Below are 128362 nucleotides of genomic sequence, written 5' to 3'. Positions count from 1 at the left end.
TTTGGGCAAAGCAAGCTCCTGATTCTCCCTGTTGCTGGACTGTGGCAATACTGGTGTGACAGTAATCTTCTTCTCCCCATCATGTTCAAAGCCACAAGGTGGCATGTACCTCAAGCTGTTCAGACCTAACCCTGCTGCTTTATGATTAAAACTAACATGCAAAGGACTATGACACAGAATATTGCAAAGGCTGTAAAATTCGCATCCATATTAATCCCTAACTTTCATCATTTGAAACAGCTAGTTTAAACTTAATTTTACGGCCCTAAATAAGGTGGGTAGAGCTCAATCTTGCTCTAGATTAAGTACGAGAGATTTTATGTATTACTGTTACTTATCAAATGGAAAGAACCTATCTTGAGAGGTTTTTCTACCACCACTCGGGGTCTCTGGGCCAGCAGCTAGTAACAAAAGGGTTTTGAGGAGAACAAACAAAATCTCAAATCCCCTACTAACAATTTCAGTCAACAGTTAAGGTTGCCAGTTTCAGCAATGCAAAATCCATTGATGAGTTCAGGCAAAGTTCACAGATAAAAAATAAATTCTAAGTAATGTTCAGGTAGGAGGTGGTGACACTGGCAGCCCAACACCTTCTCTCTGTTGTCTCTGTCCACTATGTATGACATGGGCAGGATGCTCTGGGACAAGACCAAGACACAGGGAATACAGGGCATTAGAGCTGCTCCATGGAGAGCAGGGAAAGTTGATGCCCTGCACTGGTTATCTGAAAGAACTTCAATGATTAATATGCAGGACTTGGAAAGAGCTGGAAAATAGGAACATTAGTTCACATTATAAGGTGAGAAAAACTTAGTAATTATTGAAAAAATTCTTGGTTGCATCTAACATTTTTTTTTCTTTTTATTTTTGTTTAGCAGTTTTCATACAGCCGCTTGAATCCTTATGTGGACAGCATTGCAGTTCCTGGCAAAAATGTATTTTTGCTCCCTACACCAAATGTCTTTAAAGTCAAATTCCCTTTTAACCAAGATTGCCCCCCCACACCCCTTTCTTCCCACTGTAGAGCAGCTATTGATCCAGAGTTCTATTTTTGCTTTGACTGATGCAAGGTATTTGGGAAGTTTAATGGTCTTTAGAATACCTAGTACCAGAAGAAAATCTAAACTTCTTTCTGAAATTCGTTTGTGATCCCTAGGGTATAGATGCTTTAAGGCAGAAGATACCAATGTAAATGCAAAAGATTTCGAGATTTCACCTGTTTGACATTTCCAAAGTGGCAACTGAGTTTAAGGACTTTTGTAGATTTTTAGTCATAGATCATAATTTATGGGTGAAAGTACGTACATTTTAAGTCAAATGTAAAAACCAGATCCATTCAAAACTGTTGTGATTAACAAGCTGAAAGCAGTCAGTTCCTTCATACCTCCAGACAGCCAACGCTTGCACCTGATCCTCCGAGGGGGAAGGGGTAAAAATACACCACAGCAGCCACAATGGCATCTAAACATCACTTGTCCTCAACTCTGATCTGTTTTTGCTAACCAAGCAGCCCATCCATCTTACCACATGCTGCACACTCTGTGCCATAGAGAGGAATTCCTTTGACTCTTTCTGCCTATATTCTGGAAGAAACTCTATGTTGGCAACACGAAACAGTCCAACAAAATACAATGCATCTTTGTCTTCTGCCTGAACTGCAAGAAACAAAGAAGCTAGTTAGCCATTTTTTAATAACAATTAAGGTTTTTTATTAAATTCTAAACCAAATTAATCTATTTGGCCTAATCAACTTTGTCATTTGAAACAACTACCCAAAGAACACTACACTTTTATAGCGAAACTGTTCTAGATTTGTACCAAATTATGGTTAATTGATCTCCTGTTACCTACACACAAGATAAGATACCACCAAACAAACAAGCCAGCATAACTGAAGGCAAAATCAACATCCAGATTCTAGAGCATCCCTAAGGTATCTTAGGCAGTATTAGCATCAGGGGCCTCAAGAGGAAAACATAGCTTTTAATGCTTAATTACACACATATTTATTTTACTCCCTTTTTACTTCCTTAAATCTATTCCGAAAAATAATGTACTTACCTGAACTTCAGAAGGCCAGGAAACACAGTGAAAGGCAACATTTCTGAGGAATCAAGCTCGTAAAAACCTGTCATGTCTGTGCAAATCAGCTTGCACATTAAAATGTTTTTCATACCTCTGAAATAAAGTCATGCTCCCTAAAGCCAGCTTTTCTAATTACTTGTTAGGTCTTAGCAAAGACAAAAGCTTTACAGACCCCATTTTAAAATTTCCATGTCTACTTTAGAAACAGCCTTCATGACAACTGAGATCCTAAAGTCATCTGAAAGTTCTATTGGCAATAATGATATATGGAGTTGCATGAACTTTCAGCAACTCACCAATGAAGAGCCACAGTAATGTCCAGGTTACAACTCCTAAAATGAATAGAATGAGGGTAAAAAGAATTAATTTGTTTTGAAAATTCCATAGCAACTTATCTTTTTTCTTCAATTTGTCATGCTTTTTCCTTGCCAGAATCCTCTTTGCCAATTTGTCTTCTGCAGATACCATTTGGACTGAAATGTTGGCTGCCTAAAATAAGGTGAAAGACAACAGAAATTGTGGAATGTTTCTAGCGGGAATTGGCTGATCAACAAGTCTCAACAAACTTGTTCCTCAGAGAAAAGTCTCCACTTCCTTCAGGCTGTGGAGCAGTGGCTATGGATAGGCTCTTCCTGAATATCTGGCTCCCTCAGAAGTTACCTCCAGTGAACAGGAGAGCACAGCAGAGGTCTTGCTGAGATGGGACCTGCACAAAATCATCACCTAGATATCCAAATGCTTGACAGTTTATTTTGAACTACAGTCTCAAATTTTCTAAGCTGGATCCAAAATATGTCCTGACCATCTCATCTAGGTACAAAAGACTACATGACCATTTCTATATTTGCAGGAGTAGTTTCCACTTCCTATAAAGTATCTACAGCTTGTCTATTCTGGAAAGCCCATTTGTACCAGACACCACCACCACGCCTCAGGCATTTTCCTCTGCAGAAGATAATCAACACATTTAAGCAGACAAAAAATGTTTATCAGTTGCTGCAGGCACAGGCAAGAACTGCCTGAGGAAGTCTCTTGCCCTTCATAAAAGTCTGTCGTGAGGGTATCTCCTGTCACAGTCAAAAGGTTTGTTGTGAGATTAGCTAGAGGTTCAATCACATTTCTCAAGTCAATTCATTGTCTTATCTCTTCAGAGTTTAGCTGGCAAGTTCCTGGACCACTCAGAGTATTACTGACCACATGTACTAGATATGAATACTGTTTTAGCTGTTATACCCAGCTGCACCAGAATAAAATTACAAGAAAAAATAAAAACCAAAACCCCCACAACAAAATCCCAACAAACCAAAACCCACCACTCATTTCCTCCTTACATAAAAATTATAGCATAAGTTAGATAATATTGCTATATAAACAAGGAGCATTCAGGAAAAATACTCTAAAAACATGCTGATGCCAGTGAGAGGGAAGCTCTCAAGGAGTGGCTTTAGGAAGCTGTGGGCTGTCCATGACTGGAGGTGTTGACAAATACCAGTCAGCAATCAGCAGAAAGGGTTTTAGTGCACAGTCTTTTGTGAAGCACAAAACAGTCTTAGACAAAATGACATGGCTCAGGAGCTCATATATATGAGGATTAAACTGAACTTCATCAAGATGAAGACTAAAACAAATAGGTTTTTTCCCTTGGTTTTGAAACAGCTAGAGTCATTTCAACAGCATCTTCAAAGAAGGTCTCCCTTGCCTGACAGCTGAATTTATGCCACTCAGAGGCCTCTCTAAGTGGTACATCATTTCTAAGCAGTGTAAATCAAAAAGCTCTGACAATGACCAGGGATAACTGGTCTATGATTTTCTCAAGATGCTGACAGCCTCACTCTGAGGGACAAACCGCTGTCCTATCACCTATCCCCTTCTGTGCCCACAAAAATACACTAAGGAATTCACACTCACAATAGAAGGGACACATTAAACAAACAGAACCCCTGACTTGGGGAGATCTAGCTGTTCCCTGTGCTCGATAGGTTTTGCAGAGCTACACCAGGTAGATGATGAGGAGAAAGTGTGCAACAAGATGCTCACCTATTTACCAGCATTGCATTGTTTGAAGCCTCTCAGAAGGTACCCTGCAAAGAGTGTGAGATCTGTTGTAGACTAAAATGTGTGGACACAACAGTAATTTTTCATCCACACTAATTATATTACACTTGATGAGAAAGAAGACCATGAATGTCAGGAAGCAACCAGCTGAGAATTTCACTCTTGAGTTTTCAGTGTGGGATGCCAAGTTTAATCCAGTGGCTACAAAAGCTCTGTGCTGATGCAGCTTGACACACAGGAAAATACAAGCACAACTGCCAGCCATTTGTTAAAGGGGTGTTGTGAAATCACCTGCAATAAGTGCTTCTTTCCTTTTGCTCAACAGCAGGAGACGCCCACCTGTGTTTTGGGCCAATCAGGATAAGAGAGATGTTGATTATCCTGAGTGATTCCAGGGGAAGATCACAGAGGTAGGGTGCTGGAGGATATGATGCACAGCAAAAAGCTGAGAGCCCTAGGGTTGTTCAGCAGGAGACAAGAAGGCAAAGACAGTGTGAGTAAATCTAATTCTAGGTTTCCATATCTAAAGTGGGCTATGGAGAAGACAGAGCCACACATTCCTCACAGGTGCACAGTGAAGAGAGAGCCACAACAGCCACACACAGTAGCAGGGGACATTCCAGCTGCACTGTGGGAGGGAGTAGAATGTATTTCACCACAAAGGCCACGCACCTGGGCCATGCCCAGAGAGGTCAGGGAACCTGCATACCTGGAGTTATTCAAACCTCAAGGACCAATGTTCCAAGAAATCTGTTCTTATTTTGATGTTAGCCCTGTTCTTAAAAAAAAATTAAAAACCTGTAGAAGTCTTCACCAACACTGATATGTTTCTCTGATATTATGCACTAGTAATACTATCAAAGAGAGACCTCTGTGTATCCTCAGAGGAAGCATAAGAAACATCCCCACAAATATCCTGCTGGTCCCATAGTCAAATGCAACAGATAGCAATCTTTGTTCTCAGAGTGGAGGATGTTCTAAAAGGAGAAGAAAACATGGTAATAATTAATAACAAGTAGAGTTAAAAGACTAAGTGTGACCCTCTACAATTTCCTCAAACAAAATCTTTAAACACAATTGGAACATTTCAGATTCATGTCTTCTATCTAGGTAATGAACTGCACTTGTTTTGTGTGCTCTCCACTTGATTTACCCATCTTCTGTATTTTTTACAAACTTTATTGAGGATGAAAATGGATGAAAATGAACGTTTGTTTGTTTAAAGCTCTGGATTGTCACAAAGTTCCTTTATACTCTTAGGTGTTCAGTAGGCCAGCTTGAGGCAGTTCAATGAATGCTGAGTTCTGACATCTGAAATTTTGGTCACTTTCATCAAGATTCCCACAATAATATTTTATATTAATGTTTTCCCATGTAAATCCTTTTTGTGGCTCCAGACCTAAACAGACAGATTTATTATTAAAAGATAAATCCTGTCAAGTATTGTTAAAAATTACTCAAAATTGACATCACTGGATATATAAGTGGGCACTTGCAACAACTGATGTCTTCATTGTATCTACTGTAATCCTCATCTTATTTTTTTTAAGCAATTAATGTATCAAGCTTTCCATGACAAAGTTCTCTGTTACATGGGATTCATAGGAACATTGAATGCTGTGTGCTACATTATCAATATTTCCATAGGTTTTATTAATTTGCCATAAACATTTTATAGTAAGGAAAGTGACAGCAAAGTTAAGCTGCTCCCTTCCCTCAGTAAGGACCATAATTCTCAATCCAACTTTCCTTACTGCAGCTTAGCTCCTGTATTCTAGAACTGTTTCCAGCTAACACTGCAATTTGACTATCACCGTACACTAAATTATTTAATTACATCTTTGTCATGAGTTAGCACTCGTACAACAATCCCCTTCTCTATCTTCTCTGGGAAGAGCAAAACACTTTGCCTCCTTTAATGTTGCCTTTCTTGCCTAGAAGTCAACGTTTTTGGAAAAACAAGGTGCATGACACCAATAAAAGCTTCTATGTTGTCACACTGACATGTCCATTATTTCAATTGTCTGAAAATATATAATATTAGCAATCCAGGGATAAACACATGTTGACATTTTCAGACTGAGCTATAAACCAGAAAATTATACCAAATCTAACCATCATATTAAGTTTAATACTTGAGAATTAGATCACAAGACATCTAATAATGTCAAGAAGTACAGAAAATCAAGAATGTTTAAGTCACCTACTTACATTTACTCCATCTTCAGGTTTAGCTGTTGGGGGATCATTTTTTTCATCCATTTGAACAGAACTAATTTTATGACTTGTCCAAGCTGAGAAAGAGCCTTGTACCTTTTCTGAGGCACCCCTTCTGCTTGTGAAGCTGAAGACAGCTAATTGCAATGTCCAGGACTAAAAGAGGCATCAATTTACTTCAATGAATATCCAATTGTAATCTCATCTTCCCTACTGCACCTTTGCAAATGTTAGAAGACTGCTATCGTATAACTTCAGACTTCAAATTCAGACTGGATAAAATAGGCTTTTCATGGTCTTTATAAAGCTGAAATATTAAAATACAAAACTACAATGCTAAAACCTATACATCACTGATCCTCACGGGTCCTTCCCAACTCAGCATATTCTAAGATTCTGTGAAAATGTCACAACATTACTTACATGAACAAGAAAAGTGGCAAGCAAAATGTAAAAGTGAGAGCAAAACATGCTAAAATAAGGAAAAGAAATGTAAGCACCCTAAGTAAGAGTGTTGAAAATCGCAGATAACAACAGCAAATCAAGATGAGCATTTGCACTATCTTCTAAAATTATGTAATGTATACTGTTGAACACTCAAATTTGGTTCTTTTACTATAATTGAAAAATAAACTGCTCCGGGCAACTTACTTCATATTATTAAAACAGATCAGGCTTCAAACTGAGAATCCTTTTTGTAATCAGATGCAGGAAGTCACTTGTATTATAACAGTTCCACTCTATTTTCTTTGTTAATTAAATATTTATAGAGGATGTAAACCAGTACTTTCCTCAATGGATGCTAAGTATAGAGCTGTCTTTCCTTTTAAGTGATTAACAATCTCAATGCCTTCCTTGAGTCAACTGCAGAAATGGTACTGGAGATATACAAATATTATTCAAAAAGTAACCCTTCTATTAATTTATCTTTGAAGATATAAAACCTAGACTAGCAATTAAAAAAAAAAAAAAAGAAAAAAGCGCTACAATAGAGGTACAGAACAAAAAACATGTAGTAATTAAGCTCTGGGCTGTATTAAAGCTGAGCAGCATAGGAAAGTCTATCCATGTACTCCATAATAGTATGTTTAATTGCTTCAAAGTCCCTATTTTTCTATGTTGTTGTTGTTGTTGTTTTTGTTGAATTATGCTTAACTTTTAGGGATTACTCTGGTCTCTTAAAGTGTTCATGTAACTCCCCAAAGTCTCCCATTGCCCCATGCACAGGGAGTTACTATGCTGTAAGTGCTATTTCAGAAGCTAGTCCATAGATTGAAAGAGCATTAACAGGTAAGTCCCCATGCCCCTGCATTACATGGGGTTTGGGATGTGAAAGGGTGTGGGTAAACAGAAGAGCAGCAAGCAAAGAAGTGGGCCTGGGAAAGGAGGGAGGAACAATGTTGTTTCAATGTTTGCCTTCAAGTTTCCCACTACCCACATTAATACTTCAATTTCTATTTGAATTTGCAATAAATTAATTAAATTTTCCCCAAACTGAGTTTATTGTGCCTGTGATAGTATTTGACAAATAATCTCCCTGTCTTCATCAGAAAACATTTTCCCTCCTTCCTGTTCCTCCCATTTTCTCCCCTGGAGAGAAGGTAGGGGCTGAGCAACTGGGTGGGAGTTTGGCTGATAGCCATGGCTAAACCATGACATTGTTGCATTACCTAGTACATACTTTCATCTCCTCTCCTTTTAAAAAGCACGAGTTTGAGTTTTGTTAATGATATCTTTACTTTGAAACAGAATGCACTCAATATAAAGAGAATGACAAACTGAAATGAAACATGAAACACATTAGAAATAAAACCATCTTACAAAAGTGAGCACGGTTGTTTGCTTCTGCTTAATTAATTGCATATTCCTTATTTAAAAAAAAAAAAAGTCTGAAGATTTAAAATATTCAAACTTCTCAGATCATTCACACACTGACCAAAACACTTGGTTTTACTCACATCATTCTCACTCAGGGGAGCAACTTCCTCATGCACATCAGTTTGGCAACCTGACTTTCTTTTTCCTGTTTCATCAAGACCCTCACACAACCAGGGCAGCTTGCCAGTCTAATCTGTGACCTCCCATAATGGGAAAAAAAAAAGAAAAAAAAAAAAGAAAAAAAAAAAAAGATAGTGAAGAAAAGATAATTGGCTCTTTGGTGCATCCTCCCCTACACACGCAGACACTTCTCTCCCTTTCCACTCTGATGGGCAAGGTGGTTTGTCCTAGGATGAAAACACCAGACGGTATTTGCAGGAGGAAATCTGGATGCTCATGTAGTGAATGCATTCCCGAGATGGGGGAGCTGTGATGTTTGGACGCATTGGTGCACGCTGGCTTGCAAAAGGGTATATAAAATGCCACTGGAGACCAGGCAATTTGGGCAAACTGATGTCACACATAGACACAGAATCACTAGATTGGAAGAGACCTTCAAGATCGTTGAGTCCAACACATGCCCAAACACCTCAACCAAACCATGGCACTGGGTGCCACATCCACTCTTTTTTAAACACATCCAGGGATGGTGACTCCACCATCTCCCTGAGCAGACCATTCCAGTACTTTATCACTCTTTCCATAAAAAAATTTTCCTAATATCCAACCTGTATTTCCCTTGGCACAGCTTAGGATTGTGTCCTTTCATTCTGTCAGCTGTTGCCTGGAGAGAGAGACCAACCCCCAGCTGGCTACAGCCACCTTTCAGGGAGTTGTAGAGAGTGATAAGGTCACCTCTGAGTCTCCTTTTCTCCAGGCTAAACAACCCCAGCTCCCTCAGTCATTCCTCACAGGGATTGTGTTCCAAGCCCCTCACCAGCCTTGTTCCCTCCTCTGGATGTGCTCAAGTGTCTCAACATGCTTCCCAAACTGAGGGGCCAGAACTGGACACAGCACTCAAGGTGTGGCCTCACCAGAGCCGAGTACAGGGGAAGAATGACCTCCCTGCTCCTGCTGGCCACACTGTTCCTGACACAGGCCAGGATGCCTTTGGCCTTCTTGGCCACCAGGGCACTCTGCTGGCTCCTGTTCATGTTCACCAGTGCCCCCGGGTCCCTTTCTGCCTGGGCACTGTCCAGCCACTGTGTCCCCAGCCTATACCATTGGAGGGGATTATTGTGGCCAAAATGCAGGACTCAGCACTTGGACTTACTAAACTTCATCTTATTGGACTCTGCCCATCTATCCAACCATTCCAGGTCTCTCTGCAGAGCCCTCCTACCTTCCAACGGATTGACACAGGCTCCCAGCTTAGTGTCATCTGCAAATCTACTAATGAAAGGCTCAACACCCTCATCCATGTCGTCAATAAATACATTGAACAGAATGGTTATAGAACAGGCTGACTGGTCTATAATTACCAGGAACCTCCTTCCCACCCTTTTTGTGAATGGACATCAGACTGGCCAGCTTCCAGTCATCTGGAACCTCACAAGTGAGCCAGGACTGTTGGTAAATGATGTAGAGTGGTGATGGTTTGCAAGCTCATCTGCCAGCTCCCTTATCACCCTGGGATGGATCCCATCTGGTCCCATAGATTTATGAACATCCAAGCAACTCAGCAGCTCTCTGACTGCCTCCTCATGGATAACAGGGGGACCATTCTGCTCCCTGATACCATCTACCAACCCAAAAGGATGGTTATCCTGAGGGCAAGCTGTCCTGAAGCTGCCAGCACTTCAGGGTGGATTCCATTAACAGGGAAGACAGGGAACACTCACTTTTGGACGACTGACAAAAGGTGCTTATATCCTGAAAAATACAGAGATGCAATCTTGAATTAGCTACATAGGTGCTTTCTTGCTTTATAATTGAGAATTCTGCAAGGCCAAAGACTGTAAACTTACACATTTCTAGACAAACCTCCTTATTTATAACCCTTTAGATACTATAATCCATTGTAATAGATCATAAAACTTTTATTTATATGCTTCATTGGCAATATTTATATACTGTACTAGCAATTAATCTAATCACGATCATGCACACATTGATTGTGTCCCGCTTCTCACACCTGGCTGAGAACAGTCCCTCAACTTCTCTGCTACACCCCCCAGCCCACTGAGTCCCCAATCAAGGGAAAGGTTACAGAGGATCCACACAACAGCCTCAAGCCACAGCAGAGATGTTGTCTGTATTACACAGATGTATCCTGGAGGAAGCTGGGATACCAGCAATTCGGCCTTCTAGGACAAAAAGCTTGTCTTATGCTGCACATTGTGCTGGGGAGAGGTAGGGTTCATCTCACCTTCTTAGACTGTCTACAAGTTAGGCATGTAAATCCAAGTTTGTTTTCTAGACTGAATCTATACATGATGGTAACAAAGATGAGTCACACTTTCACTACTGAGTACAGACAGAAAAGAGGCAATTATCTTACCAAACCTATCTCCTACAAAATGATCTCTGTGTAATAGAAATGTTTCCCATCTGACCAAAGCTGCCTTCATGCTCAGCTCAGAGGCCTTCTTGCTCCTTTGACTGATGGGAGCCCAGATCCAGCCTGGCAGCATCAGTCCACTAACACAGCAGGGAGCTCCACAGAGCTTCTAACCTCAGCATGACATTTTTTCCAAACTATACATCTGAAGTGACAGAGTTTGCTTGAATTGCAGGATCTTCCATTGCTTACCAGAAATGTCTAACAAGCTGCATGAAATCATGGAGGAAAGTCACTGCACAAAGCAAAGTTTATTCTACTACAACCTGGCTTTATTACCTATAAGAATTCTCTTGCATACTGCTTGTATCTGTTTTTCTTTAATCAAAACTCAGGTAAAGCACAGATTTTAATATGTCTGTGAAAACTAAATGAGTTTAAGAGGCAATTTATAGCAACCTTTCAGGAGGCATTCATGAACATCCTTAAATTAATCAATTTTCATTGGTACACAATCACACTGTCTGATTCCATACTTTGTCACTCCAATAATGTCTTCAAATTACAGCCCAGATTACTTCCAACAGAGGAGGGAAAGGTTTTGGCTGTCCTTCCTAATAAGCCAGCTGCATTTGTTATTCAGCTTCATTTTAAACACAGAGAAAGTAAAATACCTACACCTTCAATAAGCATGTACTAATAACTACAGTGGTATTAGTAGTCTGCGAAGATCTGCATACATACAGGCAAGTCATTAACATTTTGAATACATCCCTTCCACCCCTGAAGACAGAACCAGCACACAATAGATGCTACTTCAATTTTTTGAAAGCCGAAACTATTAGCAAGATCAACTGATGCTTTTATCAAAGTATGAAAGTGGGTGACAATTGATTACTAAATGCTAAATTATTAATAACTGTCTAGTAATACATATTTCAGTATCAACTTTGAACCTCTATTCCCCTCCACTGAATGAGTACCATGTTGCTCACTCTCCAGGTCTTTGTCATCTAGAAATGCAACTTGGAACCGCAGTGCTTGCATTTATTTTTCTTCTCCTTGACCTCTTACTCAGTTTCTGATTGCTGACAATGCTTGACTATGCACTAGAGGTCTCTGATGCAACAAAGCATTTTCCAACAGACAAAATCACCTTGGAAATTGCAGGCAATTGAGCTGTCTTCAAGGATCCAGAAACAATCCATAACTGTCACTGGCAGAGCACATCACCTGAAATGAAGCAGCTGACCATCTTGCATAGCAGCGCTAATAGAGCTATTTCATCTCAACAACGGACTGAGAATAGCTTAGTGATTTGCATCACATCAATTTATATTAAATTTAAAACGCTAAGTGAACACATCTTTTGGACACAACATCCATTCATCAGTCTGTGCCATTTTAAGGACAGCAAGCCCTGCTATTTGATCAGTTAATGGTCTTGCACTATTCAATGCTCATTGGTGCCACTAGCTAATCTCCATTTCTGTCTTGCTTATATGAAATTGCTATGTGTAGCAGGGCAAGTAACAAGTCAAGGAATACTAACACAGCACACATGGAGTAATACTGCTAGATTAAATGTGACTTATTAGGACAATCACAATGGTATGAAAGCTGCTGCGTTTCAAATAAAAGAAATACTATAAAAAATAAAGTTTCTGCAATAATGAGGTTGACCCAGCTGAAGTAGCACTAAAACCAGTGGTAACAGCCTCTACAGAGGCCAAGTTAGGGCAGCTCTTCAGCCAAGCAAAAGCCACATTTGTAGCTTTTCGGGTGATTTCTTGATGTGCAAACTCCCATCTTTCAGAATGCTCAGTGACATGTGCTTGGATAGGTCAGGCCTGAGCAGGGTCTGACGAGCCAAGTTAAAGCACTTTTACTGGTGAGAGTCTCTGTGCCGGTGCCTGCAAATCCCACTTCAGTTGGTGACCTGGCCCTTAATTGGTTAAAAGTGAACAAAGATAAGATTTACAAGGTCATGGCTTCAGCTTGTAGGCAGTGCTGTACAACAGCACTGGTCCCTGAGGCTAAGACCTCCAGAAATTTTTATGGTTAATGGATACCCTGTTCTCTATCACCAAACCTTCTGTGTCACATGGAAAGCAAAGAGGAAAACATCCCTTCTCTCACCTTCTTAGCAGTCATATCTGTTGACACAAGAGATGCCAGCTGATGTGAGTCTAATATGTAGTGCAAGCAAACCACAAACATCTTACTCATGCTTATCTCCCCAGGAAACCCAAAGCCCCATACCAGCCTAGCCTCAGTGTTTGCCACAAACAATGCCCCTACAATATGCTAATGTAATCTACTTGTTCTGCCTTTCCACAGTTGCATTTTCCTTGCAATTAGGCAGAGAAGATCTGGGATACCCTGATTGAAGATCAGCACTGGAAGTTTAACTCCTTGTCTTCCCTCCTCTTTCTTTTAAAAATCTACCAATGCCATTTCCTTTCACGTTTTGATTATTTCTATTACTCTGATCACTTTCCAAGTAGGAGGATAGACCAAAAAAGCCTGGGGGTAAAAACCCCAACAAATCAAACCAAAACCCAACCCCTAGGGTTTTTTCTGCTTTATTACTTTTACCTAAAGTCTTTAGCAGGGTACTGATGCCACCTGTGATACTTTCATTTCTACGCAATCAGTCCTTCCATTTTATGAAGCAGGCAGGGAGAATATGGCAAGCACATACAACTTCAAACTGTTAAGGAGCAATACAGATTTTTTCTTTCTTTTCAAAGCAAGTAACTCAAATTAATCTACTAATAAACAGATTATTTGCACTTTCAACTATTAAACAAACTATTTCACTGAGTTTGGTGAGTTTGGGGTTTCAGTTTCTTTGTTCAGGAGTTATGGGGCAGCTCGACATTTCATCCCTAGAAGTGACTGACACTGCTGTTGTCATCCCTCACCCACTAAAGATTTTCATAAGCAGAGTGCGCAGAAGCCCTAAAGAGATTAATTCAAGAACTGAAAAACCTCCTTGACAGGGAGGGGCACCAGGAAGTTAATCCACGTAATTTGACAAAGAAAATTTTACACAAAATTATTTTTAGTATTTGAATAACATAGCTCTGCTATTACCAGATAACTTACAAGAGAAAATCTGGTTTTCAGAATAAAAACCACGTGGAAGCATAGACAAGCCTGTCAAGATGAACTGCTCGTGAGGGCTGTTAACCATGAATATAATTGACCAAGATTTGCACTGGGTCCAATTGACCAAACTGCCCTGTTGAAATTTTATTATTTTTTCCAGAGATGCTCTTGATGTTCTGCCTAGGTCACTTCCCTGATCTTGACATCTTTGTGTACTAGCAGGCAATTTCTTTATCTTAGCTGCAGGGATGCTAATCTTCATTAGGGGTTGATCACCAGCTGAATACCTGCTCCTGCCCTTGGGCTGAGTGCTGGGAAATAACAGACAGAAGTTAAGAGGATCCAGACTGAGGGAAACAAATGAAAAAAAATAAATATAAAACTTGTTACTGTGATCTACACAAGCTGCTTTTTTTCCCCTTGCCTGCTTCTACATTCTGCATTGCAGAGGTTGCTGTTGATATGTTGGTTAGAGAAGCAGGACTTCAAGGGTTGGATATGGGCATGTTTTGCATACGGCAATGTCCTTACGCATTCACTGCCCTGTGAAGAAATTGTCAGAACTAAGGAATTATAAGCAGGAGGGAGCTACAGCCCTGTCTGCTTCATGTACAGTATAATCCCTTGAAAAAAATGTTGAATATTGGTGTAGTTTGAACTAGAGCTGAAAGGATTTGGTTTTGTTTTTATGTTTTTTGTCTGCCATATGGAAGGTCAGCAGAGGGAAATACCATTTCCAGCTGCTGTGTCTCCATACAGCCTCAACACAAAGAGCTTGTGAGCCTTTCTTCAGCACCATCATGTTATCCAGCTCCACCAGTCAAACTCTCACAGTAACCCCCTTGAGCCAGCTTTTTGGACAAAAGCTTTCCCTGGATTTAAATACTGTATTCTCTCATAAGCAGGTCCTATCCCATATTCTTTCAAGAAGCTTCAACTCTCCCAGTGTTAGAGCCAATCACCTTGTGAAAGGTAAAATGAAGCTAATCAAGATCATTGGGGAAATCAGTCTCATCAACAATTTGCCAAATCAGGCAAGCAACCTGAGATTTGTTTAAGGCTCAGGTGGATATCACAGCTGGTCACACATGTACAAGCACAGTGCCTAGTAAGGGCAGCTGCTCACATAAACTGCACCAGCCTACTGTAGTGAAATTTCAGTAGCCTTTGTTATCTGGAAAGCATGGGATAAGATCCCCACACTAAATCCTTTGTGTACAGTAATGTCAGAACCTGCAAAGACTGCACTTCCTGCATGTAACACAGTAATGCCGAATGTCTGTGTCTCTTGACCTTCAGACACAGGAAGCTCCCTATATTCACTTCCATGTTGGCTACCTACCTACGTTTTGCCTGTCCAGACTTCTAGTGGATTTATTTTAATAGGCCAGATAGATTCCTTGTGGTGTTTTGCTGAGTCAAAAGCAGCAGAGAGCTAACTTAGGATCATCTGAAATGCTGGCAGAGCCACTTTTTATACTGCCATGGCCACAAAACAATATAAATGAGACAAAAAATGCCTACATTTCTATAAGGACAGCCAGGACCCCTCCTCACACAGCTCAGAATTTTGTGCATCCTCATGTTGTCTCCACTCTTAGTTTTGCAAGTGACATGCAGGGCTGTCAATATTTCTCCTCCAGAGTATTCATTACACCCTGAACCATTACATGGTTGGGATCCTGTTCAAGATGTCAAATCTTGGAGCTTGCCTCAGCCTCATCATTTCTCAATCTTCTTTCTCATAATAATTTAAAGAATATATTTAATTCCAATTTCCCTTTGGGGGTGGATGTGGGGAGGTGAGGACATGACACATAATTGTATGTACATGATTTCAAATTGGTTATTAGATATGGTATTTTTCAATGGGTCTTCATAATACCCTGCATTTTCAGTGCAGCCCACTTCATGATGATTATAAAGAACTCCCAGACATAAGTCTGAGAAGTGCTTTGCAGTTGTACTGAATCCTAAGGGAGGAAACATGATTCATTCTGTAAAACACTGAGCACATGGCAATAGCCATATCCTCAATCCCAAAGGACAAAGTGTAGTTAGACATCACTCATAAGTGATGTTTTTACAGAATTATTTTTAGAGTTCATTTTCCTCACTCCAAGGAGCAAAACAGTGTTCTTAAAAATAAAATTTTAAATAAATGTTATTTTAGAGGTCCTGGTCACCTTTTGATGGATAGATGCTCATCTATATTGGAATAAAAACACTTTAGTCAGAGCACTGTCTTTTATTTCTTTGTTTTTTGAGTAGCTCCTGCTGGACACAGGAACATTTTTTCCCAGCGCAGCAGCTCTGCCCCGCACAGAGGGGAGGATCTGGAGACAGCATGTGCATTTTGCTGTGCATTCAGTCTTATTTTAAGACAGCCAAGTAAACAAGCAAATACCTGTTCTTTTTAAGCAATGTACATTACAGGTCTCTGCCATCAACAACTTCCCAGTAATGTGAATAAAGATCTGCCTTCCCTTGTTCCCAGCCAAGGTGACAGGACTTGCACTTTCACTTGCTATATATAGATTTAAATTAGAAGTATTAACTGAGCCTATACAAACATTGACCAAAGGAAAAACTAAAATTTGAGGCCCCTGGTGACCTTTGATGACAGAAGGGGTGGTATTGATGACATTAAATAAGAGTGTTTTATGTTTCCATTTGTAGAGGTCATTCATCTCCCTCTTTTCCCAAATGAGGGAGATACTCCTTTTTTCTAAAGGAATAGCTGGTTACCCTCCACTGTAGTCTTTTGTTCCCAAGAATTTTATTCTGTCTATATTTTCCTGTGATTTATGAGTTATATTTTCCTGTATTTCATTGGTTATTTCAAGTCTGCTCACAGGAAAGACAGCTTTAAAAACATTTATTCTTCCAATTATTTCTTTCTAATTTGCATTTTTTTTTCCCTAAAGACCTACCACATATATAAAACAGGCAAGTTAGCAGCAGGTAGAAAGTGTTTGCATTTAGTTTTTATTTGCTATCAGACTGTATCTGCTCCCCTTTTCAGAGTTAAGCAAGGTGCCCAGAAGTTGGAAGAAAACCAATAGCAACAAAAAACCCCTCTCGTTTGCTCTGCCCGTTACAGGGTGTTATATTCCCAGCCCCAGCTAGGGCAGCCATGACCACTGCAGTTCAGTTCCCTGCAGGCTTTGCTGTCCCACGTCTTCTTATACCCTAAAAATATCACTGAAAGGTTTTGAAGTTTAAAGCATGCTAACTGTTCTCTGCTGGCCTTGCTCAAATGTGTTATACCTACAATACAAATAAACTATCATTTTACAGTTGTTCTCCTAAACACAAAGCTAGAATGCCTCTTTCATTTCAACATCATTATAAAGAATGTAACAGTTTCTGAAATTCGTTGTGTTCAGAACTAAAGATTCATTCTAGATATAAATTAAGGTTTATGATTCATCCCATTATAGCTAGTACAGAGCCTCTTAAAGGAAGAAGACAATGTTCAGAACTAAAACCTCCTTCCTTTATCCATCCTGCTTTTGTAAGAGCCAGCATTTACACTTAGCTAAAGGGCAAGACCATCACTGCTCCTGCAGTTAAGTGCTCCCTGGGCCCATTTATCTCCACCTAATAATCCAATTTGCCTGGATGTACTTGACTCCAGTAGAAGTGCAATTCACAGAGCAACTACAGAAGGTAGTTCTCAAGGGACTCATCATATTACTCAGAGACAGGCATTTTAAATAAAGAACATATTCTGCTAGAGTGAGGTACACTCATGCAGCCTGCTTCAGTGACATGGCAGTACTATGGCTTGCTTTATTTCACAACTCCCACTTAAAAAACAAGCAGCACAAAAACTGTTTAATAATTCATGGATTCATTTTACAGAATGCAGAAGCTGTAAACAGTAATTTTGGTTTTGATTCTCATCCTACACCAAGTATAAAGAAAGTGAAAAAGACAGAGGTAATAAAAAAATAAGAAAAATAGCCACTTACTGAAAAGCATCACTCTCTTTTTTCTGCTTACTTTGATTCAATGGGCTACAGGTGTCTCACATCCAAAAAACACAGAAATATACCACAACAATCATTTTCACATAATACTTCTCTTCATATTCTTTCCTGAAAGGTCATGGAAAAACATGACTTATTAATGCATAACCCTCCCCACCACCACCACAAAAACAAACAAACAAAAAAAATCTCTGTTCTAGTCATTGTATTTGGCACCTCATGGTCCAGCTCACATTATGGCAATGCTTCTGGGGCAAGGATTTACATAATTAAACATGTCACAACACAAAAAGATTTATGCTTTTAAGCAAGACCTCAAGAGCCAAGTAAACTTCTTATAAAATACAGTATGATTTTAGTGGATTTATGTGACCCCAGCAGAAATGTTTTTCAATTGCAGTAAGAAGCCCTAAAGAGAAGATCTCCAAGAAAAAAGGTAGAGAATGAAACTAAATGCAGAGGAGCCTCAAGAAAAAAGAAATTCCCAGCACTCAGGAGCCGCAGGTCCGTTCCCTAAAGCTCACGGCGCGGACCTTCGCGGCAGCAGGCCAGCGCTGTGAGCAGGCCGGGCTGGAGCCAGGGAGCCGGCTGGGCCCTCACGACTGATCCCCGGCAGAGCCACCTGCAGGCCTCACCTTCGGCTGTGCCACTGCCCCGGTTAACAACAGCCCCATCAACATCCAGCACAAAAACACGCTTGGTAACAAAGAGCCAGGGAGGATTAGCAGCTGCTTTCTACGGTCCCAGCAGCGCCTGCCCCTGCTGAGCCCTTCCAGAGTTGCCTAGAGCAAAATCCCCCACAAAGTTCACTCCAGCTTACACACAAGGCTGGTGTTGTTTACCTCACCTTCTCTCCGCTCAGGAAGGGCTGAACCTTCCACTGCAGGTCCTTCATGCACTCCTACTACCAAATTCACCAGGCTACAGCTCAAGCTCTTGCTTTTCAGTAGCAAAACCTTCTTCAGCTGCTATTTGCGTGGGGACCCAGATGTAGCTTGTCTTCACAGAATCATACAATCATTTAGGTTGGAAAATACCCTTATACTGAGAATTGAGTCTGACTGTTATCTGTGTTCCAAAATACACTTCTGAGGTAGAAGAATCTAAGAAATACTGCTTTGACTTAACACCACTGTCAGAGCTGTTGTGGCAGATCTGGGGAAAAGGTCTTTTTAAGAATGCCAGGACATGATGAACATTCCTGGCACATGCACAGAGTCCCTCGATCTCCCACTTGACCTTCCAAACCTGAATTACTGATTTTCCCTCCTTGTATCAAAAGGTTTTCCTATTCTCCTGGAAAACTAATGTTGCCAGACCTGAATTTATGTGACTTTTCCTAAAGATGAGGAAAGGGATTTGCCCCCTTTAACCAAGGACGACGCCAACAAAGAACACGTCCAGTACTCAGCAGCCCTGGGAGTGCTGGGGCATACCCACAGGTGCAAGCACTCCTCCAGCACGTTTGAGAACCTGGTCAAAGCACTGCTTGGGTTGAGTGCTGGAAGGAGCTGGAAGCAGCAGAGTTACCCTCACATTTACATTATGTGTGGGAGGTAATACAAAGAAACTTAGAATGAAGTGTTGACTCATAATTACACTAATGCAAAACCTGCTCCTAAAAACAAACCCTGTTCATTTTTGCTGGCCTTTCTGTGTCTCGACAAGAAATAAGAGAAACAGAGCATTTAGTCGATTCTTGTGCAAATAAAAAAGCTTTCATCCACCTCACATCTTTGCTGACAGGATAACAATGCATGCCCTTTCTTAAAATTCAGTTTGAAAGTACCCAGCAGTGATGCCTGAAGATTTTTGCTTTTCATAGATTTTTCACATACTTGTAGTTTTGTAGACCATTAATACAAAGTTATATAGCTTCTAGTACTTTTCCTGCACTTTCTCTCACATTTTAGAAAAATAAGCTAACCCTGTCTAACACATTCCTACAATTCTGTTTAGTCTTATTTTCCATAAGACGAATTCTAACAAGGACACTGTTTTGCACTAGAACTTAGAAGACATAACAAGAAAAAGGGCAAAGATGTTCCTGGAACAACATCCCAAGGGTGGCTTACTGGGGCAACTGGTCTCTTATTATATGTATCTGCTAGATATACTAATTAATTAACCTAATAAAATTTGTAGTAAATCAATTGTGCTTGTGCGCAGAGCCATATTTGTGCACCTGACAGCTTTCATTAAAGATCTGCTTTTAATATAAGCACTCTTAATGTTGTTTGGAAAGTTTTTGTCGTTGATTCTAGGCAGCAGCAGTCACCAGCCCGTCTCAGACACGTGCTGCTGCCAGCCCCCGAAAGCCTGGGGATGCCTGTTCCTTCCCTCAGGCACTGCCGGGCTCCTCGCCAGCAAGCTGGGCCCTGCAGATCTCAGAAAAGTCAAACTCTCTCCTGAGTTTCTGGACATCACTTCTTCTGAACCTAGACATAAACATTGAAGCTGTCACATGGTCTGCAGAGCACTGGCTCACTGGAGCATAAGATTTACTGCTGCCCAATAACAGAGTAACATTTTGATCTGTGAGCCCTTTAACAGAAATTTCATTAGGGAGAAAGGTCACCTTTCTAATATCCCCTATAAATCCAACAGTACCACAGACAAATCTATTTACATCTGAGGAATGGCATTATGACTTCACTTGAATGTCACAGTAACACACACTGTGTGGTAATGCAAACAATGCAGGTGAAAGCAGAAGAATTTCATTCAATGCAAGGCAGTGATTTTCCCTCTGTGGTAACAGTTAATATTTTGTTTGTCCCCCTCTGCCATTTTATCTCATTGTTTTGTACTGCTCAGCCTTAGTTGTACAACTGTGGTGGTTTTATTTTGGAGATTGATGTGGGCAGAGCAACCCCAGCAAAGTTAAAATAGATACATCAATTTTTTAGGGTGTGGAGTAGTGGTTGCTTCTGAATGTTTTCCTGCTAGTGGCTTGTGCTATCTTCTTGCCTGCCCTTTCTGCAGGATGGCAAGCCCCATAGAAGAGGAAAATAGTTTGTTTCCTGTCAAGAGCATACTGTGCACAAAACTCATGTTGATAAAATTTTCTGTTACTCTGTTTGTTTGGTAAGAGCCTTAATTTATGGTGTTACAGATTGTTTCCTTTGGTAGCTCATGCATGCATTAAAATGATCAGCTTTTATGTTTCTCTTAAAGTTTATAGAAGACAAATAGCTATAGGAAGGTCTTTGTACACAGGCTTTTCTGCAGCCTTGGTAACTCCTTGCTGCATTGCTCAGGACCCACCATGGCAATCACAGAAAAGTATTAGACTAAATGACTGAATTTCTTTCCTCTAAAGGTGCTCACTTCTCTTCTCAACATATTTAAAGTTTATTTCTAGTTAGGAGACATTACCATATCAGGAATGCTATTAATATCTGAGCTGCTCAAACCACCATTATTGTTAGTATTTCCCATTAGAGGAATGGAGGTAGCCAATCCCAACAATGCAGCCAGAGCCAAATGCAATCAATTAGACATAGAAATTAAACTTTTATGTCCTGAGTCCTTATCCTTGCTCCTTAAGGGCTCTGTTTGGACCTAAGAAGTCAGTGAAACAAGAAACCTTGGTCCGAATGTATTGTGGCCTATGAACAGCCCACACAGACAGCTCCCAGGTGAAAGGGACAGGGCTGCTACTGCCTATTGCTGCAAAGAGCACCTTCCTTCTCCTCTCATCCCTGCTGAGTGTGGGAGATGCTGTTTAGCACAGGCATCTTAGAAAATGATGCTGCAGGCTGATTTACTGGAGAGCGAAGCCTCTTCATGCTGTTCACCCTCATCAGTTTTTATTTTAAACAGATCTTGTTATGTTAGCCTCGCAGCTCTCAAACTCCAGCTTAATTGAACTGGCTGAAATAATACTTACTTTCTGTTCACTGTATTTTCTTTCTTCTCTTCTCCTACGTGGAGATAAAGTTGGATCCCATACTCACGTATGCAGTTCTTCCTCCCTCACACAGCTGTTGCGCATCCTTTCAGAAGGCTATTAGATGCCAACTTAATGTTAAAAAGAAGTTATTTAGCAATTGTCTATAATGACGTCACGGTCTCAAAACATCTATAAAGGTAGATAAATGTAATTTACTTGTCTACAAGTATGGCAAACTGAAGCTCAAGAGTAACAATATTTAATGTGTTTCTGGTCCAGCCTGCTCTGATGGGGTTTTCTCTAGCTGTTGAAGGGGATGATATTACAATGGTTTTTATTTGTAATCACAAAAATATTCTATTCTATTCTATTCTATTCTATTCTATTCCATTCCTGGGGTAGTTACATCAAGTTACAACCAGACTTCAAACAGGATTATAGGCAGTGTGTGGGGAATCTTATTTTAGCTTGTCCTTGCTGTCAAACTGAGTTGTCACCATGATATTTTATGAAAAATCCTTTGCTAGGATTTTTCTCTCCTGGGAAGCTGAGGAGCCTCAGGAGAGAAATGTAATCAGTAACTGTCTGCTGCTGTGGAATGCAACAGGTGCATCTGAGATTGGGGCATGTTGGTTGTTTCTAATTAATGGCCAATCACAGTCAGCTGGCTCGGACTGTTGGGGAGTCAGGAGCCTTTGTTATGCATTCCATTCTTGTTCTTTCTAGCCTTCTGATGAATCCTTTTCTCTCTATTCTTTTAGTATAGTTTTTAATGTATCATTTTAATATAATATATATCATAATATAATAAACCAGCCTTCTGAAACATGGAGTCGAGATTCTCGTCTCTCCACTCATCCCGGGAGCACCCCACAAAGCATTCACCACGCTGAATTCAAAGCCTTCAGTGAGATACTGTTCATCCTCTGCAGGGGAAACTCTCCCCTGAGCATTAGAGAGCTAGGAGAGGAAACACCCTAAACCCCTCCTCCCAAACACACACTCTATCCCCTAGTGTTCAAAGCTTCTGTATGTCTTTATTCTAATGTATATCAAGGCTTTTAACTAGTAACAATACACAAGGTTGTCACATAAATTAATTAGCCTTCTGGGAGACCTGCATAGGTGCTTTTGATGCAGTAGAAGCAAATTTACAATAGCTTATTGCTAATATAAGAAAAGTGATGATGTTTTCTGTTAACTTGGTGGCAACTAACATGTACTGTATTAATTTACTTCTTAGCTTAGGATGTTTGTAAACTTAGTAGTAAGGATATTTTAATAGAAGAATATTAGTAGGCCAGAGCATATTAGCATTTAATCAACAATAACATTAATATTTCTATATCTGTCATATAGGAATATAAAAGGATAAAGCTAACTCCCAGAATAAAGTGTACTTTGCAGCATTGACTGCCAGATACTAACAGCTAGATTAGTTTGATGGATTAAGGTAATGAAAGAGTATGTTATTATCTTGGGGATTAGTTGCCAAAAATAAGATTCTGGGGAATCAGTATTTTTGGCCATTGTTCCCACTCAACCAGGTCCTCTGTCTGGAGCTACACAGTATAGATTTTCTTTCTTGGAGCACTTAGCTGTTTTTCCCTAATACAGTTGGTTGCATTTTTTTTTTTTTTTACTCTTTTTTTTTTTTTTCTTTTTTTTTTTTTTTTTTTTTTTTTTTTTTTTTTTTTTTTTTTTTTTTTTTTAATATGCAAGCAGACAATGTTTTCTATAACTTTATTGAGACTGTTAGCATCAGAAAAAGAGTAAGCAATATATCCTGGGAATTTGCCATGTAGCTCTTAAAAATGGTCTTTTCAGAGAGGACGTACGAATGGAAAATGGAATGAAAATTCTGCAGCCAGAAAGGGGAGGCCAATGTCACCAAATTTGGGATGGATCCTGCAGGCTGTGTCCCCTGTGAGGGTGGTGTGGGGCAGAGGGTCAGGTTTGGACCTCTCAGACCTCTTACCTGCCTGAAGGCAGTTCTTCCAGCTCCTCCCATCCAGCCATTTTGCCCGCTGTGGCTATGACTTTGTAGTTTCTATTAGAGGATGGTGGCTGCTGTTCACATTCATAAGGTGGAATTTCTGGTGGCAGGCATTTGTCTTACCATCAGCCCAGATTTCTTTAATCAGCTTATTTGTTTTTAATATGAAAACTTGCTGGTCTCTTCATGCTACAACTAATGTCATATCTAGGGGGAAGTTATGTACTAGACTTTGCACTGAACAACTGCCCTACCACAACTGAAATGTGAGCTCCTCTGTCTGAGATGCACCCTCTGGAGTTGTCATCTGCTCCTCTGCTGAGCTAATTCACCTAAATAACAGAAGAATAGCCCTGAACAGGTAGTAAACACAAACCAGTGTGACAGTAGGACAGTGGAGGAGCCAAGATGCCCTGGCAGCTGTAAGAGGAGGTACAATTGGAGACAGGACCTTTTCAGTGGCGGCTACTGCAGATCCACTCATCCCCAACGATATAACATGACCTTCACATCACTTTCTATGCAGTGCTTGGCTGAAGTGGGGACATGTTATTCTCTTCTCCTGGCAGGGAAGAGAGGGCTTCCCATGGGCTGAAGGAACCACCTTTTCAGTTTACTCAGCGTAGAAATTTTTGAAGCCACGTGAACCTGAGTGTGGCTGGCCCTAGGGCTACTTAGTAAACACTTAGCTGTCAGCATGTGTCACTGGATTCAAAGCCAGACAGAAATCACTCCATCTATATATGTAAGCACTCAGAGAGCTGTCAGAAAAGATTAATCTTCATTTGTTACCTGCCTAGATATTATGTTTTCAGGCCTTCTTGAAAGACTGTCATGAATTAAAAAGAAAAACACCAAAGAACCCACAGGGTTAAATTATCATGTTTCCCTTCCCTCTTGCTTGTGGGGAAGAGGTGGAATGGGCTTTGTGAGTGAAAGCCCAGAGACAGTCAATAGCAAGGAAACCTGCATAGAAAATAGTGTGCACCCCTCAAGTGTGTGTGGGGCACAGCCCCAAGGCAGTTGTGCTGACAGGCAAATCAAGTACTCAGAGAACGCTCTGGTAGCCTTTGGTGACTGTGTCAGCCACTTCTTTTATTGACACTCCAGCAAACTGTCTCCAAACCACTAGCCACATTTACAGCCCTTCATAAATGAACATAACAGATTATTTGAATTTGAACTGTGGGTGGTTTTCAGGTCAGAACCATTCTGGTACTTTTGTTCTATCTCTTGTTTTGCATTTAAAACACAACTTGTTTTGGGCTTTGCTTGGTGTAGTAGCAACTATCACAAGATGAAGCCTATTCTCACCTCTGTCTGAAAGACTGTTCATTCACAGTGGAGAATTCCCTAAGTTTGGGGACTCACCTGCTGGTGGGTGTACCAAGTCTGGCTGGGTGCTGTGCTTTGGACTGGGGACTAAAGAAGTTGATAACTCACGAGTAGTGGCTACTGCTAAACTCCCTTCATGGTGCAAAGGTCTTTTCTCTTTGTCATTCTGTCCCCACAGCTGTGAGTGGGCAAGAAGCTGGGAGATGCACAGCTGGGACAGCTGACCCCACCTGGCCAAAGGATATCCATACGTATTGTGTCATGGTCAGCAGCAAAAGCTCAGGGAAGAAGAGGAAGGGAATAACTGTGGTGACAAGTAACCGTCATGCATGCTGAGGCCATGCTTTCCAGGAATTGGATAAATGTCTACCTGCCAATGGGAAATAGTGAATTAATCCTTACTTTGCTTTCTTTTTATGCTCAGATTTTGCTTTCCCTATAAAACTGATTTTAGCTTGCTCCACAAATTTGTGGGTTGCAGATGACCCAGCACACTAGGTCAAGAAAATTCCGAGCTAGATTGGCTGGGACTGCATGAATCAGACTCAGTGGATAATAAATCTTTTCCTCTTTTTAGGAAAATACTTTGGGTGTGCCTTTAGACAAAAACTGAATTGAACATTTAACACAGACTGTAAATACTATAGCAGGGAGTCATTCAGAGAGCGCTCTGGGTTAGAGATGAGAGAGATTGACCATTGAAAATATTTAACTCATCTGCACTGTACCATGTGGTTGTTGGTTTCAGTGTTTACCTCCTTTAAGTAATGAGTCTTTGAAGTATCTTTATTTCGTCTTTATTCTTCAGTCAAACAATATCATCACTGATTGAAGAACGAGGTTACTGGTTGAAATACAAGTGCAGTGTGAGACAAATATGGAAGATAACACTTTGCCAATAAATTAATACAGAATAATTGTATTTGCATAGTTCAGAAGTGAAAAGTAGGAGGCAGCAGTGCGCACGTGCTGTGAACTGACACACACCACCACAAAACCCAAGTTCCTAGGCAAACTCTTGCAGCTGCAAAGAAAACAAACCAAACCAAAAATACCCCAAACTTTAGAGAGCACTAACTATTAAAAACCAGGCAGAAAAGGAACTAATAAGCATTTTTTTCTTTTTTTTTTTTTTTTTTTTTCCTTAACAGACCATGCTGCAGAGGAGTGTTTTCTCCACAGACAGAGATGCTTTTAGATAATCTGCCTTGGCATCCCATAGCCTGTCATGCCCGACTGTGATGCTCCTTTGTTGCTGCCCATCTGAAGGCCTATTACGTTCTGTCCCTGCCGAAGCTGCTCTTCTGAAAATCCTCGTCGATTTTGCTGTGCTTTCCTGTCCAGGTACACACAAAAAAGCAACATACATACATATCATCATTCTGTGTAGGATCATGAAATAACACAGGGATTATGACCATGAAAATCAGTCTGAAATTGGCTCATATCCTTTGTAATACATTAAGTCATTTGCCCCATCCCATGTGCTGGACAATACTGGCTGGGCTAATTGCTTTCCTGCAGATAGAAGTAATGCTCTAGTCAAACCTACAGTACTTTACACTTTTACTGTCCCCGCTATTGCAGAACCCCAAGGGACTTCCCCAGAAGCTGTGACAGGTAAACTATTCATGAAGTGTTATATATAAAACACAAAATAGTGTTAATTTGTGTTGAGCCCTATAGCTCTTAACAGCTGTAGTCCATGGGATCTGATCCATGAGACACTTACCTGTGCTGCACGACAAGTTGATATCCATCTAGAGCAACAGTAAAAACTGGAGTAATTTCAGTCAGTGGAGTAAATAAAAGCTGAGTGTACCCAGGGCAGCAGTGGGTCAGAGAAGGGACTTGATCATATTTGCAGAGGGGATACTGGTTGTCAGCAGGACAACCTTTGCCTTGTTGCCATTTCCAGATCTCTCGCCTCCTAAGCAATAGGCTTTGCCCTTTGCACCTGTGTCTTAACTGTATGACAGTTCTTTATCTTCTGTCAAAACATACTGACCACTTTTGTCCAGTGTCCCTGGTCTCAAAAGCCCTTTGGATCAATGAATCTTTGTTGGAACATAAAAGAAGCCTTTTTCTCTCTGAAAATAGCATTGAAGGCCAAAGTGGCAGCTAAGAAGAAGGAGAAAAGTTTGCACTCTGCTGCCTTGCAAGAAACTGTTCATCTTGGATCATCTTTCATTTCTAATAGATGGGGAAAACAAGCAATTTGCAATGGAGAAGGATCAGCCTGTTGTTATCAAATGAACCATATGAATTGGCAGAGTCCCAGATTGAGGGAGGCTTTCCATCTACCAGACCCTACTCCCACGTGGGTAGAATCTATTTCCCTGCTGTGTCTGTCCTGTGATTAGGTTACAGGTTACGCAGCAATATGGCATTGAGTTACAGTTCCCCTCTTCTTCCCCACCCCTTCACTAGATGAGAATACTAGGTTAGGTACCTGCTGTGATTGAAAACCGTCAACATGACCCTCTCTTGTGAGAATCAGATCCTGCACTGTGCTGACAACCCTGGCTCAACTCCAAAAAAGCACTTAAACCCTCTGCTAGGCTCAGGGTGCTCAGGAAATTGTGGGAGACGAACTCACGTCCACGTGAAAGCCCAGCAAAGTGGAAGGGGGAGAAAGATCCACAGGACACCAGGACTGACCAGTCATTTTCCAGAATGAGTCCTCAAGTGGTGAAGTATAGACCAGTAAGAGGGCTTATAGAGACCCACCACAGGCTCTCAGATCCCACAGCTCTTGCCAGAAAAAACTCTGTTTTGGGGGAGGCACACAGGACTGTGATGCCTCAGAAAGCAGACCTCTCTCACTGCTGCTTAATTTCTTTTCCAGAATACTTACACAGGCAGCAAACTACTGCCAGGATCTCCATGAGAGGATGTTTTTAGAACAACTCCTGTTACCTAATTGAATCTCAGGTTCACTGTGTCTGCCTCTATTTTAATTTAAAAAACAGGAAAGTATTGTACTGTTCTTTCCTCTTTCCTCCTAGAATTTTTTGCTATGCTGATGAGTATTTCCACAGAAAGTCAAAAGTAATTAAACACAGAAAAAAATGAGAACTGCAAAGAAGAAATAAAAGGAGATACTAAAGAATAGCCTGGATAGGCTAATAAAAGTTGATTACATATATGGCTTGGATCATATAGTGTTATTTTTACCATCACAAGCCCCACATTGAGTGTATGATGGTCTTACAGATAACATGTATGAGATTTGTTTTTAGATGAGTGGAAATGGCCTTAACTGAGACTAAGAAAAGAGACGAAGGCAAGTCTACTCACCTGCCATGTCTCATACTATGTCAAGTTCTGTTTGGCCTGTCCAGTGTCACTCTTACCTAAAACTGTGCCCACCAGATCTGTCAAATTTTTGTGCCAACTTTACACTAGTGCTTGTGTTTGCCAAGCCACAGAATAACAAACAGCTATGGAAGTCCATGAATCTTGCTATGTAAGGACAGGGACATCAGTCTGATGGCACTGGGAATGTGAAACACTGGCAATGGAAAGTTAAATGGCTTAGGGTAAGTGCGGCATTACCCTAATCGCTGTCAATCCCTGCACAGATACTCTTATGCCATTTGATACTGGTCTCTCAATTCAGCTTAAGGTGATTAAGAACCACCCTGAAAGCCCTGAATTATGAGTAACACTGGGTGGCAGTGAGGGGGTTTGGTCTGCCTGAAGGGATAGGGAAGCTACTCAGGAAACAGCTCCTGACTGGCAACATGCCGTAACACTGGCTTTCCTTAAGGCAGCGACTGTAAGATGGTATTAAGGTATATCACAGGGACTGCAATGGATATGGGTTGGCTATCCAAGTAGTATGGGTTGGACAGACAGCTAGAAGAGAAGAGAGGTGATCATATCTTCATCCATGTCAACAAAAACTGTTCCCACCCACAATTAAGAGTCTAGATGAAAATTAATTTTTCCATGTGGGACTTTGTTTTAGTTACATAAAACAAATAAGCCTGTCTGGGTCATAGTGATTTCATGTCTGGTTTATATTAAAGAATGTAATTGGATTTTAAATCAATTTTAAACCTAATTATATTCTGTAAATATAAATCTATTTGTGCAGGGTATTAAGTTAATGTAACTTGATTTCATAAAAACAATGCATAGGAGTTTGCATTTATTCACCTAAAATTCAAATCTCAGATTCAGTTTAACCAGCTCAGGGTTTAAGACAAACAAAGTGAAGTTTGCTTTATTTTTGCTGAGCCTCACCTAGACATCAGAAAATTCAAGCAAAGAAAAGACAAGCAGTCAACTCTTTTTGCTAACCTGCCTTCGACATTTCTGTGTAAGAGATACTCTTGGATGGCAGAAACTTATGTCAATAATATGCCTGTGGGGCAGGAGAGTAACTGCAGGAGGATTTCCTTTTCTTCCTGTCCCTCCCTAGCCAAAATAAATGGAATTTCAGAACAAATAAACAGCTTTGCCAAGACAGAGAATTCTTCACAGATAAGCAGTGCTTCCCAAGAATAAAGAAGCCTAAGAAATTAAATAATTTTTGGTTTGATGAAAAAAGTAAAGAGACTTCATGCCTTCTCTTTGCTTACTGAAGGGGTTGCTGCTTGGGGGTTCACAGACATCCTTAACAGCCTTGCCTTCCTTAGTCTTTCTGTCTGCTATCTGATGTGAGAGAGCAAACCTGCTGACAAATATACACTTTTCCTGCTTCCCTTCTCTAGCCTCCAGAGAAAAACCTCCCTATTACAAGGAAACTTGGGAAATACTCTTCCCTTCCTTTCCCAATAAATTTCCTTAAAGCCTAAAGGCAGATGATATTACCAGCTTCCCAGGGAAGACAGCTCTGAGCAGCTGAGCTCTGGACTTTACCTGTGGAACCAGGACGGATCTCCTTTGTAGCAGCCGTCATCCTTGGTGACCGCCAAACTGCCCAAAGCCATTAAGGTTCTCTGCACTGCTGCCATGTCCTTCCCTAGAAAGCCAGACAGTGACATTAACGTAGGAAATCCTTGCTCAACAAATAGCTTGGCACAGTGAAAACCAGTTTTATGTGATGTATTAACTAACTCCCCCAGGTCCCTGAAGATATGTGTTAATAGAATTATAAATGCTATTTTACCATTGCTGAAATGAAAGTACTGACATACAAGAGGTTATTAAAGTCAACAAAGGGATGGAGTTAAAGCAAAACTTAATTTTTCAGGCATTTCCAGGTTTCCAGGCCTTTGATTATTTTCATGCCTTCCTCCATACCATTTTAAGTCTATAGAATCCCTTTGACAAAATTTTCTCCTAAGGAAAGATTATTTTGGTATGCAAATAATGGTAATATACTCAGTAAAATGTGGCTGAAGGAGAAGATTGTGTTAAATAACAGTGCTGAGTCTCAGTTTATTCAGAGTCAGTTTAATCCCTGTGCTAACAGAGCTCACAGCATTCTGGGAGCTCCTGTGCAGATAAATTCTATCAGTCCTTCCCAAATTAATCATCAAAGCACCTTTCTAAACATTCCTACATACTATGATGCTATTCAGTTTCATACCTTTAATTTCTCCCATTTGGTCCACTATTTTTCCATGTTCTCCCTATGCTATTTTACTTCATTCCTCAGTTCAGAAAGTCAGGGCTTGTCTCAGCTTTAGCCAAATAGAAGTTACATAACTCATGACCCAATCCAGACATGCTACATTTACCTCTAGCAAAAATAAGTTGCAGCAGGTATTTCCAATTGTGTGAGGTAGTAAATTATTGGAAATCTGCCTTTTGCTTCTCCCTTACGAAATCCTTCCATAAGCATTTCTATTACTCCCCTTGCCTCTTTCATTCCAGTTCTTCCTCTTTCCTAAAGTAATGTATGTAGTTAACAAATCTGATTCTGGCCCTTCACATGTGAAAACAAACAATTCAGAAAAAAGGAGACACCAGAGACACGATGATAACAGAATTCAGAAATACCTCCAGTGGACCAGTACTAATGAGATGAGCTGGAGTGTAGAGGGAAGGGAGCAGTGCACACTACAGAAACCCTGTGTTTCTGTAGTGCATCACCCTGATTACAGGCAGATGCAGTCCAGGGCTCTGTAACACAGTGGCTGAAGTGAGGACAGCACACCAAAGCTGAAAACATCTATCAGCTTCCAACTGTGGCTGTCATACAGACTACTAAAGTTCATAAAATTCCTATCTGCAGGGGACCATTTGCTCATAAAATAAATTGTCAGCCCTCCAGAACTGATGCATTTTACTGTATTTAAGGCAAACTGCATCAGAGGGGTCCTTGCTGGAGAGGGCGGCCACAGAGCCGACATTCCCCATGCGCACGTCCGCAGGCGCACCCAGAGGAGTGTGAGGCAGGAGCCCTGAGAGCTCCCGGAGCAGCAGATGTACCATATGCTGTAACAGATGCCACATACAACGTCCTTGGGATGCCTCCCATATAGCAGGAGAGCAGTGACTGCCTGGGATGAAAAGAGATGCGGAGAAGGATTGAAAAGTGAATCAGCTGAATAATGATGGCAGGCAAAGGAAAAAAGCAAAAGGAACAAAGGACAGGCAGTGAAATATGATGATCAGCCTTGCAGAGCCATCTGGCAGCCCCCCCACGCTCTGTGCTCAGCTCTGCTTTATTTGTCAGTGACAAGTGGGAGATGCTGCAGGGGTAAACCTGAGTGAGTGGGAGCTGAACGGCACGTGACAAAACAAAGCCACAGCTCTGCTCTTCAAGACTCCTTGCTGCATATGAGGAGCGCTGTGGGTGAGGGAAGACCTGAATCCAGGTGGTCTTGTGTCACTGGCCCTCCTCCAAGAAAGAATACAAAGGGCTTGATTGTCAGCATAAAAGAAATAAAGCAGGGAAAAATTTTCAATTTCCATTGCAGTCACCTGACAGAAGGGATCATACACCTTCCCTGAAGCCAGGTTTGACTCTGGAATTGCAGCAAATTGTAGTCAGTGCCTTCCCTCAGCTCCCGTACTTGTTTATTGACAGCCATGTGGGTCACCCACCTGGCCCACAGCTTCAGCCTCATTTCAGGGACCCACCTTGGTGACACTCCTGCATCTCAGTGTCTTCTGAAGTGTGCTTTGAATAACACAGCCTTGTAGAGGAACTTGGCACTGTTTTTAAAACAAGGAGGAGGGGGTTTCTGCTCACTTCTTGTGCCAAGCCTTTCTCTTTAGGCGAAACCTATCTGGAAAGACCTCCTCTCCAGGTCCACAAAGGAGAAGGTTCAAACAAAAAGATGGAGAATCACTCTGCAAAGTACTCCTGAAATGCTTTTTTTGTAAATGTTGAACAAATACCCAGTGGTTCACCTGCCTCTTGCCTGCCTGGAAATATATCAAGGAGGCATCTGTAAAAGGCAGCGAACACGTCTTGGGTGTGGATCAGGAAAAGCTGCTCAGCACAGTACATTTATGTAAGAAGGGGCCAAAAAGAGGTGGTACTTCCCCTGGATCAAGATGCCAAAGAGATGAAGAGAAGTGCAACAGATGGAGCAAGTTTGAAACAGACAACAGCAGATCATATCCTAAAATATTTTCATTAATCATTGCTAAGAATTTCAAAGCAAAAGCTCATGGAAAATAATTAGTGCCAGGGGAAAGCTGTTTCTCAGTCACACACTTTTTTCCCTATAAACATATATTGATATCTCTCTTTCTAAAGAGATTATGGTGTGAGGTGTAGGAGTGCTGCAATTATGAAACAGTGAAATAGAGATTGTCCTTTCTGCCCAGCTAAGGCATCCCTGTTCAGACAATTCAGCCCTGAAGCAGCACAGATGCCAGAGGTCAGAGTTACAGTGAGACAAAAAGAGCTCTCACTGCTGGAGAGACATACTATGTCATCCCAGCACTGAAATGAGCAGCAGGAAGGATGAAAAGGGAGTGGGAAAGTGAGGAGTCACAGATTAGCTTTTGGAAGTATTAAAATAACAGAGAAGAAAAGTCTTGTATGTCTTCCTCCTAGTTCGCAAGTTGTGTTTTGACTTCCTGTCCTCTAGAAGTTACTATCTTTTCACCTTATGTCTGTTGAGAAAAGGTGATGAGTGAAAGGAAATTAGGAGACAGCCACTAGAAGTAAGCATTATGTCTTCAAAGCAAGTCCTTTTCCTCATAAGGATCAATGTACTATATTTTCATATGCCTGGTAGGAAGCCATTATGAGTTGCAAAAGACTGTAAAGAATAACATCTGAAATTATCTAACTTACAAGTTAGATGGAGCTTCTCTCTCAACAGTCTGCTAGGCTGAGGGGTGGGAAGGTGCTACTTCAGGGAAGTGAACATCCCTTCATTTAAGACATGTAGAGATAGATTTCATAAAACACTAAAGACTGAACTGGAAGAAACAATCCTGCCCTTGTGCCAAAGGTATGGATTTGTCAAGCAAATCTGGCACTGAGACATTTACAGATCCCAGTAACACTATCTGTCAGTATGTCCTTTTCCTCTAACCCATTCATGAAGAGCTCCCTAGTCTTTCATTTCTCCAGCTGTCCTTCAGAGGAGTGATCTCTTCCACATATATTCTGACTGCCTGTGAAAACATACCCCACTTTTTTCTTTTGATATGTACTCCTACACAAACTAAGCTGGCCAGCTTTCTCAGTGGATTATTTTCCTCTTTCCACTGTTTGATTCTCATTGAAGATTTTTGACCCTTTCATATGTGCCTTTCACTGCTCTGCAGCTGTCTTTGCTCTGAGTGCTCAAGCAAAGCGTTGCATCCCTTGTCCAGGGAGATGCAGGGTATACAGTGTGTTTGGCTAGAGCACCAGGACGGGATGTACCACCATAGAAGCGGGCAAAACCAGCCCCATGAATGCACAAATGACACAGCTCTTCAGCAACTAGAACAAGCAGTTTCCATTTCGAGCCTGGGATGGTAAGACTTCACCTGCCTTACTGTAAAACCGCAGGAGCACACTGAGTTTCTTTGCTGTTGCCATAGTGACCTCTCCTAAAAGACTGTCTCCTTAGAGAGAGAAGGTCAGCTAATGCAGCATTAAGCAGTGAGTTTTGTTTCTCACTAGTCATAAATGAACCTTCATAAGCTTCACAGAGGCACATATGCTCCTGAGAATGCATTTCTTAGCTCCAAATTAAGCTTTGCTTATAATTTGAAGACTGCAATAAAATTTTGTCATCAGAAAATCAGGGTTTTCCATGTTCGTATTAGGAGCTATTTACTTTGAAATAATTAGCAGAGAGAACAGTTGTTTTATTAGGTCTGTGAATTTCTATCAGAATGATGGGGTTTTGGATAACACATGAGCTTGGAAACGTTCTGTTATGCCCTCAGGGCAATATAAATCCCTCAGAGGAAATAATGCAGCACTGGAAGAACATGGTAATGAGGTAAGGCAAACAGAAACAAAAGATAATTTCATTAGAGAATATGCCTAGACAAAATGCACATCAAAGCAAAGTAAAATGAAGACTATAAACTGACTTTCAGTTTATTATTTTTACCTTCCCATAAATCCACTGTCTGGAAAATATCTGTTGTTCTTACTCCGTATATTTCAGCAGCTTTTAAGAACTGAGATATTTGTTCCATCTGCTTGAAAGCCATTTTTGATTCAGAGATCTTTGCAATAGGCTCGTTTCCCTTTGGATGCAAACTGTTTATTAACTTGCATAACAGCTGAGAGATAAAGACAGAAACAAAATTAGAAAGCAGGCACTGAACTAGAAGGCAATTTCTGCACATGAAATGATGTTGCAAAATGCTTTTGATCTGGCCAGTTTCCGTTAGGGACATAATTTCTTCAGTTAAAAACAAAAAAGGAAATTGATAATAATCAAAGTATATTAGAAAAGCATTAAAGCTTTCATTAACTGAGGCAAAAGCATAACCATATAAATCCTAATCTGCTAGAAACAACAAAGCAATCATTGGTGGAGGTTATATAACAACTGACAGAGAAGAAGCCTAATGCCCAAGCCAAAAAATAAGCAATATCAACTGAAATGTTATTAAAGTCACTTTGGCAGAGATTCAATGACTAGCATGGTCTTACAGCCACTGCAAACAGCAGCATCTACCTGTTGTTCAATAAAGCAATGGAAAAAAATATTTTAGCTACAGAATTATTCCCAAGAAGACAGTTATGACACAATCCTATCCTTCAAATGTGCTATATCTCTTTGCCTTTCCTTGTCAACACTGATTATTTCTTTAAGATAAAAGTATACATCTTGCTTTAAAAAAAAAGATCTCATTTAACTGCATGAGAGAAAAAGCTGAAGGAATGAGTCATACTTATATATAAAACATGCATGACTCATAAGAATCATAAATATTGTACTGATCTCAGTGCACTAGCAGGATAATTTACATTCTGAGATAAAGACTCTTGGTCAAAAGGAAATAAATCAGATACTAAGACATATATTTCTGCACTGACCATGAGCTCTGATCAATTTATCTAAATGAAGACAGAACACAGGAGCACTGTGCAAATAAAAACATGAAAGTGGGCAATTGGACAAAACTCACTGTTCCATCCATCAACCAGGTCTGAAAATGTTGCCTTCCAGGAGGAGGGTGCTCTATCTGTTCTCCACACTGCACAATAATCCAGTTCACCAGCTTAGACTCTAATTCTGCGTCGTATTTCTGTTCAATCTTTTCCTGAACTTCTCGGCTTAAGCCATAGCTTGGTCCTCTGTTAGCCATCTCTGGAAACAAGGGAGGACTTACTCAGGGGGCACAGTCCCAGTCCACACCTTTGAAGTATGCACAGGAAAATTAAAGGATAAAAGACTGAGCAGCCTGCCCTAAATGTTAGACAGTTGAACAGATGTTCATCAACACTGCAAGTAACTGTATGGCACTGGGTTATAGCTCCACAGAACAGGGGAGGGATCAACGAGGGAATATCCTTTTCCAAAAGCACAAATCAGCTACATCTTTTTTTAAAAGGAAGGAAAAAACCAGCAGTCCCCCCTGCTCAACCACAAAAACAGAAAAAAGCAAGATTTAAAACACAGTAGGTTTTAAAGAGAAGATTCTGCTATGTTTACAGAGAATACAATAGGGTTGTCAGATCAATGTTACAGCAGCCTGCAAATCCAAAAGCACTTTAAAATTGCCTACCTAATACTTGATAATAAGAAGAAGGTTGTGCATGGGAGCTCAAGCAATCCAATTAAAGATGCAGTCAGTCTTCCTTAGCAGAGATGCAAGGATGGATATCCAGAAACCAGCACACTGAAAAGCGAAGATGAATTTAAGAGACGAAGGCTGCCACAATGCCCTGCTGCTGCTGCAGCATCGTGGTTTGAAGAACAGTGTATTGATTTGATTTTCCTCACATATGAGAAGGGTCAGAGCAGGGGCGTTGCTAAGAGCCATTAAAGAGACCTGCCTCCTCAGTCACAGCCCAGGGATCCTGTTTATCTCTCCCATCTGTGGTCTGTTTTCATGCATCTTTCCTCAGCCTTGCGCTGCTCACCCCACCAGCTCAGATTTACTCCACCTAGTCTGCATCAACCCAAATTGCAGCAAGCATCCCTCTAACAGATAGGCAGAAACACAAATAGAGGCACTCTGTTAAATGCATGTGACAGATATTACCACACATCTAGTTTATTTTTTGTCATAAGCCAGAAACAAACCTTTTTTTCTCCCTGTTCTGCACCTCAGTAACAGGATGAGAGTGCGACAAATAATTTTTCCTCTTCCCTGTTCAAACACTGATAAAAAGTTTGAACAAGGGGACAAGAGGATGAAAAATAAGGAAGAGAAAGCAGATAGTAGAATTTATTATTATTTTTATCATTTTATAATAATTTTATATTATTATTATTTTAATTGATTTATTATAGATAGTAGATACTATTATCGCCCTCTCATCAATATATATTAGGCTATCAAATAGTGGAATGGTGTCCTGAGAAACAACTCAAAAACCAGTGAAACCACTGAAAAGTAGCAAACCTACTATAAAGCACAAGGATTTTATTTTCTGCTGCTATGAGTCAGCTCACCTCCAGCAATATAAAGAGAGCTATGCCCATGTAGAGTCGTTTAAATTTTGATTATACCACTCATACAATGTGGAAGGGGAGAGAAGAGTTAAGACGAGACTTTTCTTGCAGTCTGATTTAATCCTATATTAAATAAAATCACTTTGCTTCTTTCCAAGCTACGCAAGACTGTAAAATATCTTTCATTCATGCTGTATTCTCCACCCTAATAGGAAATAGTTTCCTTTTAGCAAATGATTCATGTTCAGCTTGACATGCAAGGAGGTTGATAAACCCAAGATGGATACATAATCAGTTTGGTAAACAAAAGTCCTGCTGCTTTATTCAGAAAGGAAAAAAAAAGGGGGGAAAGCAATACAGCTCCATGTATATCTGTTTCATAATGAGCTCTTCATCCATTACTTTCTCATTTTAAGATTCTGAATTCTCAGACTTATACTGCTTCTGATGCTACTGGGCTTGAAGAGACCCAAGAGATGAAAAATTTAATAGATTACCTAATTCACTGTTGTCCTCCACAGGCATTTCATTTAGTGCTTTCTCTTCTCTGCACTGGTAGTTCTAAACCCCTATGAAGCACTTGATTACATAACTCAGAGCATGCTACGTGACAGGGCCACCACTTGAGCACTTTCTGTCTCAGTGAGCACGGGGCTGAAGGCACAGCGGATGCGCAGGAACCGAGGCTGCAAGCCCAGCCTGGAGATCAGAGAAGTAACAGGCTGCAACAGGAAGAGGCAGAATTTGACATCCCTTCCCTTCAAGCAGCTGTTAAGAAGGAACCGAGGCTGCAAGCCCAGCCTGGAGATCAGAGAAGTAACAGGCTGCAGCTGCAACAGGAAAAGGCAGAATTTGACATCCTTTCCCTTCAAGCAGCTGTTAAGGGCTGGGCTTCACACTCTTTGGCCAGTGGCACAGCCAATAAGCTTTATTTTGCACTTCCAGATCTTTTTGTGTTCTTCTGTTTAGAAGGGAGCTACCTAGGGTGCCTGGCTGTTTCTGGTCAGACCAGGGGGCTCAGTGCTCCTTGGCAACAAGATTTTGTGAAAGTCACCTACCTTTGCCTGTTTCCTAACTTGGAGGCAGGGATGAGTAATTTAACTCTCCGAAGCTGCAGAGCAGAGGTCTCCCACTTCACAGATGTTGGCTGTGCAACCTGTTCTCGAGGGACCAGTCCACACTGGGAAAGCTGAAAAGCTTGCCCATCAATATAAATTTTTAATAAGGCTTTGAAAAACTGGGAAACCGCAGGTACCACTAAACAAATCATAAGCCTGCTTTCTGTGTCATCAATCCTGGGGAAAACAATAGAATAATTTTTTTTTTCAAGTGATAATGTTGATGCAATTTACTAAATGCTCTGTAATATATTAGAGTTGGCTACTCCATGACATGTTGATTCTAATATAAAGCTGGCTAACTAGTCAATCCTGTAATATGATTGTAACTGAAAAATCATTAATGATGGTGTATATTTTATTCAGTTTGTACAAAAATATGTTCTCAGGCCTGAACTAGTTAATGTTATTAGAAGTCAACAAAAACCCCTCGGGCTCCTAAGAAGATCCCAGCTCATGTGAGTGTGGGGGTACCAGTTCTTGGTTTCTCTGGGCCTGGACTGAAGGCACTTGAGACAGCAGTTCATGTTTGGACTCAGGTGTTTATTATTTCTTATCAGTAAAGCAGTGAAAACTGTGAGAGGGTACCAGCTGTCGGTTTCTCTGGGCCTGGACTGAAGGCACTTGAGACAGCAGTTCATGTTTGGACTCAGGTGTTTATTATTTCTTATCAGTAAAACAGTGAAAACTGTGAGTTCGGCAGCTTTTCATTAGAAGGCACAAAATGGCTAACTATCTCTTGTTAAAAGGTCTTTTAAGACTAAACTATCCAATTAAGAAAGGACATCTAGGTTATTTTCCCTTTTAACCCAATAACTGATCCCAAAGAGCCCGCAATGTGAACTTTTCTGCCCAATTACAAAATGCCACCAAAACCCATGAAGAAGAAGGAAGAAGAAGCATGAAGAAGAAACCCAGGACGACACCCTGTGCCCTCCATCTTGCTTCCATTCACAACATACTAAAAAGTGCATTTCTCTGCTTTTGGAATAGCATTTCTGTGCTTCTGGAAGAGCATTTCTGTGCTCTTCTGTGCATTTCTCTGCTTTTGGAATAGCATTTCTGTGCTTCTGGAAGAGCATTTCTGTGCTCTTCTGTGCATTTCTCTGCTTTTGGAATAGCATTTCTGTGCTTCTGGAAGAGCATTTCTGTGCTCTTCTGTGCATTTCTCTGCTTTTGGAATAGCATTTCTGTGCTTCTGGAAGAGCATTTCTGTGCTCTTCTGTGCATTTCTCTGCTTTTGGAATAGCATTTCTGTGCTTCTGGAAGAGCATTTCTGTGCTCTTCTGTGCATTTCTCTGCTTTTGGAATAGCATTTCTGTGCTTCTGGAAGAGCATTTCTGTGCTCTTCTGTGCATTTCTCTGCTTTTGGAATAGCATTTCTGTGCTTCTGGAAGAGCATTTCTGTGCTCTTCTGTGCATTTCTCTGCTTTTGGAATAGCATTTCTGTGCTTCTGGAAGAGCATTTCTGTGCTCTTCTGTGCATTTCTCTGCTTTTGGAATAGCATTTCTGTGCTTCTGGAAGAGCATTTCTGTGCTCTTCTGTGCATTTCTCTGCTTTTGGAATAGCATTTCTGTGCTTCTGGAAGAGCATTTCTGTGCTCTTCTGTGCATTTCTCTGCTTTTGGAATAGCATTTCTGTGCTTCTGGAAGAGCATTTCTGTGCTCTTCTGTGCATTTCTCTGCTTTTGGAATAGCATTTCTGTGCTTCTGGAAGAGCATTTCTGTGCTCTTCTGTGCATTTCTCTGCTTTTGGAATAGCATTTCTGTGCTTCTGGAAGAGCATTTCTGTGCTCTTCTGTGCATTTCTCTGCTTTTGGAATAGCATTTCTGTGCTTCTGGAAGAGCATTTCTGTGCTCTTCTGTGCATTTCTCTGCTTTTGGAATAGCATTTCTGTGCTTCTGGAAGAGCATTTCTGTGCTCTTCTGTGCATTTCTCTGCTTTTGGAATAGCATTTCTGTGCTTCTGGAAGAGCATTTCTGTGCTCTTCTGTGCATTTCTCTGCTTTTGGAATAGCATTTCTGTGCTTCTGGAAGAGCATTTCTGTGCTCTTCTGTGCATTTCTCTGCTTTTGGAATAGCATTTCTGTGCTTCTGGAAGAGCATTTCTGTGCTCTTCTGTGCATTTCTCTGCTTTTGGAATAGCATTTCTGTGCTTCTGGAAGAGCATTTCTGTGCTCTTCTGTGCATTTCTCTGCTTTTGGAATAGCATTTCTGTGCTTCTGGAAGAGCATTTCTGTGCTCTTCTGTGCATTTCTCTGCTTTTGGAATAGCATTTCTGTGCTTCTGGAAGAGCATTTCTGTGCTCTTCTGTGCATTTCTCTGCTTTTGGAATAGCATTTCTGTGCTTCTGGAAGAGCATTTCTGTGCTCTTCTGTGCATTTCTCTGCTTTTGGAATAGCATTTCTGTGCTTCTGGAAGAGCATTTCTGTGCTCTTCTGTGCATTTCTCTGCTTTTGGAATAGCATTTCTGTGCTTCTGGAAGAGCATTTCTGTGCTCTTCTGTGCATTTCTCTGCTTTTGGAATAGCATTTCTGTGCTTCTGGAAGAGCATTTCTGTGCTCTTCTGTGCATTTCTCTGCTTTTGGAATAGCATTTCTGTGCTTCTGGAAGAGCATTTCTGTGCTCTTCTGTGCATTTCTCTGCTTTTGGAATAGCATTTCTGTGCTTCTGGAAGAGCATTTCTGTGCTCTTCTGTGCATTTCTCTGCTTTTGGAATAGCATTTCTGTGCTTCTGGAAGAGCATTTCTGTGCTCTTCTGTGCATTTCTCTGCTTTTGGAATAGCATTTCTGTGCTTCTGGAAGAGCATTTCTGTGCTCTTCTGTGCATTTCTCTGCTTTTGGAATAGCATTTCTGTGCTTCTGGAAGAGCATTTCTGTGCTCTTCTGTGCATTTCTCTGCTTTTGGAATAGCATTTCTGTGCTTCTGGAAGAGCATTTCTGTGCTCTTCTGTGCATTTCTCTGCTTTTGGAAGAGCATTTCTGTGCTTCTGGAAGAGCATTTCTGTGCTCTTCTGTGCATTTCTCTGCTTTTGGAAGAGCATTTCTGTGCTTCTGGAAGAGCATTTCTGTGCTCTTCTGTGCATTTCTCTGCTTTTGGAAGAGCATTTCTGTGCTTCTGGAAGAGCATTTCTGTGCTCTTCTGTGCATTTCTCTGCTTTTGGAATAGCATTTCTGTGCTTCTGGAAGAGCATTTCTGTGCTCTTCTGTGAATTTCTCTTCTGGGACATGTTGTGTGGGAGTCCTGGGGTAACAGTGCTGACGGGAAGCAGCACCGAAGGCAGGCAAGCAGACAGACAATAAAGAGGCTCCTTTTCCTTTCATGAGCTCTCATCCCCCGTGGCAGGTTTATAACAGTTGACTCCAGCAGAGCTGGGCCTGTGGAGCTGGGAAGTCCTTACCCGTCTGGGAGCTGGCAGGGAATGGGAACATTCACCTGGGACGGGGCCCAAAGCGTCACCTTTCCAGAGCCTTGAACTTTCTGGGTGAATGACTTAGTTTAGATTAAAGGAATCAACAAAACCAAGTGTAAGGCATTCTCTGCTGGTAAAACGGGATCAGCACTGCCTGCACTGCCAGAAGGCTCCTGGGAATTTAAAGGAGAAGCAGACAGAAAGCAAATACTTGGAAAGGCAGAAATCTCAATTACTGGGTGATGTGCTGGGGCCAGGAGGATGCATGGTCAGAGAGGAGCTTTTTGGGTTTCAAAGATGCACTCGTGTTTTGATAGCTCAGTTACTTTTTTTCCCCAATAACTTCCAAGGAAAAAAGAAACTGTCTGCTCAGAGATTATCTCTGCAGTGATATGTGGAAAGCAAAGCAGAGCTGTAAAATATCTCCAGTTAGGGATCACAATCTGGAAGAAGAAAACAGGAAACATGAACCCAGTGGAAACCCAAAGATAAATGATCATCCAGCTAGGGAGATTTTGAGACAGGGAGATATTTCCTGCTAAAGAAAGGAGGGTTTGTGGAAGCTACACCTCATCTTATACATCAGGAGAAGACTTTCCATCCAGAAATGAGGCAAAGAAATTATTGCCTGCCTTGGGGAAAAGTATAGAAAGGATAGGGGGAGCATTTCAGCTGTGCAGACAGCACTGTAATATAAATGCATGTGATACAAAGAGCTGTGACACGGGGAGCAGACCCGTGACAGAGCTGGCAGGGAGCAGGGTCCTGGGCAGAGTTATTTTTCTCTGGAGTGAGGTCAGTGAGGGGACACCACTGCCCATCCCCTTGTGAGAGCTGAGCTGTGCTCTGTGCTGGGCTCAGCTGCTGCAGGAGCCAAGGAGGGGCCAGCACGGGCACACAGCACAGCCACCCACCCCTGCTATGGCCACAGCATCCCCAGCACCAGGAGCACATGGATGTGTCTGCAGGAGGAAGCAGCACAGGGAATTGCAGCTGCTGGCCAGCCTGAGAGGCAGTGATTCCCCATCCTGGACCCCCCAGGCCTTCTGAGCTGGCTTCTCCAGTGGCCATGGGAACTTTCCCTCCATCAGTGCCTTTCTGCACCCTGGCATTTCCCAGCTCTGCCATTGTGCCATTGCCTCTTGTTTCTGGAAGGGGGCATTTGGAGAATGGCTGCTTGCAGTTTCTCCATCCAGTGTCATCTCTGTGGGGCCTGCATGCACCCCAAATTACTGTGTACACACTGTGCTGTGCCCACTGACACCTCAGCCAAGGGGAAATGGGGGAGGCTGGGACACTGGGAGGCAGAAACCCCATTGGCTTCAAGGGATAAATGGGGGAGCCTGGGAGAAACCCTCACCCCATGACACTGGGAGGCAGAAACCCCATTGGATTCAAGGGAGCAAGGCTTTCACTTGCTCTTTTGGGCTGCACTTTGTCATAGATCTCCTTTTCAAAACAACATCCCAGGGAGCTGCCGTGACCCAGGAGACTGGAATGTGTCCCTGGGAAAGCCTCCCTGGCATTGGCACTGCCAGGCACACAGCACATCCCTGCTGAGGGATGAACCTGCCACCGTGTCCTGCCTGAGGGAACGTGACCACGGTCCCCACGTGGGCTGGTCACAATTGCAGTCATGCCCAGCGTGTTTGCTGCCCTGCTGTCCCCTCTGCCTCTGGAGAAAATGTGCTGGCCCTGTATTGCTTTCTCTGGGTCTGGATTGAAGGCATTTGAGACAATAGTTCATATTTGGACTCGAGTGTTTATTATTTCTTATTAGTGAAACAGTCTCACTACTGTGAGCTTGGTAGCTTTCTCATTAGCAAGGGACAAAATGGCTAACAATCTCTTGTTACAAGGTCTTTTAAGGCTAAACTATCCAATTAAGAAAGGACACCTAAATTATCTTCCCTTTTAACCCAATAACTGGTCCCTTGAAACCCACAATGTGAACTTTTCTGCCCAATTACAAAATGCCACCAAAACCCATGAAGAAGAAGGAAGAAGAAGCATGAAGAAGAAACCCAGGACAACACCCTGTGCCCTCCATCTTGCTTCCATCCACAACATACTAAAAATCCCAAAATCTAAATTTCTCACCAAGTGATACACCTACACTACTCTATATAATCTATTTCACACTTTTGTGGATTCTAGTCTATCTTGAAGTCTAGGAAACTTCTCCATGAATGAGGGTCAAAGTCAGTGCTCCCCTGGGGGTCAGGACACCCCAGAGCAGACAGAGAAATATTCCTGGTGCTCTGGGTTTCCACATGTGAGTAAGCAAAAAAGAAAAACTTTGAAAGCAGTCTATGTGAAAGCAGACAAAAAGTGTCTTATTGCAGCCAAACTCCAGCAATCATTGAAAAAAATACTTCTAAGAATGCAGCACTCTGTCCTATGACAAAACAGATGTAAAAAAAATGCAGAGGACGATGAAGATGTTGGGTAAGACACTATGATTGAAGGGCTTGGCTGAATAAAACATGGGAGGTGCACCAACAGCAATGGGAATACTGACAACTACTCTTCATAAAAAGGAGTGGAAGAGTAAAGTAAATTTAAATAGTGATTCCATTAAGTGGAGGAATGAAAATTAGAGCTTTTACAGTAATCACATCTCCCTGTTTATCTCACCAAAACCAGAAGTTAAGAAATGGCAAGAACATGTGCCTACAAGTTAAAGAAAAACTGAAGCAGCTCAAGTTCCTTATGTCAGACACGGGCAGATTAAAGCCTGATGGTTAGAAATGTGGTGTGGAAGAAAGGGGAGGTTTACAACACAAAGGTACTACCATTAGAACATTTCACCTACTGCTTCTAATGGATTTTGTCCTCTTATTTTTCTTGGCAACACAAGACTAGAATTTATGACTAAAAACTAGGGCTGAAGCTTGAATAATTGAACAAGTATTTCATGCCTGTAAATACCATGACTCCCCTTATGCTCCCAGATAATCACAATATTATCCTATAAATTGAAAAATATCTTTGTAAGCCTATAAATAAATGCTGCCAAAACCAACAACTGACATTAACTAGCTCACTACCCACGTGTAGATCCAGAGTAACTCAATAGCTTTCAATGTATTGCAACTAGAATACATTAAAAAATGTAAAACCTATCCTGCCACAGTGTCAGATTCACTGTTTGGCAATTCATTCCTTAGAAAGAGCCTGGTATTTCAGCTATCCCAAGCACAATCTTACAAAGTATGGTGGGTTCAATCCCCATCACATAAAGCTGTCCAGCAATAGGAATAACTGTGAAGCCCAGGCTCCATTTCCCTGGTATGCCACTGTACAATAATGGACCTTTCACTATTAAGTTAAAAAAAAAAAAAGAAACAACAAAACAACCAAAAAAAAAGAGGGAGTTTTCCAACACTTTAAGTTTACAGCACCTCCCTTCAAAAAGAAACCTCAGAAGAGCTCTCAAAGATCCTTCCTGCATGAATGTCCATGTGTGATGTCAAGTTTTCTAGAGTTGCAGAGGGGATGCTCAGGTCCAGTACAAGCTCAGTTCAAATACAGGGCCTTTTTCTGGGAGCTTCAAGGCACGAAAGTGCTTTGCAGAGCCTTGGTTTAATGCATGGCCTTGCTTTGTCATAAGATAGCTGTAGATGAGACACAAGAGAACTAGTCAGACTAGGGGGAAAAGGTAATATTGGAATATTGCCCTCCTTTTAACTGTGCAAAAACAGGTGGCAGAGTTACCAGAACCAGGGAACAACATTCATTTTAGAAATTCTAACTTCGTCATTACTTTGAAATCTACAATCTAGATGTCCTTGAAGACAAAACATGCTAAATGAAGCAAGTATCTTCCCGTCCACCCACAAAAAGGTTTCTTTGCCAGCTCTGAAGATGTTATGCCCCAAGCAAGAGCGTACTTGGAACACCTCAAATTTGGGTTTAAAAGAAAAGAGATTCAGTAAAGAAGGACATTCCTATTTATGTGACAAAAGAGAATGCACCAATACTCCAGCCTGCAGAACAAGGCAGTTCCTAAGACTGCCATGAACAAGAGTGTTTCTGGAATTTGTAAGTGTCAGTGTGTCGTCACAGGCCTCCAACTGGGTAATAATTAGCATTGACTCCATGATTGCAGAAGGCTGATCAATCGCTTTATTCTACTATATTATACTATACTTCTTATAAAGAAACTCATCACCCTTACAGACAGTCCGATACAGACTGATCCAGTTGGTCAATCAATCCAAACACCATCACCAGTGTCCAATTAATAAATCACCCTTTGGTAAACAAATCTCCATAACACATTCCATGTGTGCACAACAATATGTGCAGCAAGTGGAGATAAGAATTGTTTCTCATTCTTTTCTCTGATCTTCTCACAGCCTTCCCCAGGAAAATGCCTGGGAAAGTCATGCCTGCTGCTCTCTATGGAGAGAGCTGTGGCTACAACTGACCACCTTCCAAGCAGCTTGCCAGCAGAAACAGTTACCACTTAGCACTGGAAACCAATTCTTGTGGGTATAATTGTCAGCATTCCCAGTACTCAAGATGACCTTGGAGGTAAATTGTGCATTTGCATTCTCAGGATCTCTTAAGTTTTGTGCTGCATTCTCCTTTGAAAGAAGCCCAGAAGGTTTCATGTCAATTGCTTATCTCTCCCCAACTAAAACGTACCTCATGAGAACTACTTTGGTTTGAAAATTATACATTGCAATGCACATTCACAGTAGAACAGAAAGGAAGTAGCATCTTTATTTCACTGAAATATAGGTCAAAGCAGACAGCAGAATTTACAAACAAAAACCCCCTAAAAGATCAAATCCTCTAACTACATAAAATGCTGCTTCTTATGGTTAGGGATTTAGCTTTGCTCTAAAGAACTTTTTCAAGAGGCACTGTCCCAAGGACTAGCACATTCTGGCACACTTTCTGCCAGCAAGCCATAACCAATTAAACCCCAAACTGAGGATTCTTGTATGGTTGAGATCTGATCCTAGGCAGGATTCAGGGAATGCTTTTCCCAGGCTACAGTCTGGGCAGCCCACTTGCATCACTGCAACCCCTAAGCATGCTACTGTTCAGCAGACCTTTGCCACTGACACGAACACCTGCTTCCACCCCAGCAGGCAGCAGTGACCTTCTCATGTTGCCAAGTGGGAGGCAAGTAGACAGCATGGTGCGGATCAGAAGGCCCAAAAAGAACACAACCTTTCACGTGCTAGCCTAGAAAGATTTCAAACATGTATTTCAATTTCAGAACCAAATGACTGGAAGTTTTAGGAATTGTCATTTGCTTTTCCTTCCAAATATAAACGCAGAGCTAGCTGAAGCTCTTTGCCAGACACAAATCAAGAGACTGTAGCAGGTTGAAAATGTGTCTTACCTGTGAGCTGCAATTACTGCATCATAAGGAGAATGCCCATTTCTTTAATGGAAAAGAAGCACTGGACCACATAACATACATATGCAGGACTTGAAAGAGAAATACAAGGTCAAGCCTACAACCATACTGCAGTAAGTCCTGTAATTTAGATTTACATATTACATGACCAAGGCTGTAACGTTTTTATGCCCAATGCAAATACATATTGAAGAGAGATGAGGTGCTACAGTCACAAAGCAAATGTGAGCTATAAAAACTGGCCAACAAGCAGTAAATCTATGAGCAGTGCATTTCTGAAAAATCACCTCTTTCTCTCTTTCCCAACAGTAAAATCTTCCCTTAGAAAATACCTGCCAGAAGCAAAGTGCCATTGACAGGGGCATTAAAAAAACCTCATGCTCAGCAAGCTGGCTGCTATTTAATGCAATGGCTGAGTTCCCTCTCCCCTTCTTGTCCCTGCTGGGCTTGAGAACAAACTTAGAATGGTGAGAGTGCACACTGAAGTTTGATATTTCTGTCTGCATTCCTTACATAGCTGATGAATTTTCACCAAGCCTTGGTGAAATTTTACATTCATACACATCTTAATGAATATGGCCATCAACACAAAGCAGAGAGATTGCTCATCTCAAAGACAGGTCAAACACAGAGCCCTCTTCTATTTCCCCGAAAGCCTTTAGTGTAACCTAACTTTTCACCATTTAAGAAAACTAAAAAAATGTGAAAGGGTAAGGTAGATCTCTGTAACAGCACAACTGAGCTTAGAAAACAAGTTCAAATCTCATTATTCCCCAGGACACAATTTTCCCTCCAACTTGTTTGGGTTTTTTTCCTGCCAGAGGAGAAAGAAATTACAAGCACAAACCTAATATAGAAACTCTGACCACAGCACCGGTTCAGAAAATGTTACAATTCTGTATTGTATCATGACTGGAGCACCGAAGATAGCTGAGCAGCTGCAGACAAGTCACTGGTTGAATGTTCCCCTCTAAGCACGTTTTAATTTGATATGAAAAGTATGGACCATAAATCTTTTAGCTCCATTGAATAACAACATGTCCAAGAGAGCATGTAACCAAAATTAACATAAAAATGAAAGAGCAGGAGGTGGTGCTTCTAAGGCCTATCCAGCCAGGCTTTTTTTGTGAACGCTGCCTGTTTTGCTTTTAGTGTTGATGCAAGAGAAAACAGCTTAGCTAAACTGAAACTACATGAGACACTTAACACCAATTAGTTAAACCCCCCACCCACAATCAATAAACCCAAACCAGGTGGTGTGTAATACAAAGCCAAACAAGAAGAGAGACAAAACAAGTAGAATATTTAACAAGACAAAAATACATGTATCTAAAATCGTGGAAGTACAGCTCAATATAAGCAGAATAAGAGCACTTGTTTATTAGGAAACAAGTTGAGTAAGCCTTAGAAACTGATTATTTCATGCGAATCAAGCTTATTGTTGAGGAAATGTACATTATATGTTCACAAAATTGCTTTGCATTTGTCAACAAATCAGCAGTCTTTAAAAAAAAAAAACCCAAAACAGAACATAATTAATTACAAAGGATTTAAAAAATCTGCATAATGCAGAGCTTTCCAAGTGTGTAATATCCTATTTTAATACAGTATCTCTACAGAGGAATGAAATACTAGTTTTTAAACATGACTAATACTGAAAATAATTACTATATAGGCATCTACTGGCAAAGAAAAATGCAATGCCCCAGGCATTAATGCAGAGGACAAAACGCTACCAATTTGGAATGACACCATAATATGTGAATACCACATTATCTGAGATTGTCAAAACTTCCTGGTAGGTCAACAGCTGCTCAGAGGTAGGATGTAAATCTCCCTAGTTATCACTACCCCTTCTTTCAGGCATCTGAAGGTGCAAAGTTGCCAACAGTCAAAACTCTGATAATTTCCAGCATGAACACAGGGAAAATGCTTATGTTTGCAAAGACAAATATCAGTGGGATTACTACAGCAAAGTCAGAGAAAAAGGTCTATCTGCACAAGGTCTACCTCTTCATATTTAAGCAAACCAGATTTACAAAAACAAAAAGTGGGCACAGAGAGAAGGGCACTAGCATTCCCTGAATTTCAAAACACTACTCTGCCTTTGCATTTAGGCCGTATGTAACAAACTTTGCGTGTACCTGTACTGTAAATGATCTCCATTTAGCCAGCAGAGAAAGAAAACAGGATTTTTCAGTAATGGTGTGGTTTCAGCAACCAATGCTGCAGTTTTGTATTCCCAACAATTGTGCCAACCCTGTTACACTGAATTCTCCCACCTCATGTTATTACAGCAGAATGGAGGGGGCAACAACACAAAACACCAACAGCAAACAAGGAAAAAAACCCTCCTGAAAACTCTTTACACAACTGTTCCACTTCCCATTTGCTTTCACCTGTCTTGCTGTAAGGCATTGCAACAGACACCTTACCTGTAAAATATCAATTATTTAATAAAGGCTAACATGAAGCACAAATACAATGCAACTCTTTCAAGACAAATACACAGCTATAGTTCATGCAGGCACACAAAGCCTTTACCTTATCTGAAGTATTAAATTGAATATTTACAGGTATAACTCCCTTTTAAAAAAAGGCTCAAAACTTTTTGGTCACTGAAGTAACTTTAATATATGTGAAGAAAAAGTATATCTATTACAACTGGTAGCTCTTGGCATTAATCAAAATTAATTACTTTGGAATTATTGCAGTCCACTTGTTTCAGCCTCTTCTTCCATTACGAGCCAAACCAATCTAAGGTGTGACAAAACTGGATTTAAAAAACCTATCATGGCTTAGGGCACAAAGTTTTGAAATAATTTTGATTTGACTGCATCTTTAAAATCCACAAAATCTGGTTTTTAGGTATTATCAGATGCAAGTCATACAAACACATATAATGATGACAACTGCTTAACAGTACATAAACATGAACACAGCTCCAACTCCAAGAATGCCATTTGCATTAACTTTCTCAAAAGTTAGAAACATTATTTCAGAGGTTTTAAAGCTAAAGTGAATTGCATAGTGATACAAACAGAAGAACAGTCTATGCCAGAAAACTTGGGAACAAGATTCCATTAAATGTTGTAATTTCCTCAAGCAATTATCCCAATCTAGATCATCCTGAGCTGGATAGACACTATTTATAAGAGCATGTTGTGACAGAACGAGGGGAAGAATGGGTTCAAACTTTGAGAGTAGGTTTAAATCAGACAATTAGGGAAAAATTCTTTACTGTGAGGCACTAGAACAAGTTGCCTGTAGGAGTTGTGGATGCCCATCTCTGGAAGTGTTCAAGGCCAGGTTGGATGGGGCTCTGAGCAACCTGGTCTAGTGGAACACCAGATGATCTTTAAGGTCCCTTCCAATCCAAACCATTCTATGACTGAGTTAGGGAATTGGTACACTCGAAGTAGAAAATTTGCATCTAAACAAGAGCCATCTTTTTTTACTCTTATATCAAAATTCAGATTTTTCACATCACAGCTTGTTTTTTGCAAGCCTAAATAGAACTGTACTTCACAGGAACTTATCCAAAATTTTGGTTTTGTTGTTGCTTTGGTGGTTTTTTTGGGGTTTTTTCTAACTTTAGTTGTTTGTGTTCTTTTGTTTTTGTTTTTGTTTTTTTTTTTTTAATTAAAACCCACTACCTCAGCAAAGCCCTGTTCAGCATACTTCTACTGACATAGCTAAAACTGAAAATGACAAACTCTCTAGAAATACCTTACCCCCAGCAGCTCTAGTCTTTTAAGGTAATAATAGTGATGCCATTTACTACTTCAAATAATAAACCCAGGAACAATTATATGCTTTTCACTGATGTTACACATAAAGGCCAGCCTGAACTAATTCCAGCCTCTCTCTCAAGTGTACAAAGGGTACTGTATTTCTGCACAAAACCCAGGTAACATTCATATTTGCAATTAAATCCATTTCCTATTAAATTCTATGGATTTATATTTTAAGACTTATTCAACTACCAAGTTCCATTTACAGCTTCCCAGGGTTGGACTCACGCAGCTGAAGAGACACTGTGCCCAGCAATCCACAGCTCTCAAGTCATGGGAAAGAGGCAACGGTGCTCTGTGGCACTATACTCACCACTTTGAAGAAGGTACTATTAAAATCATCTTATTGATCCAGTTTCAGTTTACAGCAAGATTATTTATCGTTTCCTGAACAGTAGGCCCACAAATGAACGACAGATGGCAGCCTGGAGAAGATCACATACACCCTCCTGATAAGCACAGATAAAGAGCTCTTAAGACTTTGAGCCCTGCTTTCTTAGAATTCGAATTCTTCCCTATGTAGTACCCCAAGCACACCATCAGAGTGTGCCTTTCACTTTTTAACAGCAATTCAGAACAAAATAACCATTTATCTGAAATCTGTTTATTGTGTTTTATGGTACTCACTATTCTAATAACTAACTTCACTAAACACTCAAGTTGTATTTTGCCTTGCACAGATGGTTTCAGACATAAGATACAATGATGTTACAGCAGAAGGACAGTAACAGATGTCAAAGATGTGAAAATAAAGTTTTACTGTACAGGCCAACAGCAACAAAAAGTAATCAACGTGTCAGTACAAAATTGTAGGAATTTGTGAAAAAAATGGGAAAAGTGGTGAAGGAGAGGTTCTGAACACAATAGCAGCATTCCTTCACACTCTGGATTGTGTGCAAATGCAGCAATAATACAATTCCTGTATTTAAGAAATAGAGGTAAGGAAACAGCAGATAAAGCTCAGTTCCTACTGTGACAGTCACAGGCCTGCCACCATCTGGGTAAGAACAAGGCTTCCATTACTCAAGGAAAAGAGTCAGGTGTAGAGTTCATGCACTAATGCTACACTGTTGACAGCTTGTCAATTAGATCATCAACAGTATTGACAAGGAGCTTTGTATCCTCCTTGTCACTCATCCGATGCTGGCCGATTTTGCGGAGGATAACATCCACGTCCTTGCTCAAAACACGGTCAGCAACTTGCATAGAGATCTCCCACGGGACATCCCCATCCTTCATGCCGTGGATAAGGCGTATGGGACATGTCACAGGAATAGGACTATTCAGCACACAGTGATTTTCTGCTTCTCTGATAAAGTCATAGGTCAAGGAGTAATATCCTTCCTCATTTTGCTTTGTTTGATACTTCCATTCACCCTTTTCTTCTATTTCTTTTTGTGCCTATATAAAAAGAGAGCAAAGAACAGACAAAAGACATGTCAGGAGTACTTAAGAGTACCTCATCTTATTTCTGTTCTAAAAGCAGTAAGACTCCCCCAAGCATAAAATTTCACCTTGTTGATTTTTATTATCACAGGTGTATTCCCTTTCTCCTCACAGCATCTGAGGACAAATCCCCTACCATGTCACAAAAGCTGCTCTCCAAACCTCTCCTGCAAATTAATCTAGTTAAAATTCAACAAGGAAATTAAGCCAATGAAAAATTCACCAATGAAATTAATTTCCTAGCCAGAATCTATCAGAAAAAGAAAAAGATGCATAGCCACCATGAACAGCAAATCTCCTTGGCTTCAGTCAGTTCACTGATCCTCAAACAAGGGGAAATCCTAGGGAAAAGACACTGTCCAGTGATCAGTCTTTGCCACAGGAGGTGTCTCTAAATAATATATTTCCAGATTCTTAAGTATTTTCAGATTCTGAGTCCTAAATAGTAATACTGACACTACAAAGTACCTTAGAAAAAACTCAAACAAATGGGAGAATATTTTCATTATTCTAAAGCACACATTATTTATTGCCATGTAACACCTCATTTACTTTTCTGAAGACTAGACATTATTACCATCAAGAAGGCATCTCAAAAGGGCAGTTTCCACTACCTAAATCTTACAGTCTTTACAAACACACTAATCTGAAGAATTTCCTTTCTATGCACACAACCTGCGTCATATGCATCTCATCCAGTGACACCTCAAGCACTTTAGTGGCTACTTCTCCATCCTTCCAAGCACAAGGATCCAATTCCAATGCAAATATAAGATATTCAACACTGAAATCTAATGGACTGAAAACAGTAGGGATCTGACTTCACATCCTCTAAACCACAATAATATAAGCACACTCTGGCTAGTGTTCACACTAGTCTCATACTGTAAGCTTACCTTAACCAAACACAGAAAACTCACGCTAAAATTTGCAGGAAAAGTACGGTTTAAATAACATCATTTCTAAAATTCTTGGTAAGATTTTTAGACTACACAAAAGCCAACCATCAACATTTACCTCAAGAGGAAGGCTCTTAAAAGTTGTTACAACGTGATCTGCTGCTACAGCTACTCCAACCAGAGCAGCTACTTTATCTGGACGTGCTATCGCAGCATGAAGCATCAGCCATCCACCCATGCTGGAGCCCACCAGAATCTGGAAAACAAAATAAGAAAGAGAAGAAAATATAGTGTTTTACAGGAAATGGCTAAGTGATTTTCTTCTTCTTGCACAAAACATTAGTTTTCACTTGGTTTAACTATTTAAACCTTGGGCATAATCCTGCTGTCCTTACCCAGGCAGAACTGCTGTCACCTCCAGTGGAAATTTTGCCTGAGTAAGCACCACAAGATCTGGTATTTATTATTCTGTTTGGCATGGCTGGTTATTGCTGTCTGAGACTGAAACACTGTAAACAAAATGAGAGTTGAAACAATTCAGTATCATATGCATACTTATATGTTTCCTTCTCAAGATAAATGCACATGGTAAAGACTCAGTGCATTGAAAGCAGTAAACAAAAGCAATTCATAATACAAAATTGTTTTAAACACAATACTAGGTATTTCTAAGTTGTAGGAGATTCCAGGTTTCTCACAGTAATTTCTAAAGTAAGTGAAGAAATAAAATGTTGCTTCTCCTGCCTGTTTTTTAAGGCTATTTGTCATATGCAGTATCTTGTAATCTTCCTGCAAATCCTTTAATTGATGCATCAGCATGGGACAGTGACACACATTTTCATTAGCAGTGCCACACTGCACAGGAACAACTCCCTGTCCCCTGTCAGGTGGCACCTTCACCATGAGGCTTTCTCAGACTCTCTGGGACAACAGCCCTGCTCCGAGCAGGAGATTCTAATAAACAACCTCCAGGAGGTCCTGCCAACCCATGCTTCCATGATTTTGTGACCTACCTGCCTGCAAAAGAGCTCCTATATGACCTCTCAAATGATTCAGCTTGGAAGAGAGCAGGTGTCAGCTGTTCAGCAAAAAGCTACTGCTGACCAGATCAAAGCTATTATGGCATATTTTTGATCAAGGTTCTACCCTGAGGGAAAAACAGCATTCTATATTTAAAAATAAAATATAACCTGTGGTCCATCTGTAAGTTCATCCAGTATAGACAGAACATCTCTTCTCCACTTCCCAATTGTACACTCTTCAAATTTACCATCTGAACTTCCACATCCTGTATAGTCAAATCTGCAAAAATAACCATCAACACAAAAGTCACAGTACTGTCTACAGCAACACAGACACTAACTAAATACTACTGAATAATCAAATCAGCAGGGAACAAGACACCACAGTGAGTATTTTCTTACTTGGTCCTGTTTATCACTAGGACCAGAAATCACACAAAGACAGTTTAAATACAACAAACACAACTAAGTTATGCAGCATTCTCTATCATCTGATAGAGAATAGGCAAAAAATTTCCCTTACCGACAAAAAAAACCAAAAAACCTCAGACACTTGAATTTTAAAGGTATTTTTAAAATGTACAAACTCTTTCAAACACTGAACCCAAACACAAAGACTTATGACACGTTCATACAGACAGCATTCAATCTCGTCTATCAAAGGACAGCATCACCAAGCAGGGGCATGTTCTAAACCTACAGAAGACACAGGGTAACTTAATCGGACTTGGCACGTAAGGACAGTGCTTATAGTGGTAACTTAAAAAACAGAACTCCAGGCCCTTAATTTTTAATTTCAAAGAATTATCTGAATTACTTTCAGAATACGGTCTCCTGATTTATCTCAGTCTCTCTACTGACAGAAATCCTACATTTGGAAACAGAAGAAAGACTTCTTGTCTTGCAGAAGAAAGTCTTCTTGTCCCTTAGCACAGGGAGCATCCCAATCCAAATGCCAAAATTTATTTATTTATGTTAAAACCCCTTCCCACAACCCATGAGACTAGTTTCATTTTCTCAAGAACAATACTCCCCTATGTACCTGATGAAGGCATGACCTAATGATTTGCAGAAGTCTTCAAGGGCAGTTGCTTTCTGACCATTCATATTTGAATTGAAACCTGGAAGGAAAATAACCCCTGGATTCCTCCCTTTTAGTTTCTGATAAGCAATATTTGGTCGATCTGGTCGAGTGAGAAAGCTGACCGATGACTTCAGCCTGCAAACTAGTAAGAGGAGCTATTTAGTACAATCATCATGATAACACTGGCAGAAACACAAGTTCTTATAAACCCAGGGTTTGCCAAATATGGACACATTATGTGAAATAAGGTATTCTGGCTCAAGAGAGAAGAAAAAAGCATCTCCTATATTCTTTAAAGACTGACAAGTAGTGATCAACCTGAAAGACAAAGTTTATTTTGATTCATTCTCAAATCATTAAACGCCAATCATGTAGAGAGTTCACTCAGCAATTAGCAAAGTGGTTGACTGAAAACAAACTCTCAGGCTTCCTAGACTTCATCAGTCCTCATATTTTGTATCATCTTGAATACATTTACTCATTTCACCAAAAATCTTCCCATTTAACGTCTGCTTAGTTTAAACTTTTATTTTCAAAACGCGTAATTTTGAGACTAGTCTGTGCAATGGAAGTTTACAAGTACATGAGGAGACAAACTTTTCATTAGAATTAAAACTGAAGGATAAAACTGCACCTTTATTAAAGCCCTGGATCCACACAATATGTGGAGAATAGGGGCAAGTTCATAGTCAAGAACTGGGAAAGAATCTTGTGCCTAAATTTTTCATCATGATGAGCATAGCATTGTTTAAACCAAATGAAATAAGTAACATCAAACAAGGAAATTAACAGAGGAAATGCTAACTAATTACTGATTCTGCTGAATCTCAACAGCTGCTACAGGATTTAATCTAACTTTAGCTGTCAGTTGTACCTCTGCTGCGGGTGAGGACAAGTAATTCCTAGAGAGCTATTAAGGAGACTTAATCCACTCTATTATCCAACTCAGCAAGGTAATTTGTTAACCTGAAAGCTTGGTCAAGTCTTCTAAGACTTTGACACTCTTAATTCTTAGATTAGAACACCACTGGCTCTTCAACAGAGGGCACAGAAACAATGCAACCCAAAATAAAGTGACAGGGGGAGAAAAATAGTGCAAAACCCAAGCCCCAACAGTATCACACCACTTAACTGTCCTGCAGCCTTGAGTTCTGTTTTGTCACTACCAAAGAGATTACATTCAAGGAGTTTTGGGGGGTTGGCTTGTTGTTAAACTTGGATATGCATGGGTAAGTGTGGATACATAACAGACACAGGGTGCAGCTAGCATTCAGAACTTTCCTACCGTTCAACAGAAATGGCCTCATTTGAACTACAGATTAAAAGCATTAAATTGCTCCTCAAACAATGAGGTAGTTCTTTATCCTGCTGAGGCATGAGTTGTTTATAAAGGTGAACGACTTCCACAGTAAAGGTATTCAGATGCAACCACCCTGTGGCTTTTGATTTGTGTGTGTCTCTCACTAAGCAGTCGCTTCTTCAGGACCAGTAGAGTGCAAGTGACAGTAAGAGGAGATGAACCAAGAAGTACTAAATTTAATAGAAAAATAAATGGGAATACTTTTCTCCCCCTTAAGCCCTGATAGCCATTTCTGATGCCACATGTCTTCCATGCTGTAGCACCTTGGAGGCATCCTCAAATTACTTTGACACTGGGCAGGGTTCCAACTGCAGCTACAAGACCACTGTCTAAGCTATTTCACAAACCAGTCTTCCATTTAACAAGTTAATGGAAGCACCAGCAGCAATCCCAACCTGAATAATGCAAACCCCTAAAGCAACCACTGCAGCCAACCCAAAAGCAAAGCTCAACGCAGTCACCCTCTCAGATTTCTCTTCAGACAGACAAAACCATCGGCAGCTACCCAGTAATTTCTCCTCCTGATTTTAGGAAAGACCTTAGTAAAAGCAGGGAAGCATTTCTGAAGGGTGCAAGACAGGTATTAGTTTATAAAAAACTAATTTAGGTTTATAAAAGCAAGTTACAGACAGAAGGTGATAGCTACAGGAAGACCACAGGACCCTTGCCTGATGATATCTATGGAATTCTCTTAATATCGGAGTCACTGTGAACTTTTATGAAAACTGCGACTGAAACCAGTGTTACATTACACATCAAAGCCAAAGAAGTTCCCTGAACTACTCTGGGAGTATTCCTGCACTGAGATCTCCCCACTCTCAGCAGATTAATGCTGCTGTGACAGGTAATGGACTCAACTCTGTCCACACTTGGTTTCATGCAACCACCCACACTCCAGCAGGAACTGCAGCTTGGCCTGATCCCAGAGCACCTAAAGACACACTCAAATAAACAGATACTCTGATAATATTACCGTTATAAACACACAGAAACAGTGAAGAACACAGCAGCAAAATCTCACTGTATTCAAGCTTTTAATCAGCTACAAAATGTGCATCCGTAGTGGCAATTAAGTTTTACTCACTGAGCAACCTTAGATGAGATTCACCTGTCCAATTAAAGGCAACGAATAAACGCAACAGCTCAGACAAGCTCGGGGTCTGACACACCAAGAAGGGACACTGCGTGTTTGGGCAGAGGCCGAGCTCACTCAGACGTGGACGCCAGCGAAGCTTTTCGTGTGACTGGCGGAGTTTTACAGGCAGACACGTTTCACACCCGATCACTATTCCCAGCTCCTCAAAACCCACTGGGGCAAGAGCTCAGAGCCAACCAAAGACACGTAGGAAAGCAGCTGCCCTGCCCTGTGCACAGCCACCGAGCCCCCCCGCGGGCCAGGCGGGGAGGAGAAGCCTGTCAGGAACCCCGTGCGAAGGGAATCGAGTTTAACGTGCCCATTCCCACCAGAGAGCCGCGCCCCGGCCCTTCCCGATGGCGACGGCGCTGAAGGGGAGGAAAGGGTGCGGCTGCCCGAGAGCCGCACGGCGGCCGTCACAGTCGGCAGCGACACACACGCTCTCCCCTCCGACTGGCAACGCTTATGCTCCGAGCTCCCCGCGGCCTTTCCCTTACCCAGGAGCGCCCGGGCCGCCCTCAGCGGCGGCAGCGATCCCCGCAGGGCCGAGGCACGGCCGGCCCGCACCAGCGCTCCCGCCATGGCTGCCGCCCGCGCACGCGCCGCCCGCCTCCCCCGTCAGTGAAGGGACGGCCGGGGGCGGGGCGGTCTGCGGTCAGGGCCGAACCTCCCAGGGAACCTGGAAAGTTTTTTCAATAAAAAAAGCCAAAACATCGATCGTGCATTTCCTAGCGTGCGTGTTTCCCCCGAGCTAGCTGTGCCTTGTAGCCAAGAAGGCCAAAGTTGTGCATTGGGACGAGCGCTGCCGGCAGGTCGAGGGAGGTGCCTCGGCCCCTGTGCTCGGCCCTGGTGAGGCAGCTCCGGAGTCCCGGGTCCAGGTCTGGGCTCCTCAGTACAGGAGGGACACGGAGCTCTCGGAGCGGGTCCAGTGGCAGGCTATGAGACTGATTGAAGCACCTCTCTTAGGAGGAGAAGCCGAGGGAAAGGCCTGGTGCTGTTCAGCCTCGAGAAGAGACGACTGAGAAGGGACGTCATTAACGGGTTCACACCCCCTCGGCTTCTCTCAGCCTTAGGTATATGAGCACAGGAGCCAAAACGACATCCTTGTGCACATACATCTTTTATACACAGGCCATGGCAGCCACAAAGAAAATAATCGTAGAATCTCCAAATAATTTAGATTGGAAAAGATCCCAAATATCATTGAGTCCAACCTTTGACAAATACCACATCAGGTAGACCACAGCATCACCTGTGGTCACGTCCAGGCATTTCTTGACTACCTCCAGGGATGTCCCTCCACCACCTCCCTGGGTAGCCCATTCCAATGCTTGACAATCCATCCTGATGTCCAACCTCCCCTGGCACATGAAAATGAATGCTAGGAAAGGCCAGTGCCTGCCAAGGGAAGGGTGTTTTCCCATCCAAGCACCAGGCCAGCACCTGTAGGTCATGGGACACAGCTGAGAAGGTTTTAAGACTCAGACTCCATGGTTTGCAATGGCCCAAGAACCTTCAGGGTAAGCAGGTGTTTGACTCCCAGGCAGGTAAGCTTGAAGGGTTTTTATGATGAGTGCAGACTGATCATGGAAGGGGGTTCACACCACCGTTCAACTCATGTTGTCTTGATACACACCACTACAGAACCCACCCCACTTCATGATGATGATGCCAAACTTAGTGAAAACAAATCAATCATAAAACCACACTTGTTTTCATTTCCACAGTGAGTTAATACTCCCATTCAGGTCATGTCTAAATCAAATATTGGGAAAACTTTGAAATCCTTAAACTCAAGCAGTTTCTGGTTTGCAGTTAAACAAAAAAAGTTGTCAATATCCAAAGCTGGTAATAAATTTTTCAAACAGGTTCATAAAAAATGAAAAACATATTATATTATGTACATGCAGAAAAGAGACTGCACTCCTAATTTCACTGCCCTGCGAGAGATTATTTTCCATAGCTCTTTTATGGGAAAACACATGGAATAGTTCAATTCAGTGTTACTGAGAAATATGGTGTTGTTTGCATGACTGTATACAACTATTTAAAAGACAAGCACAAATGTCTCATGATAATGCAACAAGAAAATATTTGAAACAAGCGTATTTTTAAAAGTGTTTATTGAAATGCCTTCATTGAGTCATGCAGGATACAAAAATCAGTATTAGAAAACCTTTATAACTATACTTGGGAATAAAATCAAAATACATCAGGAAAAAATAATAACTGTATAAACAAAAGCAATTTATTTGATAGTGTTTTAAATTATAAATTACAGGCTGTGCTCTGCCCAGATGATAACACTTATCTTGCAACAACAGTCTCTTCTATGATTCAAGTAGAAACTGATGTTTGTCATGCTAGAACCACATCATCTGTACATACCACAAACCAGTAAAAGTATAACAAAAATATTCTGCCAGCATACTTCTATTCTGGTTTCAGTTTATTTGTTCAATTAAAAGCCATTAACTTTTCATCAAAAAGAAAAAAGGCTAATGTGCTTTCTTCTAGTACACAAACCACAGACCGTGTAAGTTTCAATTATAATCAAATAGAACCTCTTTAAAGTCATAATATGACACTTTCTTGAAGTTCATTTCAATTAAATAATTTATATTTTTGCAATATTACTCAAGGACTTGGAGGTGATTTTAAAATGGGACACCGCTGCACCCTCATTTTTTGCTGTTTTAGGAATCTCAATCCCTACTACTTCAAACTTTCAGAGTTTTTTATTCATACACTGCTTAGTGTAAACTCTTAGAACTCACCTCCCTTTTTATTCTATTTGACAGAATTATTCTTTGCAGATATACATTAAACAACAATTCTCTGGGACTGAAAGCTTGGGTCCAAAGAATTCAGACAGGTAGAGATTTTGGTGCTGGCTTCATGGCAGGCAATATTTGAGAGATTTCAATAGAGCACTCACTTGGCACAAAGTAAGATTTGAACCACACTGGGACCTTATGATATAAAAGAAAATTGCTGTAGAGTCCAGAATCGGCTTATTCTGTTTAATAGGGAGGATTAAAAAAATCCCTCTTTATTAGGAAGTTAATACATGTGTTTCCATTTCTCATCCTTGTGGGGGGGAAAAAAAAAAAAAAAGCATCTTTTTAAAGCTATCCTTCTCAGGGTTTTTTTGTTTTTTTCTTGTTGAGCTCCATAGATGTGAACTTTAAACATAGAGTTGTTGTCACAAAGTGTTTGAACACACAGAATATAACAATTTAATTACATTAAAATTCATTAAGAGTTTTGGCACTGTCCCCTTACATAAAGTTAGGTACAAGTAACAATATGAAAACATAAGGGAATAATGTAACTCTTTGGTTCTGTTGTAACACTTAACTACTAAGGCAAGAACTGTGTGTAACTTAGGGCTTCTTTTTGTTTGTATTTCTATAAAATACTTGACTAAAGGTTTTAAAAAGTCACTTAATAATCTATAAATGTCAAATGTTGCATATTAAAATATATGCTTATTACACCATTTTGTTTCACTACTAGAATTTTTGCATACCAATGAGAACACACACACTTGTAAACTGTTCAGTATAAATTTATGAAGACATTCTCTGTATAAGAGAATTTGTAGAAACTTATTTGTACAAACCAAGATGCTGTAATTAAAATTGCCTGATTATCCATTTTGGAGCACTATGATTCTCTCAACAGCTTTAGCCTGTTCATTCCTATAAAGATCAACTACAACAGGCAAAAACCCCCCCTTTTCAATGCATTTGTAACCCCCTCTCAATCTGAGGTTTTGGGTGCACATCATAAGGAGGACATTTCAGGGTATTCACTGGCTTTTCAGCTGTCACTAGCTATGGCTAACTTCATTAGTTATGTTATTGCAGGATGCCCTATTGCTCCCTTTTATTATAACATGAAGTGGGTGTAGCCTTCTGCGCCTGTAACAATGACATCCATCCATATCCTCATGGCTTCTGGAGAAGGAGCAACCATGTAGTAGATGCGGTCGTGGGTCTTAACACTGAAGGTCAGCAGCGGGTTGGGACTCTTGAATAAAACACAAAGAAGATATCAGAAGAGTGAAACCAAAGCCATTTATTGGCATCAGAAGTGGATTTGCTTACAGGGATATTTATGAATAGGGTTAAGAAGAAAGATAAAATGCTGTGCCACTGCATCTTATATTGCAGCCGAGATGCATTTAAAGTGTTTGTAGCCACCATAAGCACCTTTTACAGCATTTTTCCAGCAGACTACTATACACTACTACAGGGTTCCAAGCTGTTGTTTCATGCCCAAATAAGTAACTCCCCCCTGTTGCCGTTCGTTTCTTTTGGGGGGGGGGCACCCCGGGCTGTCCCCAGAGGGCCCCTAGGCTGTGAGCTGGCTGGCAGCAGCAGGCAGGCAAGGAGACTCCACATGGCTTCTGAGGGTGCTGATTGATGAGGGATTATTGGGGGTCCCATCCCCGGGAACAGCATGGCTACTGAGGGAGAAGGGGGAAAGGGATGGGAGGGGGAGAGGGAGAGCCTAGGGGAGGGACAAGAGGGGAGAAAAAGGGGCTAAGAGGGGAGAAAGGCTAAGAGAGCTACTGGTCTCGCTCGCACGGATTAAGAGGGAGAATGAAAATGGGCACGGAATCAGACTCGGGCCAATGGCATTACGGATACAGGATGGTTCAGGGCAGGACCACAGGCTTGGGATAGACCATACATTTTGGAGGGGTGAGACAGAGCATACCATTTAAATAAAACGCAATACTGCATCCCCCAGTCTGTCCAGTGACTTCCACAAATTGTTCACAGCTCATTTAAATTACAAATGAGAGGCAGGGTGTGCCATGAGCTGCTGGCACAGTTAACTCCCTCCCTGGGACTGAGGTGTGCAGCCAGCCCTTGACTCGCGCAGCCACTGATTTCAGTGGTCTTGCCCCTAAGGAACTCCTTGCAGCAAAACTACTTTGCAGGTAGACACTTATCTCTGATTCCATCAGTGTAAAAAATGCTGTCAGTGCTAATCACTGATTAGCTTCCTCTTCCTTTTCCTCCACTCCAGGGTTTGTTTTTAAGTATTTGTTTGGGTTCTTTTCCCCTCCAATAATGTTACTTCTCCCTTTAATTTTGCAGCAGCTGCCATACTTTGGGTACTCTATGTGATACATGGTTAAAACAGCAATAACAAAGTTTACCTTATATGCATTCTTTAGATGATCATAATAGACTTCTTCAATAGCTTGAAAATATATTACACCTTTTAATTTAGTTTCGTGTTTGTCTAAAACAGAAAAGAGAGAATGACTTCAGAACAGTAAGAAGCAAAAGCGTAATTTGCATTTCCATATATATTCAGCTGATAAGTAATTGACTTAACAGTTCTGCTTCTGAAATCCCATGGATACCTTCAAATTTTCTTACTAGTTGGTTGGTTTTATTGAGAGATGCATTTTTGACTTTAATATGTCTTCTTCTTCACCTAGTTTCCAAGGATAAAAGCTTTTGTAATTTCCTCATCTATTTGCAAGTCACTCCCTTCACTGAGTTGTCTAAATGTTATGGAGGGTATTAGCCCACAGAAGGACAGATGTCTCTCAGATATATCCACTCTTCCAATTCCATGAAAACCAGCCAGACTTCACACAGTTCACAGGCTAAGACCTCCAGTTTGCCTTCAAGAGAAAACTGCAATGATAATCAAATTTTTAATACAATCTGACAGCAAAATCTTTATATTGGAACATAGTTTGTGCATGTACTTTTTTAAAAAAATGCTTCTTCGCATTTTCCTGTAGTGGAGAGAGAAATTGTTAAGAAGTATCCCAATTGCATGTGGACACTGAAAGGCAAACTTCCTTTCACTCCCAGCACTTTTGTATTAGGGGAATATAATGTTTTCTGCCCCCAAGTCATAGTGTCATCTCAACACTGAACAGTCATGCATAACATCTTTATCAGTCCCATGAGGGATTCTGCTGTAATTTAAACACTAGGGGAACTCAGCTTACATCCTATGTGTAGCTGCAAGCAATTCCTAAAACTTCATATGATGGCAAAATGAAATTCCAGAGAAAACAATGCAGCTTTGGGAATCTTCCTGCCAGCCCCCAGAGAAGCAGTGCTGAAGCACTGAGATACAGGATTATGAGATCACAGCACACATTATACTGAGACAAACATAGCACTACACAAAGTGTGCTGTCTGTGCACTACTAGTAAGCAGGGGATCCACTCTCTTTTCAAACCCCACCTGGGGCCTTGGTTACCAGACTATTTCAGGTACCCACAAGTTCCCATCGAAAGTGTGTTGGTAGAGTTCCCTGAATGCTTCAATTCAGAAAGTGCAGATGCTTCAGTCACCACACTAAGCTGTCAGACTTCAGGATAAGTTCTTGGTTCAGTGCACTGACAGAACTAAAGCATTATCTCAGGACATTCACTTAGAGTTCAATTACTCTGAATTTGCAGCACTGGTATTTATTTTGGAAATCTACGATGTCTTTAAAGATCTAAAGATTTAAAGATCCTCACTCATACAAGCAGCAGCATTTTAGTGTGGCTAAGACTCCTCATAAAACTATGATTGTTGGAGCATATGCTGGAGTCCTTGAGATATTAGCAAAAGTTTTCTTTGGTAATTGAGATTCCATTATTGCAACTGTACCGCACTCAAAAGTGAAACCATTGATTGTTAACATAGCTACTAAAAAAAGACAAAAGAAGATCAGTACCAGATGGGAACACTACTGTAGGTTACAAGCCTTCCTAACCAATAAACCAGATGTTTAGAACAAAATAAAAAATGTTTGTCACATTCCTCATTGTATTACTGCAAACTAGTAAGAAATATTCAGTGGGTATGTAATGAATGAATGTAATGAATTCAATTTCAAGTTCCTCAGAAGTTGCTGGAAAGGAGTTATGTCAGTAAAGTAAATGAAACTGTTTGTACTCTGTGTTTTCTTCTGCGTCTTAGCAATGGCTGTCCTGCATATGCCTCTTTCTGGCCTCTCTGAACAACAAATATTCAGAGCACAATGTTAATTTTGTGGCTTCCTCAGAATGGAGACTTCAATGTCAAACCACATGTATATTTGCACAGCATTTGGAGAAATAAGTATGTTCTTAAATTCCCCATTTCTGGGTTTAACCTAAGATAACAAAGTAATGTCATGCTAATAATGGCTTCAGATATTGTGTAACACAACTTCATGAAGAGAAACACTTTTGGACTATAGCATATTCTTCATCTGAAATTCCTTACACTTTCAAAGTAAGACAAACTCAAAAAAGTCTATCCTTGTATGTTTAATTTCCTGAAAACCTTTTCTTCACATTAAGCACAGGACTGTGGAAGCATTCACTTCAATTTTCACGGTAAGTATAATAAATTATATTATTGTATGAAGGGTACAAGAAATCACTCAGTCATTGAGGGAAGTATATAATATTTAAAAATAAAATATGTGGAACCATTATTCTGTGTACTTGTAACCTGATCATCTTCCATTTTTTCTCTTGGCCATCTGCATCTTCTCCTTTGTTTTGTTTTGTATGCTCAATTCTGCCTTACCTGGCATGAGGATTGAAGGCTATAGGGAAGGGTTCACATGCCATCTAAGGGAATGGATGAAATGGAAATCTAGGTTTTATCTGGATTCCCTACTTGTTCATAACTCAGCTGAGTTTGATAAAAAAAATAGAAGAATAGATGTACCCTAGTAGCAAGCCTGCAACTTACCTGCATAATAAGTAAAAGTTCTCTTGTTTCTGTCAAAAACAAACCACCGTTTTTTCCATGTTTTAATTTTCCCTCCCATTTTAATCAGAAAGCCTCGGCAGGTCTTCTCAGTGAGAGAAATGTGGTAACAGGTCTCTATGTTGTGCCCAGCTGTTTCAATGTGACTTCGTAGGTCGAAGTCTTCCTTTCTAACGGGCAAATAGCGAGTCAAGGGACGGGCCTACAGGAAAGAAAAGAAAATAATATTATTTTTAAGAGAAGCCTTATCATCTCCTACTCTTTGTGCTGCGAGGACATAACTGAAAACTGCTCACAGAGTCTAAGAATAAATTTAAGAAAAATAAAGAGCTTTTACTGCAGCTCTAGTTTTCTTGAAAAGAAAAATCCTTTAAACTTTTAACTTTACAGTGTTGGACAACTTTGTAAAAGCCAGATAGAGCATACAAGTTTCTTGAAATCAACAGCTGATAAGCTGGTAAAACAGAAGCCACAGCACAGAAAAGCTGTCATAGAATTAAGACATGCATTAAATGTAAGGGTGTGTTGCTGCCTTAGATGAAGTCCAAGAATTTAATATGTAGGATATTAAGCAATCCCTTTATTTCTCTAAATACTCACTGCACACATGTCACTCTTTAATTTTAATTTACTGCTACAGGCATTTTTATGCAGAGTATAATATATACATAATAAGAACGTGCTGTTGCAGGAAACATTAATAATGGGAATGAACTGGAATCGCCAGTTAATTTCACACAGATTGCAGTAAACAAAACAGAATTATTTTCTGCTGAACAAATTAACTGTGATAACTACTTCACATCCCTCTGCAAAAGACAGCAAAGCAGTGCAGGAGATGTTGCCTTCTTCTTGACTGCAGTTCAAGACCCTGCAGCAAGCCTGGATAGTGTCAGTTGGGAGAACAAGCAGGAGGACATAATGGTTTGGAACCTCTGCCAACTGAGGGAACATTCTTGTTTTCTGTGCCTGAAGGGTCTATGCACAATCATCACCCTGTCATTTTAAGCACAGAAGACAGGTCTCCCAGAGAAGGCCCTTGCTGCAGTTGAGGCGGAGGCTACTTTGAAACAGAAGCTAATTTTAGATGCTTTCAAGGATCTGTGAAAGGACCATCTCCCTGTCTCTCTCCCCCTGTACTCCAGAGAAATCAGTGACCTGGAGAAACTAATCTGCCCTTGCTGCAATCCTCAAGTTAGCCTGTTAAATCCCACTGTGAGTCTCAAATCAAAGGGACTTTCCTTCATTGCATTCTTACGAGCCTCTTGGTGCAATAGGAGCTGCTCACAAGAACTCTTAGTACCCTTCTAAAATTATGCAGTCCGCTATGATACGAGCTGGCACCAGCTCTGGCAAGTGCAAAGATGGGGTTCCTTCCTCTCCTTTACATTTCTAAGTGTCAAAAGTTGCTGGGGAAAAAATTGGTCTCACTGTACAAAGGAAATTAAAAAGAAAAAAAAAATCAGTCATTTTTGACAGTTAAGTTTTTGTCTTCCTGCCAATTCAGTCTTCTTCTCTCTGCCAAGTCTGACAATTAGCAGTAACTGACAGGATGTTCTATTACAACACATGCATGCTCTAGTTTGGGATAAAACTATCAGCATTGCATTGTTTTTATGTCATACTTGACTTGTCAACAAATTTCTTAGAAGAAAAGAAGGCAAGCAAGTAAAATTTAGCATTCCTGATTACATTTTTTATAAAAACGAATGAATATATTTAAGTAGAAACAGCTGGTAAAACATCAGCAAAGGTAGCACAGATAAAACCAGAAAGATATTCCAATATGAGATGGAATCGTCTGCACTCAAAACCATCTATTAAGATGGAGACATTGTCTGCTCTGGTATACTAGCAATGACTGCCTAGTTACTTGCTGTACCTTATAGATATTATTGGTTTTGGAAGAATGAACAAACAGGTAAGACACTAAGCCTAAAGAAAACTCAAGGTACCTCTAAGCCCAAAGAAGAAGCAAAAATATGTAGGAGGTAACACTTTTTCAATTAAGTAATGTTTCTCATGTTGTACAGTCCCATTAGCTTTAGAAAAAGTAATATTTACTCTGTATTGTAGATGTGGAGCTGAGAAAACTTCCTTATTTGTCTTTTTCTTTTCTGTCAAATATTTGGAAGCAATAATTCACATTTCAAGGCATTTTATGTATAAAAAAAAAAGCAAAACAAAACAAAAACCCCACCAACTCCACACCAACGGTTTATAAAATTAACACACTCAGAAATTTCTGTTGTTCTGGCCAAAAAATTCTGCTGTGCCTATATTCAATAACAAACTTTATAGGATTAATATTTATACTTTATATATAAAATGCTAACTAGATACCTACGCCATTATCTAACTTTAAATGAATATTTGGCTCCAAGAGCTCAAACATACTTTTAGAAAAAAAATTGCACCTCAGAAATACTAAATCTATCTGTTCAGCTGAAAGCAGTTCTGTGTACCATTGGCAGAAATTCACTTAGTCCTCTTCTGTATATGAAGGGGAAGTCTTGCACTTCAAAACCATTTCACATCCCCATGTCTGACCTGTGCTCTTTGTTTCTCACGTATTTTGACTTCTTTTTCAATTAATTTTTGCCTCTGGCTCGTTTCTTCCTCCAATCTTTTCTCCAGTTGCTCCCTGCGGCGTTTTTCTTCTTCCAGAGCTCGTTTCTTAGCTTCCATCTCCCGTTCCTAAATACCACAGCACACAGAGAACTTCAATTATAGGCAAAACTATAGTTGGCAATGTCATTTTTAAGCTAGGGCTAAATACCTTTTAGTCCCTTAAGTAGGAAGAAATATATATCCAGCACACTGGGCTGAAATTTGGAGTAAGAATTGCAAATATAAATTAAGGTTCTTCTTAAGCAGCTCCCCCAGCAGGTGTCAAACCAATGCTGAACAAGTTTCTGGGGATTTTGCCATCAGCTTGTCCTTTGAGATAGCAGATATTGCATAAGGGCTCAAGGCTATAGTGAGAGGTGAAGCCAAGGGGGAAGACGTGTTTTTTAAGTGTCTATTAGGAGTAAGGTGGGTAGGTTTCTATGTTGCATTAGGAGAATATTATCCAAACTTACATGCCTAGTCTTAGTTACTCAAAATTACACTTACCCTGGTCTCAAGCAGCCGAGTCTTTTCAGCGTGTGCTTGTTTGAGAAGTCTCTCCATCTCCTCTATTCTTGCAACATTTGAAGTGCTAGCACTGCAAAAAACCCCATTATTTCTTATTTAAAATAACAGCTGGTATTTAAAGAAATATTTTGCAGTCAAACATAATTTAAGATTGGAGTTGACAGTGTTCAGATCCAATTCAGTGCAGTAGCCACTAACAAAAAAAGAGGTATGTTTGGTGAGTTGATGAATGACTACAGTTCTGTTTCTTCTGTACTTTGAGCACCCAGAAATTTTATGCTTTTCTACAAAAAAAAGTGTTTCTCTCACCTTAAACATTATACACTTTAAATTGGTCAGAACAAAGCATCATAAATTGTTTTCCTTTAAAGTCTGATAAGGCTTGAAAATATGCTCAAACACCATCTAAAGCAGTCTGAATTAATTTTACTTAAGGGAAATTTTGTCAAGGAAATTTAACTGCCTATCTTCCAGATTTTATCAACAAAATCAGCTCACACTCTTTCCTTCTTTTGCCAAAGTTTGTCTTGTGAGAAACAGAAAGATCTGTTGTAAAGGGTCCTTCCATAGTTTTTGTATTGATTTGGGCTATTTCTTTTTTTGTGTTGTTTTCTTTTGTTCTCCTTCTGGCAATGACTGCAAGAGTCAGAGGGAAGCAGAAGAAAAAGCAGTACCAGTGAAATTCAAGAGCTGTTGGGGCTTCCCAGTCCTGGGCTGGAGACTGGACTTACAGGATGGTAAGACCAGACACACACCATCCTCCTTCCATATGGTCAGAGCAGGAAGTCAGAGAGAGAAAGGTTTCATATCACTGGCACATTAGTTCAATGCACAGGGTTCATTCCCAGCCTGTCTCCAGCTATCAGTGACTTGCTGACTATCCATTTAAAATAGAAATCCTCAAAACCCAAGTCCTAATGTTTTTCCTTCAAGAAAACCAAAACCAACATCAACCAACGCAAAAAAGCCCAAGCAAACCAACCAGCAGAATGACTGCCAGTGGTATTTTCTAAAACTTTTAACACTGCAGTGATAATGACAATAAAGGGGAAATCAGGGGCTTCTCTGCCACAGCAAAGAGATGCTAAGTAAAACACTACATGCTAGCCAAAAAAGCTGTCCTTGTGTTCACAAGATGTTTGTAGTGCTGTGACAAGGCTGTACTTAATCATCAGCCTCTAGCTAGTTATGCTTGTGAAACTGCTGGGGCAGGACTGTGAGCAGGAATGAAAGCACTACCATATTGTCAGAAATAAAAAATAGACTGTCAAGAGAAAATTGTTTTCACACAATTTTGAGACTCATCTGGAATTTTAACACAGATCATGGAAATTCCCTTCATCTGAGAAATGGTGTCTGAGCTGACAGCCTCTGAAGATGAGTAAAGCACGCCTTTCAGTGTCATTTCTTCATTTTTACTGACCCAGAAAAGGGAGAGGAAAGGGCAATAAGACTTTCGGAGGAAGCCTGAGTGTTTCAGCTTAAGCACCTAGTTGGTTAACAAGCTGGACTTGTAGAACAAGTATATGTCATCAATGGCACATGTCCCTGAAAAATTCCCTATCAGAGGAAATTCCTTCCCTACAGTCATCTGGTGAGGAAGCACTGATTGCTCTGTGAACTTCAGCATTATCACTTAAGTTTTCCAAGTTTTATTTTCATCTTTCAATAAACAGGTGAGATGTAGATTAACCCGATTATGAGGAGCTAGACAAATATGATGCCTGTCTAATGATTTTACACTTTCTTAACCAATCAGCAGCACTCACATTATCACAGTGTACATGTACATACTCTCTTTTTTTCATTATGACCCTATGACCATTGCAGGATCAGGAGGAAAGAGGATTTACCTGGAAATGTTATCTGGTGAGCATGCTGATATGCTCGTCTCCATACTGTCAGAGCTGTCTAAGCTTAAAGTGTCAAAGGCATGGTCCTTGTAACTAGAATCTGGGTAATGGAAACTGTTCAAATATACATTGGATTCTGATGCTGTTCTGCTGTAGAATTCTGGAGACTTCTGCCTTTGGTTTTCACAGATGCGCTGATGGTTATACCCTATAAAATACAGAGGAAACACTGATTTCACACAAAAATTATGTCACAGAAGCATAACTTGTTAGCAGCACAAGCATTTTGAACATCACCTCAGAATTCACTGCACTGTGACCAAGGTACTACAATATTACAGTTAATTTTACAAGTTAAACACACTGAAATAAAAGCTTTAAATACCTGTTTAATCTATGATGGATTCAAGTCAATACACATTAGTACAACTGACTTTTCAATATATGTTCTTCTATGTGTATTCTGAAACTAATTTGAAAAATAAAATTTATATTTTAAAATGACTATTAGGCCTAATCTGGAAAGTAATGTAGTTAAATTCAGGAATTTAGAAGAAATGACATTGACTAAATTAGACAAAAAAGAATAAAGTCCTGATATTCAATATTCTTAAGCACTTGTCTGGTTGCCTTTATTGAATATGGATTTTTTTTTTTTTTTGGGTGTGTGTTTGGGAAAGTTTGCTTTCTGCTAACTCCAATTGGACTCTTAGTTTCAGCTGAAATATTACAGGCTGCTTGTTATAGAATCATAGTTACTAGTGTAGAGGTACTTTACTGGAGTTTTGAAATTGCAGTTCACCCTACGGGATTGAAGCAGATCCTTATAGCTCAATGATTCTGAAGAAAAATAAGGTTCATGCAAAGGTTCTTTTGTTATTTTTCCCCAAAAACATTTTTTCTGAAAAGTCATCCTCCTTGAACACATGGAATTTTGTTTGGCTATGTGTCATTTAAAAATGTCTCTTCACAATTATTTTTATCTCATGTCTCTGTTGCTCTTTGAAAGCAATGCACACTTTGAGAGATGTTGTTGAGCTTGCCTGATGAGGAAGAGTTGTCATTTTAACTGCAGAAGTATTTTACAGTGCCCTTTTGTTCCATCTATGTGATTACAAATGCAACCGCACTGCTAATCTTCTCCTTCAGTGAATGCAAGAAGTGAGACTTTCTTATAGTTCTGATTGTTAGGTTTGTAATATTCTCTGCACATTTCTGACCCAAATTCTGAGCTGCTGGCAGAGCTGGAGATTAGGAAGGATTGACAGACTACATGAAAACCTCACATTTTTACAGGAAGGCAGCCACTGACATTCCTCGTATTTAAGATAAACAGACACGGGAAAAATGCAGACAAATGTACAAATGCAGCAAGGTCCAAACAGAAATTTTTACTAGACACCATTAAGACATTGATGTTAAGAAAGCATGCTTAAAGTGCAGTGTTTTTCTGTTTTATTCTCATTCCCTATCTGGATATACCAGGGATATTACTCTCTGGTATTTTTTGCCATGCCAGAGCTGGGAGAGTCCCAGTTCAGAGAGCCAACAACTGCAGTTATCTGAAAAGTGTGTCTTCGGCTGAATAATTAAAGCATGTCATTAAAGAAACTGTGCCCTACAAGCATTTCCCAGGTAGTTTTCTCCTCACTTCCCTCTGTACCATAGAAAGCTTTCTTGGAGATAGTTAAAGCTGGTTTCTAAGGAACTAATAGGACTCACTTGCCATTTAAAAGAATGCTGAATTTCAATCAAAAATTCAGTTGCATCAATTAGTAAAAGAGATAAAAGGGACAGAAATACACCTCAGCAGTCATAAATAATAGCATCACACAACACAGGTGTTACTGATTCACATATGTGGTTTGCTTTTTCCCCCTTATTTTGGCAAATGCTTCTGTTATTGCAGATAAGCAATTACCTTTCATACTCGAACCTTTGGATTGACTAATTGCCCCTGTGAAATGGTTATCAATGATTCATTAGAGAAAGAGAGAAAAAAAGAAATTACTGAAAAAACTTTATCCAAATGCATGTTTTTCTGTTGAGCCCTCTACAAATCCTTGCCTACTCAGAAACTTTAATTCCATATTTTATATTTCAATGAAAAATAAACCCATCTAAGAGACATAGAGCAGCATAGCAGTGCTACAAACACTCTACGCCTTAAGATAAAGAACCCATTTTTGAAGAAAACATTTATCAGTCAAATTTATGCAATCATGCAAATATAACTAAACACTGGAAGAAATCAACATTTCTTAGGTTGCAAAATGAGATACGTTCACAGAAACAAAGCATAATTCAGTGTTCTCCTTTTATCTTCATGCTGTAAACAGCTCGCAGCTCAAAGCTGAGGATCAGCTGTGTACCAACACCGCAAGGCTTCACAGCCAACCTGCCTCCATTACAGCCACACCTACATATTGGGCAGGCACAACCTGTTGTTTAAGGAATTTTTAGCTGCTCAGGTGCCTATTCACACAACATGCACTTAAAAATATTAGACTCCTTGTAAGATCCTGCACTTAATAAAAATTTCCCACAAGCCAAGATTTTATCAGTTAAGTCTAACCTGATACAAGAGCTAAAATATTTGTTGTTGCATTGGTTTTACTACAGAGTTCCACCGCTCTGCAGCAAACCTGTAAATTCAACAATGTTAACAGCCATACTGTTGAGAAAAATATTGCAAAAACCCGTAAAGCCATTTCATCAAAGAAAAATATTCCAAAGGAGTTACTGCAGAATCACAAAATCCAGGCATACCACCACAGAATTATAGTGAGGGTAGAACTAAAGGTGAAAGCTGTTATTAAAAGTGGCACTGTCAAGTATGTAAAAAACCCACTAGTATTTTATGAAAATGATCCCATTACATTTGTCTTTTATTTTTCTTTTATTTGTATTTTTTCTTCTTTATATTTTTTTCCCCTTTGTAAAGACTGACATTAACATGTCAAGATACATTTGTTGTGTGGAAACATGCCTAAATAGGAAGCCCAAGTCTGTCTGCCTTGTCATTGTCACTCACAGAGATGCAATGATTTCAAAATTTTCTGCTCTATTTGAGTGACTGTGAGCAAAGAAGCAAAAAATTAGGCCTGTGCAAAGCCATAGCTCTGCAGATATTAGCATGAGTCAAAAGTTTTGTTGTGACAGGTTATTTGACAGCAGGAAAAAAAGAATTTTTGAAATTCTGTCATTATTTAACAATTATTTAAAAGATTTTCAGGAGTCTAGGACAGTGCTGATGCAACTGGTACTTTTGCAAAAACATCACATGAGAAATACAGCCAGGGAAGGGGATATTTTCATACCTTTTCTGGTTTTTCCTGAGTTTAACAAGAAAAAGAGTGAAAAACAAACAAAAAAGGCTGACTCCTTTGAAAAGTTTCTAGATTGTTTGTACAAATATCCCTTGCTTGCAGTATATTGGTTTTTTTGTACAGAGCCTAGAAAGGACACAAATAATCTTTCATTGGTACCTAATTCTCTGTCCCAATAGCTTTGTTCCCAGCACTGTGTCTGATCTTGAACCTTAATTCCAAGCTAACCATTCCTTCTTCCCTTCCAGAGTCCATCCTACAGTCAGTGGGACTGCATTGGCTAACCCTCCCTCCTTGTGCAAGCTTCTGGCACCCAGCACTCCCTGGGAGCTCCAGGCATCCACCTGTGCAGGGTGAGGTCTCGAGATGGTACCAAACAGTGGCTTCTCCACTCTGTTGTTTTTGCATATGGTTTGGTTACAAAGGCATGTACATAGAAGGTCAGTTTATAAATACAGTCTGTCAAAAATACCTCATGAATGGCTGCTAAGAAATACCTTTTTCCATTAATGATTTACAACAAAGATGTGTCCTCTAAAACATTTAAGTTGCCCTTAATTCAGGCGAAGATTACTGATTGTGACTGTTTCTTTCAGTAACAATTCTTGAGCTCCTATGACTGACTGAACATGGTTTGGTAGTCCTAGAATAAGGATTATTTATTACTTAAAAATCCATGAAAATATTTATTACTGCATCCAGCCTAAAATGTATTCATAGATATTGCTTGTTCCTGCATAAAGAAAATGAGAATGACCTCCATATTAAAACCCAAGAGGCTGTTCTTAATTTCCTGATTTCACTTTTAACTTTCCTTTTTTTTCAGCTCAGACTTTTACAGTTATCTTCTTGGACTGAAATAAGAAAAACGGGAGAAAGCACATTAGAGAAAACTCACTTCAGACCATGACTAGTTTAATGATAATACTCAGATAATATCTTTAAACCAGCTGAGCTGCTACTGCCTCCAGCCAGCCTTGAATATACTTGTTTTCAGATCCACATGCATATACCAGAACATCTGGTCTAGAACTTTGCTCAGTGCTGTCAAGCTCTAAGGAGCACAGGAAGGTACTAACACCACATCTGGAGCACATTATCCTCTTTGGATAGCAGTGTGTGGGTCACTGCTTGATAGCCAGGGCTCCAGACTGAGTGGATGAAGTGGCATTTATCACGTGAGACCCTGTCTCCCCACTGAACCCAGTTCCAGTGCGCTGGGTGCAGCTCTATGCCCAAGGTATCAGGAAGCCAAGACGCCCACGTCATTTGCAATAGATCACCTTGGAAAACTGACAGAGTAAAAACTGACATGGTGAAAAACCTGTCAAGTGGGGAAAGAAATGCAAGGAAAGCAAGTGCTGACTCACTACACATGACAGGCAGAGAACATTTTTTATCTATTCATCACCTTTTTTTAGGTGAACAACTAACTTTTGGAGCAGGAAGATTAGAGAGCTCGTATTTATCAGTATAATTAGTCTCTATACACTTACAAAGTCCCACTGATTTCTCAGTAAATCTTCTGAAAAGTATTCACTTATTCTGAAAAGGCAAACCTGATCCACAGGACCACTGACATACCATCTGACTTGGTTTTCAAATATGTATTTAAAGATGCCTGATGAAATTAATCATAGTTACTCAGACTCTAGTCCTGTTGACTTTAGTGCAAGACAAGTAAGATTTCATAATTTTAATGGACAATGATATTCCATTTCAGTAGTCCTGTGTGGTGCGTTGAAGCAGTACAATATGTTCAGAACATTACCCAAATCTCTTTGTTCCACAGAAATGCACTTTCTTTCCCTTTGACTTTGAAGAAAGTTTGTTTTCCTTCCATGTGCTTAGTATTGGTGTGAAGTATGAGGGGAAACCAGAAATCCCACCAAGATAAACCCAGTCCCTTCCCTCCTCAAACCACAAAGAAACTTCTATTAAGGCTTTACCTGTAAGGCTGAATGAAAGGTGCTTAAAGATTGTTTCTCTGGCCCTTCTGTATAGCTGGATAGAAATACTCTGGGATCTGACCCCATCCTCCTGACTTGGATATTCCTGTCCTCGCTGAGTTCTGCACTGCAGTGCACAAAGAGCCCTGCAAATACCTTTGTGATGTGTTACCCAGACAAAGGAGCTTTCCCCAGCCTAGAAATGTGGCACTGCAGTGCCAAAGCAGTTACACTCTTCAAGTTCCTCCAATACCAATAAATTCAAGGGGCTTGAGGTTGAACAAAAAGGGAATGAACACTTTAGTAACTACTAAGAGAGGCCACAAATGATCCTTGTGTTCCTATATATTTCCTGTTAACAATCCTTTGAAAATCCTGTGACAGCTCAAATAAAGCAACTGTCAGCAGCACTGTTTCCTTTCTGCAAAGCTGATGTTTCAGAAAAGGACATCTAGAACTGTTCTCTTTCCCAGTACAAATTAATCCCTTAAGGCTCTCTTCATAATTTTCTATTTCTATTCAAACTGCTGGATCTTTCAAAAAATAGCAGCCAACTAGTATGACAAGCAGTATAGCACCTGATTCCTCAACAGCATGTGAAAAGTGCTACGCCACCTGCCTCAATGAATACATCTCTCTCCTTCTCCCCTGCCTCTCATTTTTGTCAGGCCATAATTAGATTTTGATTTGTGAGGTTTCTCTCTTTCCCACTCTTAAGAAATCTGACCCTACTCTTAGATTGTCTTAATTGCACAGTGACAAAAAATTAAACATTAGAAGTGATTTCTTTTTAAAACCCTTGCCTGTGTTAGGTTTGATAACACTTTAAAAATGTGCTTTAGGGCACACACTAACACTCTTTGCTATGATTTTACAGAAATATTTCCAATTTTAAATACTTGATCTCTTGTTAGAGTTTAGCCAAAACATCCCTCTTGATTTTCAGACTGAAATAACATCACAATGATGACTCTGAACATAATTTCCAGCTATTCCACCTTTACACACACATTACATCAAAGGCACTTTCCAAGCTGAGCATGAAGCTCCTTTTGTATTATACCTGAAATATGTAAAGATAAGTTAACCACAACACTGCAGGTTTGTGTAAGGCCTGCTGCATAGCTAAAGCTCAAAACCAACAAATCACAACAGGATCAGCTCTGGAAGGGAGCACGTCATGATCCTTTTCCAGCTTGCTTGTTCCATCCCTGTGTTGAATCATCTTGGTGCATATGACTGACCTCAGTCACTGCTGTGACCTTTAAGAGCTGCAAGCTGTGACAAGTCCTGTAACAATGGGATGGATCTAGCTCAGCTCAGGCTCACTTAGTGCAGTTCTACACGAGGACCTCTTGCACTGGTATCCATAATGGTGATGCTGTAGCCGTGATATTTTATGAAAAATCCTTTGCTAGGATTTTTCTCTCCTGGGAAGCTGAGGAGCCTCAGGTAAGAAATGTAAACAATTAACTATCTGATGGCTGTGGAATGCAACAGGTGCATCTGAGATTGGTGCATGTTGGTTGTTTCTAATTAATGGCCAATCACAGTCAGCTGGCTTGGACTCTCTGAGAGCCACGAGCCTTTGTTATTCATTCCATTCCTGTTCTTTCTAGCCTTCTGATGAATCCTTTTCTCTCTATACTTTTAGTATAGTTTTAATATAGCATTTTATTGTAATATATATCATAATATAATCAATCAGCTTTCTGAACACGGAGTCAAGATTCGCGTCTCCTCACACAAAGCATCAACCATAGTGATGCAGATGCTGGAAAGAAAATAAACTGACAGATGGCACTGAGGAGTGCCTCTTTTTGAAGATGGGTTACTTATTAATAATACGTTTCACTAAAGCAAAAAAATATATGTATCAACTCAAGTAAGCATACAGCAGACACAGAATCCCATAGACTAGAAAATTATGTTCCAGAGGTATAGTTTTTTTTGGATCCAGAATTGCTGTGTCCATATTAACAAACCCAGCCATCAATCAACAATAGAACAGCTCTCTCCCTTCCTGTTTTGTAGCCCAAATATTTAAGACCACTTATAATACCAAGTCACAGCTTCTCAAAGTTATCTCTCTCTGGGGATTTTATCCAGGCAAAAATATGTGCCTGTGAAATACAATTTTTAAGATACCAACATTAAAAAAAGGGAAGAAAAAGAAAGAACATGTAATATATTAAATTGCTTCAAAATCACTCACAGAAATTACCCAGTTAACATAATGTGTATTTTCAATATACTTTTCTTGTTTACGGGATTATATTTGGTGACCATGTACTTAAAAACTACACATGTACCTACATCATAATATTAACCTCTTACTTTGCCAATATCCAAAAAATCAGTTACATTTAGAGCTTGCTTTTGTCACCAAGAAGTAAACTTTTATTTTGCAGACCTGTTGATCATAGCAACACCAGTTTCAGGCTTATTTTTGAAAAACTGAACACTGATTTTAAAAAGAAATGCAACAATTAAAAGGTCTTACCTTTGTGCATCCTTCTCGACTCTGACTCTTTGGTCATGGTTGCCAAGCAGTGAGGAAGTACGCTGCCACAGCTGTTGCTCTGTCCTAATGGTAAATGTCCCTGCAGGAAATTTTGTAAATACATGCTTAAAACTGTATTTCAAGACTTTTTTTTATCAGCAATGGCAAAATAATGTGCTTTGTCATGGATATTAGTTTCACGTCATATCAATCAGCCAGCTGTGTACAGTGTCTATTAGGCCAAAATGTTTTCAAAGCAGTACCTTCACCTTCCTGCTGTTTGGTGATTTACCACATCACAAATAAAGAGCATTTTCACTTTATATATAAACTTTATCTTTACCATTTAGAGGCCTTCAGTAGGAAAGAAAGCAACAAGTTGTGTCTCTAGAATCAATTTAAACCAGCCCAAAAATACAATCCTTGATACACAAATTGTGTATTTGTGATTAATGTTCTACAGCACAGCGTTTCCAGAGGTCAGAAGAATGGCTGAAGTACAGAAGGTTTCACATACATTCCCATTTGTTAATAACCCTCAAGTCATTTCATAGTCAACTTCATGTGTGAATTTGGGGGGTTACATAATGCTTAGGGTGCTACCCAGCCTTCCCTGTAACCCAGTGCAGGATTTCCTGCAGAGGCCGGAAGGCTGTAAATAGCAGCAGGCACGTACTTTGTTTGCAATGTTGCGTCCCAGCGTGGCACTGTTGAAGTGGGGAGACACAGACAGGGTTGTTTTCTTGCGGGGCAGGGTATCGCTGAGGTACGTGCCCTCCCTGTGCTGCTTCTTGCGCTCCTCCAGGCTTCTGAAATGCTTCACAGGGAATTTGTTACAGTTTTGACAAAATGAATTGATGCACTTGCTCAGTTATACTCTATATGGAAAATACCAATAGTCTGGAAAAAACAAAATCTAACATACAGAGCACCTCCTGCTTCACAAAAAAACCATACTGAATTAAAAATGCATTAAATTCATGTGCACATTTTATTATAATGTCCCTGTACCTTTTCTTTTGTGTTAAATATTTAAGTCTAGCATAGAAGTAGAACCCAGTTATAAAGGAAAACTTTTCCTTGGAAGTTATTTTAATTAATTGGTGGCTTAAAACCAATACAGCTTTTGAAAGGCATTGTTCAAATGTATATGAAAAATTAATTTAGGATTTCACAAATACATTAACTGCAAGTCCTCTGAAAGTTACAATGGGTCCTGAATATTAATATTTGCCTCTGCATTCTAAGGTGAATTTTTGTTCAGAAACATTCTATAATACGTCATGTTGATTTTTAAATGAGCAGTGCCTTTAAGTACAACACTCTGCAAGCAGAATCAACTTACAGTGTATCACACTAAAGTCCTCATGTATAAATCAACTTTGTGGCCATCATATCAAAAGCAAACAAAACAAAATAATCCCAATTTATCAGCTTTGAATCTGTTACCTGTTGTTGTCTGCGGTGTTTCTTAGCTGGCAGAGGTGGAGGTGTATCAGATAAAGGAATAGGATCTACATGAGTAGCCATGACCTCAGGCCAATGGACTGATGGAAGTTGAGCAATAGAGCGAGGAGAAAGAGAGTGAGGAAACACAAATCCAGAACAGAGAGGTGATCTTAGCTTTATAGAAAAAAGAGAAATTACACACAGAGTTTTCTTTTTGGAATTTCTCAAAAGATACGGCACATAAAAGCTGCAGTTTTAGCACTGTTTGTTGGAATGTTTAGCAGGAAAGGAGGTGTACTCTACTGCAACTCTCAAGGCATATTGAGCTACCAGAAGCAGCACACAAATGACGAATTCTAAACCAGTTTCTGACTTATTGCAATGTCAAAGTACGTCGATTTACAATTATAAGGTTATTCCATTCGTTTAAAAGGGGATTTATTCAAAATTTCACAAAGAATGAGGAAGAGAAAGTAAGCTAGAAAACAGACTGGACAGACTCCATGGAATAGCTAAGATGGGTAGAAGCTATTAATATCCCACAACTATTCAAGATATACTTCTACCACCTTACAGGGGGAGAAGAAAAAGAAGCTACAAAACAAAATGAACACTTGAACACCACTAATCAAGTTGTCATAAGCTTGTCCACAGACGGTTTCCCAAAGGTGCATTACATTATAGGGTTGGGCAGGCAAAGTTTGTCGCTTCGTGCTGCTTGGGTCATAAGAATTCACATTTTTTGGCCTTCAGAGTCCCATCTACTTCATCAAAGACACTTTACAGTTGGAGCAGTCCTTCAGCTTTACTATTAACCTGTCATCTGACTTGGTAACTGGCAGAGGCAGTTTGCTTTAGGGTCAGTTTGTTACATGTTGAATTACCAAAAAATAAAAAAATAAAGAAAATAAAAAAGACAGCCATGAAAGAACAATGCAAACAAAGGGAAATGTCTCTCAAACAAACCTCTTTATTTTGTGGCTGGCTCGTCAGCACAGCCGTGGAAGGCTCAGTGGCAACTGCTTCAACATCTGAGGGGGTCTGAGTGGAAGGGGATATATTCGTGGAATTGCCATACAGCTCACTAATTTCACTTACACTGATATAGCCCTAAAAGGAGGAATTCAGAAGTTAAAAGGAGCAAAAGCCAAAAAAGACATGCAAGAGTATTAATGTATCCAGTACAATGAAAGTTAGTTTAGAGTGATTCAGCCAAATATTTGTTATAAATGAAATACTTAATAATAAATAAAATAAAATAAAATTAGCATCAAGATTTTCAAATGTTAAATACTTGGATTCTGAAAATTGTTCTTAATTTAATTCCAGAAACGTTTGTGTAATCAAAATGCAAATGCACATTAAGCGTCCAAAAGATTTTACTAAAATGCAAATACCCTTTGGAAATTATGTAGCTCTTTCTCAGGAAAGCAGACTGGGTGAAATGGAAGAATAAATCTTATTCTGAGATCTTTTTACTTTTTTTTTGTCCCTGATTAAATAACCTGATTTGTTTCCTGCCTAAATATGAGGCTAATTTGAGTAAAGCAAATTACTAACAGAACTGGAAAGAACTTCTATAAGGACAAGCCGCTCTCATAAATTACACTAACATATCTTCCATTTGCATCGCCTGGAAGACACTTCCAAGTTTTATTTGTTACCAGAAGAACCAGGTAAGATGCTGCTAGTGTTAGCCTGCAGCCATTACAATTTGCTTTTTTTTTTTTTTTTAAATTAAGAAGTCATACAGAAAGTGATGGACTGAGGGATGGCACGAACATCAGTGTGCTGCTGCCTGCTGAGATTTATGCAAGCAGATTTGAGGGCAAAACGTGATTATTTCATGTATTTCAGTGTTAACTGCACAAATATTTTTAAAAAGTAAAATATGGATTCTAATCCATTGTGCATAGGATACCAGGCTGTAAAAAGTCAAAAGTCCCAATTTCTTATCCATAGAAAACAAGGCTGTACAAAAGTAAGAGTAAATCACTGTTGAAGCAATGCCATAAGGAAGAGCTAGAAATATGATTATTTTTAAATCAAGATGTAAAGCTGCTTTCACACTGACAGTGTGTGGTAAGGGCTGTGTTTCTATTACTGCACCAACATATGCTTCAGCAATTCTGTAAGAGAAGCCACAGACTGCTATACTATTTCTTCTTTTTAGAAATGCCTAAATTTACCAATGATCATAGAAGACAACTTGAAAAGAAACACTAACATTACTATCTATTAGCATAATTTTCAATGTATGATATCAGTTGGTTCAAGCATAGAAGACAATCCTGTAAAATTATGTATCATACAGTGAACAAAGCACTCTACAAATAGGAGGCAAATCTTAATTCTCATATTATTTGATGAGCCATTAATTGAGGAAACTGGCTAAGATACTAAAGTTTATCTTTCAAAGCATATGACTACAGTGCAGTAAAATAGAATCCAGAATGAATTAACATGAAACTTGCTTAACTGTCTTATAGTGGCAGTTTATCAGTAACCAAAACTCAGCAATTCTGCAATGCAATATTATGTTAATATCAAAGATATAAACACTTTCACCTTTATATGAAGAATATTCAGTTCCGACTCACAATGCCAGTGAGGATTTAGAAGGAGAATAAAAAATTAAGTAAGGAACAAATGACTGTGCTGTGCACTAGCTCAGACCCCTGTTACATTTAATTAAATAAATGGTTTCCAGTCAGATTAGTCATCCAAGTTAATTTTTTCAGCGCTGAACTTTTAAACAGCATTGATTTTCCTTGCTTATTTAAGTACTGGGATAAGCATCCAGCTTCTTTATGTGAGGCAGTGTTACTCTCTCTCTTGCTGTGCAGGCTGTGAGTCAGCTCACAATGGATGGCAGAGGGTTACAAATGTGCGCTTTGATGAAGAGGACTGGCAAACATTAGACCACAGACTCGGCTGATGCATAGCAACCCTATGGTGAAATGAACTGCTGTGCCAGCAGTCTCTGTAAGCCTGTCTTTGGTGCCTGATTTTCAAAAGTACCAGGACAGTCAGAGAAGAACTAAACTGGACCAAGGCAAACATGACATCTGGCAAAGGTATTTCTTTTGTAGGATAGAGCCTATGGAAACACTGAGGATGAAACAGATAACCTGTGCTGTTTCTTCTCTTATTTGCCCTGGAGTAAGTCCTGACTGCACTGCGGTGATCACACTGACGCCACTGAATAATCCATTTCATTAAAAAGAGTGTAGCCTCACATAATGCAGTTGCATTTTGAAGTATGTGAATAAACAAGCCATGAAGTGTATGTGAAAAAAAAAAACCAGATAGCACCCTTTCTCTAGTGAGAGAATGGGCAGATCCATCTCAAAAGGAGAAAAATTAAGCTTAGACTTGCCAGATGTCCTGGTGGGAGGTCAGATGTCCAGGTAAGAACACAGCCTAGGACACTAAAAGTCTAAGCAAGCAAGGAAGGGTGCTCAATCCCACAGACAAGTGTGAAACTGCACACTTGCAACTCAGAGATCAGATAAGTAAGACACCAGTTCCCAGGTGCTGAAAGGTTGTGGTTGCTTTAGACTTCGAGAGCCCAACTTCCCAGAGTAGCACCTACATCATTATATGTGGCAGACCTTGGTCAGCCCTGCAATACAAGCACATCCAGCAAGTTCAGTCAAAACTCTTAAGCAGAAGTTAATGAAGCAGCCATAGATGCCTGTCAGTGTATTTTAAATGTTAAATTTTCTGCTTCTTCTAACTGTTAAAAAAAGTGAAATAAATAGCTCAATATGTATCTTAGAAACCACAATAGCTTGAAGTCTTCAAATCAATGCTTTTTAAAAAGAACAAAATGGACACTTGTCATGCTTTAGTAAAGAGCCTTAGAATGAGGGAGGGGAGGCAATAATAAAATCTACAGGGCAAAAATAAGACCAGCTGTATTTTTACTTGAACAGTTATTCCCAGATCTCATTCTTCTTCAATGAGGTTTAATTGTCTACTTTGAGAAAATTACACATACACACACACTCTGCACACATAAAACCAATAATTTCTCCACAGCAAGAGATTAAAGTGATACCAGTTACATTTGGAAGAATGTTAAGAGAAGCTCATTTTTGCTCATTAATGAATCTAGCCTTCTGTGAATAAGTTAAAAAAAATTGTATGAAATTACTTTGTAAAGATTTGATGACTAGGACTTCACTCAATACTACATACTGAAGTGCTTCTGTATGAAGCATTATTAGAAGTTAGTTATGGTAATGTCAAAAGCAGAGAAACTCTTTACCTCTTTCAGACTATTGAGACTGACAGGAAATCCCTTTCCTCCAGAAAGTGTGGAATATTTCTTTTCCAGATTACAGAGATTTTCTTTTTCCTGTTAAAACCAGACATTTTATATTAAATACCAACAGTCACGTAATGAAAATAAATGTTAGCCATTTCCTTAACTATGTGAAGAAACACAATGGGATACAATACTGAAACTACACAGCAGAGCTTCAGCTTCATCCTTTTAGAACAGAACGGAACAAAATTGGATGTACAGAACAAAAAACAAATGAAATGCTTTATTTAACAACCATAGCCAAACCAAGTAAGTGCTCCTTCAGCGTTTTGAAAATGATGATTCTGTTTGGTGAGCTAAACATGGTTTCTCTCATGATTAAAAGCAGAACATAAAATGGACATGAAGGGTTCATGCCAGCTTCTTATTAACCAGATGTTAGCTGATGGGGAGTAGCTCATCCCATGGCCTCGCAGGAGCTATTACAAGCCAAAAATCTGAGCACTCTGTACAGAGTCCCACTAGCCACACGAGGAACACAGGCTTCCAGCTTTAGCACATGGGTGGGTGCCTCTGCTTGAATCCTTGGGGAAGAGGGCACCTCTAAAATGCTCTTGATTATCAAATGCCAGTAGTGTTTTCTCTTAAGAATATCTGCTGACTGACTGCAAAAGATTTCCTTTTTTTTAAAAGGTGAATGTCTGTCACATTATTACCAACTTGCTATCTTCTGCACAACTGATACTCTTCTTCTGCTCTACATTTTTTTATTCCATGAAATGCTCTTTTATTGCTAAAAATGTTTGAAAGACAAAAAATACTTACCCTTTGCAGCATCATTATTAAGTTGTTTTTCTCTTTTACAAAATGATCTTGTTCTCTTTGTGCTTGTTGGACAATATGATTGGCTTGTTTTTTGAGAGCAGAAATCTTTTCCTAATATAAGAAAACCACAATTTACGTGATTTATTTTCAAATCTCAAGACAACCTGCAGCAAAGATCCTGTTCATGAAAGTTCACTTATTCATATGCATGACTAAGCAGCAGGAAAATAAGTTTGTACAATACAGCTCATTCCTCTGAAGGAAATAATTAAGTAAGAATTAGACAGTGAAGTGAAAACTTATTCAAGAGACAAAAGAATAATTGCACGTTTTCTTTGATAATATAGTGACAAGCATCTATATACTGAACAGAACTGGCTTAGAGATCCAACCTCTGATTTCTGAAAAAAGTGGTATTAATTGATTGAGATAAGACCTTTCAAACAATTTTTTTAATTACTGTATTTTCTTAATTTGGTGTTCTACTATTATTTTAACAAAACCATTTAACAGCAAAATCAATATCAAGCCTAAAATAACTGCAGTTTTGTCCTGAGAGTACAAATCTCCTTTCTTAAAGAGGAAAAAAAAATCCAACTTTGGTACTTTTTTTGAGCAAATTAAAGGGTTTGATTTTCACATGAAATATGCAAACAGGGCATGAAATGTTATTAATTTCTTTCTTGTTGGATAAGTGCATTATTTGATCTGTGTGGGATGTCACTGGGCCATTGTCTTTGCTCTGCTTCAAAAACTCTTTCAAGGAGGAACGTTTTACATTATTTCCTGCAGATGGGCAGGTTGTACATCCATTTCCTTGCCCTTATGCTCAACAACAAAGAACAAATTAATTGAGTGTCGGTGCTGTTACCTTTCTACTGACAATGCTGCGCTGATATTCAGCTACTTCATGCAGGAGCTGTTTTGTCAGATTTTCCTTCTCTTCATCTAACCTGCTTTCATGTTCAAGCTGCTGAAATTCTAAATCTTCAAAGTGTTTGCTTTCTATGTCCAGAATATCAGCATCCTTAAGGAAAAAAAGAAAAAAGTAATATAAAAAAGCACAATAATGCTTTTGCTGACACCACAGTAGAGCTACTTACAAACAAACACAAAAATTGACCTAAAATTATATATTTCCTACAACATGTCTCACTAGGATCTCAATACTTTTAATGACCTTCTTGCACAATAAGAGAGTAAACGGGGCTAATTATTATTTTGATGTTGCTTTCTCCATCACCCCTACTGTGCCTCTTGCTAAGAAGCACCTGTACTGTGAGGGAGCTGTTTTGCAGCACTCAGAGCAAGTGCAGCCTCCCAAGCTGGCTGGGCTCTGCTGTAGCCTGGCTGGGACACCACCAAAGCCTGAACCCACCTGGTGAGGTTGTCACATGCCAAACTCAGAGGACATCTGCTTTCCAACCAAAAAGGACGAAGTATTGCACCAGTACCCCGGAAAACTGCACATGGAATTAACTGCTGAAAATTGCTCTCTGTCAATTAAGGACTCTAGTCATCCACCCTAGCCAATAGGTACAGACAGTAATTCAGGAAAAGGTATCAGCCCACTTTTTATGCATTCCCCTGAATTGATACCATGTTTTGTCAGAAAAAGAAGAAGTTGAATGCTGCAGAAATGAACCAAGAAAAAGAACACATCTGCCTTCCACTTAGGGATGATGAGATAAAACTCATGGTGCTTTTCAGCACAAGAAATGAATGCTACTCTTCCCTCCTGCAACATCTGTGCATTTATAATATGAATTCCTGTTTACAAGTTTCAGAGTGCTGAAGAAAAGGGTGTATTCAATAACTGCAGCATTAGTAAATGGTAAGGCTCTTTAAAACAAGCACATGACTTGCTACACAAGAAAACCTACATCCTGGAAGAATGCAAACTTGTTCCTTTTCTTATTTCAGCCTAAGGCAAAGGTTAGTGGCCAAGCTACTACTAACATAGGTCTCTACAAAAGGAATTCAAATGCAGGTTCCAGTGTACCAGAGAAAGACACAGGATGCAGAAACTGAAGAATCCAAGTTCCTACATGGAATACAAACATCTTCCCCTAACTCTCCAAAGATGTGCTCTTCACTTGCAGGAGATAGTGAAGAGATCAAAAGCAAAGATGTGGGCTAAAATTTACAGGAAAGCAGTTACCTACAATACAGAACTAGCCAGACATCTTCAGCATCCCTAAAAAAACCAAAAAGGCTTTGCCTGGGCCATGAAAGTCAGTGAATGCAGCCTATTGTACACAACAGTAATTGCTACTGAGACAGTAGAACAGACTTCAGAGAAGGCAACTGATGATGAAAAAGCCAACTGGAGGCATTTAAAATACACTTCCTGCCCAACAGGGAGGGTATATATGTGTTTCAGGCACAGGAAAGCAAGAATTTGTCATCTGCCCACTCCAACTCAAACTCCAGACCCACCCTGCAGCCAGCTGCTACAATGAAATTGGCAGCCCACTCCCCTGGGCAAAAATTACTGAAGCCCCAGGAAACTACTGGGAATTTGTCTCCTTCATGCCCTCCTCATTGTCAGTAAAGTAGCACAACAGAACATGTTGCAGACTCAGGTATTTCACAGGATGGTTTGGGTTGGAAGGGACCTTAAGGATGACCTCATTCCAAATCCCTGCCACGGGCACGGTACCTTACATTAGACCAAGTTGCTCAAAGTTCCATCCAACCTGGCTTTTAACACTGTCATGGATGAGGAATCTACAAGTTTTCTGGGCCACCTGTTCTAGAGCCTTACCGACATCCGAGTAAAAAATTTCTGCCAAACATCTGATACGAGCCTCCCCTCTTTCAATTTAAAGTAATTGTGTTATCACTACCTGCTCTTTTAAAAGGTGCCTCTCCAATTTTGCAGAAGACCCCTCTAGGTACTGGAAGGAGCTGTATGGGCTCCCTGGAGCCTTCTCTTTTCCAGGCTGAACGCAGCTCTGTCAGCCATTCCTCACAAGAGCAGTGCTCCAGCCCTCTGGTCATCTTTCTGGCCTCCTCTGAACTCACACAGGTCCATGTCCTTCTGTTTTTGGGAATCCCAGTTATTTTTGGGGAAGATATTTTCTCTATTTTGGGTACAATACTTAATTTATTTCATGACTGCTCTCACCTTTTGAGATCAGTTTGAGAGCTACCAGGCACTAGTTCAGTAATAATTTCTACTGCATGGACCACAGCAGCCACAGCAAACTCCCATTACAACTGGCCTGGAACAATGTGCAATAGAACTGGACACTTAACCATACCCCCACATTTCAAGTTTTGTCCCACTTTCAAATCCAAATTAATTGTTAAGACAACTTGCAAGGAACAAAAATAATTTAAAAAATACAAATTAAAAAAATTAACCAAACAGATTTTTAGAAGAATCTTGGTGGTCAATAGTGAAAAGAGATTTACTACCATCCCACAGCAACAAGACTGCAGCATCTCATGAATTAATACATTCAAGCATGTGACTGCAGAGGAAAAGCTTCCTTTCCTTTTAATATGTATGAGACATTACATAATACTCCCCCTTTTTTTTTAAGGTAACACACAAAAGTTTTAAGTGTCTCAAAACAAGCAAACTTTCTGTAGCAACTGAGAATTTAACATTGTTGCTTCCAAAGCTCGGCTATTTATTTTTGCTCTTTGAAAAAACAAAATAGAATTCTACAAATAAAACAACATCTAAAGAGTATTTCCTATAAAGCAAAAGAGCCTTTTTTTTTCATTATTGCTATTACAGCCTTTATTCCTGACACAAACACCCAAGACAGAAAAAAAGATTTAACTTTTAGATGGCCTCTTGAGCTTCCCATACTGATGCTTTTAAAATTATTTCCCCCACCAACTAAAGCTAACTATATGTGCTGTATAATGTACTTAAGGCTAATGAATACTAAGATTTTTTCACAGAAACTAAGGGTGCTTTCACTGACAATATTCTAATTTTTTTGCTTACAAATAATACAAACTAAAATCAAGTTGCAATCAGACTTTATGAAAAGTTTATTTATACCAGTGTGACACTGTTGAAAATATAGAACAAAATAAAGCTATTTTAGAAAGTGGTAAAATCTTCAAAATTAATTTTTCAAACTACAGTTCAGGCTAACAGCTAAGTTATATATTGAAAAAAAGAAGTAATCCATAGCTTCACCGAGAGGGTAATTTACAGGCCAATTCCTGTCTTTGCTCACACAGGTAAAGAATTATGTTCTACCATCCATCTAAACATCACAACAGCTTCCACATCACCCAGCAGGCCTAAAGGGCTAATTACAGGCAAGTGACGGACAGCTTCAGAAACATTCAACACCAAATGATTTCTAATCCACACATTTGCACGTTACTTGTTTGCAATCATGCACATAATCTCTTACAAGCATTCCACAAAAACACCCCAAGCCATAACTCCCATGACTATTACAATTCTAAGTTGCAAATATGTTCACACACTGGATACTTGAAAGAGAAAATGTTACACTTAGCTACAAGGAAAAAAAAAAAAAAAAAGGAAATTAAAAATTAACAAAATAAAAAAAATTAGTGCAATCTTGAAACTTGCTACTGACCCTCTTCAGCTGCTGCTGTAACTGTTCCCTCATGGACTCAGGGCAATTATCAAGCTGCGTCTTCTGCTCGGAGTAAAGCTCCTGAAGCCTCTCTAGTTTTTCCCTCTCAGCATCAAGTTTTAATTTTTCCTGAAGCATGAACCAGAAAATAAAGACAATTACCTTCAAACCCAAGCAGTTGTTAGTGATTATGACAGTGTGTGGCAAAACCTTACTAAACAGTTGAAGCACGCAGGTCAGAGACAGAAAACTCGTTAGTTGAAACGCAGTGGTGGGATGCAAAAGAAACAAAACAAAACATTCATCATTTTAGTGGGTGATTAATTCTCTCCCTCATCACTGTGCTTTGGACCTGTGCCTGGACAATGCTGTTAAAGACCCACACCCAAACACTTGTCTCACCTAATGTAAAAAAATAAATAAATAAGGGAACTGTAGCCATGTCAGTGAGGTAACTGATGAAGCTGAGAGAGAAAAAGTAGCTTTTAGGAAGCAAAGTAGATGGAAAATTACTGCAGTTTTGCAGTGAGAGAGAAATGGACCTTCCTAGGAGAATCAATTTCATGCCTGTGTGGCTCTGTACAGATAAGGACATTTAGGAAGCAGTGAAAAGCCAGAATGAGACAGAGCATTATAAAGAAATAACTCTTGACCAGGAAATCCTGTTGCAGCAGAAACACCAAGTGATCCAGCAAATTTGCTTCAGGATATAGGAACTGCAACATGTCCATGGGGATCACAGGGGACAGCTTTCCTGGCCTCCTTCAACTAGTTCAGCTTTCCTTTTGTTCCACTCAAGCAGCAGTACTCAGAACACTGCTTCTCACCCTCCCAAGCCTTTGGCCTTTTAATCTTTGTAATCAAATACTACATGATTTACTCTGCAATACTATTCCAAAGACTGGCTGCACATCACTTAAAGCTTGGCTGTAGACTGTTATTTATCTATAGACCAAAGTTTGGGAACCAATAAATCAGAGCACAGACCATTTTTTCAATGTCTTTCACTAGCCGACATGGCAGATGCATTTTCTCCAATTCAGCAATTAATAACTGGAAAAAACAATTTATGCCTGATATGCCAGGCATAAATAATCAAGTAAGTCCCTGAAGCCAGGCTCTCTGCTATCTTCTAGCATTACACCTGTAGAGCTCTCTTCTCCTACTTGTTCTGTGGTAATGCATTTCCTTCCAGATGGTCTCTAGCTCTCCTTAATACTCAAGAATTAGCAGTATTCTGATACTCCAAAAACAGTTGAGTTCTGTCACAGCATCTACTCATTTCCACTTTTTCCAGTCCCAACTACTATTTAATTTTGAAATCAAATGTGTGGTACAGCAGGTACTGTATGATCGGACATTGCATCACCCTTTGCCATAGAGAAGGAATGTCTTTCACTACACGGTACTTGCCATTTCAAACTGTGGGAGAACTTAATTTTTGCTATGCCTGACATGTTTCTCAAACCGTAATGCATGGCAGAGGCATAGTAATGAACATGTGCTAGCTGCCTGCTTTCTTTATGGTTTTATCTCTGAGTGGGACCATGAGCTGGGATTCAGTTTTCCCAGTATTTAAAAACAACAGGAAGAATTTTTATTGAAGTTCAACATCAACCAGAGTCCCAGCTCCATTATGTTCATTTACACGTGCAGCTCCTCAGTTCATACAATCAGATGAACATTATGCTGAACACAAATACATTTTATTAAGCTTGTGAAAATGAGCAACTGAGCCAGCATATTCTATGACCTGAACTTCCTGTACTAGCCTCTGTCTTACAACAGCAGCAGCAGGCATCAGAAATACAGAGACTGTAGCACAAGGGAGCTGCACAATGAGGGAGAAGCATGCAACTCCTGCGATGTCACCTCCAGACCACTGTTCCCAAGAAGCCCCATTTGCTGAATCATCCTTACTTCCAATACAGAAAGAAAGCTATGAATAAACAGGTAGCTCCCCTCCTCAGAAACTCTGTTGTCCATTTAACACTCAGCCCACAGTCTACCACCTTGTTTCACACTTGCCTTTTCTGTCCACCTAGCCATCCAAAGCAGCATGGACTTCTCTCACCTTAGGTGCAGTGCCTCTGAAGCTATAAATAGCTCTCTAAATGTCTACGCACTGCTATTAGCATGCTCATTCATCAAGAAGCAAGTTGAACCTTGAGTGTGAGGAGACATCACCAACAAGGATAAAACTCCCTGAGAATCCTGCCAGAGATACTGTTACATGCCTCAAGAAATTAGAAATGTATTCCTTTGAGATTGAAAGCGATACTCATCTGGTCTATTTATAGCATAGGAAGTGCTAATAGCCCGCCAAATTGGCTCCCTTCAAAATGTGCAGTCTTAACAGGAAATATCACTTTCAGCAATGAGAGGCATTACGTGTTTTGCAGCTGTGGAGTTAAGTTCACTGATGTCTCAGGCTGTGCACTGGTGAAGTCCATTTAATTCACAAAAAGTATTTGAATGAGAAATTTTTCATACAGTGTTTTCTATAAATGAATCAAGACAAGTTCTTCTAGAAGATTTGTGACCTTGCAAGCCTGTGCAAGATGCAGCTGTGGCAGGCCTGTGGATGACTCCATATCTGTTTGCTCCAGAGCAACTGGCAGCAACGGCTGAGAACAGAACCCATGCTCCCGCTGCTCATCCTCATTTAACCTCAGGAGCTGGGACGTGGTTAATATGTCTCTACAGAAAGCTAGAGGCACATCAGCTGCAGTCTGGCTGAATTTTTAACATCCTATTTCCAGAGAAAACAAGATGTTGATCTGGTCTTAGCCTACTGCCCAACTTGGTCTATGGTCTGCCTCTACATGAATGTTATGAACGAATGTGGGGGTCAGCCCGAATACAAAGCAGGACTGACTTGGGGTTTGATCATGCTTGGGGCAATGCTTGGATCAGTTTTGGAGGACTTCTGGGAATTGCGGAGGACAGCAGTAAAAAGAATTGACATGTGACACTGTCCCCAAAGGCAGAGATGGGATGTCAGCAGAGAATACACAGTATGAATACCAACCCTAAGTTACCACCATGAGTCAGAAAAGGAAACCAACCTTTAGATCTGGTAAAATTGATTTGAGGGCAATGAAAGAGAAAAAAAAGACTATATATACACAACACATCTCATAGATGATCATGACAGAGAGGAGAGAAAAGGATGGTGTTAAAGGCAAATCATAGCCCCTACAGGAATGGAAACAGGAAGAAGGAGAAACAAAATTGCTCAGTGCTGTCTCCAGTGGTTGAAATGCCCTATGCCTGATCAATACTGCCACTTTAAGCCTTAGTGGTTTTCCACACCCTTTCTGCAGAGAGCTGCTGCTTTTCAGTTTGTCTTTCATCCCAGTCTTCTATTGCATGTAGGCTGGCTGGCTAAAACTGTAGACCAACATGTGGCTGCATGGACATATGCTCTGTGAACCAACCTTTCTTCATAAACTCATCAAAACTCTGAAGAAATTAAGAGTAAATTGGATGGAATAGAGAAAACTTCTTGAAAATCCAGCTAAAAACTGGACAAAAACTCCCTAAACAAGTAAGAACACTATCATTTTTTCAGCTCACTGTGAAATGCATTGTATGGCTAGGTGATTTGGGCTTACTCACCAATGTTCCAAATCTCCCTGTCCTCCAAAACAACACAAAAAACCCACAAGACTCCCCAAACAAATAAAAAAACCCTCTCCAAATGCCAAGGTACGTGTTAGTTTCAGAGAGAAATTGTAAATAAGCCTACAAGGCAAATGAAAGAAAAATCCCAACAAGTTAATGATTCACTTCTAATACTTTTCATGACCTAGTCTGAAATACTCCAGGATCTTCCTCAGACCAACTCACTTATAAATCATCACGTTTTAAGGTAGCAACATCTCATAAACCACATTAGACTTCAGACATGCACAGTCAGTCCCTCTCTGTATGGAATCAGCTAGTCTCACAAGTCTCACAGGTTTCTGAGAAATGTAATTGCATATAACTGACCAGAAAACCCCACTGAAATAAAAGTCTCCTGTGCAAACTGCACATGCTCCTTTTCTGTATTTTCTGACTATTCTTTCTTGCATTCCTCTATCTCTTTAAGGACAGATGCATGAAACTTGTCACAATTTTCTTCTTTGTCACTAAATCCCAGTCAGTTTCATGACAAAAGCTATTAAGAAAATAACAGGCATATGAAAAGGAACATAGTAAGACAGAAGAAGGTTGTTCATAGTAGTTTTTTTTTCCTGTGTGAGTGGTAACTAATTTATTACATAACAGTTTGTATTCAGTGATGGCATCTATACAAAAGATCTCAATAGTTTTGTTTCAGATGTGTCTATTAATCTACTAATAGGCATTTTAAATCAGAGTAAGCAATCCCTCTGCTTCAAGTAAATAAATCCCAATAGGTGCACACATTAACCTGCTCCTAAGACTACTCCAGTATTTTGGAATTTCTAAGCTCATTCTCTGACCATTGCAATGTGTTGTCCCAGTGAACACATGGAGGGACAAAAGAAAGCCTGTGATTCTATAGCACTGTTCCTTCATGAGTATAAAAGAGGAAACAATCATCCAAACCACAAGAAAAAACCATTCAAGTTAGAAAATTCAAATTCTTATAGTCTTCAATATCTAGATGACAGTAAGAGGAATTCCCATTAGGGATATAACTCATTCTGATACTTCTCTCATGAATGTTTTAAAAGAAAGCTCGTGAATTCAGGTTTTTCTCATTGAGTCTTTGTAATCCTCTTCGTGGTCATTAGTGTTCTCTCTACAGGATATCCTTATGTGGATATATCCAGCAGATACAAGTATTCCTCTAAACATCTAATCTTGTTCATTGTGTCTTAAGGAGGCAGGTAATGTTATGGACATGGTAGCTCATCCTTTTAAAATACTTGCTTACATCTTGTTGAACTGGAATCTGACCAGTAAATATTTAAGAGGCTATGCTGTAAGACATAAATTTGTCACATTCTTCAGGATAAAATCCAGCAGTGGGAATTTGCATCCAGAAGAGGAAGGATTGAGGAGAGGGGCAACCAGTATATTTAACTTTGATTGCTGATGGCTCATCAGACAGCTGCTCTTTCCTTTACTCTATTCTTGCAAGTCTTTGCAGTACAAATTCAGCAGAAGCTGAGCTTCAAATGTTTTGGCAGGTCTGATATATTCTGTTAATGACTGAAAAAATATTTCCACAAAGGCATGTGGACAAAATTAAACGTATTCCAAAAAAGATGAGTTATCCCCTGCCAGCTGATCCTGAAAAGGGACAGGAAACCCAGGCTGATAAAGGAGTTCCATAGTACATATTTCTCCATGACATAAGGCAAAGGTCCTCTAGAAGAAAAGGAATAATCTCCCTCTCTTTTTTAAGACTCTCAACTTTTGCATAAATACTGATTTTGAAGCGGTCTCCCAAAACTCCCATTTAGCTGTGATTACTTCCCACAGCACATCTGCTGAATTCACTACTAATTTTCAGTTATTCTTGTTTATTCATGCTTACTGATCTAGTTTTTCTTTCCCTGGCTATGCCGTTACTTTCAGCCTCATGCTTTACTTGGAGACACAAGGTGCAGGGAATCATTAACCATCCTTCTCCACATATGCTGGGCTGCATGTTTTAAGATGGCACAGATTATTGAACCACTGTGTGAAAACAAAGTACATTGCAGTGCTGGATGACATCCACGCAAATACAATTTTCTCCAATTTCCTTATGGACAAATATCAATCCTGATCTCACGAGCGAAGGTTCATCAGAGAGACGTCGCAAACACAAACAGCACCCTGGGCCTGAGGTGCTGTTCCACAGGGAACAACCACATCATTATTGTACGCTAGCAGAATTGCCATGGTAACTACAGGGAGCTACGCCCTGGTGGCAGGGAAAAGAGAAAAGCTTCACCTGCTTGCTTGTTTCGGCTACTGCCCAGCTCAGCTCCCTCTAGAGCAAGCTGCACTCAAAGTAATTTTGTCAAGATCCATAACTAAGCTCTTTCCCAGAGAGCTTCAAGCTGTATCTGTCAAATTGTGTTACAAAGGACTTATCAGGGCTCTCTCTGCATAAATGGAACGTGTGATTAATAGCTTAATAACTGATATTCACATATGTAGGTCATCATCTTTTTCTGTAGAGAAGAATGGAAGAAGAAAGGAAGAAGAAAGGAAGCTGTTCTCAAGAAGGCCAGATAAGGAGGCAAAAGTTGGGCTTTTCTCCATATCCTAGCATGGTTTCCAGCATAGCTGAAAGTACAGGCCATGTGAAACAGCTCTGGAAGTAGCTACTCCAGCCAGGACAACTGAGTCCTGACAGCACTTGTAGCTCATAGACAAGCCAGGTACCACACCAAAACTATGCCAACTCCAGCAGGGTTGCTGAAAGTTTCTGTCATCTTTCTGAAATGGCAATCACCCATAGCTCTGATTTTCAAAACCCAAGTAAACCAATACAAGTTGCTTCCAATGTGTGTGGCGGCAGAACCGCAAAGGCAAGGGAAATGCTTTCAACACCCCTGAGGGTGTGCACTACATCGTCTTCCCCACTGGTTCACTCGTCCTCTCCCCCCGTTAGTCCTGCCTCATGATCTGAGAGGGTTAAGCACTGGACTCGGATGAGACCAGCATGCAGCTTAAAATATAACGTACAAACCCACTCACAAAATGGGACACAGAGATATTGCACCACAGCAAAAAGCACACCGACAGCCCAAACCTGAACTTACTCCTGCCTTCTGACTTCCAGTATGTTTTCCAGTCAATTCTTTTGCCTTGCAAGGACTAAAAATTGTGGCTTTAATACTCTGAAAAAGTTGGCAAAACTTTGTGTCATCACCTAAATGAAATGTGCACAGGGCATTTAAAAAATAATTTAAAAATCCCCAAATAGTTAGGTAGAAGGTAGTGCAAAAGCTTCGACAAACAGTTCATTTCAAGTACATAACATGCCCAAAAATTAGATTGTAGTTTATTATCTCTCTTTTTAAGAATTTCACAGGTTTTTCAAACAAGCATACAGTTAAGGATGAGACTCAAGCAGGCAGGAGTTTCCTGTCAAACAGGTGCCAAGTTCAGTGGCAAATTCCATGAGATGCTCAAGCTGCTCCAGAGACAAGTGCCATCATATACAGCAGTAATGCCCCCACCATCGAATGAACTCTCCCTCTCACCTCCAGACCACGAACACCGTGTGGTATATTCAGATATCACTCCCTTACCCTGGCAGAAATGTAACCACTGTTCAAGATATGGGACTCCAACAGCTTCTTGCCTTGAAGCCCCACCAAAACCAAGACCCCAGCTATCAGTAGGGGTGAAACATTCAGGTAACTAATAGAAACTGTGGCCAACTTGTAGACACTGGGACACTTGTTTTAGCAAGACATAACACAAAAAGTACCATCAGTAGAGTAGAAACTCCTGGTGAAAACCCAAGCCTTAATTCTGTCCTAAGTTTCAAATTATTCCAGCAAAAGGGACCACCTATTACCTCCACCTGAGCCCACTTTTTGTGGGTGGGGGTTGATCCTGTATTACTCCAGAGCCAAGATGTATCTTGACGCAGCTCTGCATGGCTTGAACTTCAACACAGATACAATAAGCAAGCTTTAAAAAATGCTACCGTTTCAAGCCAGCCGGAACTGTTATTTGTTGGCAGGATCAGTGCCATCTGTTTTGCTGGCTGACACCACTTTCCCTAGAACACTTCAGCTGTCACTTTAAATTTTACTCCCTTTGTAGAAGCCCATCTCACATTTCTATTTTCAACTTTCACTTTTATGCAATGCTTTCAGACATATTCCCAAAAAAAACCCCAACTGTGAGTGTATTCCTGCAAAGACAATTTCAGTATTAACTGAGTCATGGCTCAGCTACTAGAGCACACACTCACAGCTGGCTTTCTTTGTTTAAAACAAAGAGGAACACAAAAGAAAACACAACTAAAATTTTATAGCTGATCTGACTAGTGCCATGCCTCATACTGAAAAAAATGTTTTTAGTGAACTTGCCTTTTAAACAAAAAGTGTTTTTTATAGGCTGCTTTCCATGTTTCATTTCACCTGAAAATTTAAACTAGACCTATACACTAACAGGTGGCTGCAAGGAAATTTAAATTTCATGCAGATTTTACAATAACTCCCACTACTTTAACTGAACTTTCAGGCTACTGGAAAGGCAATACAAAAGATCTCTTGAATTTCTGAACATGTTATTTATTACCACTTACCAACCAAAACTTCCAGCAGCATTCTTTTGAACAGCATGTGGTTGCACACCCTATCTGCTGATACCCAGTTTAAACTCATCTTTCTGCTAAAAAGCAAGTATGAAACGTGTCCCATAGGCAACTTAAAATGTGACCACAGGCAACACTGAAAGCTGAAGGATCAGTGAGGGGTACACAAGCACAAGGAAAAATGCAGACAGAGAAGTTCAGGGAGGTTCAAACTCAAACTGGATGTGCACTCTCTGCCCACAAAGCGGAGATGTGGGAGCACCATTCTCCTTTTCAGACACAAGCTTGATAAGCAGAGCGACAAAACAGCAACCAGGCTCCTGACAGGGCAGGCAGAAATCAAGGACAGAAAGCTCAGAAATAAAACAATGCAAGCTGTAAAATGTGAATTGAATTGGAACTGTGAACGTGCTAAAAACATGCAGCTTTTCTAAGCAAAAAATGCAGAAGACTTCCAGATATTTCTGGAAAGCTTAAGAAAAGAAGAGAGACTAGCTAGAGCAATTCCACAAGTGACAGGTCTAAATTATGAGGTAGAGAATGAAATTTTAAAAGGAAACAACATTGGCTGAAATCCCTGGAAAAACTTCCTGACCTTGAGGTATTATTGGCCATGGTAGATCCCCTGTGGAGAAGGGAACAGCATGCCTGAAGAGGCCAGCAAAGAGCCCATTGGAGGGAACCAGCACTCCCTGACGTGTGTGATGCAACTTCATCTTGCAGGCCCTTTCCATTTCTGCACTTAAAATCTTCTTATACTGCTATCTTATTTTAGAAGTATATGCCTATCTATTTCTTGTATAGTTGAGAAAAATTAAGTAGGTGACTGTATATCAAAACTAATTAATTTCTGAGACTTAATTACAGAGGGAATATTCTTCAGTACTTAAATTGTCAGTCAGCAAACAAAACAATATAATGACTTTAAAATTACATACTTGATGGATGTCTTATATTATATATTCTATATGATATTAGATAAAAACTGCACCCTTTTTCATTTTGCTCCTTTGCTGAGAAAATAATTTCTTTTTTTTTCCTCCAAATTATATAAAGGAGGGTACTGGAACAGATATTAATCAATTAATAATGTTCTTTTAAACAACAGATAACCCAAGAACAAGTCCTATATGAAGTGTTTTTATTATTAAAAGTATCTTCACAGTAGGTCAGGTCTTTCTATTTTAGCTTACTATATTTTGCTTGTCAATCATACCTTGGAAAACAATACTGTGAAAGGGAAATGATAGTGAAACAATAATTTTTTCTTCCATATTTATCAAGCAAATTTACTTACAGGCAGTATTTAATCAAATAAGCTCCATTAATATTAATAATAAAAAATACTTTAAAAATCAAGGGGAACAGAGAACACATCAGGCAACAACAACTGAATTACCTTTGTCTTTTCACCAATAATATTTCTCTCCAGTTCAGCTATTTTTCTGTTTAGATGATCCAATATTTCCTTTTCTTTCAGCAGCTCTGTTGTTTCAGATTTCTGTTCCCCATCCAAAAGGGCACATTCCATATCCAACTAGGAACACAAAACATTTTTCAGAAGCAGTCCAGAATCAGAAGAAATCTTGATACACATTATTTTCAGGGGGGAGGGGAATGAGTTGGTTCACAAGAGAAAAATATTTTTTAAAAAGGGGAGGGGAAAAAATCATCCCATAAGTTTTTCTGCCACAAAAGTTAAAAAGAGGTCACAAATTTGAGAAAAAGTGAAATTGCAGCATAAAATAGTGCAAAATAAAGCCCAAACCAACTTTAGCTTGAAGATTCTTTCTTCCAAAACTTTTTGTTTTCCAACTCTTCTCTGTGCTTCCTCCTGTCTCTGTGCCCAGGCTCCATAGGAAACCCTTCTGGAACAGCTGTTTCTTTCCTGCTGCTGATAATTGGAGCACGCACAACCCAAATGCCTGGCCAGCTTAGTTTGCAACTGTGACATTCCAGAAGTCAACAGGGTGCCAACCTACCCTTGCCACTGTAAAGCCAAGGAGGACTGAAAGGAAGTTGTCTCACTTCCTTTCTCTTTAAACAGTCACAGGAGATACCACCATAAAACTCCCAAGTGACACAAGGTATTTGGATTAACTGAGTGACCATTAAACAAGCAAGATTGTTCCAATTCCACTTCAGAGTGTAATGGTTACAGCTGGGAAAGGCTAATCCAAGCATCATAAGCATCCCCCAGCTGGAGAAAAATACCCTTCATAGCAGGAGCCTGCCAGGTTTATTATTCTGGTGAAAAAGCACAGAATATGAAGACTACACACATCCACAAGTTCCTGCATGTTGTACTTGCTGAACCCACCAGACTTCTGCTATGTAGGCACACGCAACAGCCAAGACATGGAAAACCAAAAACATGTTTTCATACCTCTCTTGAGGATTCATCCATCTGGTCATTTAAATCTTTGATCTTCTGCTCAAGTTCTTCCAAGTTATTCAGTATTATTATGCGTTCCTCCTCCAGTCGACCAAGCTCCTGCCTTCTCTGCTCTTCACTGGTGCATTCTGGTATCTGCAGTTGCACATCACAAGAGGTTCATTAGAAAAAGAGGCAAATGCTGCCTTTTCTGTCCCCCTTTCATATGGTTTTCATTTTAGACAAGTATGGCACTGTTGGTTTTGAACCCATTACATATTTCCTATCTACTATATTGCTATTTCTATATTTAGGAGGTGTACAAGAGAAACAAACACGATACTTTACTTCCAGGCATTGGAAGTAAATACTATACTTAAAAGTAAATACCATTCATTCTAAAGGAATTACTAAAACTTAACCTTTGAGAATACTTTACATGCTGTGCTATTTAGGTTGTGAAAATCCAATTTTTCCCTTATAAAAATAACACAGACAGATGAAGACACTTTTTATGCAAATTTCAGCTGTTCATTTAATACAGGCCAGGAGGCAGGATAGGACATTTTTGTAACCAGCGTTTAAGATGGGTGGCTTCTGTAAAATAAGGACAAAAGTTGGTCCTATCTCCCCAGGTAGCACTGAGGAAGAAGCACCTTTAATGATCCTTTTTTTCATTGCTATTTCCTTACTAGATACCTGTGTCAAGAATTAAACAAGATTAGGAAGAAAATACCTGGGATCTTACACCATCCAACACTAGATCAAACACTGAGTGTTTGATCCAAGTACTGAGTTTGAATTCTTCACGTTCACCTGAGCCCAGGGGTTTGCAATCCACTTCCTCTGGGAAGGCTGCTGGCGCATTATCCCCAGCCAGGATTAGAGGTGGGCTGCATGCAGGGCTGCGCAGTCACCTCTGGGCCACACAGCCTTGCTCAAGAGAGGCTCAGTTCAGCTACTGAATTGCTACTCTGAGAGCAGGCATTTTATTCTGAACAAATGTGAGCTCAGTATTTCAAAACGAGCTGCACTTCAATAACGCAGTTGCTTGCTGGTGCTTTTCTCAGGGCTTAACAGAACTCCCTTTACAATGAATGAATGAATGAATGGTATTCCTTGATTTAGTAATAGTAGTCCTAGCAGCAAAGCCTCTTTTTGTCCTGTCTCCTGTTTGGATAATGCTGACATAACATCTTTGATTTCAACTTCCTAATAAGGACTTTAAATAGGATCTCTGACTTGCATGAAGAAAGCAACAAACGGGAAAGAAATGCAAGACCACAACAACTTGTAAGTGAAATGTGTTACCATGTTTTCAACGTGGAAAGAGCAAGTCAAACCATAACAGCATGTTCCTGCTCAACACAATTTCACACCAGAAGACTCGGCAGACAGATTTCCAGAGAGATCACCCTTTGGAAATGAAAATGTGTTACTATCACACCTCTCTCTTCTTCTACACACACACACTACTCTCAAGTTGTGAGTGTAGCAGAGTTAAATACAATTCACCTGAGGCATATAACCATGCTTAAGATCATACAGTGTGTAAATAACAGTAAATAGAAGAGACAAAGTATTTTGAAGGTGTGAACTTGTTAAACAGAAACCTGCTTTTATGGCTTTGCTTGGTCTCATTTCAATCCTGACTCCAGCTCTTTAGAACAGTTATTTAACACACTGCCTGCCACTGGTATTTGCTACACTGCTGCTCTGGCACATCCAGGAGGAGGCTGCTGCTGCACTGGCATGGAAAGGGTTAGGAATGCTGTTAGCTCCTTTATTAAAGGAAAGCTTCCTTTAGGTAATGAAACAGCAATGAGAAGCACACAGGAAAGGAGGTGCAGCTTATTAAAGCGAGCAGTTGGGTTGGAGGGGCAGAAGGTTTGCTGCTACTGCATCATCCCCAAAAGATAACAGCTGATCTGGTAAGCATCTCAGGTCCAACCCCAGGAAAGAGACAGGACAGTAAATTCGGCTCAGGCAACTCCTCTTCATCTCCCAGGTGAGTGTGATAAAATATATTCTTCTTACAAGAGCATCAGGTTGGGAAAAATCAGCAGAGCATCTCTTCCCTCCTACCTCTCAGCAGGATGAAAAGCAGTGTTCTGGAAACCTTTTTTTAAGTAGCTATAATTGTTCAAGCAAATCTTTCTCTCTTGGAAGATCTTAAAACTCTTCCTGAACAGTACATCCCACTAAAAAAACCAAACCAACTTCCAGTACCATTAGCTTCCACAAGATATGGAATAATTATTTGCTGGCTGCTACGTTTTGCTGGCTATTATCTCCTACATTTGATGGCTTATAAAGATGTATGAGTTCTGAGATTAATTCTCATACCTAAGCCAGCCTAATTGTGGCCCTTGATAGGACAGGCAACTCCTAGAGGAGGATTTCAAGCCTGGATTACACTGTCCCCTCCTACAGAGCATTACCTTTGGTGTGATGCTTAGGTAGGATGACTCGGTGGCATCCTTCAGGAAGCTGTGAGCAGCAAAAGGTGGAGGCTTGGTGCTCTCACTGAAGTGCTCCTCAGCCCTCAGCCCCCGCGAGGGCAGGTAAGCAGCAGTGCCATGGCTCTGGCTGCTCAGCTCCGAGAAATCCGAGTCGCTCACAGATGATTTCAAGTGGGGTCTGAACCTCGCTTCCAGATTCACCTGGGAGTCTTCAAACACGGAATCCTCATCAGAGAGTTGAAGCTTTTCAAGTTCTTTGTTAATTTTCTGAACATCAGCAACTGTAGTAGCTGCAGTAGGATCGCTGTCAGATTTGGAGTATTCTGCACACAGATTGAGGATTGTCTCGAGCCGCTGTCGTTCCTGGTTCAGAAAAAGATAATAGTACTGAGTGTCACAGGTGAGCTAAAATAAAGATGAAGTTAAAAAAAGTTTTCCAGGCGTTTTTGTTTTGTTTGGGTTAGGATTTTGTTTGTTTGGTGCTTTGGGTTTGGTTTTTTTTGTTTTAGAGTGAAGGATTGAAGTCCATCTACCACTTAGAGATAATAAACTGCAATAAATAAATTACAGTGCAAGATACAGAATCAAAATTAATGTCAAAGAAGATTTTAAGAATATTCAAACTTTCTACATTGGAAAAATAAATAAGTGTTAGGACATCTTATTTAACTAGCTATTAATTTCTGCGAAATGTACTTTGAAATTTTTTATTGAGGTTTCTGTGTCTACACCCCATTTGTATGTACACATGTCCAGTGATCTCACTACATAAATGACTAACTGTTCCACTTCACACTTATGCTATATTCCTACCAAGCTGCAAAATATTGCATAGATTTTCCATGAACTCACGCATTCCTGACTTTTCTAGCTTTTCCATTTTGTTAACTGTGATTCCTCCTTTTGAGAGAATTAGTCCACATTTTGAAAAACACAGTTTTAGGAGCATTAACAGAAAAAAATGAGGCATCACATCTAAAATACAGAATCTGTCAAATGCACAGAAGTGGAAGAAATCTTTATTTATCAGTTTACTCAAATTCTCTATGGATTCACACCAACATTTCAAACTTGAGATTCAGAGTAGCTGTGCCATTTTGACTTTATATGCTTCAGGTTTTGATAAACATTTAATTTCTGAAGGATTTCTAGATCTCTATGACACCTTTTATCAACTGTTAGCAAGTTATATTGGTTTTATCTTACTGTATGCATAGCTTCTGGTAACTTCCATTTCAGATGGATTTTTTTTATACCTTTTCATTTTTAAGAGGTTAATAACATTTATGTTATTTCATGTTATTTTTCTTAAAGAAAAAAAGAAAAATTGCTTACCATAAGTCTATTGAAAATTTTGCTGGAAAAAAGACCACTGTGAGTGCTCCATGCTTGGCATTAGTATCTGCACTAATGATCTAATTTCTGATTTCTAGGAATTCCTTCTACAGTAGCATTTTAAAAGAAAGCCAAAAAACCAACGTCCTCAGCCTCCCTCCCCAGGAACCACCACAGACAGACTTCTTTCCCAGCTCTACCTGGCATTATATTTGCAAGGAAGATTTGCACAGCAGCTACTTCTGCCAGCCCCAACACTTCCTATGCCCAGCAGCAAGTGATAACGAGGATCAAGCAAAGCAGGGCAGGCAATGCACTGCCTCAGCTCTCCATGCAGCAAGCCATTGCATTGTATGAAAACTCAACACTGGTTACATGCACCCAGAGTTTTATAGGGCTACTGAGAGATTACCTGGCTGTGTACACCGCACGTGCACATCACCTGCAATTCAGACCTCTGAGCTGGAGAACCCGTCTGAACCCACCCCTTTCCAAGCACTACCCAAACAAGAGAGCGCTTTTGCCTTTGGGTGGCTTATTCCCAGGTTCCCACTGCAGCTTTCCTCGGAATCCTCCTGTATCAAGATGAGCCACTGAAATAACGGAGCCTGGGGCAGCAACTGAAAACTTCTATTTTCCACGGAATAGGTCCAGCAGTTTCTCATACATCCTTCAACCCCAAATGGTCAACATAATTACAACTCTCCAAAGCCTTCTTCCCTCCAGGCAACTACTGCCAGACCTTATAAGCTTCTTCCCTTACCCTTCCAACACCACTGTCCTCCCTCTTACTAAAAGTTTTGGCCAGGCAACCTAATTCCTAAAGCCCTGTGCAAGTGCTGGCTGGGACAGCCGGTAATTATGCAGCTCTCCCTGTTCTGACGGCATCGGGCCTGTCGTAATGATTATAGATGGGAAACATGGACATCAGGACACGAGGGAGGTCTCACCCCTCCTGCAATAACAGGCTGTATCGGGTTACCCCACGCCAAGCTTCCATCCCTTGGGCAATAATAGGAAACAGCAAATTTCAAAGCAGGCCACTGCTCATTCCAGCCTAAGTGCTCAGGTGAGGGGCTCTGGCAGCAAACCGGCCCTTTGCCAAGCAGTCAGGAAAAAAAGGGATTATTTTTTTCCCCCATCAAGTCTCAGTTGCTCAGAAGAAGCTTAAAAATTGCATGAAAACCAGTCTTCAAAAAATTCCTGATGAGGTTTCAGACACATTGCAGAAATACTGATATTTCTCACTTCTATTTTGACATGTGCTGAGAGGCTTATGGACAGGAAGCTCTGTGGTTATTTTATACACTCTATTCTCATCATTTCATCTCAGCCAGCTTGTTCCAGTTCCCGCACACCTTCACGTAACTGTTTCCAGAATGAATTTCTCAGTGAAGAAGCAAGGTAGGAAAGCACCCTTGCAATGAAGAACACAGAATGAGTAGCACATGGAAAATCCAGTCAATAATTTTGCAAGAGATACCACACAAGTTATTTGTGACACTGAACACAGCAGAGGGGGAAAAAAAAAGTACATCAAAGCAGGAAATGGATTTAAAATTGGCTCTGGTGGGATGGGGGGGATGTTGAATCAAGCCTTGTAAGCTGGTCAGTGTGTTTCCCCATAAAATGTCCTTTCTAACTGATTTAAACATCTCTGTGTATTTCCTGTAATTCTCTTCCCCACTACAAAAAGGGGTAACAAGTCTAGTGCACTTTCTGCCTGAGCAGTTTCACTACTCTTGGCTTTGAGAAAGATACATATCACCTATAGTTGGCTGCAAATTTAAGTGCTGAAGGACAAGGATGGGATACGGAGATAATAACCTTCTTCTGTTATTGATTATCAATGACATTAAGAGACATCCCTGGTACCTCGTAAAAAAATTTCTAAAATAGCAGAGATAAATATCCCACTTGTTTAACAGCAAACCATGTGGTGATTCCTAGATTTGTTCATCTGCTACATATCACATTTATGAATTTTACAAATGTGTAGAAGTGACTGATATCTGGATATCAAGGCAAGCCTTGGTTAATCAGCTGTGGCAAACAGGAAGCTTTTCAGGTAAGTGCCACTAGGAATGGATAACCTCAAATTCTGTTAAAAATACATATGCAGTCTACCCGTTGTGACAAAGACTAACATGAAGTATGGCTAGTCCATGCAGCCAGGTTCCCTTTGCCTGAAGAAGCTGTTGCATTTTTCAGCTGCCAAAGAACAACGTTTCCTACTGCTGCTCAGACAGACAAACCACCACCTTCTCAGCAAAAGCCGGGAACAGCAGCTAGTCAAAAAGGATGGTGGGGAGAGAGGCAGAGAGACTGGAGAAGAGAGCTGCAGAAAACCCCTAAAACATTTCTTACATGTAGATTCACTACCTCATGAAGAAGAGGCTGGAGAAAGCTTTCTCTTTCTGTGCTACATTTCTGAGGAGCTTATTTCAATGATAAACTTGAACTGGGACTGAGAACAGCTCGCCAAGTGTTCTTTCCCTTCCTTCCAGTTCGCACCAGTTTCTCACTCCATACTAGTTTGTTTTCTCACTGCCAGTCCTTGTTTTGCTATAGCTAGTGCTTCAGCTCCGAAGTTACCAGCAGCAGCACAGCTTTCAGAAGCAGCACCTGTATTTCATGTCCCACTCTCAGAGGCAGCTGCGACAGCAGAGACACTGCACAGAGAAGCAGTGTGGAGAGACCCAGGTCACAGCAGAGGAGCCGGTGTGCCACACCCTTTCCTTCCCAGAGCAGGCACAGGAGAAACGGACTGGTAAAAGCAGGAGAGAACAGTGGCACAGAGCAGCGACAGCCTGCAGGGAGGAGCTGAGCAGATGACTTTCCGAGAATTAGCTCCTGTACCCGAGCGAGGCATGTGTTCTGCTCGGGAGGGAATGCCACTGGCTGCCAAAATAACAGCACTATTCAGCCCTTTTGTCACTATGGTACCTATGCAGATGCTCCTTTTCGAGCCACACTCAGGGCAGGAGCCTGAAGACCGGAGTTGCAGAGCAGTACTTAAGTTCTGTAAATGAGAACAGGTCTCCTGTAATTGATTTCTTCCTGGACCATGGCATTAATTTGCATAATACATATAGCTGCAAAAATTAAGCTTATGTAATCCAGATTTTGGCTTATTAAAGACCCCACAGAAATGTTTCACAAGACAATCGAAACTGAATGTTCCTGGAAAGTTATGGAGTCATCAATATTAGTTATATTCCGCAGGGGCTTTTATCCTATTATACAGCACTTGTTCAATTACAAAACTAAATTATATTAAATAGCTATTCTGTAAAACTACAGAGACTGTCAAATACTAGTGGTGGGAAAAATTACATTGAAGCTACCCTTTGTCTACTTGGTTGGGGCTCCTCTAAGAGCTAATCATTACAGTTTTACATACAGCTTGGGTACTTTATGCTTAAAGGGTCTACAGAAAGACACAGTGCCAAAATAGATTTATAAAACATGGATATGAGGTTTTCCACAAACCGTATGAAGATTTACATAAGCTCCATTAACCATGATTTTAAAGTAGTACCATCTTAAAAACTCCAAAATAGCTTTATTTCATTTTCCCTTTGCATAAGCACATCTTAGTAAATTGCAAGGCATCATTGCAAACCAGGCACAGTGATATTCCGTATTACTCCCTACTTCTGACTAAACTAATGAAAATCAGTGCTCTTCTGACTGTGACGAAGTGGACTATGGAACAAGCCCCTTGAATTTTATTACTGCTCATTCAGGCACTTGAAACGTCTTCCAGTACAAATCCTGATCTACTAAAACTTTATTAACAATGTTTATGTATGTTCACAGATCCCTACAGAAAACTGGGCAATGGAAGGCATCATGAACCTACTGCACATCTACTTTTTAGGTAACTACCACCATCTAGAGGAAATACACTGTACTGCCTAAAAACCAGCACTGAAAACTTTAGTGCTATTTAAACAAGTAGCTATCAAAGAAAACAGATCTCCCTTAACATCTACTAAACTATGTTGCCTGTGCAGTTCCACTCCCAACCACCCTGTCAGCTGAAGAAAAAAGAGTCTCTTTTAGTTCCAGCAGCTACAATTGGGCTTTCATCTCAGGGGGAAAAAAAGAGTGAGACTTCCTATTTAAATAATAATTTTTAAAAAAGAAAAAAAAAAAAAAAGCTAACTGAATCACATGGAACATTATTAGATCACAGCAGTAACTTTCTCCCTTGTTTATAAGGCTCCTGGGCTAGTGTCAGCAATAGCTACTCCAACTTCTACTTTTGTACGGCTCATATAAACATCCCATGCCAGGATGTGATGTCCGGTCAGCTGGGCTGGAGAGGAAGCAGAAGCAGGTCGTGACCCTGCTGCCTGCACCAGGAGCAGCCGTGGCTGCCCCACCTGCTCCCACAGCCCATCAGCCCCCAGCACCAGCACCAGGGAGACGGCAGGAATCAGAATGCCAGCTCCCCCTGCTCTTCAAGTCACAAAGGATCAGGCTGGCAAAGCAGAAGTGGCACAAGTCTTCAGCTAATTTATGTGAATCCAGCCACAGACAGCAGATCTAAAGAAACAGATATGGAAAACCACCAAATCTTACACAAGTACTTATGTGTCTTTTGTATTTGGTACACAGGAACAAATTAAAACTTGGACTTTTTTTTTAAAAAAGAAAAACAACCTGCATATTTTTACTGTTTGTACTTTTTTTTTTTTTTTTTTCAATCTCTGGTTATTTCTTTGGGCAATGATGGCAGATCATTTGTTTTCATATGCAGGCTGCAGCAGCGGCTCTAAACGCAAACTTCCAGAGGAGCCTCTGACACTTGAAAGCAAACTAAACACAAGTAAAACTCATAGAATAATTTATATGGAAAAGAAAAAGTAAACAAGTGAAAGTAAACAGAAGAGTTCAAGGGCAGATACTAGGTCAAATTGCAACAAGTGCAGGGATTTTACTACCAAAAAAAATCCAGAAATAAATATCAGCTATCAATTAGAACGCTTTCGAGCCACTCTGTGCCAGCAGAATAGCTACAGGGGCAGTGCTGATGCAAAGAAAGACACTCTCCACTTCTTATCTGGGCCACAGAGCAGTCTAGTCCTCTAAAAAAGGGTGTTATTTTTTTTTATGAACTTATTTGAGTATTCCTACACTGTTTTTCTCCCTACTGTGCTTCAAAAACACAGTAGGAAAAATCCTAACACTTATGCAGAGACTACCTTTCCCCTGCCATTCACCTACCAGCTGCTCAGCCTGGAATTTTACACAGTACTGAAAGCTCAGAGCACAGAGTTTTGATATCCATGAGAGCTTCTTTAGTTGGGGTTTTTTATTCACACCTTCTTCAACCCCATAAAAAAAGAGACCTGAGCAGACATAGATCCTGTGCCCATGTCAGTATACAAGGGCAAACAAAATTGTTCTTTGGAAGTTCTGGCTGGATATATCGAGACCCTATTTGGACAGATCCTCGACTATCTTGGGACAGGGATCCATACAGAAAGAAGGACAAAGTAAAATAACACCAGAATAGGACAGACCCTAATACACAAAGAACTGATGTGTGGATTTTTAAATATATATCTTTCTGCTTCTCAGAGATTTAGATACCTGCTTATGACATTTTTCAGACTCTCAAACAATTGGAAGGAGGCACTGTCCTGATATTTCACTCTTCTATCAGATAGCTCTGATAAATGGAGAATGGAGCAGATATGGAGCGGTATCTTGAGTATAAGATGAACTCAAGCAGGAGGGAAATCCTTCATGTTCAAATACGAAACACACAAAACATCATCTTGTTTTCAAAAGCTTTGAAAAAACAGGAAGCAAATTCTCTTTTTGAAGAATTGGGACTTGATGGAAGTATTGTTGAGCAAGAGGAAATACTGAGCGGTGGGAATGTAGCCATTTCATCCAAATATAAAACCAGAGCGATTATCAGCTCACTGAATACTGAAACAACCCACTATATTTCATCCCTCATTACAAATAATAATTAAAAAAAAAAAAAAAACAAAAAAACCAAAAAAAAACTGATAAAAAAAAGGGACTGCTCTCTTTGAAATACAAGTACGTTGTTTTTAAGACTGATTATCTCAGGTTTTACAGCATGACTACCTGCAAAACCTTCTGATAAGAAGCAAAGAAGCAATCACCACTGCACACACAACACACCAGGATGGGAGATTACTGAAAGAGCAGAGGAATGGCAGGACAAAGGCAGTAAGAAGAGGGAGAAACATGTTTCCCAAAACCTTTGCCCTAAGCCACCCAGCCATTTCACTCACAGCTAGCCATTCTTGCCCTGGGGAACTCTGCTCCCGAGAAGCTGCGCTTCAAGGGGAGCCAGCAGAGGTTTTAGGGAGCAAAGCAGGGCAGGGGTGGACTTGCCCTGACACTCATGGAGTGGGGAGGGGGCAGTGCCTGTCCGCCTCTCACACCTGCAGCTCAGCGCTACAGCCTTTGAGCAGGCAAAGACCTTTTCACATATTGCAAACAACACTGTATCTTATAAACTGCAATGATCAGTGGAACGGAGTGGGGGGGAAGGCAGACTCCTGTCTGCGTAACAGGCTTCCCACCAGCTTGCATCAAGGACATAGGTGAGATGGGGAAGGGGGAGACGTCTCACTGGGTTACAGTTCTTCAGCTGAACCTGACCTGCTCACTCGTGTGGCTCAAGATGGGAACTGTGGCCCTGCACAGGCACCAAGTTGTTGCTAGTGGTCATTGACAGGCATCCCCTTCTCCCACATTCCCACTACCCTGCATCCATCTTCCCCATGGCTTTTCACCTCCAGCCTGCCCAGAAAGTGAATTTTCCTGCAGGCTTGCTGTCTGTATGCAAACAAGACAGGTTCAAGAGTATCCTATTGCCACTTTGCTCAAATTCATAAGATGTGAACTAAGGCACACAAATGTAAAATTAGTGTCTCAAATTTAAGACTCAGGAATACCAACTGGCCCATCTAATGACCTCTGTTTCTATGTGGATGATAAAATATGAATGCATGTTAATAGGGTCAGAGAGTCCCAAAGCCACTTTGAAAACCCTTTGGAAGAACTGTTGTGTTCTTCCAGAGATAGTTTCAGTACAAAACTGTTTCAAACTCCTTTGTGGGTTCTCCTACACACAAGTTGTTTCAGGATACATAAATTACATTTTACTATCCAGATAATCCCAAGCTGAGGCAGTATGCACTTTACACTGACTGAGACAAAGAGAGAAACTGCCCCCCTCTGCTACTCTCCATCTTGGGAGAGGGAGAAGCAAGGAGGCCCCTATTTTAATGAACATGTTCAGAAAAAATGAAAACTAAGCAGAAAAAACTCTGCTAATGGCTGTTTAGCCCACACCAATGTATACCTGACTCTGCAGCACACAAGGCTGAGCAGAAGCTCTTTTTCTTTGCCCACTTATCACAAAACAGTGCCATCATCTAAAACAAAAAGTCCTGCAGGATCCCTGCAGTATAATTTATGGGGTTTATGTACGCAGACATTTTAACACAGCCTGCAGGATAATTGAACACAATTTACATGGGTTCCAACATTTTTCCAGGGTGGCTGAATGGTACTGTCTATCCAAGCAAGCAGCATGCTCTGTAAGCGTCAGCTTCATGGACTGTGATAATAAACAAGGTCTCTGGAGCAGGCAGCATTTGAATTTCAAAACAGAGCAGCTTAATTTTTGCTGTACCTTCCTGATGGCTAGACTAGGGATGGGTGTTTTGCAAATGCTAAATATCACAGATAACGAAGAGGAAGAGAAAAAATTACCAGCCGTTCCATCTCCTGCTCCCGAAGTCGCTCTTCCCTCTGCCTCCTGTGATAGTCCATGAGGTCTTCCCTTCCTGAAATCGAGCTAATGCTGTTCTTCCGCTCCCGCATGGACGTTTGCAGAGAATTTGGCGTCTGTCTGTAACTTTCCAGATCTGGGTCATCAAGTTCCATGGAACTGGTGGAAAGGTTTCTTCGGATAGAGAACGACCTGTCAAAATCCACTGGGGAGAAAGAACTACTGGGACTTGTTCCTGAGAGTCCAAGTCTGTCAAAATCATCAGGGAGATATGGGGAAGAAGGTGCTAAAAGCATTTTTTTAGCAATACGAGGGCTTGCAGGAACACTAAGGGTTGAACTGACATAGGGATTACTCCTGGAGACAGAGTTTGGATGTGATGAAAGCCCTGAGCTACAAGAAGAAAAATTCAGGTAATTATCCGCATCGCAAGCATTCTGAGGTAGATCTTTTTCTCCAAGTTTTTTCCTTTTACTGTTACCCAGAGAGCTTCTGGGGGGCAAACTTAATGGCACCAACTGGTTTTCTGTTGATTTATAAAGTCTGGGTAGGGAACGACTGTACATTCCCATATGACTTAGAGATCCACCAGAGTATTTCCTAGGCCGTAGACCCAAAGTTTCCATCATCCCATCCTTGTACTTCACGGGCTTTATGTGAAGGGCCAGACTGTTTTCAGTATTCATCCTCCTGCCTTGCTTTGGGCTGGAAGGCATGCTGGCTGCCCCAGAATTGCTACCAGGTGAAAGCATCAGCTCGTTCCCCGAGCTTCCATTCCACATAGTCAGAAGAGAGCCTGAGATTTTCTTTGATTCCAGCATTCCTGGGAAGTAGATGTTGTCATAGGATTTATTTCTCTGACTGTACTTTGAGTAGTGAAACTTTTCCACGTGTCCAAGGGATTTTTCATTTTCTCTGCTGGCATAAATGTCAAAATCTGTCCTTCCAGAACTATACCCGCTGAGGGATGGAGACATGCCTGATATGGAACCCAAATGCTTTACAGAGATACTTTTATCTGGAAGATATGGGCTTTCACAGGGGAACTGCTTCCCTCCTTGAATTTTGTTAATAGAGTGTGTATTTTTAAAATTGGTGGAAGGATTAGGTTTAATTGGCATAGGTTGTGAAAGGGTTAAATAAGAGCCAGCATAGTCCCCATTTGTTTTAAATTTAAGAGTTGATGAATATTTCTTCGTGTTGAGGTTTTCCATAATATCCTGGAGACCATTTTCAAGGGAATTCACCACAGAACCCTTTCCCAAACTAGCATTTTGTAATTCCATCTGGTTTTGTGAGTGGCTATAGTCTGCCATAATCTTACTGGAATCTGTAAAGAAGACCAAACAAGAAAAAAAATTTAGCAAGTAAATAGCCTCTTGCATGTGCATGCTTGCAAAATAATGTGAACACTTTTTGCAATAATTACTGTGCTTGTAGTAAATGCATCTCAGATCACTAAGCAAAGGAGGAGATGCACAGTTTTCCCATCTGTTTCTGCAAAAGATGGGAAACTGAAAAAGAAGGGGTAGAGACACAAAACCATACCAAAATCAGCAACACAACTGGAGAGAAACTAGACTTTTTCTTTTCTGTCCTATCCTTTGCAGGAGCCTGTGGCTTAGCTTTATATAACTGAGCCTCTTGAGATATCCATTAAGTAAGGAAGAATTATTGCCCTGATGTTTTACAGCTGAGGAACTGAGGCACAGGGAGAATATGCAACACAGACAGCAGAGTAAAGAACCCAACTCAGGTCTCCCAAAGACATAAGGCACTGCTGTGGATCACCTCTCCCTTCAATCTGTGCAGCTAGTGCATCTGAGCCCTGACACACTAGTGAGCTCAATTTAAAGCTCAGTAGAAGTTTGTCACCTTTTTGCTTAGTGGATGGTCCAGCAAAGCTTAATGGGAAAGTACAAAACCAAGGCACATTTTTCAAGGCGTTTCAGCTTATTGCTTTAAAAATACAAGGCTGCAACTACATCTGCAAAGAGCACTTTGGTTAAAAGATAACCTTAAGGAAGCAGAATGCTAGGTTGCATGACTTCATTCAAAACAACAAAACCACGTAACTATTAAAAATGCTGCTGGGGGAAAGGTTACAGATCCTAATGATTTTGCAAAAATCTAATTTATACTCAAGAAGAGAGCACAGACCAAAAAAGCCTTTGCTCTGATGGATGTTATTGTTCAACAATGTATCAAGCTCTAGCATACAGTTCTGAGCTCCACTTTACCAAAAGCAAGAAAGGAATTCAGCTCCTGACAGTGCCAGTTACTGCAGGAGATAAACAGGACCCCCAGCAGGTTTACACTTAGCCCTCAGCTGATGTAAAAATGACACCATTAATATTTACAGCAGCTCCTGGTTTGTGCTAGTCTACACTTTGAACTCATAAAGCACTCCTGAGTGTCAGTTACTGCAGTGCCAACAAGCGTTTCTGAAAATAAGGGTCAGTTCTGGGATTTACTCTTGGCTCAGTCACACTTGACCTGTGACTTCAGCTTCTTCATGAGAAACTGAATTTCAGCCTACCTCGGTGGGAAAATCTAATGTGTAAAATGCCCTTAATGTCCTCAGAGGTAATACTTTAGCCCAAGTACTGCTTCAGGCAATTAGATGGACTAAGAGACAGAATTTGGGACTCCTGTCTGCCACCAGAACTCACATGACCTGGTTTCATTGAGAATCACTAGGTTCAGATCTTGTGGAAGGTGACAATGCATTCTTCACAGGGGTTTCTGGGACCTTCCTTGCTGATAAGGCACAATGCCACGAAATTCACCACTGTCCAGGGCATCAGCAGTGCTCTGCCACCCAGGCTTCCCCTGCACCACCCAGGCACGAAACAACAGCTTCTCCTCGGTTATTAAGGAAAAAAGCCATAAGTTTGAGAACAAAGGTAATCATCACTACTAATGGAATTGGATAGGCAGAAGATAAAAGGAGCCAGCATTAGGGAACACAAACACAAAAATCAAAGTAAAATACAACACCTTCTTGACCACAGTGGACCTGGTTAAATCATTGTTAATTACAAGCTCTGGTAGTGGCCAAAAGCATTAACTTGCACCTTCAAAACTAAATCTCAAGTCTATCACTACACAGAATTCAATATTTTTATGCTGGCTGTAATTATGGGACTTATATTATATTCATAATTTTAACACACTCATTATGATGATACATCTAAGCCGCCTTTGAACCAGTGAGCTCACAGAGTTCTCCATCACACCATCACCACTTTGAGCAGTGAAACTGCAGTTTCTTATATTGTGATATTTTACTTGACATTTTTTAGCTATTTTCATAAATTTAGGTAACAGCAATGATGAAGTTCAAAAGAACAAAAGGATAAATGTGACCCAAATTCAAAAGAACTCTTGTCAGGACAAGAAAACGTCGTCTCGATAAATCAAGTACTCATGATATTAGTGGTGTTTTATGGAAAAAGAATAAGATGCAGAATTTATTTAAGAGCCCAGATGTAAAGCACAATGTATATGCCTTTTATACTTAACCTTTCATTGTGGAACTGACCCTAATTTCCATCTCAGTCTCTCTTTTTCCTCACCTCTTCTAAATCTCTCTTAAAACTGAAATCTAATTTTGTATGAAAATTGTACTGTCCAAACCTTAACTAACACAGCTAAGTTCAAATATTTTTGCATAAATTTCACTGGCTCCTCTATAAATAGTTTGGCAGACATATTAATGGGACTTTAATAATTGTTCATTACTCCCTTGCAACAGCAGTAGGATACATTTAATCCTTCAAAGACTGGATGCTTTAGCCAAAAAACAAGTTAGCTCATGGAAACTTTCATGCCTGTTCACCACAGCAGTGAAGGGTTCATTGTACTTAAAATCCAAGCAAGTACAGTAAGAAAAGGTCATGACACCTTCATGTAGCCACTCCAGTTCAGCTTTTCTCTACTATCCCTTATGCCAGTCCTTCTGTGTTTTTGCTTCCAGTGCCACAGTGCCCACAGTCATACAGTTAAATCCCAAATAGAGGACAGCACACATTTAAGTAAACATAGCTGTTTCCCACCAACCAGATCTTGTTTATTTTGTTCATTTTTAGGGCAATGTTTGAGTAGAAACTTGATGAATATGCCAGGATGTGTTAAACATCCTGGCTGATACTGTTTTTGCATGCATCTAGAGACTGAGGATAGGAGCTTCAGCTCGTGACGTGCCCTGAACCCATCCTGCATCTAGGTCAGACCCAGCTTTCATGCTCAGCACAAGGGTCCTCTGTTTAGCAAAGTATTTGCTGCCTGGAGCTACAGAAGGAAATTCTTCCTTTTTTAAAAAATTTTTTATTTTCTCTCCCTCATTCCTTTTCTTCCTTTCCTGAGTTGTTTAGCTGGGGGTCACTGATGTCTATTCCAGACAGACATTAAAGTGATGGGGGAGGGTTGGCTGTCTGCAGCATATCCAGCTGTGCCTTGTTCTGCCTGGTAAATGGAGTTAGACATGGAATAAGAACAAAGCACTGATCTTATCCATGTGTCAGGAGAATTAAAGGGCCAAAGTCAATAAGAAATTCTGAAAGATCTCAGTGCATTACAAATAAACTTCATTTTAATTGATTACCTGATCCAACATTCTGGGAGGAGGAGAGGTTACTTCTGTTTGGCATCATATTTCTCTTCTATTGGATGATTAAAATGCCACTAACTTGAGTGAACCAGATAAATGTTGACCTGCAAGTAAAGTAAAAAAAGGAAAAAAAAAAAAACCAACATTGTGTTAAGAAGTGTATCCTGGGAACATTTTTCAAGTGCAAAATATACAACACAATTAGATTTTCTTATGTAAAATTTCTAGAGACAACTCAAAGAGAAATATGTTAAAAAATATTTGGAAAGGACACTCCATGTTTAATATGGTGACTGTGAAAAAAAAAAGTGCCAAACCTGTTTGCAGCTGGTTTATCCTTTTAAAAGTATAAATAATTCGTTTTCATAACAAGCCATTATCTATGATCCTGACTCTGTACAGGATCATAGATAGTCACAGCTCCAGAGTTTTGTCTGCAATCCTGCGGCTTCCTCAAGAAATCACTAACAAGGTTGCACTTTGCTGCTGAAGACTTTATTTGGAAAGCTCATAGCCCATGTTCAGCCCATGCAACACCAGCGTCCTGCAATCACAAATAAACCTATGCAAAACCAGGTATGTGATCCAAAACAAAGAAAATGTTTTGGCATGCAATGATTTCTGAGTTTCCAAAGAAGCCAGACTAGGAATGCAAAGGGAAACTTGAAAGTTTATTTAAGATCAAATTTAAAAATTGATATGGCTACAAGAGAGATTTGGTTTAAAAGAAAAGCCACTAAAAAATGAAAATTAAATCTAAATCCAAATAGAAGACCTCTAGTGAGTTGCTTTATTAACAAATTTATTTATTTTTTATACACATCTGTTTTTAAAAGGTTGAGAAAAAAAAAATTTTAATTGCATCAAGTGACAGAATTAATGATGACCATCTGCAGGTCCTCTGGGCTTAGCTCTGGACAAGCAAATAGAAACGTGTCAAAAAAACAAGTAAAGAATGGAGACAGATGTCTGGACTGTCTAGAGACAAGCCACCTATTTAATTAACTGCAGTCATCACAGCCCCAAGGTTGCAGGTCTGTGCTGCACAGACTTTCTGGGCCATGCTTTTTCATGTCATTCTCCTGGGAGGACAGGCCTGGGAGAAGGGAGCTAGCTGTTGATCCTTGCGGACGGAGGCTCCTTCTCTCTGACCTCTGGCTTTTGCCTCTCCTGCTCCCCGCAAGCTGCTCTCCCAAGGGAGGCCAGACCTTTCTCTCTGCTCACCCAGGAATCCCCCTGTGCTGGCCTCACTTTGCAATGCTTTTTCTTTCTCTGCAGAGGTCATTTCTCAGTCCTAAGGAAAGTTTTAACCCCACTGTGCATATTCTGCCCCTCCCAGCAAAATGCAGGTTCCTTTAAGATCACACAATCCGCTGTTCCCCGAAAATGGCACTACTTTCCAAGGAGCCAGAGAACAGGAGCCCCCGCAGAGGGCTGCAGCTCCTGAAGGGAGTCACCCACATGTCCACGCTCTCCAGCACAACAGGACTGAAACCCTTGAGAGCAGCTGACGGGGAAGAACCTGGGCAGCAGAGAGCTTTTCAACCCAATTTTCATCCTCAAAAGGTTATTTTATTAACATGAGACACTTACTATCCCGGTAGGCTCCAGCCGGGCTGCGCCCGGTGGACTGCCGAGGCCAGGATAGTCTCAGTGGAGGCTCAGACTTGGTCTGATCTCCCAAGCCACTCCTAGCTGCAGGCAGCCAAGCAAGCTCAAGTGATTTCAGCTCTTAGTTGTTATCAGCTCTGTGTGATTATCTTTTGGCTTGCTTGTGGCTGCGGGCAGCAGACGCAGGGAGAGAGAGGAGAAGCGCTGTATAAGGTTCTGCAGGATTCTTTATTAGGGTCTTCCACAAAGGTTCTCAGTGACAGCTCTTCTGCCGAACCAGGCAGAATCAGGGGTTTTTATACCCTACAGAGGTTTTGGAAACTGTCCAATAGCAAGGGTCAGGGGAAAGTGACCTATAGGCTTACAGAGAGACAAGCAGGGTCCGAAGGCAGACAAGAGGGGCTTCTAAGGCCCAGTCATCGTGACTTGGCATTTCCTAGCTCAGGCTTCTGACCGCCAAGGAGGCCTTGCAGGCCCTGGGCCTGCTACAATTTACCATCCTTTTTACCTCATTTGTCTTCCAGCCTATTGACAGACCCCTTCCCTAGCTCCTTCCAGCTTGCTTCAGATCCTCCAAACTCAAAGGCTGCACAGCATCCCAGGCACCCAGCTTTGCTGGAGCGGGGCTGGGACTGCCCCTGGACCCTCAGCACAGCCACAGCCACAGGCAGCTGACCCCAGCAAGAGGTGACAGCGGCTCTCCCACTTGTCTGCAGACCAAACACTGAAGGATCAGGACATAAATCCACTTAATACTGCCACTATGATGACACCTTGGCATATTGCTTGTGTTACCTCTATTTAAAATACTGCATTTTATGCCCAGAGGTCCCCAGAAAAGAACCAGAAATTTAATTTTTCGGGCCATGTTCAACTTAACACAGAAAACTAGTGACACTCAACATTTCACAGATATCTGCAACAAAGATGTCACTGTATCACTGAAGAGAAAAACAAAACAGGGACAACTTGAAATTAGAAGACAGAACAAAGGGTTGGTTAAAAAAACAGGAAGATTAATTGCATTTCCCATGTCTCTAATATTACTGATTTATGGTAAAGATCACCAAAAACCTCATCCTTCCTATCTCGTGAGGTGACAGCTACCACTTAATCAATGTGATAAACATTAAGGAGAGCACAGCTGAAAGGGAAGGGTTTCTATGCAACTAAAAATTCAATCTTTTATTCAGTTTGGTGAATACTTGGGTTTTCTAATAACCTTTTTTAAGGTTAAATATTTATATGGTTTCATTTCAGGTTTGAGAACTCATTACACATCTCCTTTCCTAGAGGATGAGAGATCAGAGAAGTCATCACTTAGTAATAACTGGATTTGAAGGGAAAAAGAACTTTTTAAAAAACTTTCCACTGTGAACAAAACCAAGAAACAATCAATGAATTAATGAACTAATGTAACAAAGAGCTCAAAATCCACAGTATATCTGCTCTCACGAAATCATATTCTTTCAGATGAGGTTATGCAGAGCCTCCAGCAAGGCTGACTCTCGTTACAGAGCACATGCCACACTGTGCTGTGTCTGGAATGAAGCAAAATTATTTCATCTGGGATTTATAAAGTCATCTGAAGTGAATGTATACAGCATTACCAATCATGTTTCATCTCTACAGTGCCCAGGCCAAATTAAGTTTTGTTTCACTAACAACCAGAAGAAACAGTGATTCACAACTCAAGCAGAGAGTCAAACAAAGGATTCCAATCATAAGATATTATGACACTGGCTGGCTTTACAGTAAGAACTCCTTTCCCTTGTGCAGTGATTTAACCCCAGCTGGCAACTCAGGCCCTGCAGTCACTTGCTAATCCCCACCCAGGATGGGGGAGAGAATCATAAAAGAGGGAAAACATTAAATTAAATTAAATTATTAAATTAATGAGTTTGATAGATAAAGCAAAAGTCATGTAAAAAGCAAAGCAAAATAAATAACTAAACCCTAGGAAACCCTTCTTCTCCCAGCTTTATATGCTGATTATGATGCCACAGGATGTGGGCTATCCCTTGGGCCAGCTGTCCCAGCTACGTCCCCTTCGAACTTCTGGTGCCCCCTCAGCCTCCTCACTGCTGTGACATAAGAAGGTGAACAGTCCTCAACTCAACAGAAACACTACATAGCAACAACTGAAAACATCAGTGAGTTATCAACATTATTCTCATACTAAATCCAAAACACAATGCTGTAGCAGCTAGCAGGAAGAAATTAACTGTACCCCAGCCAAAACCAGGACACTTTAGTGTAGGAGCCAAAAGATGCAGCTCAGCCAAGCCACAAGTACACTACGTGTGTACACAGCACTTCCCAGCATTTCATCCATAGATTTAGGGAGAAGTTTTCCCAGCACATAAGCTTCTCACATATTCTTTACTTCTGCCTGGGCTGATACACACTTTAGCAGAGTCTGCTCTAGCACCCACTTCGCTCTTATGTTATCAATCAATAGGGTTGCAGTGCCTCAGGCATCACCAAAGCCCTTCTCTGACTGATAATAAACAGTTTTAAACAAAGCTCTCATACTTGGCCATCTATCTTTTAAGGCTTTTTTGCTCTTCATTGTTTTTTAATTTTCAGTTTCTCGCTGAACATTAACAGTGGCTCCCTACAGCTCTTGGCACCTCTACTGTCTCTGACATTTCTGTTCAGAAACTCCTACAGCACTGTATTGCCACTCTTGGAAAACAGATAAAACCCCAGCTGATGGAGGGTGAGGACAAAAGCCCATCACTGGCACCGCCTGCACATCATTAGAGTTTCATTTGTTCTGCCACAAGATCTTCAAATTATTAGGGTCTGTTTCAACTATTCCAATAAAAGACACACTGTTTTGGAAACAAGAAAGCCTCTTGGATTTTCACACTCTGAACAAAATTTGGTGAATGAGTACTGATGACTTCAGCATCTGGAGATTTAATTTCCCACAGTATAGCACACCTATGTGCATAAACAGACTGTTCCATCACCAAGCTCATTTACCTTTTCCCTGCATAATCCAAGAACTTACTCCTGATTAAATCAAACCTGTTCTTATTCCTGATTTACTCTGCTTATTTACAAACAAAATTCTTGATAGGCTCAATCTGATAGCAAAGTAAAACTCACTGGAATCTACTGTTTACCTCCGAAACACTTAGGTGGAAATCCACCTTTCCCCAAGCCCACTGTCATATGAAAACAATATATTCACAGAAAGGCACCTGCATAATTTGGTGGAGATTCTGTACCCATGAATGGACACATCTTTATGAGACAGCAGTCATCTCTGCCAAAAACTGGACAGCAAGGCTGTGATCTAAAGGTTGCCTTAAACATCCTTCTTCATTTCCTCCTCCTCCTACCCCACAACTAGACCCCAAACTACACCTAATTTCTTGCCAGCATAGCTCTGAAATCTGTTCAGTCCCTGTCTTTTCAAGATATAAATCCTGCAACACATAGGTCTTTGCATGCAAGTGAGCATAAGGTCTGCTTACAGGCAGATTGTTTTAGTTCCTAAAACTGAGCTTGGCACCTTCAGCAACACTAAATAAATTAAAAATCAAATATCTGTGAATCATATTTGACTAAGTCACTCCCTTGCAACCCTGCAGGTTTCCGATGTGGAAGAGGGAGTGGCAGAGGAAGTCGCTCTTATGGCTTATCTCTTTCTCTGAGAAATTATCACATTGGATACTGGAGAAGAAGAAGAAATAAAACAGTGCAACAGAAAACACCCTGAGTAACATTATGCCACTCATAAACCACATATATTTTACTGTAACAACCCACCTGACTACTCCAAAAATTGCACTTAAATATGACATTTTTCATTACTCTGTCTTACTGTTATAACATGATTCTCTACTATTTGATAAGGATTGATGTTGCAGGCATTGCCACATCAATTGCTCTTTCCAATAGATGGACATAATCATTTTAATCAGGTCACAACAACTGACAATTTTAAATGTGCATCAAAAATTAAAACATTAATTACCATTTAAACACTACGGTTGGGTGACTACAAACAGAGTCAAGCCATTGACATATGAGACACATAAAAATGCTGGTGAAAATGCTGAAGCATTCTAACTTTTGTGCCATAACATAGCTACTCTTACCTGAAACTGAAACTGTTAAAGCACTGATTTCAACGAATCTAAACTAATTCCTATGCATTTGGTAAAACAAGATATTAGACCACCTACTCAAACAGCATCACTTTAGTAGACATCACTGTCCCTCCTTACCTTAGAGTCACACTAACCACTTTTTCATCTGAAGTACCTCACTGAGATAAACTGAAGGAAGAAGGAGGGTTAATTCTTTTCTGCTCGAACAAAAGCCCCAGACAGGTAGAAAGATACTAGAGGAGATTTCTGTTAAAACAATGAACTCCTTTCGTCATGCAGAAAGACAGGGTTGACAGAGGACAAGCCAAACTCCAGACATACTCATCTTTTCTATTTTGGTACCTTTCTGGTAGTTAAGTTCCAGAGTCAGTTATCTGACCCAATGACTGCATCATCTCATGACAGTAGTGACAAGCTCCCTGGTATCATTCTGATGCTATTTCATTAACTCCTTTTCTATTGGAAAGTTGAGTATGCTCAAAAGATTTGCAAACTGAAACTTTAAAGTTTCACAGAGATGGCAAATAGAAAGCTCTGCTGGTGGGCTGTGACTGCTTACTGTGCAGATTAAGGAAACCCAAACCAAACAACATAGCTTGTGTACAAATAAATACACTTAAATACTCCAGACCAATATAATTCTCACTCCTGAAGCCAAATAAATACAGACTTTCTTCATCTAAAATTTCAGGCAGGGTATTGAGTGCAAAACAATTATGTATCCAAATTCATATCATACAGGAGCAAAAATTCTGTCTGTACAAGAGCAGAAAGACCTTAAAGAGAAGTTTCTCTGTTCCCACCCTACTTGGCATGACAAACTTGCCCCCAGGGCACTCCTGACAAATCCAATGAGAACAGGTAGGTAAGGCCCAGAAAATCTAAGCAGATAGAAAAACTAATAAAAAACCAGCTTCATCCACTCTTATTATTTTTTTTCTTGCATGTCCTTACCATTTTTCTCCCATCTATTGCATTTTCCCACTCTCAGGCAACCTTTGCTCATGATCTGCTTTCCTCTGTGCTGATTTCCTTCACTGCTACTTTGTGCCTGTCACTTCCTTCCATTAATCACTTCTCTCTAGTGTCCACTTACTCTGACAGCTTCTGTCTCTCCTGTTTCACTCATCCATTTCTCCTCAATTTGTCTCCTTCCTGGGATGCTTGCCGCATATTTCCAAATGTTCCCTCTAGCTCTTCAACACTTCTTCATTTCCCAGCTCTCTCAGGGCAGCAAGCAGGCCTCCAGACTAAATGCTTCTCCTCACACATGCTTGGCAAACACCACCACAGCAGTGACAGCTCGAGTGGCACCCGCCGTGGCTGCTGTGCTGCCAAGCCACAGGTCTGCCTGCACCTACACGGGGCAGCATTTATCAGCAGGTCCCAGGACTGTGTTCCCTCAGGTGAGGAACAGAGTTACACTATTTACTATAATAAAGGAAGTTAAATGAAGTGGTTCACTTAAAAACTGACTCCACCTGCATGAGACCCAAGCAAGAAAAAAACCCAATCTTGGTCATATTTACACAGTTCACTCTAGTCTCTGGAGGACCTTCTTTCTATGGGGGAAAAATCCCCTTGGATTTCTATGGCATCTTGGATGTACTCCACCAGTCTAAAACAAACCCTAAATGAACAGCACCTGCTCAAAACACCCAGAACATCTTGGATGTGCTCCACCAGTCTAAAACAAACCCTAAATGAACAGCACCTGCTCAAAACACCCAGAACATCATTTTACAGCTACTTGTTTAATTCAGTGGGAAACACTGTTTGTCTTGCTGGCAGTTACTACACACCAGATTTAACCATTCATTTTAACAAATTAAAATGTAAATAATACACTACATGTGCAGAGAACACAGCATTAATCTCTTCATTAACAATCACCAGCACTTGCCCACACCTACTTTGATTATTTCAGCTTTTCTCTGGATCTTCAAGTAGAAAAGACAAAAAAGATCTTCCCATTTAAACATCTTCACTCCTTCTCGTCCAACTCCAGCCTCAAGATGGATCTGCTACCTTTAGCTCACCCAATCTCCACTTCCTATCTAAATCCAAAATACTTTAAATTTTTCATGATGGGTTTTGTTGCTTCTCAACAATAGTCAGCTAATGCCTTTGACTACTTCCAAGGACATGATTGATAATTGTATCTGAAAAGCATAGACAGTAACTGATATGGAAAAAAATGACCACTCTTCCTGCCCTGGCTGATGGCAAAGATTTCAATTTCCTCAGTAAAAAGAGACACACTAACAAGTCAATTTAGAATTTGTCAAAATGGAAGCAGAATAAATTACTGGTGTGTTAAAGGAACTGTGTAAACTGAACTATATAGAAAGGATAGTATGTTACTACTTGACAGCCTTAAATATATATTTTTCTGTAACCCGCTTAGTTCAGATCACCCCTCCCCATGACAACAAAGGTAGGCACTCTCCCATCTTCTCATCACTTAATCTCCTTTCTTTCCTACACTGCTTCCTTCTGCTGCAGGAAAGCAAGCCCATCCTCACCCTTAGCAATTCCATTCTATCATGCCTTACTTTTTCCCATCTCTGATCCTTTCCCATGTTAATAACTTATTTTTGAGGACTTTATCCCCAAGACTATGGAGCATGCAAAAACCAGAAAGTTCAGTAAACATGAAAATCTGCAAAAAAGGTTGCTCTTGTGTCCCTCTTCCTCCAAAAGAGAGTGAAGGTGTGGCACAAAAATGAAATATTCACCATGTTCTGACTGACAACATGTTCACCCAGATACCCTGAAGATGCAGACACAGAGGATTCGGGCATGTGCAGAGTCAAGGCACAGAGACACGATGACAGGTTGACAAGATGAGCATTTGGGGGGAAAAGGAAATGGTGACAAAAGCCATGTGTGTGAGATCAAGCAAGCACTCCATGGCAGGAGCAGAAAACCCATCTCTTGAGTCTTTATGTAAGCACAGACAGTCTACACTTCTGCACATGGGTAAATTCCTCAGGCATCCTTGGGGCAGGAAAAGGAGCGGGGACCATAGTTTCCAGTCCGCTGCTCCCACTGCTCGTGGTATCTTCCCAATAAAAGCTCTGATCTCCAAGCTGAACTCACCTGACAGGGCTACACGGGGGGAACTTAGGAGCTCTGAATCTGTCAGGAGAGATGGAGCCCAAACCCCCGATTTCCGTCCGCAAGCCGATCCGCCGTAACGCGGTGTTCCTGCCGCTAAACTCCAGCGATGCCGAGACGGCATCCATCTCCGGCTCAGCGCCGGGAACCCACCCCCGCCGGGCACGGCAGCCCTCGCACAGCCGCAGGAGCCTTTATAAGCCACCAGACGAACAAAGGATCGCGGACAAAGAGCCTTGTCCCACGTCTTCCCCTCCACCAGGTAGATTATTTACGATGGAAAACCAAACCAAGCAAAGCCAAGCCCCGCCGTTCCTCCCTTGCTTCCTCGGACCTCGGACGGATGTCCCCGGCGCCCCCGGGGCAGAGGTTTTGTTCGCCAGCGGGGACGCGGCAGAAGCGGGGGGAACACCCGGACAAAGAGGGAGAAGCGTCTGGCGACGAAAGGGATAGGGAAGAAGGGAGCCCCGTCTCTATCAACTGCGGGGACCCTGCCGAGCCGGGCGGCAAGGGGGGACTCCACCGCCCCCACCCGTCAGACGTGCGAAGGGACCAGAGGCGGGGGAGTGGATGGGGGTTATGGTGGCACAAACTCCCTTAAAAGTAGCCCAAAAAACGGGGACGGCTGCAAGCAGCTGAGCCGGCGTGAGCCCAGGCTCTGCGTGCCCGAGAGGGACCCTCTCCCCATCCCCGCGGGGCCCCGCCGCCTCTTTTCATCCTGGCGGCCCGCGAGGGCTTCGCCCACCCCGCGGGACAGCGCTTCCCCCGCACTCACCGCCGCCTCCCGCCGCCGCTCCCGCGCATCCCGGTCCCCGCCACCCGCCCGGCCGCAGGAGCGCCGCCGCCCGCGGGAGCCGCCTCCCACCGCAGCGCCCGCCCCCCGGCGGGGCCGGGGCACCCTCGCGGGCTCAATGGTTCGCTCCCCTCAGGCCGGGGTCGCGGGAACGGGGCGGGCAAAGAGCAGCCGGGATGGGGGGGAGGAGGCGGAGCAGGGGTTGGACCGAGAACGAGAAACGGGCACAGGGGTGTCCCCGAAGGGGCCGCCGTGGAGCTCTTCACGATCCGTAAATATGAGTCGCCAGGCAATTTCCTGCCCGCGAGATTAGCTGAGCAAACAGGGCGGCGCTGGCAGGGCGCGGGCCCCGTTTTCCGTGCCTGGGGCGCGCTTTACCTGCGCCCGCCCTGCTCCTCATCTTCCTCATCATCCCCGGGGAAGCCACGTCTCAGAGGGGGCTGCCCTCCGCCCTCCCGATCGCAGAGCGGAGCCTGGTTGCCTCCCTGGTTGGGGCGCCCCTGCCACTCAGCCAGCCCGGAGGTCACGCCCTGCTGTTGCCTCTGCCTGAGGTGTCCTGAAATTCAAGATTTTCTCTTACCTGAGAAAAATACACCCATGAAAGTATGTGTGTAATACATAGACACCCTCGTGTGTATACACACACGGGGCTCCCAAAAGACCCCCGTCCAGTCCCCATGCACCACCGAAGAATGTAGCTGCCACCACCAGCTCTTTGCTGTTCCCAAAGCAGGGAACGGGCTGGTGAGACCGGCCGGCCCTTGCTGGAGGGATTTTCACACCTGAGCAATCCTACAAACCAGCACCAGCTCGGCAAAGCGTGTTTGCCAGAGCAGCGCGTCTGGCCCGTCCCGTGTTTGGCAAGCGGCTGGAGGTGCCAGCCCTGACCTCCAGCGGTCCAGGAGGCTGCTCAGTGACAGAGGCAGCGAGGCCACCGGCGGCCTTGGAGCTGTTACAAGGGGGAAAGAAAAGGGGATAAAGCTTCCGGGGAGGGGTCGTCCCTCGCCCGGGATCACTGGGCGCTGGCAGCCCAGGGCGTATAACCAAGCTTTGCTTTCCGAGCACCTGTGCAGTGTCAGGCTTGGTAAGGAAACCCTGGCGGTGAGAGATGCGAGCCAGTCTGGGGGACTCAGGGCAGCGAGCCAGAGTATCCTGCATAGAGATCTTGTTTCATGCTGTGTGGACTCGTCACTTTACCTTTCCCCATTTGTTTCCCGAAGAGGGAATTCGGAAATAGATGCATTTACCTGCTGTGCAGGGGTCCTGTGGGATGGGTCAAAGCTCATCCAGCACTCTGCCAGGTAAGCCACTGCCGTGGCTGCTGCCTGTTCCCGTGCGCCACAAGCAAATGGAGTTTGCTATGATACACTTCCTGCCTTACATATTCCAAGGGATATTTTACTTGGCTAGAACCATAACTTTCCTACAATATAAACTTTGCTATAACTCATTAGTACCTGCAATGTGTACAGTGATACCCACAATACTAGAGAATATTTTAAAAAAGATGCCCTTGACTGTCTTAGTGTATACTCTGGTTTACTATAAAAAGACAAGCGTTGAGACTAATTACTCTAAAATGCCAGAACCTAGATGGTGTCTTCTGTGATGCCTCCACAAACATACCAGTGTTTCATTTTCCACTAGCATTGAACCTGGCTCTTCTGTTTTGTTCACTGAGCAAGCAAGGCACTTAAAAAATAAAGGCATATGTGTGTAATAAATGCAGAGTTAAGGGCATGCTCACAGTTGGTAGAACTGAGAATTACTTCTAATCCTGCCACAGCAGAACCAAAAGCAGCCAGCCTTCCCATCATTTCACATGATTTTCCTTTTCCTTTTAAGTGGGAAAAAACTGTAAGTAATAGTCTGCAAAAATCTCCCTAGGGAATGTGAAGCCTAGGAATATGGAAAGCTGCAACTTTGCTCTTGTGGTCAAACTGTTGCTCTGAAGGACTTGTGATATGTCAGCTGAAATGTTCCTTCACTTAGCTCCTACCCAGTAGGTGAGGAGGCAGCAAAGCTGGGTAAGGCAGACCATATGTTTCCCCTGCTACCTGTATGCTGTGAAAACTTTGTCTGAATCAGTGTCATCTGTTTATTTTTAGCAAAAGAAATAAAAATACAGAATAGGATTTATTTCTAAGTATAAGTATAATATATATAATATATATAATATATTATATATATATATAATATATATAATAATATATATATAATAATATATATAATAATAAGTATTCAAAATAGTAATAAGTACTCAGCCATAGCTGAAGTTCTAAAATAACTTGGTAAGGTGTAGTGTTTAACAGGCAAGAGTCTGGCAATATAAAACAAAACCCCCATCTTACATTTTATGAATAGGAAATACTTAAAAATTAGGAAACAAGAGAACCTCCATAAACTAAAGAGCTGAAAACTCTTGTTGGAGCAAAAGAAGCAATGCTACTATTTTAAAAAATGTCAGGAAAAAGTGTATGGAAACTTGCACGAGAGCTACGAGTCATAGATGGGTTCAACAATCCATCTAGC

General features: G+C 40.7%; 3 protein-coding genes across 10 annotated transcripts; all 3 read right to left on the bottom strand.

Moving 5' to 3' along the window:
• Positions 1-25851: 25851 nt before the first annotated feature.
• Positions 25852-37673, bottom strand: TAGLN3 (transgelin 3). 3 transcript variants are annotated; one of them, XM_041463818.1, is made up of 6 exons: positions 37564-37673; positions 36174-36287; positions 35574-35755; positions 34544-34718; positions 29940-30042; positions 25852-26406 (listed from the first exon to the last, which is right to left on the bottom strand). In XM_041463818.1, the coding sequence occupies exons 3-6, from the start codon at positions 35751-35753 to the stop codon at positions 26265-26267; spliced, it is 600 nt and encodes a 199-aa protein (XP_041319752.1). In that variant the 5' UTR covers positions 35754-35755; positions 36174-36287; positions 37564-37673; the 3' UTR covers positions 25852-26264. The 3 variants fall into 3 exon arrangements, with proteins under 3 accessions (XP_041319752.1, XP_041319751.1, XP_041319750.1); XM_041463817.1 differs by lacking the exon at positions 37564-37673 and having other exon boundaries at positions 36174-36562; XM_041463816.1 differs by lacking the exon at positions 37564-37673 and having other exon boundaries at positions 35574-35803; positions 36174-36347.
• Positions 37674-51131: 13458 nt separating this feature from the next.
• Positions 51132-58316, bottom strand: ABHD10 (abhydrolase domain containing 10, depalmitoylase). The gene is made up of 5 exons (XM_041463936.1): positions 58215-58316; positions 55181-55364; positions 54307-54418; positions 53235-53372; positions 51132-52172 (listed from the first exon to the last, which is right to left on the bottom strand). Exons 1-5 carry the CDS (start codon positions 58297-58299, stop codon positions 51834-51836), a joined length of 858 nt encoding a protein of 285 aa, XP_041319870.1. The 5' UTR covers positions 58300-58316; the 3' UTR covers positions 51132-51833.
• Positions 58317-59823: 1507 nt separating this feature from the next.
• PHLDB2 (pleckstrin homology like domain family B member 2) lies at positions 59824-125886 on the bottom strand. 6 transcript variants are annotated; one of them, XM_041463782.1, is made up of 20 exons: positions 125813-125886; positions 116174-116283; positions 111549-112897; positions 102417-102800; positions 99988-100131; positions 99001-99138; positions 89357-89485; positions 85648-85803; positions 84777-84887; positions 83952-84041; positions 80645-80788; positions 79679-79852; positions 78906-79046; positions 78230-78329; positions 70449-70656; positions 68575-68665; positions 68008-68154; positions 65440-65659; positions 62894-62979; positions 59824-61752 (listed from the first exon to the last, which is right to left on the bottom strand). In XM_041463782.1, the coding sequence occupies exons 2-20, from the start codon at positions 116220-116222 to the stop codon at positions 61612-61614; spliced, it is 4002 nt and encodes a 1333-aa protein (XP_041319716.1). In that variant the 5' UTR covers positions 116223-116283; positions 125813-125886; the 3' UTR covers positions 59824-61611. The 6 variants fall into 6 exon arrangements, with proteins under 6 accessions (XP_041319716.1, XP_041319717.1, XP_041319719.1 ...); XM_041463783.1 differs by lacking the exon at positions 125813-125886 and adding an exon at positions 125020-125155; XM_041463785.1 differs by lacking the exon at positions 79679-79852.
• Positions 125887-128362: the final 2476 nt, after the last annotated feature.

This window comes from Pyrgilauda ruficollis, unplaced genomic scaffold (assembly GCF_017590135.1).
Source record: "Pyrgilauda ruficollis isolate IOZ18807 unplaced genomic scaffold, ASM1759013v1 scaffold17, whole genome shotgun sequence".
NCBI lineage: Eukaryota > Metazoa > Chordata > Aves > Passeriformes > Passeridae > Pyrgilauda > Pyrgilauda ruficollis.
Note: the sequence above shows the minus strand (reverse complement) of the source record. Positions and strands in the feature narration are given on the sequence as shown.

Excerpts from the sequence above, each read along its gene's own strand:
- TAGLN3 (XM_041463818.1), bottom strand. The coding sequence starts at position 35,753 with ATGGCTAACAGAGGACCAAGCTATGGCTTAAGCCGAGAAGTTCAGGAA. Across the intron at positions 34,719-35,573 it reads CCTGGTTGATGGATGGAACA|CTGTTATGCAAGTTAATAAA; the intron begins GTGAGTTTTGTC and ends TTTATCTCTCAG. Across the intron at positions 26,407-29,939 it reads GATCCGTCCTGGTTCCACAG|GAAAGCACAGCAAAATCGAC; the intron begins GTAAAGTCCAGA and ends GTACCTGGACAG.
- ABHD10 (XM_041463936.1), bottom strand. The coding sequence starts at position 58,299 with ATGGCGGGAGCGCTGGTGCGGGCCGGCCGTGCCTCGGCCCTGCGGGGA. Across the intron at positions 55,365-58,214 it reads GGCGGCCCGGGCGCTCCTGG|TTTGCAGGCTGAAGTCATCG; the intron begins GTAAGGGAAAGG and ends TCCTCTTACTAG. Across the intron at positions 54,419-55,180 it reads TTAGGTCATGCCTTCATCAG|ATTTGACTATACAGGATGTG; the intron begins GTACATAGGGGA and ends TTATTTTTGCAG.
- PHLDB2 (XM_041463782.1), bottom strand. The coding sequence starts at position 116,222 with ATGATGCCAAACAGAAGTAACCTCTCCTCCTCCCAGAATGTTGGATCA. Across the intron at positions 102,801-111,548 it reads AGCAGGAGATGGAACGGCTG|GAACGACAGCGGCTCGAGAC; the intron begins GTAATTTTTTCT and ends TTTCTGAACCAG. Across the intron at positions 68,666-70,448 it reads TCACCAGATAACATTTCCAG|TGCTAGCACTTCAAATGTTG; the intron begins GTAAATCCTCTT and ends GGTTTTTTGCAG.